The following is a 144,179-nucleotide window of genomic DNA, read 5'->3' on the forward strand; positions in this document are numbered from 1 at the left end:
GCACCCCGGCCCAGCCCGCCACTGACTACAGGGCCCTGGGGTTGCTGAAAATCTGGTCGCCAGGCAACCGAATCTGGTCACCATGGCAACCTTGCCCCCGGGTTTTGTCGAGTCCTGGTATAAGGTGGGCAAGGCTAATGTGTCAACCATATTTGTGTCTAACTTTTTTCATATCGACCTTCTTACATGTCGACCTTTTGTCCCTGTCGATCTATTGACTGTCTAACATCTGTTGTCTATCTAGACATTAAACAAAGGAGAGAACTGAGACTTAACAAAAAATCTCAATTCACACCTGGCGCTCCACAGATCTTATTAAAATTTTGGTAAAATTAAGAGATAATAATTGCAAAAAATTGTTAATAACCAGTTCAAATAACCAATAATCCCCGGTGTGGGTACAGCGCTTGCTACCTTCAGTGTCAGTTGCTAATCTGACACACACAGCAAAAACTACAAATGGAAAAAGATAGGTTGCGCTGCTGCTATTGGAAAATCACTTAACCTGATTGATCCACTCTCAAACCTCTCTGAATCACAAAAACATTTATTAAATACATGACAATAAAATAGACATATTCACATACATAATTAATATCTCTAAATAGAGAATAAAATAGACAAAATTGTTGTAATAAATGTGACAGCTCTGGATTGCTGGAGTAAATGTATCTACAATTAGATACAATTAGGTATAATTGCTCACCACTCAATGTATCCACTATGTTAGATATCCAATAAGTTCATCCAAGTTAAAGCATTTGATGTTAATACATAAAAGTTCCTTTTATTATTAAGGTGCTGTATTTGTTAATATATGTCACAAAAAATCCACAAAAACACCTCTTTGCACAGAATATTGTCAAAATGTGACAACCCCCCTTCAGTTGGGTGTCCAGCAGTTGCACATGTAAATCTGTAGCTGTCTGAGATCTGTAGTGCACCAGAACTCTTTATATAGATTTGTATAACGCTGGGTGTGTTTTTACACACTCACTTGAATAATATCCACACAGTCTATTGGTGAATGTCACCTCTTGATGGTAAAACAAGGTTGCGGCTAAGTGCAGGACATGTACCTGACCGGCGCCGTGGTCCGGCAGTGGACTCGTGTCCTCTTTGGTAATGCAGATCATGCCGCTCTCTCTTGTAACCTTGTTGTCAGCTGGTAGGTTAGTTGGTAACTGTTCGAGGTGAAGGCTACAGGCGAAATTCATACCTGGTAAAATCCACAAATTTCGTTTACATCTGACTCTGAATAAGGCCCTTGTTAAACAATAATTTAAATCCAGACAGGTTAATGTTATATAATAACAAATAAATATGTTTAACAATAAAACACATTTTTATAAGCCTAGTGAAATGAATGTACAAATCAATATACCGTGCTCTTAATTAGGTCTGTCAGTTTAGCATGACTGCAGTAAAAAACGCCTACAGGACAGAGGGAAAGGGGTGGAGGTTTGGCAGGTATTATCCGGGACTCTTTCCAGTGGGGGTGGTCTACAGCACTCGGGCCCGAGCATTAGTAGTATCGATAGGTGAACACCAGGTTAACTGTTAATGTAGATTTCTACTTCAGGGTCCATAGGGTATCCACAGGATACCTTGGGGTATAGGTGTGACGTCAGTCGCTGGGCACCATAGAGTTAAGCTTTTCAGCCTCCCAGGATGCACTAGGGTCCCCCTCCTATACCCCGCCCCCGAGCCAAGGCACCTCAGTTTAGTTTGGTGCCCGGCCGGCGTCGGGTGCACCTGTCGGAGTGGGGGGCTAGAAGAGGCCCTGAAGCTTTCTTCAGTGCAGCTGTGGCTGCACATCTGGATGTACAGCATGGACAGTCAGTCCTGACGTCCATGCTGTCTTCCCTACACCCCCGCCGGTACCAGAACGCCGGTACCGATCCGGGGATGCTGGTGAGCATCTGGGGTCACAGCTAGCGGTGACCCCAGATGTTCCGGACCATGGCCGGATCCAAGGGGGACAAAGGTAAGCAGCGGGGTCCCGCGGTGGGTCCCCGCTGGTCACATGGTCCTAAGTCCCCAGGCAGGGGGCTCCCTGGGGACTGGCTGCAGCGTGGAGCCAGGCGACCAACCTGCGCTTTCCACTACCCCCTGGGACAGCGGACCGCAGCAGAGCGGTAGCGCTGCGGCGTCCCAGGGGTTAAATGCATGCCAGGGGAGCGCGCCTTCCCTGTCTCACAGCCGGCGCCTCCCCCGCTGCACACAGCCCTCTCTGCATGCTGCCGACTGGTCCTGTGGCAGCGCTCCTCCCCCAGGCCAGCCTCCTCTCTGCTCCTCGGCGGCCATCTTCTCCAGAACGCATGGTGAACGCTGCTGGAAGCGCTGGACGGAAGCATACCTCTCCTCCACTGTGGCTCAGGTCTGTGTATGCAGCGCTGTGTCTGTGTAGTTGAGTGATCAGCGCTGTTAGTGCAGGAATTGTTATTTCTCTGCATTGTATGGGACTGTGCTAGCGCTGCCTGTAACTTTTCTTCTCTAAACTGTCAGCTTTATTACTGTCCCTGTTCTTCTGCTAAAGCCCTTGCGGTGCGGTGCTGCAGGGTGGTCTCTCGCCTATTTAATACTTAATTGGTTAGAGAGGTCACATACGTGGTGCCATCATGTCTGAAAGTGATTTTCCCCTCCGGCTAGTGTACCACGTGCAAAGTACCGTTAGCGGAGGGGGAGGGTAGCGCGGAGGGCCTTTGCCGGCAGTGTTTGTCCATGGCGCGGCCTATTACGGTTACAGCACCGGTACAGGAGCCGCCCTGGGCTTGTTTCGCTCAGGCGTTAACAGCTTTAGTGGGCCAGTTAGCTCCGCAGCCCGCGTTTACTCCGATGGGTTTGTCCCAGCAGTCTGTGGTGTCGTCACCCATGCAGGGGTTCCCACGACAATTGGTGGTACCCCACAGTCTCCCTATTTCCCCGCTCCCGGGTTCTCAGGAGCCAGCGTGGGTTAACTCCATGACGAGTTCTGTACAGCACTTGTCGGATGTGTTGCAAGGGGAGTCTGTGATGCGGCCTCATAAAAGGCCGGTGGCGTCTCTGTCCGCTCCTTATGAGGATGACGAAGGGACGTCTGATGATGGGGAGATTCTGGATCCTTACGATCAGGAACCTCTCCATACTAAGGACGCTGATGCTAAGTCCAAAGTATATATTCCTGGACTTATTCGGGCGGTCCGCACAGCCTTGGTGATTGAGGACGAAGTTCCCCCAGCGGCTAAATCTAAGTATGCCTTTTTCAAAGATGTGAAGGGCGATGCCACAGTCTTTCCTCTTTCGGGTCAGTTGGTGGACCATTTAGAGGAGGCGTGGAAACAACCTGGCAAAAGATACCAGCCGCAGAGACGCCTGGCGGTGGCTTATCCGTTCGCGGATAATTATTTTGCTAAGTGGGAATCCCCTCCACAGGTGAATTCTCACGTGACCCGTCTTGTCCGTAGTGCCACATTGCCGATGCCATCCATGTCCTCCCTTAAGGATGCTACGGACCGCAAGGTAGAAATCTGCCTGAAGTCCGCTTATTCCCTTGCAGGGGGGGCAGCACGGCCGGCTATGGCCATTTGCTGGGTTGCCAGAGCGATGGAGCGCTGGGCGGATTCATTAGAGGCTTCTTTTGAATCCGACTGTCCGGCCGAACAGGCGGAGTTGATTGGCAATCTCCGTGATTCGGCCACCTACATCAACGAGGCGGCTCTAGACATTAGTACTCTGGTGTCTAGAATTTCTTCAGCAGCGGTAGCTGCTCGTCGCACCTTGTGGCTGCGATCCTGGAAGGCGGACGCAGATTCCAAGAAAGGTCTGGAAGCGTTGCCGTTTACCGGAGAAGTTCTCTTCGGTCCGGATCTGGATAAGATTGTGGCCACGCTGGCGGCAGCCAAATCTGCTTGTCTCCCGTCGGCCGCTGCTCCTTCTGGTTCGGGACCATCGTCCTTTCGGTCATCTAGGGCCCAGGGCAGGCCCAAACCACAGTCGTTTCCTCGACAGGCTGGCCCTAAGAAATCGGTCAAGCCCCGGAAGCAGGCATGGAGTACCAGACGTCCGGCCCCCAAGCCAGATGACAAGCCTGCGGCCTGACGGTCCGGGCCTCCCCTTGGGGGATCCCAGGGTGGGAGGCCGCCTGCTACAGTTCGCCCAGTGTTGGTCGACCACTACGACAGACACTTGGGTTCTGGAGGTGGTTTCCCACGGATACGCCCTCTCCTTCCGGCACAGACCCCCGGCTCGCTTCTTCACCACGGGTCTCCCATCAGACCGGAACAAGGCTACGGAGCTGCGGAAGGTATTGCACACTATGCTCCAGGCTGGAGTTATAGTGCCTGTTCCATTCTCCCAGAGGGGCCAGGGTTTCTATTCAAATCTATTTTTGGTACAGAAACCCAATGGGTCATATCGTCCGATTCTCAACCTCAAAGCACTCAACAAGTCTTTGCGGGTCCCGAAGTTTCGGATGGAGACCCTACGGTCCATCATTCTGGCGCTGGAACCTGGGGACTACTTGGTGTCATTGGACATACAGGACGCTTACCTGCATGTCCCTATTCTTTTGCGCCATCAACAGTTCCTCAGGTTTGCAATCCGCAGCGACCACTTCCAGTTTCGGGCGTTACCTTTTGGCCTGGCAACAGCACCACGTGTTTTCACCAAGGTGATGGCGGTCATGGCGGCTTCTCTGCGGCTGCAGGGAGTCCGCATGTTGCCGTATTTGGACGACCTGTTATTGGTGGCAGGATCTCCAGAGCTCCTGTTACGCCACTTGGACCTGACCATTGCACTGCTGCAACGGCACGGCTGGCTAATCAACTGGCAGAAGTCCACTCTAATCCCGTCTCGGAGGATTCTGCATCTTGGAGCCTTATTGGACTCGGGACAGCAAAGGATCTTCGTGACGGAGGACAAGATCTCTGCTTTACAGTCAAGGGTGCGCAGTTGCCTGCACAGCCGCCGGGTGTCTCTACACTCAGCGATGAGGTTACTGGGCTCCATGGTGTCGGTGTTCGACATGGTGGAATACGCCCAGTTTCACTCCAGACCTCTGCAGCACCTGATCCTGTCCAAGTGGAACGGGCTGCCTCAGTCTCTGAAGTCCCAGACGATTGTGCTCACCCAGGAGGTTTGCCTGTCCCTTGCGTGGTGGTTACAGACGACCCACCTCAACAAGGGACGTCCGTTCTGGGTTCCAAATTGGGTCCTGTTGACAACGGACGCCAGTCTTCGGGGCTGGGGAGCAGTTTCGGGTCCACACTTGTTCCAGGGCAGGTGGACGCCGACAGAAGCGGAGCTTCCAATAAATATCTTGGAACTCCGTGCGGTCTTCAATGCTCTCCAGCAGGCACAGCGGTTTCTCCAGGGTCGCCCGGTGCAGGTCCAGTCGGACAACGCTACCACCGTGGCCTACATAAACAGGCAAGGAGGAACTCGCAGTCGGGCGGCTCTCGTAGAGGTCTCTCGGATCCTGGTTTGGGCGGAGCGCAATCTTCCGGCCATATCAGCGGTCTTCATCCCGGGAGTGCTAAATTGGGAGGCGGACTTTCTAAGTCGCCAGGACGTTCATCCGGGGGAATGGTCCCTGCACCCGGACGTTTTTCAACTACTGGTGGACAGGTGGGGTCTTCCAGAAATCGACCTCATGGCGTCCCGGCACAACAACAAGTTGCCGGTGTACGGGTCTCGCACAAGAGACGAAGGGGCGTCTCTGGTGGATGCTCTGTCCGTCCGGTGGACGTTCCGGTTCGCATACCTGTTCCCTCCGGTCTCCCTCGGACCTGACTCGGCTGTCTTTGACGGCGTGGCTGTTGAGACGGCCATGCTGAGGTCCCGGGGGTTTTCCAGCTCTGTGGTGCGTACCATGTTACGAGCTCGGAAACCGTCTTCCGCGAGGATATACCATCGCGTGTGGCATACGTTCTTCCAGTGGTGTCGACCGAGAGGTTATGCACCGCGGGAGTTTCGTCTGTCTCGGATTCTCGCCTTCCTGCAAGCGGGACTAGATCATGGGCTTCGCCTTGCTTCTTTGAAGGTACAGGTTTCGGCCCTATCTGTCTGGTTTCACCGTAGGATTGCTACAATCCCGGATGTGCGCACCTTTATGCAGGGTGTTCTCCGCATTCAGCCGCCCTTTGTTCCACCTGTGGCGCCTTGGGATTTGGCTGTGGTCCTGAGGGGTCTCCAAGGACCGCCGTTTGAACCACTGGGCTCAGTGGATCTTAAATGGCTAACAGCTAAGACTGTTTTCCTTCTGGCCATTGCTTTGGCCAGACGTGTTTCTGAGTTAGGGGCTCTTTCTTGTAGACCCCTTCTTGGTTTTTTATGGGAACAGGGCAGTGCTCCGCACTCGGCCCGAGTTTCTTCCCAAAGTTGTTTCCCAGTTTCATGTTAACGAGGAAATAGTTGTTCCGGCCTTTAACTCACCGGGTCTTTCCGTGGGTGAGGCCTCTTTGGATGTTGACCGCACTTCTTCGTTTAGGAAGTCGGACGCTTTGTTTGTCCTCTATGGCTTCCGTAAAAAGGGATGGCCTGCTTCAAAGCAAACTTTGGCAGCCTGGATCCGTATGGCTATTTCTGAAGCTTATCTTCATGAAGGCCTACCGGTCCCTCCTTCTCTGAAGGCTCATTCCACTAGGTCTGTGGGTCCTTCGTGGGCAGCTCGACGTGGTGCCTCGGCAGTTCAGATCTGCAAGACTGCTACGTGGTCCTCTGTCCATACCTTCGTGAGGTATTACAGGTTTGACACCTTCGCCTCTCAGGATGCTTCCTTCGGGCGGCGGATTCTCCTTTCTGCACAGGAGCGTCCCCACCCTTAAAGGATACTGCTTTGGGACATCCCCAAGGTATCCTGTGGATACCCTATGGACTCTGAAGTAGAAAATATGAGATATGGTAAGAACTTACCCTTGTTATCTCTATTTCTACGAAGTCCATAGGGTTCCACAGGACTCCCGCCCTGTCGCACCTGTGCTGCAGATGGGCTTTGCTCTGGTCACCGGTTTTCCGTCTCCCTCTGGTGAGAATGTGATTCTTGTATGTGTCCAGATCTTTTTTCTCTCTCTTCCTTCTCCTCCTCCGGCCTATGGCTTGATAACTAACTGAGGTGCCTTGGCTCGGGGGCGGGGTATAGGAGGGGGACCCTAGTGCATCCTGGGAGGCTGAAAAGCTTAACTCTATGGTGCCCAGCGACTGACGTCACACCTATACCCCAAGGTATCCTGTGGAACCCTATGGACTTCGTAGAAATAGAGATAACAAGGGTAAGTTCTTACCATATCTCATATTTTTATTTAGTAATAAATAATTAATATAAGCTATAAAGGCAGATATGCAGCACAGAGTATGTGGCTGCAAACATTAAACTACACCACTTACTAATTGAAGGTTAAACAATATGTAATATGTAATCCAGTGTGTTTTCTTTTATTTTTGCAGCGCTTCCCATAGACACCATTAAGCTCTTTGTCTTCTTCAAAGAAAGGGGAGGTGGGATGCACGGAGGAGAGAGAAGAGGAGGAAAGAGCCGAGTAGACGCCACTGCCTGAGAGTGACTGGAAGAGCAGAGTCCTGGCAATGAAGACTGAGGAGTGGAGTTACATTGGGGTCGAGGATTGCGAGGGATTGTGGCTGCTGCCGCTGGTGAGAGACGCAGCCACCATCAGCATCATGTACAAGGATGTTATTGTCAGAGAGATCCTTCATTTTATTTGTTAGGCGGCTCAGCTGCGCCCTCCAGGTGCTGGCGCCCTAGGCAGCTGCCTAATGGTAGCGCCGGCCTGGGTGTGGCCATGCTCCTATCATGATGTGGATATGTCCCATTTCATGTGTCCAGATTCAGAGAGCTGCAAAGTTTGGAGGAGGTATCTACTTTATAAACCTGTGCCCACATTACATCAGGGTGCCTAATACCACATTGTACCTGCCTGAGATTTATCATACGACCCTGTACCCACCATAACACCATAGTAAAAAGGAAGTTAGTGCACATCTATGTTAGAAAGTTGTATTCTACAATGAAAACCAATTCTAGATTTAAAGGGGTTTTTTTTTGCATATTTTCTGGTCACGCCCAATAATCCAACCCTGGTGGATCGAAGTCTTTGATTTAATCTCTCAGGTTTCTTCAATATCTCTTCCTCATCTCCCTGAAATAGCTCTTCTACTGTACTTCATTTTCCTCCCTCAGTCCCAACCTACCAGAAATACGTAATTTGCCATATTCTTATAGCTACAATAGCTGTATTAGCTCAATATTGCAAAAGATCTGACCCACCTCCTTTGTCTAAAATAATTTCTAATATTCAGCGTAGTTTTGGAACGGAACCTGTGGGTTTCAAGTATTGTCAGTTTCTTATCCTTTGATTAAATGGAGTATTTGCTCTAATTTCTATGCAAATTATATTGTTTTGACAAGTACCTAGGGTATTTTGTTAATTAGCTGAGTTGTTTTGTATAGGTATGTATTTCATTTATTTTTTTATTTTGTTTATGTATTGTATAAGCATTACTTTGTTCCTCTGCCCCAATCCCTTAATTTCACTTCACTTCAATTTTATATGCAATTTACTTTTATGTGCAATTTGTATTGGTAATTTTTCAATAAAAGTTAATGTTCAGGGTTTTTAAGGCTGTCACTTTAGTCAATGATCATAAAAAAAAAATATTCTACGAAAAAATTAGTAGATAGGCCAAGGACATATTATTATGATTATTATCATCATGTTGATACTCCTTCACTGGCCAATGGGTGGGTCACATTCAAAATGTACTCTGGAACTTCATGTTGTGGATGGCCTACTATGTACTAATAGGTGTCCTTTACAGTGGTCGTCGACATAGCATTACAAAAAGGTATAATCATCTTTTGGAGCTCCAGTCTGCCCTGCACCATGATACAGCGAAGTACCGCCCTCTCATCACAGCGAGGCCCCAGTGAACAAAGTATAAAGTACAGCAGAAAGAGTTAATTTGCTGTATTAAGTGGCAGCTTCCAACAGACTCCAAATTGTACATTAGCCTCACATTTATCCACCAGAGCCAATCCTTCAAATGGGGATTAAAGTTTGCTATGCTCCTGTTTCAACTATTTTAATTAGACGGGATGGGTATGTTTGGTAGACAGTTACAATGTTGTCAGCATAATGTCGACCACAGAATGATGAAGCGGTAATAATGTTATTCAAAGCATCTTTACCGTGCCTGCATTATAACGGTAAACAATATGAGATATGGTAAGAACTTACCCTTGTTATCTCTATTTCTACGAAGTCCATAGGGTTCCACAGGATACCTTGGGGTATAGGTGTGACGTCAGTCGCAGGGCACCAAAGAGTTAAGCTTTCAGCCTCCCAGGATGCACTAGGTCCCCCTCCTATACCCCGCCCCCGGGCCAAGGCACCTCAGTTAGTTACCAAGCCATAGGCCGGAGGAGGAGAAGGAAGAGAGAGAACAAAGATCTGGACACATACAAGAATCACATTCTCTCCAGAGGGAGACGGAAAACCCGTGACCAGAGCAAAGCCCATCTGCAGCACAGGTGCGACAGGGCGGGAGTCCTGTGGAACCCTATGGACTTCGTAGAAATAGAGATAACAAGGGTAAGTTCTTACCATATCTCATATTTTCTACTTCAGGGTCCATAGGGTATCCACAGGATACCTTGGGGATGTCCCAAAGCAGTATCCTTTAAGGGTGGGGACGCTCCTGTGCAGAAAGGAGAATCCGCCGCCCGAAGGAAGCATCCTGAGAGGCGAAGGTGTCAAACCTGTAATACCTCACGAAGGTATGGACAGAAGACCACGTAGCAGCCTTGCAGATCTGAACTGCCGAGGCACCACGTCGAGCTGCCCACGAAGGACCCACAGACCTAGTGGAATGAGCCTTCAGAGAAGGAGGGACCGGTAGGCCTTCATGAAGATAAGCTTCAGAAATAGCCATACGGATCCAGGCTGCCAAAGTTTGCTTTGAAGCAGGCCAACCCTTTTTACAGAAGCCATAGAGGACAACAAAGCGTCCGACTTCCTAAACGAAGAAGTGCGGTCAACATAAGTCCTTAAGGCCCGCACAACATCCAAAGAGGCCTCACCCACGGAAAGACCCGGTGAGTTAAAGGCCGGAACAACTATTTCCTCGTTAACATGAAACTGGGAAACAACTTTGGGAAGAAACTCGGGCCGAGTGCGGAGCACTGCCCTGTTCCCATGAAAAACCAAGAAAGGGGGTCTACAAGAAAGAGCCCCTAACTCAGAAACACGTCTGGCCGAAGCAACGGCCAGAAGGAAAACAGTCTTAGCTGTTAGCCATTTAATATCCACTGAGCCCAGTGGTTCAAACGGCGGTCCTTGGAGAGCCCTCAGGACCACAGCCAAATCCCAAGGCGCCACAGGTGGAACAAAGGGCGACTGAATACGGAGAACACCTTGCATAAAGGTGCGCACATCCGGGATTGTAGCAATCCTACGGTGAAACCAGACAGATAGGGCCGAAACCTGTACCTTCAAAGAAGCAAGGCGAAGCCCATAATCTAGTCCCGCTTGCAGGAAGGCGAGAATCCGAGACAGACGAAACTCCCGCGGTGCATAACCTCTCGGTCGACACCACTGGAAGAACGTATGCCACACGCGATGGTATATCCTCGCGGAAGACGGTTTCTGAGCTCGTAACATGGTACGCACCACAGAGCTGGAAAACCCCCGGGACCTCAGCATGGCCGTCTCAACAGCCACGCCGCCAAAGACAGCCGAGTCAGGTCCGGGTGAAGACAAGGACCCTGAGACAGAAGGTCCGGTCGTAGCGGCAACCGCAGAGGACTGTCCACGGACAGACCCTGAAGGTCTGAGAACCAGTGCCGTCTGGGCCACGCGGGAGCTATCAACAGGAGCGTCCCTCCTTCCTGTTTGAATTTCCGGATTACCCGTGGAAGAAGGGAGACCGGAGGGAACAGGTATGCGAACCTGAACGTCCACCGGACGGACAGAGCATCCACCAGAGACGCCCCTTCGTCTCTTGTGCGAGACCCGTACACCGGCAACTTGTTGTTGTGCCGGGACGCCATGAGGTCGATTTCTGGAAGACCCCACCTTGTCCACCAGTAGTTGAAAAACGTCCGGGTGCAGGGACCATTCCCCTGGATGAACGTCCTGGCGACTTAGAAAGTCCGCCTCCCAATTTAGCACTCCCGGGATGAAGACCGCTGATATGGCCGGAAGATTGCGCTCCGCCCAAACCAGGATCCGAGAGACCTCTACGAGAGCCACCCGACTGAGAGTTCCTCCTTGCCTGTTTATGTAGGCCACGGTGGTAGCATTGTCCGACTGGACCTGCACCGGGTGACCCTGGAGAAACCGCTGTGCCTGCAGGAGAGCATTGAAGACCGCACGGAGTTCCAAGATATTTATTGGAAGCTCCGCTTCTGTCGGCATCCACCTGCCCTGGAACAAGTGTGGACCCGAAACTGCTCCCCAGCCCCGAAGACTGGCGTCCGTTGTCAACAGGACCCAATTTGGAACCCAGAACGGACGTCCCTTGTTGAGGTGGGTCGTCTTTAACCACCACGCAAGGGACAGGTGAACCTCCGGGGTGAGCACAATCGTCTGGAACTTCAGAGACTGAGGCAGCCCGTTCCACTTGGACAGGATCAGGTGCTGCAGAGGTCTGGAGTGAAACAGGGCGTATTCCACCATGTCGAACACCGACACCATGGAGCCCAGTAACCTCATCGCCGAGTGTAAGGACACCCGGCGGCTGTGCAGACAACTGCGCACCCTTGACTGTAAAGCAGAGATCTTGTCCTCCGTCACGAAGATCCTTTGCTGTCCCGAGTCCAATAAGGCTCCAAGATGCAGAATCCTCCGAGACGGGATTAGAGTGGACTTCTGCCAGTTGATTAGCCAGCCGTGCCGTTGCAGCAGTGCAATGGTCAGGTCCAAGTGGTGTAACAGGAGCTCTGGAGATCCTGCCACCAATAACAGGTCGTCCAAGTACGGCAACATGCGGACTCCTTGCAGTCGCAGAGAAGCCGCCATGACCGCCATCACCTTGGTGAAAACACGTGGTGCTGTCGCCAGGCAAAAAGGTAACGCCCGAAACTGGAAGTGGTCGCTGCGGATTGCAAACCGAAGGAACTCTTGATGGCGCAAAAGAATAGGGACATGCAGGTAAGCGTCCTGTATGTCCAATGACACCATGTAGTCCCCAGGTTCCAGCGCCAGAATGATGGACCGTAGGGTCTCCATCCGAAACTTCGGGACCCGCAAAGACTTGTTGAGTGCTTTGAGGTTGAGAATCGGACGATATGACCCATTGGGTTTCTGTACCAAAAATAGATTTGAATAGAAACCCTGGCCCCTCTGGGAGAATGGAACAGGCACTACAACTCCAGCCTGGAGCATAGTGTGCAATACCTTCCGCAGCTCCGTAGCCTTGTTCCGGTCTGATGGTAGACCCGTGGTGAAGAAGAGAGCCGGGGGTCTGTGCCGGAAGGAGAGGGCATACCCGTGGAAGACCACCTCCAGAACCCAAGTGTCTGTCGTAGTGAACGACCAACACCGGGAGAACTGCAGCAGGCGGCCTCCCACCCTGGGATCCCCCAAGGGGAGACCCGGACCGTCAGGCCGCAGGCTTGTCATCTGGCTTGGGGGCCGGACGTCTGGTACTCCATGCCTGTTTCCGGGGCTTGACCGATTTCTTAGGGCCAGCCTGTCGAGGAAACGACTGTGGTTTGGGCCTGCCCTGGGCCCTAGATGACCGAAAGGACGATGGTCCAGAACCAGAAGGAGCAGCGGCCGACGGGAGACAAGCAGATTTGGCTGCCGCCAGCGTGGCCACAATCTTATCCAGATCCGGACCGAAGAGAACTTCTCCGGTAAACGGCAACGCTTCCAGACCTTTCTTGGAATCTGCGTCCGCCTTCCAGGATCGCAGCCACAAGGTGCGACGAGCAGCTACCGCTGCTGAAGAAATTCTAGACACCAGAGTACTAATGTCTAGAGCCGCCTCGTTGATGTAGGTGGCCGAATCACGGAGATTGCCAATCCACTCCGCCTGTTCGGCCGGACAGTCGGATTCAAAAGAAGCCTCTAATGAATCCGCCCAGCGCTCCATCGCTCTGGCAACCCAGCAAATGGCCATAGCCGGCCGTGCTGCCCCCCCTGCAAGGGAATAAGCGGACTTCAGGCAGATTTCTACCTTGCGGTCCGTAGCATCCTTAAGGGAGGACATGGATGGCATCGGCAATGTGGCACTACGGACAAGACGGGTCACGTGAGAATCCACCTGTGGAGGGGATTCCCACTTAGCAAAATAATTATCCGCGAACGGATAAGCCACCACCAGGCGTCTCTGCGGCTGGTATCTTTTGCCAGGTTGTTTCCACGCCTCCTCTAAATGGTCCACCAACTGACCCGAAAGAGGAAAGACTGTGGCATCGCCCTTCACATCTTTGAAAAAGGCATACTTAGATTTAGCCGCTGGGGGAACTTCGTCCTCAATCACCAAGGCTGTGCGGACCGCCCGAATAAGTCCAGGAATATATACTTTGGACTTAGCATCAGCGTCCTTAGTATGGAGAGGTTCCTGATCGTAAGGATCCAGAATCTCCCCATCATCAGACGTCCCTTCGTCATCCTCATAAGGAGCGGACAGAGACGCCACCGGCCTTTTATGAGGCCGCATCACAGACTCCCCTTGCAACACATCCGACAAGTGCTGTACAGAACTCGTCAGGGAGTTAACCCACGCTGGCTCCTGAGAACCCGGGAGTGGGGAAATAGGGAGACTGTGGGGTACCACCAATTGTCGTGGGAACCCCTGCATGGGTGACGACACCACAGACTGCTGGGACAAACCCATCGGAGTAAACGCGGGCTGCGGAGCTAACTGGCCCACTAAAGCTGTTAACGCCTGAGCGAAACAAGCCCAGGGCGGCTCCTGTACCGGTGCTGTAACCGTAATAGGCCGCGCCATGGACAAACACTGCCGGCAAAGGCCCTCCGCGCTACCCTCCCCCTCCGCTAACGGTACTTTGCACGTGGTACACTGTAGCCGGAGGGGAAAATCACTTTCAGACATGATGGCACCACGTATGTGACCTCTCTCACCAATTAAGTATTAAATAGGCGAGAGACCACCCTGCAGCACCGCACCGCAAGAGCTTTAGCAGAAAGAACAGGGACAGTAATAAAGCTGACAGTTTAGAGAAGAAAAGTTACAGGCAGCGCTAGCACAGTCACATACAATGCAGAGAAATAACAATTCCTGCACTAACAGCGCTGATCACTCAACTACACAGACACAGGGCCTGGTAGGACACAGCGCTGCATACACAGACCTGAGCCACAGCGGAGGAGAGGTATGCGGGGGGACCCAGACCACGATGCTTCCTTCCAGACTTCCAGCAGCGTTCACCATGCGTTGCAGAGAAGATGGCCGCCGAGGAGCAGAGAGAAGCTGGCCTGGGGGAGGAGCGCTGACACAGGACCAGTCAGCACAGTGCAGAGAGGGCTGTGTGCAGCGGGGGAGGCGCCGGCTGTGAGACAGGGAAGGCGCGCTCCCCTGGCATGCATTTAACCCCTGGGACGCCGCAGCGCTACCGCTCTGCTGAGGTCCGCTGTCCCAGGGGGTAGTGGAAGCGCAGGTTGGTCGCCTGGCTCCACGCTGCAGCCAGTCCCCAGGGAGCCCCCTGCCTGGGGACTTAGGACCATGTGATCAGCGGGGACCCACCGCGGGACCCCGCTGCTTACCTCTGTCCCCCTTGAATCCGGCCATGGTCCGGAGCATCTGGGGTCACCGCTAGCTGTGACCCCAGACGCCCACCAGCATCCCCGGATCAGTACCGGCGTTCTGGTACCGGCGGGGTGTAGGGAAGACAGCATGGACGTCAGGACTGACTGTCCATGCTGTTCATCCAGATGTGCAGCCACAGCTGCATGAAGAAAAAGCTTCAGGGGCTCTTCTAGCCCCCACTCCAACAGGTGCACCCGACTCCGGCCGGGCACCAAACTAAACTGAGGTGCCTTGGCCCGGGGGCGGGGTATAGGAGGGGGACCTAGTGCATCCTGGGAGGCTGAAAGCTTAACTCTTTGGTGCCCTGCGACTGACGTCACACCTATACCCCAAGGTATCCTGTGGATACCCTATGGACCCTGAAGTAGAAATAATGGTAAAACATCATGTTTACAAGTATAAGGCGTCCATTGATTTATTGTGACAAAACATAATAACCTCTTATGCTAAGCTTAACTTCTAAAGGAAATAACCACACAGACAACAATTGCTTAGTTCGAATTAGAATTGATATATTTATTAAATTGCAAATTTATTTTAATTAAAGAGGGTGGCAAAAGAAGGCGCTACCACTACCCAGCTCTAGCCAAGATAACTCTTACCACAAAATTGGGGGATGACTAAAACGCCCCCACCTCTCAAAATGCGTAACCTGCGCTGTGCAAGTCTCACCGCCCCTTACTTTGGCACAGTCTAGACACTTCCGCAAAGAAAGTGCCCAATTGTCCAACCCGCATAGGTAGGACCCACTCGCCGTCCTTCAAAAGGGCAAGTGCCTCTCAACGACCGCTTACGCCACATGTGGCCGCTGGTTAGTAGCGCCTTCCTGCCACGCCAGGTTCCCTGAACCGCAGCCTGCCACCCAACAACAAAAATAGCTAATCAAAAGCAGAAAAAATACCTTTAAGAAAAACTCCCATCCCCAAAGGCGACAAATGCCCCCCATCTGGCCTAAAATAACTCGCATTCTCAAGAACCAAAAGAGGGTGCCTGATTACAACACCCCCGGCAGCCATCACGAACTTAGCCGCTGCAATGTTTACTTTCTTCCTGGCTTTGTCCAAAGCAGCTAAATCTCTGGACCCTCTCCATACAAAACGGGGTACAATTTCCGACCATACTATATGTACCCCCGGCCAATGGAACACCCTATCCAAATCCTCTTTAATTCTAAGTATCAGCTCAATGCCCTTAATCTGACCCACATCAGTTCCTCCTAAATGTAACGGCTCCATTGCCTCTCCTACTTAAAAAGAGGGAGGCCCAACGCAATCCTCGGATTCCAAACCATCTAACTGTGCGGCCGTCCATTAACATAACCGCCCTTTTAGCTAATGGGTGCCTTTCAGCCCAAAACATATAGTAGTGGCCCACCAGCCATACTTGCTCCGTAGAGCCCGTGGATGCTGAAAAAGAAGACACCTAACCGTCAGACAGTGTACTGTAAACCCAAAACCATGTAAATGAACTCCGCATGCAACATACAATAATAATACATAAACACAGGCGAAGGAGAAAACTTAAAAAACTTCCCGTGGACCACTTGTATAGCCAATTAGAATTAGGGCCCCCTCGGAGGAAAAATGTTAAAAAATCCCTTCACACTCCCAGTTTTTGAATTCTAATAATTAAAAAACTGACAGGTAAGCAACGTTTCTAGGTTAGTGCAACTCAAAGCTTATCACAACGAACATAACTCTTGAAGGCATTTGACTTCCACCTCCCAATTGCCTGAATAGCTGCTGGCGGCAAACCTTCTGCCGCTGCGCATGTAGCAGCGCCAATACGAAAAGAGTGGGTACCATACTCCTCGCTCTTAATGTTTAACCCACGCAAACATTGCTTGAAAACTGCCGCAAACTGGAATTTCGTAAGGGGGCAAGAATCTAAATGCGCTAAAAATTGTACGCAATCCTCGGATCTGGATTGACTGTAAAGGATCGCAAGTCGTAAAGGGCATAAGTCGCACTTCAGGGATAGCGTGCGACTTAAGGGAAACTCATTTCCCGCGGCCCATCTGATCCGTCTTAGAACGAGGGATTTTACAAATGACTGACTCCTTTTTAATCAGAACATTTCGGGACAGCAAGCCGGTGACCACCGAACGTTTATTAATAGCCACCAGCTCGCTGACCTGAAAGGCACTGAAAAATGCAAATGAAAAAGCACACTCGAAAAGCAAAACTTCAAATACGCTCAAAACCACAGATGGCAAGATGGACATAAGGTCCTGTAACAAACCCAAATCAATGGGCCTGCAGCCATCTGCAGGGGCAGGTATGTCCTTGGCCCAACCCTTAAGGGCCTTGGAAAGCACGAAACTCTTGGTAGGGTCATGTAACTGATAGATTTTTGAATAAAATGAGATACCCGCTAATGCGGCAGCCGTGGCTGCCTTAGACCTCCCCCTTTCATAGTGACCCCAAACAAAAGCTAACAAGCAATCTTCCTGAGACTTACCCACATCACCATACTTAGCCCTGTAAGCCTCCCAGTCCTGCCACGACAATGTATATGCCCATAAGGTAGATGGTGCTAAGGACTTACGCGCCAGGCCAGCTATGCCTGCTCAATAATCTGCCAGACATAAGGAGGACATGTTAAGCCAATAGGGGCAGCCCCAGGCACCAAACCGTGAAATCTAGAGAATTGGAAAAGTGACAAAGCATCCGTTATGTCATTTTCAGCCCCTGCTGAAAAATGTATTTTAAACTGCAAACACCTCAGCACTAAATGCCTCAGAAGCCGCAAAGCCTGAGGGGAAGAGGAGCGCTGTTTGTTAACAGTGTGGACTACCCACAAATTGTCGCACCGAAATACCACGTTCTGATTAGCCAATCTGGTGGTCCAAAGCTCAACAGCCACAATTATTGGGAATAGCTCCAGTAACAATAGATTGGACATTAAACCCTGCGCGAACCATGCCTGCGGCCAATGCGAAACGCACCATCCCCCTTGAAAAAATGCACCAAAACCAGTAGAACCGGCCGCATCGGTAAATAATTGCAGAGTGGAGTTAAAAACCGCACTAGAGGGCCATAAAATTTCCCGATTAAAATTTAACAAAAAGGAAAACCACACTCGAAGGTCATCCTTGATTTCCCGAGAGAGGTGGACCGTATGATGTAGCTTTAGCATACCCGCCGTTGATTTCTCTAGCTTACGGCAAAAAATTTGCCCCATTGGAATAATCCGGCAAGCAAAATTAAAAGAGCCTAAAAGGGACTGCACCTGCTTCAACCTGAGCCTTTCTAGCCGCAAACATTCCTCAATTTGTCCCAAAAGCTTCTGGACCTTATCCGCCGGGATGCGGTAGCATCCCGCTCTGGTATCGACCTCGATACCCAAATAGGATAAACAAAGTGGGGCCCTCCATCTTGTCCTGCGCAACTGGAACCCCCAAAACATGTAACAACGAGCCGGCTGAAAACAAAATTACCTGGACCTATAAAGAGAAAATCATCTAAATAATGGGCAACACCATGTTGACCTGTGCCCTCGACAATGCACCAGTGAAGGAACGTGCTGAATTTCTCAAAATAGGCAGAGGAACACCCCATGGGCAGACACTTATCAACGTAGAACTTACCCTCCAACTTAAAACCCATATTAGCGCATGGAATCGGGGTGCAATGGCAGTAGCCGAAAATCGATTCGATATCTAACTTTGCCATTAACGCCCCAGGGCCAAAGCTGAGAATCAAACTCAGTGCGTCATCAAACAGCTGATACCGCACCCAGAAAAGCTCCTCGGGAATGGCGTCGTCGACAGAGCTCCCACACGGATGAGACAGATGTTGGATTAAACGGAATTTGCCGGGGACTTTCTTGGGCACCACCCCCAGGGGGTAAATGCACAAGTCCGGCAGGGGTTCCACATCAAAAGGACCGCACATACGACCTAATTGAACCTCCGTATCCACTTAACCACCAGCGGTAAATCTCTCGCCGACTTGAGATTCCTGTGGGCAACTACTTGGAAAGAACAGGAAATGGGCAAACGAAAACCTAAACTAAAACCCTCAACCAAAAAGGCATGACCGAATTCCCATCCTGTTTACGACAAAACTTTTCATCGTAATCCCTCCATACATAACCCCGAGAAGCCAAGAACATCTCATGAACGAGGTAAATATATTTAAGCATGTTCATGTATTCCCCAGGCCTAGTTTCAAGGTAACAAGCTGCAAAGACTAAAATACCCCTCATCCAATGATGGATACTGCGAAAAGCATTTTTCACAATGCCATCCTTCTTCTTGGCCTTCTCAAAATCCTGCCTCATGTCATCCATGAGAGTAAACACATCAATATATTTCCCCTTTCTTATCTTTTCCCAGATTCTCTTCCTTAAACCCCTCGTAATAGCCGTATTGGCGCAATGAACCATATCTGCATACGGTGGCACTTCAGCAGTCGCAGCTGTTTTGTCCGTACCCTTGCTCTTCCCTGGTTTTTTAACAATGCGATGTGCAATCAATTTAGCTAACTTCCGTGGGCGTTTAGGGGACCCCAACGACTCGCTGTCGGATGACAAACTGTCATTAGAAACTTGTGCAGATGCATGCTCACCGGATCCAGAAGGGCCAGGAAGCTCAGTATCTTCCGATACAACTCCTGCAGGCCCCGTAGGGATGCTCCCCGATGCCGCAACTTCCTCCTGAGAACCTTCGGACCACCTCTTCCGGCACCATGGATGCCGCCGAACCACTAGGAAATTTATCAGGTGTGGAAAGAGACAAGTTTAAACCCACGAAGGACACAGACTCAACAACGGGGGGTGGGTGCCGGAGGAATGGATGTTGCCTGCAGGACAGTGACTGTAGCCGCCTCGCGCAATGAGGAAACAGAGGTAAAAGAAGCTGTTGAAACTGCTGGGTACACCTGGAAATTCTGCTGCACTGTGCTGTGCGGGGGGGATGCAGGCAACCAAGACCCGGGTGAAGAGGAAGCTGCCTGCCAGGGATAATAAGGGCTGGGTGGCTGTTGTGACCCAGAAAAGTTTGGCTGACCATAGGGAAAATGGCTAAAACCCGGGGCCGAGGGGGGTGTAGGACGGATAAGATACAGTCATAGGTGGGAAAACAGGATTCTGGGGAAAATTCTGCGGTGCACCTAATGACCATGTGGTTTGCACGGCATGGGGAGAGGAAACCACTGTAGGTAGCTGAGAAACCATTGTGGGCGACACAGGAATCTGGAAAAACAGCTGCCGAGCAGTACTGACGGCAGGCGCGGCCAGAAAAGGAGGGACATTAATGTGGACACTAGACACAGCACAGCCAGTAAAAGCCCTATTTGAATTTAATAAATTGGGCTGAGACTGAACACTATAGGCTGCTGACCATGAGCTTCCAGTGCTCATGGCCTGCACATATGCTGCAGAAACAGCAGGTGGCTCTCTAGGCAAATTTAACAGATGCTCAGCCAAAACAGGAGCCGCAGAGCTCCCATTATCAGCTCCTAAAATGGTGCCTGCAGGGGTAGTGGCTGGTAAGGGCCCTGAGACCTCCGCAGAGAGGCCAGTTGTCCCTGAACCAGTGGCTGCTTCATTATTGGGGGGCAGCGCAGCCGGGGATTCCCTGTCCCTGGCATGCGTCACAACACGTGACCCCCCTTCAGCCCCAGTGTCCAACGTGTGGCCCGCAAGGACGCCCGGGCCTCACGGGACGCCAGTAGGCATCGGAGGTACCACAGCCGGGGAATCACCGGCTCGCAGAGTGTCAGCGCCTCCCACGTCAAGTCCGGGAAAACACCCGCGGCCCGCAGGCGCGCCTGGGCCGTCGATGCCTCAGAGCCCGGCCGCTGCTATGACAAGTGGTAGGGGCCCAGATAAAGTATAATCGGGAGCAGAACGGGCGGGACTTTGGCAAGCTCCCCGGGTGAAGGAGGCAGCGCGAGCACCACAGGCCGGCGGTAACCCATATGGCGGGGGGGGGGGGGGGGGGGTTTGGTGCAGATCTCTTGGGACGGGGCATGCTTGCAGGGAACAAGGATAATGAAAGGGATAATGATAAAATACAGACAGAGGGAAAAGAGCTAGTAAAGAAAGGAAAGGTGACAAAGGATATGAATGAAACTAGACAGCGGGGAGACAGAAATTGAATAAAGATACAAGGTATATTGGCTTAAACAGTGGAGAACAGAAAACTGACAAATCTGAGGTAATACAAGAGTGATACAGGTTCTACTTAGCTTCCAACTGAAAAAGAGGCTGAACCTATTCAAATTCAGCCTTAAATAGTACAGCCTAAATGTACCCGCCCCAATCAACCCTAATTGGCTGACCATGAACTAATAACAAAATACCTCACAAACTAGAAACTGCCTAGCAACAGATTCTCTAGGCTGCCCATCACAAAAAATTGAGGACTCTTAAACAGTCTCCCGCTTATGCAGCCCTCGTCTAGTCTAATGCCGACAAAGTAAAATTGCTTTAAATAACATTAGTACCATGTGGGCATTCTGCAGACGTCATTATGCAGTTGACAACATAACTGTCGACCATTTAATTACGTCCCTAATGAACACCCCCACCCTCTATAACTTATGCACAATCTTCACAACAGCCCTACTTATGTATGGGGTATTTACTAAAGGTTGTTTTGCAGAAACAGTGATAAAAAAAAATCTATATATATATTTTTTTTTTAAATGACAACACAATAGGTTTGGTTAATTACATAATCTACTAAAGGCAAAATATACAGTCATCGGTCTGGTTACACTTACTGTCCATCACATTATCCCATTGACAGGCTCAATTATCTGTGTAAGTTCAAATCAACTATCTTCATGGGTTTATAAACAATTTTCATGCACGTACTGTATGCACAGGCAATTTAGTTTCATATGTGGAAAAGCAGGTTTCTCTTGTTCCCTAATGTTGGGTGTAATTATATGTGGGAAGAATACTGCACAGGGAAAGGATGCAGTAACTCCTAAATACAGCAGATCCTGTCATATTTCCAGTACAGAAGAAAACGGCTACTATGTAAAATTCCTGAGTTCCTAATTACTTAAACAAGCGTCCCCTGCATATTGCAAGCACAAGCACCAAACTACCAGCAGGGGGAGCGTATAAGCATGGTGTCCCTGAATTGTTAAACGCTCCCCCTGCTGGTAGATTGTCTTAAGTGTGGTGTCCCTGAATTGATAAGACATCAGATCAGTTTCAATTATTTTTATTTTTTTTCATACAACATACAAGACCAGCATATTCCGTAGCCCTTTACAATTGGGACTGGTTTGTGCGATTTAAAATGGTAACTGTCCCGCTGCCCACCAGAATAATTTCAAACCTACAGGCAACAGAACTTGGAATTTCTGGGACAAATAAGAATTTTTTTTTAATTAATAGTACAGTATATGGGCCACTTGAGCGTTACCAAAAAAATAAAATGTAATTGGACCATTTTTGTCTTCATGTTTAATGTGTGCTATACAAAGAAATATGCTATAGATTGCGCAAAATAAAAGGGATTGCAGCTGGTAACAACATACCGAAAGAAGTCCCACCGTACTTCTTATATCAAATGAAGAAATAAGAGTTGGTTAGTGTCACACTGTTGCTAACCCTAATTACATGTAATTCACACATCCTCTGAATGGACCATTAAACATATATAAAATGCAACATATGCAGAAAGAACAATATTACAATTCACCCAGCCAGGTGAATACATTAATCGGTGACAAACCTTCATAATCCAGAATAAATCAGAATATTCACCCTTAACAGTCTGTTCCTGTATGGAGTGACAACCTCTTCTTTGCCACAAGTAGATAAAACTCAGAATCCATAAAAATGGATGCAGCACCGTTACATATCACTGCTCCTCCTCCTCTTCCTCCTATATACTCTCTCTGTAATTATGACCAGAAGATGTATTTGCCTGTTTCCCTCTCTTATTATTAATGGGATTGAGAGAACACACAAAAAGAGACCTGTAGCACAGAGACCTTTTGGCAGTAAAAGGTATTTTAATGCAGTATATATATATAATGCACTCACATGATAAAAAACAGTGCAAAGCATGTAAACATATCACCTGCTGCTTGTTCCTCTGTGGTATAAGTTCTCCTACCAGGTGCCAAGAGATGGTAACAGCAAGACCAGGCTAAGGCCCAAAAACACACCGGTAATATAAGAAGATGACAAGTCCACAAATACAGCCACGCTTAATGCATTTCGAGTCCCAGTGGTTCTTCCTCAAAAGCATGTTCAATGTGTGCCCATATAATTACTTAAATTGCAAAATAAGTGGAAAAGCAAAATACAAAGCAGTGGGTTTGCTTTGTTAAAAATGGTAAACTTTACACCTAACTACACAACAAGCCCTAATCGATGCCCATCTCCTTATGATGATAACCTAGCTACAGTTGCCTACTGTCTTGGTATTTCCGTGAGACTTCAGAATTAGGGTGAGACTGTAAGGGACATGCTTAGAGGACGCAAGTCATGTCTTGGAGCCACAACTGCCTCAGTAGACACTGAATGGATGTGCAGGGGTATAAGGATATAAATTGCATCATGATATGCCTTTGCCACTACCAGCGGTGCAAGTATGATGTACGAGGCGGTCCGGCGTACCATTAAGAAATTACTAGCTGGTAAACCATACCACCTTACCAACGGCGGTACAGTTTGTTCCGTTTTCAAGTCTGGCATGAAAATATGACAAAATGCAGGGTACTAGCTAGGAGCCGAGCCTGCAGCAAGCAGCATCCTCATCATGCAGCAGGAATTAAGTGTGGGCTAGGCTGGGGAGACACGGGTCAGGGTTGAGGGGGCTGGAGATGAAGACACGAGCTGGGGAGATGGAGGATAATGTGGCCCAGTTGAAAGACAAGGGGGGGGGGAATAATGCTGAGAGAAAGAGGGGGAGGCTGAAAGTTACAGGTGGAGGCTGAGAGACACAGAAGGGGAGGATGAGCGATACAGTGAGGAGGAGGCTGAGAGACAGAGTGAGGGGGTGGCTGAAAGACATCGTGATTGGGAGGCTGAGAAACACAGGGTGAGGGGGAGGCTGAGAGACACAGGGTGAAGGGAAGACTGAGAAATACAGGGTGAAGGGGAAACTGAGAGACACAGGGTGAAGGGGAAGCTGAGAGACACAGGAGGTTGGAAAGAAAGGAGGCTGGAGTTACAGGGCAGTAGGCTGGAGTGATGGGGCAGGAGTCTGGAGAGGCACAAGGGGACAGGAACCTGAGGGGACAGAAGATTGAACATAAAAAGAAACAGAATGCTTGAGTGACGGGGCAAACATTTTGTGGACCATGGGATCACCTACATGAATAGTAAATACTGATTGAAGACCCTGTCTGCCCAGGGTGAATGAGTTTCTTCAGAAGTTTCCTGTTGCAGAGAAACCCCCCAGTAGGTAAGGTGTATTAGGAATGAAATGGAGAAATACTCCCAGAGTGACGAGAAACGGGTGGCGTGTCCCATTTTGAGTGGCCACACCCCCCATGATTCATGGTCATGCCCATTTTTGCGTGCATAGAGGAGCATTAAGACATTTTCACTACTTGCACCACTGGCCACAACCAATATTCGCCATACATGGCACCAAAGCTCACCTCATCTCTTCAATTTATGCCGTTCATCCATATCTCTTGGAATGGAGGTATAAAAATTAGGCAAGTGTGCCCAAAACTATCCTAAGTCCTATCAGACAGAATAGGGATGGCCATCAGTAGGGTGTCCATTGAAGGTTACCATCACTGAGTCCATCAGTGATTACCAAAGAGGGCACACAAACCATCTATGGTGAACCATCGATGGTGTGTACCCCCTCGAGGGCCACTGTGGGCCAATCAAAAATGGGGAAGGGGCTTAGTGGGGGCTGGTCTAAGCTCCATCCTGTCAGGAAGAAAAAAAACCATCGGCTCACACTATTTTATTGATGGTGGAGAACCATTGGTTCTCAGTCATTGATGACAAAACTATGGCCCTCATTCAGAGGCGCTCGCAAAATGCGAGCGGTCGCTCTGAATGTGGGAGGCTGCTTCTCTTTTGAAGCGCGGCCTCCTGGTCACTAGCTAAGCTGTGGGTTACCACCCACAGCTTTAGCGACCGACCAGGTTGATGGACAAGACCATTGGGGCTTGCGACGAGACCCTAAGGTTGGGTCTCGGCAACCGCAAGCCCCAGGGAGCTTCCTGCTCTGATCAAGCAGGAAGCTCCCCACTGACATCACTGCTGATGTCAGTGTGGCCGCCAACAAAACGGCATGTGATCCTTAAGGAACGCCTCCATTTGTGAAACCACCCCCCCGCCACGCCTACAAAACGGGGCAAGCTGTCGATCACCATCGACAGCCGCCCCTTTTGTAGTGAGCTCTGGAGCTAATTTGTCTCTCATTCCGGGGCTTGCGCACGCGCAGTGCGGCCGCTGCGCGTGCGCAGGGTCTAAACATCGACCCGCTTGCGAGCGTGTCTGAATGAGGTCCTATTTACCATCAGGTAGCCATAATTGATGTTTTGTAAATATCGATGGATGATGGCCATCCCTAAGACAGGGACAGAACAGCGGGTTGTCATAGCCCAGGCCTGGCCAACCTGTGGCTCTCCAGCTGTTGTGAAACTACAAGTTCCAGCATGCCTTGCAAGAGTTTTAGCATTCCCTAATAGCAAAACTGTGGCAAGGCATGCTGGGACTTGTAGTTTCACAACAGCTGGAGAGCCACAGGTTGGCCAGGCCTGCCATAGCTATTTTTGGGTATGGGCCCTGTGTTTATGTTTTAGTAAAGCCTTTACCCTTCTGGCCACTCAGATTGATACATGCTATGAAGAGACATCTGCCATTCTCACCTGTGGGCACACCCGTTGTAGTGTCGCCACTGGCAACAGAATATGTACAAGTGACTTTTCCTTGGGTAGGAGTATAAGAGTCAAGTTTGAAATTGATGTTCTCATGTTACCCCCCACTCGCTATAAGTGAAAAATTATCTGCGCAGGCGCAGTTAGTGGCAGCACAAATATTTGGGGTGCACAAGCACCAATAGAGCAGGCACCCGTTTAAAAGGACCTTTTTTTTAAAAAAAAAAAAAACGTATTGAGGCACCTGGTATTTCACGCCAGGTAGCTAGCAGTGTTTAACACTGGAGCTACCCGGCTTGAATGTCAGTGTGAACGTGCTGCCGAGAGTGACCCTGGTTATGTGATCCAGCGCTCCACCCACCTATAACTGCAGTTCCTGTGCCACAAAAGGTAAGAGCTGTCCAGCATGAAGGGGTGTGGAGCAGCATCAGCCGCTACAGTGCTGGGAACATAGCAGCCCTGGTCTCATGTGGAAGTAGGGGTGAGGGTGGCAAATGTCTTACAAACCCCTTTGGATTTGGATATTTTTTTATAACCCAACCCAGAATTGTACTTCTCAACAACTTTGTCCCTGACTTGTTTGGATGCCTCTTGCTAATACCTCTTTTCCACCAAAAACCCAGGTCCGACCTGGGTTTTTGGACATGGTTCCAACCCTGGTCATACCCATTTACACTGCACCTTTGATCTGGGTTACTCCCAGGTCAGCCCTGTTCACACTGAACTCAGATCTGCCCTGCTAAACCTGTGAGGTCATAAAAAGTGGGAGGTGAATGCTCCACAACCACCAATCTGCTCATTTTAGGCATGATCCAGATCAGATAACCTGGGTTGCACCGTTTACACTGCACCATTACCTGGGTCCAACCCTGGTAGCTACCTGGGTTGGATTGCAGGGTCACTTGACCCAGGTTATTTTTCAGGGACCCTTTTACACTGAGCTGCGACCCGGGTAGACCCAGCAAAAACCCAGGTTTTTGCTCTGGTGTAAAAGGGGTATTAGTGGTGTTGCAGCGTCTGGAGCCTTTCAGAAAAGGTGTGTTTATACTGACAGATCATATGACACTTAGATTTCACACAGGTGGACTTGATTTCACTAATTGTGACTTCTGAAGGTAACTGGTTGCATCAGAACTTTTGAGGGGCTTCATAGCAAAGGGGGTGATTACAAATGCACACGCCAATTTTCAGAATTTTATTTATAGATTCTTTTTTATATATATTTTTCTAATTTCACCAAATTAGACTATTTTGTGCAGATCATCACATAAAATTCAGATTAAAAAAAATAAAATAAATTACAGGTTGTGTAACAAAAAAGGTAAAAAGCCAGGGGGGTGAATACTTTTGCAAGCCACTGTACATAATGACTTTTAACCAGATACACCAAACCCTGTGGTCACCATGTAGTTATGTAATTATATAATAAACATATAAGGCATCCTTCCCAAAAGGAGTGTCACCCATTGTACACGTCACTGAGTCATGGCAATCATGTTGCTCGGTGTCATAATATCGTAAGACACCTTATATGTATCCATTATATGACCATTTACAATTAAATATAGTTTAAATTATATGATAGAAAACTAAAGCTGGACACATTTATCGATGTGTGTACCAAGCGATGCGACGGCCAGTCATATTTGGCGGCCGGTACACATTACACAATCTGGTGCCCAACTGCCCGATATGTTGGGCACCATCTCCATTCACCTGCCTGGTGTCAGCAGCTGGCTTGTTCCAACGTCCCTACATGCAGGCCAACGGAATGACCCCGATGGAGGCAATAACGCTGAGATGTTGTGCCGAACCTCGTGTTTTGGAAATTTTTCCTTGGTGTTTTGATTTTGTGTTTCAGATCTGGATTTTTTTTTCTCAAAACAATAAAAAATAACAGCTAAAATCACATAAAATGTGCCTTTTTTTGTTCCTACAGTATTAATAACCTCAATAATATTTATTTCCACACGTTTCCAGTCAATTTTGGTTACCTCACAATATTGATTTTTTTCATCTAGTTAAAGGGCCAAAAGGTTACATCCAGCTTGCTGGCTCAAAACTGATTGATATAATCATTAATAGAGTTGAGGACTGTGCAAAGATGATGGTTGGGATACCCTTGAGGATTGAAGGCATGGGCCTTCATAGAGGATAAGGAAGTTGACGGCCTTGCATTATCATGATGACTGCTGGCGGCAGCTACAACACGTGGTTCTTGGTCTTGCCCTCCTGTCATGTGACAGCCCTCCATATTTTCTGCGGTCTTGAAGCAGTGTCACAATAGTGTAGCCAAGGTGCGGTTACAAACTTCACACATGTGCAGTCGCGCGCACACAGAAAAAAATATACAAAAGACACTTTTGTTTTTCGGGTCCAGAACACAGATTGGTGACGACTGGAGTCGGGCAGCACTAGGTTGCATTGCTGTATCTTGTGTGGCTAAGCCTAACACGCACACATACACTGGAAATAAATAGACAAAAGACACTTTTGGGGGGGGGGGGGGGGGGGAGGGGGTTCGGGTCCAGAGCACAGATTGATGACGACTGGAGTCGGGCAGCACTAGGTTGTGTTGCCGACTTGCTAGATCTTGTGCGGCTAAGCCTAACACGCACAGACAATTATTAGAAAAAAAATAATTCAGTTTTATTTTTTTTCCGCTCCAGAACTTGGGCCCAGAGCACAGACTGACCACAACTGGGGTCGGGCAGCACTAGGTTGCAACTTGCGTTGCTGGCTGGATCTTGTGCGGTACTGCGGTTAAGCCTAACACGCACGCACAGAAAAATATAAAAGACATTTTGATTGATTTTATTTTTGACATATATATATATATATATATATATATATATATATATATATTATTTTTTTGAGTCCAGAACTTGGGCCCAGATGGACACGGCCCCAGCCCAGATATATCTGCAGGTCTGACCCAGCCCAGACGGCCACAGCAGACAGCAAAGCACCAGCCCAGGACACAGCACCAGTCTAGAATGGATCAGCAGGCACTAGCCCAGGACACAGCACCTCTCCCAGCCCTACACTACCCATCCCCCCTGTTCAGTCTCCATAGCCGGAGTGAAATGGCGTCCGTCGCGTGGTCCCTTATATACTACATTGATCATAGAGACGAAAGCTCGCAAACGGCGAGATTTCGTCTCTATGGTTTCGCCTCGATTTGAGAGATCCCAGTAAGGCGGGAACATCCGAGCCGGCTTGGATCCAACTCGGATCTGCTAAAGTCAGGTGGGCTCGGATCTCTGAAATCCGAACGCGCTTATCTCTAGTATTAACAACTCAAGAGTGGAGGAGAGAAATTGCCTCCCTATGGCGATCCGTGCAAGTTTCAAAGAGCATCAGCCTAGTGCTGATGTCTTACCTGCTGGCTGATCCCACTACGCAAGAACAAGAGCTCACAAACGCCGTGAGATCTCATGCACAGCCTGACATGCCCACAGAAGCCTCCAGGCCACTGCAGGTTAGCACACAAATTGGCATGTAACCCAAACCATCGGGTCTGCATACATCTCTGAATCAGCCCAGAGACCCTAACTCCAAACCTTTCCCAGATGAACTCACAGTGAAGCAACCTTCTAGGACAGTGTTGGCTAACCTTGACACTCCAGCTGTTGTGGAACTATATATCCCAGCATGCCCTGCCACAGTTTTAGCATGCCCTAATAGCAAAACTGTAGCAGTAAATGCTGGGTTATGTAGTTCCATAACAGCTGGAGTGTCAAGGTTAGCCAACACTGTTCTAGGAAACAAAATGTAAATGGAATCCAACAGTTGGAATGGAGAGTGCTGCAGAGCTATCAGCACCAGGCTGAGATCTCAATGATCTATAGGAGCTGAACATGCATCTGTCCTTGTAAGATCTGCACTTCAGGCAGTGTGTCCATTTTCTCTGAAAGAAAGGGATAAGAGGTGGAGCTGAGCTTTACATCCCCTTTCAGAACAGTAGCAACCGCTCCAAACGAGAAAAGGAGGGAATCTCTTTCACAATAGGCAATAAGAGCTTCCAAACACTGGTAAATCTTGTATGAAGCAGGTTTTAGAGCATTAAGGGGGAGATGTAATAAAGCTTGGAGAGAGATAAAATTGGAGATAAATAGCACCAACTAATCAGCTCCTAATTGTCACTTTACAGGCTGTGTTTGAAAGATGACAGTTAAGAGCTGATTGGTTGGTGCTATTCATCTCCATTTTTATCTCTCTCCAAGCTTTATTAAATCTCCCCCTCAGCATAGTTTAAACTACACTATAAGAACAACCCTAGCTCAGGTCTGGCCAACCTGTGGCTTTCCAGCTGTTGTGAAACTACAAGTCCCGGCATGCCCTGCTACAGTTTTGCTATTAGGGAATGCTAAAACTGTGGCAGGGCATGCTGGGACTTGTAATTTCACAAACAATGGAGAACCACAGGTTGGCCAGGCCTGCCCTCGCAGAAAAGTGTTCTAGAGGAGCGCTCTGCACAGCCTCTGCTCATTTGCCCAGAGCAGATGAGAACTATGACCCAGCGTGGCTCTACCCGGAGGTCTGACCTCCGACATGCGCTATTGTGCATATGCGGCTACACCGCATGGCTTTCTTCTGTAGCATCCTGCATGCATGGACGTACCCCAAACTGTGGAACGACACAGTACTCCCAAAGTCCACTATGTCACCACCACTTAGCATAGCAAGAATCTCGCTGGCATTACTGTATCACTCCCAGTGCATGTACTGCACCATGAACGTTTTGCTAAACTCTGCCAGTAAAAGTATCGCTGCTTCAACAAACAAGCAGTTAAAGCCTGCCGATGTAATCTCTGGATATCAAAGGAGCACTGATTTATGAGATTAATTATTTGAGGAAAATTCCAAGCTGGGCCCTTAGCAATAGTAAAGACCAGGGTAATGCTACCAGAGGCACCATAAAATCTTCTTTCTTTACCCTCTTGAAGACCCAAGAAAGCGTTGCTACTATAGTTAGTACCAGCCAGATAGTGTGCTGAAAATCCTTTACTCCCTGCTGTTGATAGGAACGAGAAAACCTACATGTTTGAAATTCAGATCAACTACTTCACCAACTCTTCAAGCGCACCCCCAACCCCCGCCCCCCAAGAAATTTAAGTGCTGTAGTGGTTAAAACGCTTCTCCTGTATGATGGCGGATGACATCTCCTGTTTTAGCTTGAAATCATAGCAAAGTGGTCATCTTCCTTTGTATCCTGTGTGATATAGAGATAGTGTCATTGGTAAATGAGGAAGCATATAGTATAAATCACTTCACTGGCTCCAACGAATGGATTGTGACTGCAGCCAGAACTTATTCATCTGCCGAGTAGTATTTGGATCAAGTGATCAATCCTCCCTGAACCACTGTAATTTGAGAGGGAGGGGGGGGGGGGAGGGAGGGAGGGAGAGGGTGCCATGCACATCCACCCCCTCCCCTCCCATTTGTGTGCCTACTGGGACCATCTTCCGGTTACATTTACCCCACATCCGGTGCATGTGCCTACTGGGCACATTTGTCATCCACCCACAGTGAATGTGATTACTGGGAATAGTTGCCCAATGTGCATATGCCTGCATGGCACACAATAGGACTGCTATCAGAATTTGTGGGGCCCGGGACTGGCAAATTAAGCCCCCCCTCCCATGTTTCTGCAACTCCAACCTGTCTCCCCAGCCAGCACCCCATCTGTCTCTTCAGACAGTCCCTGCATCCAGCCCTTACAGCCCACAGACAATTACATTCTCCTGTGTCTTCTGGCTACTCCTCTTCCTGTTGGTGGTGCGGCGCACCTGTCTCATGACATCACGTGCACTTGTCTCAATAGGGATAAAAAATAACTTTATTATACTAGGCAGCCACAATCCCCACACACATCTCTCCCCTCCACCTCTCTCCCTCTGCGCTCCCCTCCACATTCTCAACCCCCCCCCCCCCCCCCCCACTGGGCACACAGCACCAGCAAAACCCACCCTTTACTGGGCATACAGCACCAGAAAGCCCCCCACCTTTCTGGTCGAACACCCCAAGAGCCGGCCCTGATAGTACCCCTCTACCCCCCTATCACCCCACTGCCAGTCAGACCAAGCACCTCTTACAGCATCCCTCCGCCAGGCAGACCAAGCTCCTACTGTCAGCCAGCCGGCGAGTCACCGGCCGCATCCACTCCTAGGTTCCCGCTGCTGCCGCATCCTCCTCTCTGAGACCCCACTCCTGCTGCCGTTTCCTCCCCCGCTAGAGTCCCGCGTTCACCTGGCCGTTAGCTATGCAGCACGGAGCCACGGACGCTCTGTCACTGTGACTCTCGCCACTGCCTTTGGCCCCGCCCACCGCTGACGTCGAAAAGGTCCTTCCGGCGCAGGGGGGCCGGTTACTACCATGGCGGGTGAGGCCGCGATGGAGCTGCTGTTTTTAGATACTTTCAAGCACCAAAACACGGAGGTGAGAGAGCTGGTCAGGCTGGCTGGGCGTGTAATGGTGTGCCATGGGGAGAGGGCTGTAGGAGGGAGATATCATTATAGGCATTGCAGATAGGTAGGAGCCGGTCTGAGGCCTAAGTATTCTGCACCATAGTATCAATCAGGGATATGTCACTCACTGGCCCCAGTATAGTGGAGGCTCTTTAGGGTCAGTGGTACAACCAGGAGATGGTCATTCTCTCTCTGACCTCTAATCTCACATTATCTATCTGGTATAGGCAGTATTGGACCTCCAGCTGCTGTGTGATTGTAAATCCCATCACCCCCTCTCACGGCATGCTGAGAGTTGTGCTCCAACAACTAGGTGATGAGCCTGTGTCTATGTATCATTGTGTGCATTATGTTGTGGAGATGTCTTTAGCCATGTTATAAAGATACAGGACAAAACTGACTTTCTATGAGAATATTGTTTACTGTTTTATGATGATGTTTGCAAGATACACAATGTGCACCTGCAGTTACTAGGAGTATGTATGTGTGTGTATATACACACACACACACACACACACACACACACCCAATTGCCCGGCACTCCACCAAATAGAACACAGGACCCGGGTGCCCTCCGTGTAAAAGTATTGTATAGTAAAGAAAACAGCGGCACTCCGGGATTTGTAGAGGTTAGAAAAGTGTATTCATATACATATAAGGATGTATATGAATACACTTTTCTAACCACTACAAATCCCGGAGTGCCGCTGTTTTCTTTACTATATATATATATATATATATATATATATATATTTATTAGTGGTGACAAGGATTATACATTGAATATCTCTGCTTCAATATTTCAGTCTTCATTTAAACTTTCCCCTGAGACCTTTACCCTAATGCTTCGGTTCCAAAGTTGTCTCACCAATTCAAAATTGAATTGGTGAGACAACTTTGTAAGTAGTTCCCTTATACTGTATATGCTGTGCCATCACCTGTCCATGTGTGTGTTTGTTTATTTTACTAGGAGATGTTGGTAGTAATTGGGAAAGGTATAGATCACCTTCAGTATTTGTACCTGGAAGTGATGTGGAATGAGGGCGGAAGTGCGGTTCCATGCCCATAAAGGCCACCAAAAGAATAAATTTGTCCCCAAGCGGTCTTGCTTCGCTCGCCACAGGTTTATATTCCAACCTCTATGTCCACGAGAATGGTAGGGAATGATGTTGGACAGTAACTGATGACGTCAGGGTACAAATACTGAAAAGCACCCTCCCCAATATACTACCTTAGGTGGTGACCTACATGCCAGTGCAGCATGGGTGTTGCAATGTAGGGAAATTATATACTTAGGGTTAGGCACCGCCAGGGGGAGGTTAGGGCTAGGCACCCCCCGAGAGGGTAGGTTTAGGGTGGTGGTTAGGGTTAGGCACCACCGGGGGAAGGTTAGGGTTAAGCACCACTAAGGGGGAGGGGGGGGGGGGGTAGGGTGCTTACCAGCCCCAGTTGGGATGTACAGCATTCGGGCTTCCAGCGTCAGTATTTCATCCGGTGGCTAATCAGACGCTGGCAGTACATACCAATTTTGGCTGCTTCTTTATGAAAATCCTCATTGTCATGCTACAATACATGAATTAATCCTGTAATGCTTACAGTTACTTTTGCAAAAGTTTGAGCACTATTGGTCAAATTGCATGTTGCACCGTGATGTAGTTATTATGTCGGCTGTTGGTATGCCGGCGCTGAGAATGCCAGCGCCGCAATCCTGACACCAGTCAGAATCCCACGACCGGCATCTCGACAGTAAGTATTAGTGTTAGGGGGAGGGTTAGGGTTAGGCACTGGGGATGAGGGCTAGGGCCCAGGTAGGTTTAGGCTGCGTGGAGGGAAGAGTAATATACTTACCTTCATCTGTCGGCATTGTGACCCAGTCGGGCTGCTGGCGTCAGGTTTCTGACCGTCAGAATCCCGAGCGTCGGCATCCCGTACCGAACCCGTTGCACTAAATATCTAAGTAAAATAGAGATGAAACAAACTCTGCTGGGTCTAAACATGTAAAAAATTTTGTGCGCATTGTCATTTACAGTTACTATATGCAGAGTTTTCTTCATAAGCAGAAAGCCGTTGTGGTGGCCCTCATGCGGTTTGACCAGAAGCTCTGAAACGTCAGCATGCAGCTGTATATTATGTATTGCCTATGTCTGAATTTGTAAATACACTTTCTGGATTTGAGACTGAATTTCTTAATTTTGTTTGTTACGTTGTATTTGCAGCAAGGCAGCAATGTAGACGTGGTCCGGTTTCCATGTGTGGTATATATCAACGAAGTCCGAGTAATCCCTCCAGGGGTGAGAGGTCACTGCAGCCTGCCAGACAGCAGGGCTTATGGGTGAGCATTAAACCTAATACAAAATAAATTATAGTACAGGACAAGTGAATTAAATGAAGCCTCATACATAATGGTAAAATACATTCTTCAGGCTTATTATGACATACTACTGGATCATTATTAGAAGGAAAATGTATTTTATCACCAACCAAATTTCTAGGGTTGTCTAAAGTGGTTCTGCTATGGTGGGGTTTGTTAATTACACTTACTGTGTATGAATCTGTCCATCTGTAGTCATCACACAGTATTTATGTTATCTAGACCACTCTAAGCCAATCTCAGTCAGGTTCTACTTGCACAAAGGAGTGAGCTAGAGAAGCATCACCATCCTACATAAGGTCTGTTTCTCTAAAGGATAGAACAAACAGATTGAACATATGCTTGTTTGCAGACCGTATATTTTAGGGGTGGACAATAAACGGCCCTCCAGCTGCTGTGAGACTACACTTCCCAGCATGCCCTGCCACACTTTTGCTATCAGGGCATTCTATAACTGTGGGCGTACATGCTGGGATGTGTGGTTCAACAGCAGCTGGAGTGCCGTTTATTGCCCACCCCTGGTATATTGCATGTTTTAGCGCTGCGCCCCGTAATAGTGCACACGCAATTGAGGGTAATGCAGAGTAAGCATTCTAATGGTAACTTTACTTGTGATCCTACGATATCGCTGGCTGATCGTCCTGCACCCTCCCTGGTGTGCTGGATGATCGATATCGATCATCCAGCACACCACCAACTCACCAACAACTATAGCGATCTCGGGTCCCTATAGTAACCTGCTTGACATTGAGCAAGTTGGCCTGCATGCACGGCCGATGGATGATATCGCTATCGTCCATCGCTGGTCGTTGGTGAGTTGGTAGGGACCAAAAAATGAACAATATGAACGATATCTTTATCTTTCAAATCGTTCATTTTTATCGCTACGTGTGTACGCACCATAAGTCTGCACTGATGATGAATAGCAAACAACGCATAAGGGGGGCGATTCAATCCAACGCGAATAGCGAGCTCCTGGAGCTATTCAATTTAGTGCGCTGTGTGGTCGGAGAATGCCGGTTACCGCGCTTATCGCGCTTTAACAAGGCTGTTAAGGCGTGTTAACCGGCATTCTCTGACCAAAGTGCCGGGAGCGCGGCTGTTAGCGCCGTGCTATGCAGAATAACAGCCACGCACCTGGCACTTTGATTTTATTTCTCCTCGCATCCCCAGGGGGGTGTGAGAAACAATTCTTAGCGCGCCCAAACAGCGCTGTGTATTGAACAGCTCGGGAGCTCCCTCCCGTCGCTATTCAACATGGCGTTGAATTGAATCGCCCCCAAGGATAGGGGGCGGATGCACGTAGAACTATGCATGTGGCTGAATGGATGCATTTACTTCCGTGCTTGCAATGCGTGACCACATGCAGCTGATTTGCGTTTATCCCTACATCAGGCCCATTGGGCCTAGTTAATGAAGTACCCAACAGATAAGGTAAGGCACAAAATTCCATACAAGGTGCCGTACACTACTACTATTAACCTGGGCAGAATGATGATCTCTGAAAATTAGGCTCAGGCCCCCCTGGGCACCTTATCTTGCAGAAAATCTAAGCTTATTGCTATGAGGTAAAGGAGAGAAGATTGTGCATGTACATAGACATCCAATGCTGTGCAGAGGCGTCCTGCAGAACTGATCTCTTCATATCTGTTTGTACAAGTATTTACACCGCTAATGATTGGTCCTACTTCCTGGCCATCCAGGGTAATGTATATATTATTTCTTGCAGGGAGACCTCGCCTCATACATTTCATTTGGACTTGTTCTTCAACAATGTTAATAAGCCCAGCGCTACCGTGTTTGACAGACTGGGGAGGTTAGTATCCGCTGCGTCTACAATATCCGGACATATTCAGATCCATTTCTATTGATAAAAGCAGATTTGCCCCCTCTCCAGACCCTCCCCAACGCACAGAGTACTAAAACATCTTTGTGAATCTTTTGTTTTGCCAGCATTACAGTGAAATACCCTTAAAGTATCTTTATAAAAAGATACATTAAACCTCTATCTGATGAAACAATTATTATTATGTGCAATATAGATTAATGAATGCTGATGTTAGCTGGCTCATAGGACCAGTAAACCCGCAGTTACTAATAACTTTTGGAAAGGTGTATAAGATTTTATTTATGCATAGTAACTTTATAGTCTCTAATCCTGTCAATATAAACTTGCGGATGTCATGACTGATATAGTGATCATTCTAGCACCCTGCACCTGTCACAACCCGTGCAGTTCCTCTTTCCTGCCTGGGATGCTGCTCTCTGCTCTGGGGATTCTAGCACACTCTGGCTTGTATGTCAGCAGTTTGTTGAATCAGCTGAGTGTGCTAGAAGCTCTAGAGCAGAGAGCGACACCCCAGGCAGGAAAGAGGAACTGCGCAGGTTGTGACAGGTGTGGGGCTGTTAGAATGAACACTAACTGATAACAGAAAGTTGTAGCTTCATCAAGGAAACATGGCCCTGGGTGGTCGAATACAAATGACTAATCTATTAATCACCGTGAGGAACATGCTTTTAATACTCATTGCACTAACTTCCAACAGAAGAAATCCTTAAGCGTGCGCCGCTATGTCCCAGTGTTTGGAGTCCTTTACCATTACTGGCAATGCTGTCTTCAAGGTGAATAATAGATCAGTACTTAATCCATTAATGCAGCACACCACAGGCAGCTCTGCAGGCATCCGTTAGTACTTAATGGTGCAGGACAGGGGTCAGGGAACTTTTTTTCCTTTTACCCCAAAATATATTTATTATTATTTTATTATTACCAGTTATTTATATAGTGCACACATATTCCGCAGCACTTTACAGAGAATATTTGGCCATTCACATCTGTCCCTGCCCCAGTGGAGCTTACAATCTAAATTCTCTATTACATGCGCACACATACACACTAGGGTTAATTTTTGCTGGGAGTCAATTAACCTACCAGTATATTTTTGGAATGTGGGAGGAAACCGGAGAACCCGGAGAAAACCCACGCAAGCACAGGGAGCGTATACAAACTCCACACAGTTAAGGCCATAGTGGGTATCGACCTCAGTGCTGTGTGGCAATAATGCTAACCATTACACCGTCTGTGCTGCCCATGCCGATGTTGCCCCCTTGATTTGAAAGGAAGGAAATCATATAGTAGTGCCCCCATATAATGCCACTGTGGTAGTGCCCCCATATAATGCCCCTGTAGTGCCGCTTGTACAAAAAAAAACTCACTTACCTTAATCCCCACTCCTGCATCCACCGCCGTCCTGTCCGCTCGGCTGCTCCTCGGAACTATGGGAGAGACGTCATGACGTCTCTCCCATAGTGCGCATGGAGAGAGCCGGAAGCTGGAGTTCAGAAGAGAACTCCAGCCTCCGGCTAACGCGGCGCTGCAGGGAAGGAGCCGGGTGCCTGCTGGTAATAACATCTCAGCAGGCGTCCGGCTTATATAGTGCTATACAGAGAGTGTCATTCAGGCCTTGCCCCATTGAAGTTTACAATCTAAATTTCCTTACATGCACACTAGGGTTAATTTAGTCAAAATCCAATTAACCTGCCAGTATGTTTTTGGAGTGCGGGAGTAAGCCAGAGCACACAGAGTTAACCCATGCAAACACGGTTAGAACATACAAGATGGGCCAGGGCCGGGAATTGAACTCATGAGCACATCTCTGTGAGGCAGTAATACTAACCACTACAGTGCCATGCAACCAATTTGTGTTTTATTATCGCTTTAAACAGAATAGTTTCTAGACTATTCCGGTCTGTGGGGACTAATGCTCCTTGTTTAGTGGAAAAAATATAACGTACAACTGAAATGCATGATTCAACTGTAAATTGTGATCATTTTCCCCATATTATCAACAGTCTGGAATACGATGAAAACAGTTCTATCATCTTTCGGCCAAATGCAAAGGTAACTAATGGATACTGTGCTCATTTTTAAAACTGTAATACTGCAGGATCAAACGTCGCTGTACATTAGCTTTTAAGGGTTCATGCAGTGTTTCCCAAATTAGGTCCTCAAGGCACCCTAACAGTCCAGATGTTAAGGATATCCATGCATAAGCACAGGTGTGTTTAAGTATGGATATCCTTAAAACCTGAACTGTAAGGTTGCCTCAAGGACCATGTTTGAGAAACCATGTGTATATGTAACTGAAAACTTTTTAATAATGTACTATTTGTCATATCTATGGATTATGTTGTTGTGTTTTGTTTTGTTTTTTTACACATTGATTATGGTGGAAGATATAATTAGCATTTAAAAGCCAGGGGTATACATATATTAAGTTAGAAAAAAGGATTGGCAATTTTCAGTGCCAGTAGTAACTTTATTAGACACCATGGTTGCCTAATTTATGGGATTTGTGCATCAATGGCTTATTGGTGTTCATTTAGTTATTTCCTGTGGCTGCAGACTTCCCCTATAATTAGGCTTACCATATTATCCCTTCAAACTGGGAAACTCATGAATTACACAGGTTCTGTGGCTGGCTGTCTTCAAGCCTGCATCTCACCTGGTTTTAATCAGCCACAGAACCTGTGTAATTCATGAGTGTCCCAGTTTAAAGGGATAGTATGACAAGCCAATCTATAACGTACATGTTCTTAATACACTTGGGTGTCTGATATTACATTGAACGTATTAAGACTGTGGTCCTGATTTAAGTCGCAGCCGCTACTGCAGATTTATGATAGTGCTGCAGCTGATGGACTGTCTCCTGAGATGCCCACTAGCTGCAGCTGTAATCCGCCGTGGTGCACAAATATTCATACCATCCAGCAGCCATCGGTCGTACAATGGGTTTCGTCAGAATGCCTGACGGTGCATGGCTGCCAGTGCCAGTCTGACACCAGTCAGAATTCAGGCGCCAGCATCCCAACGGTAAGTAGTGGGGTTAGGGGAAGGGTTAGGCTTAGGCACTAGGGGAAGAGGGTTAGGTTTAGGCTATGGGGGGGGGGAGATTAACGGTATCCCGTACCCAACCAGTCAGATTTGTTTTAAAAAAAAATATATATATAAATAAATCAGTTTTGGGTGGAATATTGTATGTCATACCTGATCCCAGGTGATTACTTACCTGGTTCCCTCAGTCTGGTGGGTCAAGTGCGCCTGTCTCTGCTTGTTTGTGTTTGGAGCTAGGCTAAGAAAGGAAGACAGGACACCCCTGTCGCGTGACTTCTGGACACCAGGTCAGCAATCTTCTATGATTCCACCCAGTACTGAATTTAATGAATCCAGTGGATTAATATTCAATATTAGATGGTTCTTGATATACAGGAATATCTTATAATTACTGCATGCTCATATAGCACTTCCAGCTACCCTATAAAGCGATGGTAGATTCTGCTGGTACCAACCTTCATCTCTCTGCGTGATCTGTTGACAAATGGGCGTTCTTGTTCCCCTACAGCTGTTTTTAGGGAAGAATGCAGGTACATGTTCTGCAAGTGCTAACTTTCTTACACAATTTCTTTGTATGTAGACTAAATATGTAAATACTGTAGAAGAATGTCTAAACTCTGGGCCTGATTTCGAGATGGAACGGTATCGCACGTCCGCAGCCCATCTAAAATGCTAATGCTGCAGAAGGCGGCTGAAGTGAAGACTCCTGTCAGCATCTGCCATGCCAGCGCTGCGACCGAGGGTGCAGCCTGGGATCACCATTATATCCGATGGCAATTTTTTTTACACAGGCAAAACTCAGTTTGTGGAAAATCAGATTATAATGACCTGGGCGGTGAACTTAATAGAAAATCCAGTGGGAATTATTATAATCACAAATGTATTAATATATGAGTAGCAATATTGGTAAAAATGAGTGATAACCGTGCTAGGGGTATGATGAGTACTCAAATAAATTCTACTTTATTGTCACAAAAATGGATAAAATTTAACTCTGTGCATACATAAAAGAATATATATGTTGTGTATGTGGATGACATCCCAGATAGACACTCACCATCGGTACATGGTATGAACTACAAACTTTTTTTTTAAATAAATGATTTACTAAAGGCACTGATGTCCCATGGTAATCTACATTAATCCTGCAGCTATGTTCTTTTATGTATTTGCTGCTATACTGTTATGCACTTTATGAAACTGTATTGTATGCTATTACTTCATGCACTTTACAGCTTTGCTTGCACTCGCACTTTTTCTGCTGTTAGACTGTATGCACGGAGTTACATTTTATACATTCTTGTGACAATAAAGTAGAATTTATTTGAGTAAATTGTCTTATTCATCATACTCCTAGCACTGTTATCACTCATTTTTACCAATATTGCTACTATACATTTGTGATTATAATAATTCCCAGTGGATTTTCTATTAAGTTCAGCGCCCAGGTCATTATAACCTGATTTTCCATTTATACCTTGGGGGTGAGGGTACCCCAATAGTGACCATAGGCGGCAGATCTTATTTTGCGCTCAGAACCCACCCACCTGTTGTTTTGAAAAATGAGTTTGTGTTTGTTACATTTATTATAAGAGCTCTGAATGCCCTTAATGATGTAAATACTGAAATTCTGTTTTGATTTCTGTCTTTTTATTTTTTAAAGTAATAAATTCATATTATTGTCACCATTCAATAAGGTCATTATGTATCATCTGACTAGTTTTTGTGTTTTCGGGCCAGGTTAATACAGATGGGCTTGTGCTGAAGGGATGGTACAATTGCCTGACTCTGGCTGTCTATGGTTCCGTAGACCGAGTTATCATAAAACACGAGCGAGACTCTCCACCACCTCCGCCCCCGCCGCCACCGCCTCCGCAGCACCAACCCGTCCCGCTGAAAAGGAATCCTAAGCACGGTGAGTTAGGGAGGTTTGCAACAAGGTCATCCTGTCATGATGAAGTCAGATTAGAGAGCTTGCTGCAAGTTCACCTAAGGTTCATATCTAGAGCATGTAAGCAATATACTTCCCAGTCTTCGTATTGATCCATTGATACATTTTCTCCAGAACCAAATATCTGAACAGTTAACGGTGGCTCGAAAAGAAAGAGGACGTCCATTCAGCTCCTGCTCATAACCTTTAAGAATTTTCTCTTGTTAAATCTTGTTTCTCTTCTAAATCATTTATGTAGTTCCAGCATAGTCCTAAGCTATTTAAACACCATACGATGCTGCGACATGGGACAATGCAATGTAACAATACATCGCGCACATCTAGTGTATGACTGTGCGATGTATGGTTACATGCTGCATGTATCGGCACCGCGTCGCTCATTGTATCGTCCCATCTGCTGTGCAGCACAGTAGATTGAGCAATGTGATAAATGACGGATCAGCTGTACATACTACACGATGTATGCAATGTATTGTCCCAATTCGCGTCGGAACGATATATCTTACAATATGTGGTATAGTGTAACCAGCGTGACATTAATAACCATCTTTTGTGTTCTAACGAGAAAATGTATTTAATAGAGCAGTAACAATAACTTAGGTGTTCTTTAAAGCAGCTACTAAGTTTCTAAAGTATTTCATGTTCAACCATTTGGGGTATAGAGAAACAACTAAGGTCCACTCGTAGAACACCGAAGGTTATACTTGCCTGGTTGCTGTTATTCTATACTTATTTTTTAATAGATTCTTTTTTTTTTTTTTTTTCAATTGAGTATTTTTAGTAAAGATATAATACATAATCAGGAAAAAAAGGCAATGAACTAGAATGTAAGTTGAATAAAAACTAATAGTACAACAAAGCAAGTACAAACTGAATTTGAATAATGAACAAATTAGCGTAATAAATGCCAATATATAGTAATAACACATGCTTGCACATGTCTCTGTCCATCTAGTTTAAAGCTGCACTTTTATACGAATAGTGATTCGAAAGTGGTTTCAGACCAAATTGGTCACAAATTGCTGCTGTGTGCATCCAGATCAACCTGCCGTTCCGATCTCCATCTGACAGGCAAATATATTGATCTGGACTAGCAGAATATGCACTCGCACAATGGCCATGACTTCCGTCTATACTGTCATTGCTTATCGGCACTAATTAGGCACATGTGTAATATGATGCAGGTGTGAGCAAAGTAAAGCTGGTCCGCTCTCTTTCATGTCTGTCTAGAAAGGGTCTAATGCATGGCATTCACATCCAGGGCATTTTACATATAGTTTGGGCTGTCTTGTAATCTCAAGAGCATCCAAACCAATATTTACAAAGATTCGTAATAATTACCTCCTTCTGTAGTGTAAAACTAGCTTTGTAGAATGGAGTTCTGCAATTTTGGCATTGGCATGCTCATAGTCTTACTCCCTTGTCTCTTCATTCTTCGTTGCGTGCTTGTGGCTACATATTAAATCATTTAGGTTGCATTTGTCATTCTCCTTTGTTAGTTGAAGAAGACAAAGAAGACCAGTATAATGGTAGTCCACCAAGACCGCAGCCAAGAGGGCCCAGAACTCCACCAGGTCCTCCACCTCCCGATGATGATGACGATGAGCCAATGCCAGCTGCAGGTAGACATCTAGTATCTGATTGATAATTGATAAGAGAGTCTTACGTTTCCAGGTTTGAGACTGGCCACATCAGCAAAAGGCCCCTCCAAATTCATCTGTAAGGAGCAGTTTTTATTTTGTTGTGTACAGTTGGTAAGAAGACCCGCTGAGCCTTGGGTGCTGTGCGTGAATTAATGATTGCCCTGTAGACTACCTCTATATCAAAGCAAAATGATAGTAAACTAGTACTAATCGAGTTGTCAGAGTTCATGTAGTAAGACCTAACAAATAAAACGCAGAGTTCTGAGTGTAGCATTATCCTGGCCTGGAGACAATATAAGCAAAATTAAAACTTTTACTGTTACTTTTGTAAGATAACTAATTAAGGGGGTTGATTTACTAAGCGGCGGCTTTTAAAAGATGAGGCTTCCCAATGCATGTTTAAGCCCAAAATTTAAAAGTGTGATTCTTTTAATAGCAAAGTCTCCCCCAAGCTTTACACTTAAAAATTTCGGTCTTAATCACGCCAGGATGCGCCAGCTTTCACAAGCCGCAGCTTCGTACAAACCCCTAAGTGTGTCATAGAAGATTGATGTCCTCCTCCTGTGCTGTTAGATTGATCACTTCAGATTATTGTTTTCACGAAACTGCTCAATCTTTAATGAGGATTTAGATGGCATATGAACTAGTATACATTACGTTCAGGTAAAGGGAAGTTGGCAAATGGACAGCTTGGGATATTTACAGACAGGATAATAATATTTGACATACGTCCTATGTGCTTTCTTACATTAGGCGGAGAAAAGGATGACGATCGTGAACAGGGTGAAGGCTACTTTGAGCCGATCTCACCTGATCGAGTTTCTATTCACCCTGATGGCAATTACTCAGATGATGAGGATGGGAACGATGATCCTCAAGACGATGGAGATGAAGACGACGATGATGATGAGGAGGATGAGGACGATGACCTCAATGCTGACGATGATGATGAAGATGACGACGATGTCCAAACAGGAGACAGCATTGTTGATGAAGATGACGACGATGAAGAGGATGAGATTGAAGGTAATCTTTATTTTGTTATTTTAGGCATTCACGGGGACAGTTGTACAGTTTCCTTCCTTTGGTAACATGGACTCCTCTGAGATGACTCCAGTTGTTTTGAAGTTAGTGCTAGCTGTACAAAAGCCAGGTTTGAGTTGTACCCGATATGTTCTACAAAATGATCAATATACATTTAGGTGCCAGCAGTGCTTGGATATGACTAACCGTGATCTACCATTTCAGCAGCTATGTTACAAATTTGTGTCTTATTGAAATGCTTCCATGTTCTGACTGATGTTGTGTTTTTTTTGTTTTTTTTCTATAACCACTATTTAATGCCTGATCATGCAAATTTACATTTGTATAGTTTTTCTATCTTCAAAGGCATTCTCTGATACCTCCTGAAAAACTAGGTACACACCATAAGATTATCTGCCCAATCTGGCTGGTCGGAACGATGATCTGGTAATGTGTGGGAGCAAATGACAATCAACCATTTGCTCCTAAACTCTGAAAAACTGACAAAAATGGTTGTTTGGATAATAGGATTTATGGTCAACTTACTGTTGAGTCCTTTCCTCTTAAGTAGGCACTGGACAATGGGGTTGGGGCTGGAGCTGGCACCTAAATTAAACTGTAGCATTAAAAAGTAAGCTCCTCCCCACTGCAATCCCACAGTTTCAGTACTTCTTTAAAAGAGTCCGGAGAGGAGTAGCAGGAACCCTGTGAAACTGTTAGAACAACCCAGTAGGGAAAAGACCGGTCAAGACCCAAACACCTTGCAAGACTGAGCGTGAGCGAGGGATCGCAGTGTTCCCCAGCCTGCTTAAGAGAAAAGGATTCAACGGTAAATTGACCAAAAATCCTATTTTCTCTTGCAGCAAGGCTGGGAACACTGAACAATGGGACGCTCAAAAGCCGCCTGCAGGGAAGGAAATGCTCAGGCTGCCTGACTGGAGAACTGTACGCCCAAAGTGGGCCCCACCGGAGGCAAAAAGCCTGAAATGTAAAAATGAGCAAATGTGCGGACCGGGTACTAGATAGCCGCACAACGGACCTGTGCTGCTGAAGTCCCACGTTGCACTGCCCATAAGATCGCTGCCGCCCTAGCGATAGGCGCTGACACCCAGTCTGGCGGCAGTCACCCTGCACCAGAATAGGTTTAAGTAATCCGAGCGGATCCAATGCTCAAGGAATAGCCTGCCAACCATGTTCATGTGCGTCATAAAGAACCCGCAGAAAACAGTGGGGTAGATGTATTATAGCGGCACTTAACGAGCCGCTGTAACGCTTCTGCTTCGCCTCTTTACTGAGGCTAAGCTGGAAGCACCTCCGATGAGATATATGAACATCACACCGGCCATAGAGGGGGAGTGTTAACTTCTCCCTCTGGCCCTACCCGCTAGAGACCGCAGCACATTGATGCGCTGTCTCAGTCCCGGCAGGCTCCACTGAGCATGCGCGGGATCTCACAAGTATCGTGAGATCCCTGCGTGGAGTCGGCAGCCGCTGCAGCAGGGACAACGCTGTCCCTGCTGTGGGTATAGGGCAGCGCTAGGCTGTAGCTGTCGATGGCGACAGCTGCAGCGGGCCGAACGGTCAGGCGATCTGACCGTTCATACATGGCCCAGGCTATCGGTGCTGCTATCTTGTAGATTGCAGCGCTGATAATGACAAGGGAGCATAGCTGCTCAACCCCCGATCATACATCGGGGAGAAGCTGTATCAGCGCTCATAACGTGCACTGATACCGCTTCTGAGCTTCATACATCTCCCCCATTGTCTGCTGCTACAAGCAGCGCACAGACCGAAGTAAAAAATAAACAAAAGAAAATTACAAATAAAATAAAAATTCTAAACTACAATAGGACTGCATAGCAGCCCCTTCAAACGTGCCCTACTTCATGAGCACCTAAAGAACACTGGAATTGTGAGATTGCAGGAGTGAGGAGCTTACTTTTTGAAAGCACAGTTTAATTTAGGTTCCAGACCCAACCTACAATCCCATTGTGAAGTGTTCCCCTGGCTTGCTGGAAGAGAAAAAGCAATTTGTCTGAATGACCATTTTTGTCTGTTTTCCAACAATCGGTCTATTGTCATTTGCTCCCATACATTACCAGATTATCGTTCCAACCAGACAGATTGGAAAGATAATCTTAAACTGGATACACATTAGACGACCTGTGGGCCTGATTCAGAGCCGGACGCTCTGAAAGAGTGCTCACTCAGAATCGGGGCGTGTTTTTTTTTTTTTTTTGGTGCGGCCTCCGGGCCGCTCGCATAGCTGTGGGTGTCCACCCACAGCTATTGCGAACGGCCAGGTGATGATAGCGATGGTCTCGACCATCGGGGTTTGCTTCAAGACCCTTGCGGTAGGGTCTTGTTCCCGCAAGCCCCAGTGAGCTTCTGGCTCTTAATAGAGCCGGAAGCTCACCACTGACATCACTCGTGATGTCAGTGGGGCCGCCCCCAAACGGCAGGCGTTCCATTGTGAACGCCTCCGTTTGGCCAGCCACCACCCCCTGCCCGCCTCCAAAACGGTGCGAGCTGACGATCAAAAGCGACAGCGCCCCCGTTTGGTGCAAGACCCGGAGCAACTGAGCACCCGTCACTAGCCGGGTCTCGCGCATGCACACGTTGGAGCCGGCTCCGGCGTGTGCATGCGCAGTGGCCAAACATCAGGCCCTGTATACCCAGCCGATGACGGATGCGACGAACGACATATGCCGTTCCCCCGCCGCATCCACATGCATGGCATCATCGGTCACATCCTCAGATTGAGCCGTATATAGGGCCGACCGGGAGCGTGCATAGGCCCTGATTCAGAGACTGACGCTCTGAAAGAGCGCTCGCTCTGAATCAGGGCGCTTTTTCTTTTTTTTGTGCGGCCTCCTGGCCGCTCGCATAGCTGTGGGTGACCACCCACAGCTATTGCGAGCACCCAGGATGATGGTCAAGACCATCGCGACCATAGGGGCTTGCGACGAGACCCTTGTGGTAGGGTCTCGTGGCCGCAAGCCCCAGAGAGCTTCTGGCTCTAATAGAGCCGGAAGCTCTCCCACTGACATCACTGGTGATGTCAGTGGGGCCGCCCGCAAGCGGCAGGCGTTCGCATGGGAACGCCTCCGTTTGCGAAGCCGCCACGCCTACAAAACAGGGTGAGCTGTCGATCAACATCGACAGCCTCCCCTCTTGTAGTGAGCCACGGAGCGAGAGAATTTTTCTCGCTCCGAGGCTTGCTCACGCGCAGTGCGGCCGCACATGCGCAGAGGCCACCATCGACCCGCTTGCGAGCGCTCAAGCGCTTGCGAGCAGGTCTGAATCCGTCCCATAGTGAGTACAATCTTGACTATTTGAACGATTTATCATTCCGATCAGTCACAATCGGGCAAATAGTTAAAAATATAGGGCCTGATTCAGAGCCGGTCGCTATTTGCGGTCGTTCGTTCAACAAAAAGGGGTGGCTATTCAAATGAACCGTTCGCTCTTTGCGGTCTGTTCACGCCTCTATGTCTGAACGAGCAAACAAAACTTGCGGTTGTAATTTTGAAAAAGATGCTCCCTGGCCGCTCGCACCATACGTCATGTCTGCTATTTATTAGATTAATCGAGTACATCGAACAGCGTATGAACTGCTCGCTATTCTTGGGGCTGGTGTTTGCTACCACAAATTTGCGAGCAGTTCTGGCTATAAAATAACCCAGTGACGTGGTCAATGACACTCCAGTAGTAATTATGCACACGCTTAAAACGCCCGTTTTAACCTTTAAGCACACCTGCGTTCTGATTTCCACTCCCCGTTTTCAAGCACCTTCCCCTGTTACCACCCACATACGCCTCCTTCTGTCACTCATATTAGCAGGCATTCGCTATTTAGCGAACAAACGATTTTCGGCCGCACTGACTGGTTCGCGCATGCGTATAACGATCCGTACGCATGCGCAGGTGGGCAAACATCGCTCGGAGCGAACGAGCGCCCGCTTACGAGCAGCTCTGAATCAGGCCCATAGTCTGTATACCTATTTTAAGACCTAAGGATGGCAATCGAGCATCGATGGTTTACAACCGTCGATGGCAAGACACCGATGCTGCACCAACGCAGATGGTGCCCGATGTTTACCAAAAATCGGCAGCGCCCGTCCGATTTTGTTCGATGTCCATCATTATAAGACCTACACCAAACAGCACATCATTCATCCACCATCACCTTTCAAACCAAATAAAGGAGAGAAGTTTGTGTTTACATTCAAATGTACTGCAGGCGATCCTCATTTTAAATAGAGGTTCATACTGTTTGCTTTTAATCACCAGCCATGACCATTACAAATTACTTTAAATTGGTTATAGGACTTCATCTTCTTGAATTCTTATGGTGCATACACACGGTCAGACTTACTAGATCAACGATGAACAATTTGAACGATTTTGTGAACTATTTCTGACAGTATAAAAATGAATGAAATCGTCCAAATCTTACTGCAAACACAGTCGATGTCAGATATCGTTATCTGACATGCAGGAACGCGCATCGTTGGTCGATGCATACCCAACATGTCAAAGATATAACGATTGAACGATTTTTACAATCGTTGTTGTTCACAAAATGTGATGGTGTGTATGCAGCATTACTTTACCTAGTACAATAATAATTTTATTTATATAGTGCTCTTTCTCCTAATAGTATTTAAGATGTTTTCTATTTCAGGGGATGATGGATATGAACAGATATCCAGTGATGAAGATGGAATTGCTGACTTTGAACGGGAAGCTTTTAAATACCCAAGTTTTGATATTGATTACACTCCAGAGGATCTAGCCTCCGTACCCACCATGACTTATGATCCCTACGATCGTGACTTGGGTCCGCTAATGTACTTCAGCTGTCCATACAGAACTTCTTTTGAGAATGAAATCTGCAAGCTCCGGGACCAGGACCTCGATAAGGAGAACTCTGGAGCAAGCGAGGTGTCTGTCAAGCTATTGGAGCTGCTGGATCTGTATCAGGAGGACAGGAGTGCTAAGTGGGTTACAGCATTAGAAGAAGCACCCAGCTTAATAGTGAAAGGCCTAAGTTTTCTGCAGCTGAAAGAGCCAGACAGAGACCATCTCCGCCAGTTAGTTGATTGGGCCATACAAGCACTGGACTTGCAGCTGGCTCTCCAGCAGCCAATTGCCTTAAACGTTCGGCAGCTCAAAGCAGGTACTAAGCTGGTGTCTTCTCTTTCAGAATGCGGGTCTCAGGCTATAGAGTTTCTCCTGAATGCAGATGTTGTTGGCAAGTTGTATGGCTTACTGTTTGCAGAACATGTGTCATCCTCCCTGAAACTAAATGCGTTTAAATCACTGGACAGCATCATCAGCACAACTGAAGGGATGGAAGTTTTTTTAAAAGGAAATTCCGATTCAGAAGGAAAAAGCGGTTACCAAAAACTCTTGGAGCTAATCTTGTTGGACCAGACTGTGAGGGTGTTCACAGCTTGTTCTGCCGTTCTGCAGAAATGTCACTTCTATGAAATCCTGTCTGATGTGAAGAGGATGGGGGACCAGCTAGCTGAAAGCACGCCACCTCCAGGCCACGGAGATCCTGACCAGGACACGCGGACCGTAGTAGAAAAGCCTAGTAGAGATTACGACAATGATGTGGAGGTTCCCATGGATATGGATCGTCTGCTGGAATCCTCCAACATTAGTGAAGGAGATCTGGAGAAACTACTTGGTCTTCTGAATGAGATCTTTCATCTTTTATTGACTGCTCCGCACAGCATGATCCAGCCGCCTGTGAAATCCTTCCCAACACTTGCCAGAATCACCGGCCCACCAGAAAGAGACGACCCTTATCCCGTCTTGTTTCGGTAAGATGCAATGTGTTTAACATTTCATTAGTACAAAAGCAATCAATTTATACATTGATTTGTTAAACTTCACTTCTTTTGTGAGTTACTCTTGGATAATTGGACAAGCTGTGGAGCTGATTGCTGGATAAGCATTTTTGTTTTCACTTTGTTTTTCACTTTAATCCTTTTTAGTTCAAACTATTCTTACTGTTTTACACAAACTGTCAGAAAAAGGTTTCAAACACTTAGGGAGCGATTCGATTGTTTTTTTTCGGTGCCCATTTGCAATGAGCCCCCATCGGAGCGCTCATTACAGCATTTTTTCCACATCTACCTAAAACGTTTGCACAGTATTGTATATTTGTAGTTTGTGCTTTGTGCTAGTTGCACCTCAGGAGGAAATAGTTTGCAGTGCATCAGTTTTGCTGGGGAATCATCTTTGGCTTTTTTTCTTTAACTTTATCCAAGTGAATTCTATGTTTTGGGGGTAAAATAAGCCCTCTTTAGGACCAGAAGCCAAATTGTTGGTTCATGGTGTCACAGAAACAAGGGGCCTTTTCTTTCTTTAGCTACTTAAGAAATTAATGCCATCCGTGACCCATTTCCACTATTCTGTACTATATTGTGCAACGTTTAACGTCTACAGGTATAAGGAATGTATGTACTGTACTTTTCTGGAGGTTTGGGCTATCTTTTGTCTATAATCTGCTATGTAATCGTACTACAGTCTATGACGTGCAGTGATAGGAGGACTGTGGTGTGCAACGTGCCCGTTCCCACGCTGAAATGCAGATGGCGATCTGCATTCCTGTCACCATGGTGACACGCTTCTTCCAGGACTCCCGGAGGATAATTTTTCCTGTTATTGTGGGATGAGGTTTATTTTGTCAACATTAATCATGTCGACACTGGTGAAATGTCAACGTGATTAGAATGTGGACAAAACGTTCCTGATGCTATAGTGGTGACTTGGCGTGTACAGCAGCTCCAGCGGTGCCTTCTGGGTGTGGTTGTGATGCCTTCCGCTAAGTATAGCTAAATCCTAACCTACCCCTAGTGCCTAACTCTAACCTCACACACTGCAGCCTAACCCTAAAAGTCCCCCTAGTGCCTAACCCTAACCTCCCATCCTGCAGCCTAAACCTAACATCCCATCCTGCAGCCTAATCCTAACCTCCCACCCTGCAGCCTAATCCTAACTTCCCACCCTGCAGCCTAATCCTAACCTCCCACCCTGCAGCCTAATCCTAACCTCCCACCCTGCAGCCTAATCCTAACCTCCCACCCTGCAGCCTAATCCTAACCTCCCACCCTGCAGCCTAATCCTAACCTCCCACCCTGCAGCCTAATCCTAACCTCCCACCCTGCAGCCTAATCCTAACCTCCCACCCTGCAGCCTAATCCTAACCTTCCATCCTGCAGCCTAACCCTAACACTCACCCTTGTGCCTAACCTTCCATCCTGCAGCCTGACCCTACACTCACCCTTGTGTCTAACCCTAACCTCTTACTCTGCAGCCTAATCCTAACCTTCCATCCTGCAGCCTAACCCTAACACTCACCCTTGTGCCTAACCCTAACCTCTTATTCTGCAGCCTAATCCTAACACTCACCCTTGTGCCTAACCCTAACCTTCGATCCTGCATCCTAACCCTAACACTCACCCTTGTGCCTAACCCTAACCTCTTATTCTGCAGCCTAATCCTAACACTCACCCTTTTACCTAACCCTAACCTTCCATCCTGCAGCCTAACCCTAACACTCACCCTTGTGCCTAACCTTCCATCCTGCAGCCTGACCCTAACACTCACCCTTGTGCCTAACCCCTTACTCTGCAGCCTAATCCTAACACTCACCCTTGTGCCTAACCCTAACCTTCCATCCTGCAGCCTAACCCTAACACTCACCCTTGTGCCTAACCCTAACCTCTTATTCTGCAGCCTAATCCTAACACTCACCCTTGTGCCTAACCCTAACCTTCGATCCTGCATCCTAACCCTAACACTCACCCTTGTGCCTAACCCTAACCTCTTATTCTGCAGCCTAATCCTAACACTCACCCTTTTACCTAACCTTCCATCCTGCAGCCTAACCCTAACACTCACCCTTGTGCCTAACCCTAACTTCCTATTCTGCAGCCTAATCCTAACACTCACCCTAGTGCCTAACCCTAACCTTCCATCCTGCAGCCTAACCCTAACACTCACCCTAGTGCCTAACCCTAACCTTCCATCCTGCAGCCTAACCCTAACACTCACCCTAGTGCCTAACCCTAACCTTCCATCCTGCAGCCTAACCCTAACACTCACCATTCTGCCTAACCCTAACCTACCATCCTAACCCTAACACTCACCCTTGTGCCTAACCCTAACCTCTTATTCTGCAGCCTAATCCTAACACTCACCCTTGTGCCTAACCCTAACCTTCCATCCTGCAGCCTAACCCTAACACTCACCCTTGTGCCTAACCCTAACCTTCCATCCTGCAGCCTAACCCTAACACTCCCCTTAGTGCCTAACCATTCCTCCTGCAGCCTAACCCTAACTCCCCCTAGTGCCTAACCTTCCATTCTGCAGCCTAACCCTAACATCCCCCCAGTGCCTGTGCCTAACCTCCCATCCTGCAGCCTAACCCTAAAACTCCCCTTAGTGCCTAACCTCTCTTCCTGCAGCCTAACTCTAACACCCCCTATTGCCTAACACTAACCCTCCCCCCTGGTGCCTAACCCTCCCCCATGGTGCCTAACCCTAACTCAACCTCCGGTCCTTGCAGAATATTGACAGTTCACATGTCGACATCATACCTCAACATTGTGGTGATGACGTTCATAATGTCGACATTGTGACTGCATCCCTTATTGTTCGCTGAATGCAGAGCTGTCAGGCTCTCGGGTGCTCCTAGCGATGAGCAGAAGCCTCTATGCTCACGGTCCGACAAGTTAGATCCCTCCCTCTGTGTGTCTCCTCCTGCCGAATAGCCAGCCGCTGAGAGATGGCGCTTACACTATGAGAGGGGAAAGAGCGAGGGATAGGCAGATGATAGAGATTTGGGGGAGGAAGGAGAAAACTTATAGCCTGGCTACCCCGGGCACAACAGCTATATGTAGAGATTTAGGGGTCTATTTACTAAGCAGTGTTAGGAGACAGAGTGAAAAGTGATAAGAAAGTGAAAGGTTCCCAGCAAATCAGCTCCCAACTGCCATCTCACAGGCTGTGTTTGAAAAATGATTGTTGGGAGCTGATTGGCTGGCACCTTATCACTTTCTTATCACTTTTCATTCTGTCTCCTAACACTGCTTAGTAAATAGACCTCTAAGATTTGAGAGGGTTGTGTCCAAACTCCAATCTAAATTACTGTGTAAAAATAAACAGAAAAGAAATATACCCACATTTGGTTTTACCCATATTGTACATGGTGCCAGCTGGGTGGCAGTATTTATGCCACAAATGTAAAGAAAAGAGACTATTGCTAACAGCACTAACAATATACAGCAAATCTGGGTGTGTCTAGCAAATAAAAGCATAGGGGAATTTTGTTCATATTTTGCTCAAAACATTTAAGCTTACAGCCTGTCATCGTGGGGCCCCAATTCCCTGCCAGTCCTGCACTAGCATATATGCCCAACACACCATTACATTGCAGTTACATGTACTCCCCTCTCAGGTACAGAGGATCATTAATACAACCACGCAGCTGGTACCAATATGGGTAAAACCGAGAGCAAGCATATTTCTTTCTATCCAGCATTTGTGAGCTACATGCAAAAACAACCAGTATTTACCCTGCATGCAAAAAATATATATATATATTTTAACCCCTTGCATTGTTACCTGGTTTGTCCAGGTGCACAGTTACTTGCTATGTTTTTCTTTACTCCCAACTCAGAATCAGGATCTATAATTAAGTAATAAAGTATTTGTGTCTGCCTTTACCTTTTTTTTTTTTTCTTTTTATTGTTATTCTTTATTAGACAGAGAGCAAACTATTATTTTCTACTTCAGGGTCCATAGGGGGTCCACAGGGTTGACCTTGGGGGTATAGGTTGGGAACCAAATCCGGGCACCACGCAGTTAAAGCTTTTAGCTCCCAGGATGCACTGGGTCCACTCTCCCTATAACCCCACCCCCAAGCCAGAGGCACCTCAGTTTAAGTTGGTGCCCGGCCGGAGTCGGGTCACCGTTAGCGCAGGGGGAGCTGATTAGCAGCCCCTAAGCTTATTTTATTTTTTTAGGGACAAAGTTTTTTCATGGACTTTGGACTCTTCAGAGCGGCAGCGTCGGACTGTCCATAGGACGTCTAAGCTGCCGCTCCGTCACCCCGCTGGCGCTGAGACGCCAGTACAGATCTGGGGATCTCAGCGGGACCCCAGAGTCTGTACTAGCCGGACTCTGCGGGCGCCCAGGACTGCTGCCGGATCCACGGGGAGCAGGTAAGGTCGCGGATCACCGCTTGCGGTGATCCGCGCATTTCAAATGCAGTCCTGTGCCTCCGGTCTCAGGGGACAGACCGGAGGCGCCGGCAGTGGCGGCGGGCCCCCCATACCCCGTGTGTCCACTAGACCACCAGGGACTTAACGATCGGTGCAGGGAGCCGGCGTCCCGGGGGTTAATAGCCGGCCAGGGGAGGCAGCCTTCCCTGTTACAGCGGCTCCTCCCCTCAGCTCAGCGCGCCTTTCAGTATCCATAGTCTGGCGTCGCTGAGCTGCTTCCTCCGCGGGCCACGCTTCCTCTGAGGTCTCCAGCGGCCATTTTATCTCTGTGGTGCAGCAGAGATCTCTCAGGATGGCAGTGAGTCCAGTCCCCCTGCGTACATCACCATCAGGTCAGTGTACACAGCGCTGTAGCCTTCCCAGACACTGAATCTGGGCAGTTGAATGCAGTGTAATAGTGCAGTATATTATATGACATGTTTATGTATATATGTATATATCTGCATTGTATGTGACTTATGCTAGTGCTGACTGTACTTTATTCTCTCACCTGTCAGTGTATATCTATCCCTTTTCTTTATCTGCCCTAATACAGCTGTACTTAGGGTGGTTCTGAGACCTCACATTTATATACTTGTTAATATTTGTGTGGTTTGTCACATACTGTTGCGTGCTGCACGTTGCCATATTTTAGATGGAACTGTGTGTTGCATACGCTGAAAATGGGTCCCTGCAGCTATTTTTGGCATCAGTCAGGACCAGTATAGTGCTGCTTAATATTTCCGCCAAGATGGGTCAGATATGTCTGACCAGGAGATAGAGCGTTATACTGCACCCATTTTTACTATCCTGCAAGTCATGTGCTGCAGGTGTTAGTGCGGAGGATTTGACTCATAAAGGGTTCTGTATGTGGCGTCATCTGGTGCCGGCCTCTTTCACGACCCCCTTGGGCGGTTTGTTTTCTCGGGATCCTCTCAATTGCGGATCGCCGGGCGGGCCCCATTGTTGTACCTCACTTGGGGTTACTTCACCATACTGCCCTTTTCATCTCAGGGTATCTCGCAGCTTCTTGCACTCTTCCCCTGTGACACAGACTACCGCTCCCTGCAGGGGTTTTTTGCAGTATATAAATTCCCCCTGGTGCCACAATAGTCTGTCATTCCCCTTGCAGGGATTACCACAACAGCCACCCTGGGTGGATGTCGTTTTCTACGAAACGCTAATTGGCGTGGTTGACGCCCTGTGGTTACTTCCCAGTTGGCTCTGCCGTGAACTGGGTACTGTTCGGGGCTCTTTCCCTCTTACACGGGGGGAAGCCTATTTCAGGTATTATTATCCCTGCTTTAGGGCTGGTAGCAGGTCCATTCTGGTTAGAGTGAATGTTGACCTGCACCTGTATCATACACCCTCAGTATTGCGTGCCTTCGGGTTACCTGTTGCTGACTAGCGGGTGGATCGCATAGCGGGACTCTGGCTGTTGCCAGATAGGAGGTGTTACAACAGTGTTTGGCCTCCTGTCCCAAATTCCCTGAGGGCATCACGAGCCCCTCCTGGGGGGGATGGGCGTGTTACTCGTCTGATTACAGACGTTACTACGCCTCCCATTCCTGCGTGGTCGGATTCTTCGGATCCGTAGGTGGTAACTCTGCCTGAAATCAGTATACTTGCTTTCGGGAGTTGTTACCCATCCTACCATGGCTATAGCATGGTTGGTTAATACTATTGCATATTGGGTTGATGCATTTGTAACGTTTTTTCCCCTCCAACACGTCGGGGGTTCAAATGTATTTGGTCGCTCATGTAATATATGCAGTTGTCATAGGTGGACATGCCTATATTGGATACCAGTCTCCTAACTTTCAGAGTTCCGGCTGCGACTGTATCCTCCGTAATACCCTATGGCTGCGCTCTGAGAATGCAGAGGTGCAGATACCATCTTTAGGGTTGATATTGTTTGGTCCTGACCTTGACAAGATTGTAGTAACATTGGCAGTATTACTAACGACAAGTTTACCGCTTTCAGCTATGCACACTACAAGGCCTCAGACTAAGTCTGTTAAGTCTTTTTTGTCCTCTCGGTCAGCCTAAAGGTCTGTTTCTTCGTAGACTGTCGGCATCTACAAGGGCCGACATATCCAGTACCGAGCAGGCCTGGACTGCCAGCCGATCCTGCTTCTGAACCTACGGATATCTCTTCAGTCTGACGGGACAGGCCTACAACTGGGAGATACCGATTTTCTCAGTTCGCCCGGTATTAGTGTCAAGTTGCCGCGGCTACGTGGGTAGGAGGGTACGCCCTCTTTACAAGGGCCTTACAGATCCAGAAAGCTATGCAGTTGTTGCGGTAAGCGGAGCTAATTGGGCCATCCCCACTATCTCAGTGAGGGACTGGTTGTTCTGTTTTCTTTCTGGTGCGGTGGCTGAATGGTCCTCTTTGGCCTGTTCTCTGTCTCAATTTCCTGAACCAGTTCCTAAAGCTACCTGGGCTCAGGAGGAAATCCCTATGCTCCATCATACGATGTTTGGAACCTGGGGACTTTAGGGTATCACTGGATATACAGGACGCGTGCCTACGGGTACTTACAGAGACCTTTCCTCAGCATGGGCTGAGGTTTGCTGTATCACAGCAACACTTACAATTTTTCGAGCTCTGCCTGTTGGGACTGTCCTCAGCCCCACAGGGGTTTACCAGCGTTTTGGATTTTCTGACAGTTCTTCTGTTCAGTATATCCCAATGCTCCTGTACCTGGACGGCCTCCTGCTCTTAGCGGGATCACCGGGGTACTTTACGGCCAGGTCAGGATGACTGTGGCTTCTTCAGGGTGCAGACGTTTAATCAACGGGGAAAAAGTCCTCCCTGCATCCCTCTCTGGGTATTCTTCATCTAGGATCCCTGCTGGATTCTCAGAATCTGAGAATTCTTCTGGCGTAAGACGGAATCTCCTCTCTTCCATTAGGAGTACATGGTTGTCTGCGCAGTCGACAGATGTCTTTACACTCTGGGATGCATGGTGGAATGGGCTCAGTTCCATTCCAGGCCTTTCCATAATTGGCTCATCTCCAGATGGAATGAGTTTTTTCTGTCGGATAACTGTTCAAACGATGATGCTCTCTCCGGAGGCAAGTCGGTCCCTGTCCGGGTGGCTATGGCCATCTCGTCCAGGGTTTTCTTTGCTAGGGACAGTGTCTGGACCGAATCCTTTTCAGTGCAGTTGGACGTCTGTCGATTCCACCCTGTCAATTAACTTACTCTGGCATAACTCTTGTTTCCCGGTGAACCTGAAAAGGTTCAGTCCGACAGGGTCAGGACAGTGGCTTCCTTTTTAGCAACACTGTTCGTTGGGTGGCAATGACAGGTATGTCACATATTCGGACATAGTCCGAGGGTCTCCTCCCGACCATCTCGGCAGCGTTCATTTCAGGAGCTCTCCATTGGGAAGCGGGAGTCCTCAGCCGTCACGACGTGCATCCCGGGGACTAGTCTCTTCCCCAAGAGAGGTTTCATCTCCTGGTGAGCAGGGGGGGCCCCCCTGAGGTGACCCTCATGGCCTTCTGACTTTATCACACTAGGGTGTTACAGTTCAGCTCTGGGGATTCTGAAGCAAACTTCAGCGACTCTTTGTCGGTGAAGTGGTCCTTCCACTTTGTGTACCTGTGTTCTCCGGTCTCCCTTCTTCCTCGAGGTCTTTGGAAGTGTTTTCAATCGAGACGGAGATGCTTTCCTGCTGGTGGCTCCTGATTGCCCCAGATGTCAGGGGTACTTGGATCTTCGGAGTCTCTACATCGATACTCCATCCCTGATGCTTCACTGCCCGGACCTGTTGTCTCAGGGTCCTTGGTTTTGCCTTGGACCTGGGTCGTTTGTCTTTGACTGTGTCCTTACAGTGGTCTTACGGCTTCCCTGGCTTTGTCATCGTTGGAATGATTAGAGCACATGGATCAGCTTTTGCTGGGACCTACCACAAACTGTGGCAGCCATAAATCTTATGGTATTGTACCTGTCGATACAATCCTCCGGTGTCCAGGATTTCCAGATATTCTGGCATTCCTTCCGGCTGGCTTGGGTTTCACACTTGGCCTGGTCTTCCTGACAGTGCGGATCTCTACACTGTCAGTATGGTTAAGATATGGAATTGCTTCACTCTGGTATCCAGTTCATCCTTTGGAGTGTTTTCTTGATTATGCCTCCATTTGTCCTCCCTAGGGACTCCTTGGGAGTAAGTAGTGGTTCTTCGTTACCTCTGGGGACAGTCAATGGAACCGCTGGTTGTGATAGCCATTACATGGTCTATTGCTTAGGCTCTCTCTTTCTCTCAGGGTGTTTATATCAACCAGGAGAGTGTCTGAATTGGGAGCGTTCTCATGTAGCTCCCTCTTCTGGAGGGCATCATGTCAGGGTGGGAGTTGCTCTCGCCCTGTGTTTCTTCTTAGTGGTTTTCAGGTTCCATATTATTCTGGAACTTATGGTACGGCCATTCTGTCCCCAGTCCTCTCGGCTGGTGTGGCCTCATTGACTGTGGTCTGGCCTCTTTGGATTTATGTGATCCGTTCAGGTTCCTTACGGAAATCGGACTCCTTATTGGTGGTCTGAGATTTCTGGTTTTCACAGGAAAGGATGGCCGGCCTATAACCAAATGTTGACTTGGATGGCCTCGTAGGTCTTCCTCAGGGGCCTACCCATGGGTAGGCCTTCCTGTTGTTGATGCTTGTTTTTTCTCGGGCCATGTGACCCTCGTGTGCGGCTCGCTGTGGCGCCTCGGCTGTTTTGCCTTACTAGGTGGCCACGTGGTCTTCTGTCCACACCTTTTTAAGGTTCTAGGCATTGGTTTCCTTTGCCTCTCAGGATGCTTCCTTTTTGGCGACGGATTCTCCTCTCAGCACAGGAGCGTCCCCACCCTTGGTTGAACTGCTTTGGGACATCCCCAAGGTCAACCCTGTGGACCCCCTATGGACCCTGAAGTAGAAAACAAGAGATATGGTAAGAACTTACCTTTGTTATCTCTGTTTCTACGAAGTCCATAGGGTCCACAGGGCGCCCGCCCTGACGCACCTGGCTTCATATGGGCTGTGTGGCTGGTCACCGGTTTTCCGTCTCCCATTTCGGTGAGTATGGTTATTGAGTGTTCCAGTTTTCTCTCTCTTTTTCTCTCCTCCTCCGGCCTTTGGCTACTTACAAACTGAGGTGCCTCTGGCTTGGGGGTGGGGTTATAGGGAGAGTGGACCCAGTGCATCCTGGGAGCTAAAAGCTTTAACTGCGTGGTGCCCGGATTTGGTTCCCAACCTATACCCCCAAGGTCAACCCTGTGGACCCTATGGACTTCGTAGAAACAGAGATAACAAAGGTAAGTTCTTACCATATCTCTTGTTATATGGCAATTAATATTAACATTAACTTATTATGTATTGGTTAAACCAGAGGTTCCCAAACTCCGCCATTCCAGTCCACTTCTTATCCATGCTTGAGCTCAGGTGCCGTAATTAGTACCTCGGTCAATTAGATTTAACAATCTGGACTCGAGCTTGGATATCCTTTAAAACCTGGACCGTAATGGCGGAGTTTGGGAACCTCTGAGTTAAGCCAAAGTAACCAGTGCTGAGAGGTAATATTGTAAAACCACTGTACCACTTTGGTCTCATAGGCTTGTTACCCAGTGTTTATGAGAGATAATGTACCCCATACTGTAAGGCTATAATAAGTTAGTGAGGAGTTGCTTTAACATAACAAGGCAGGTCACTGAGGCTCCGACGTGACTTTAGCATCCATAATATTTTATTGCTGTGGGTTGAGAACTAGCTTGATGGCAACAGGCCTCATCATTATGTAGATATTATTGACAAGAGTTAATGCATTTAGCATTACTTATATATTATACTAGCTGTTGCCTGCGGGTTCGCCCAGGATGAATTCGCTTCTGCCACAATTTTTCTTTATTTGAGGTGTTCTAGTTGTATTGATTTGCACATGGGCCCTGTCGCGGGAGTGTCCCACGTGACCAGCAGCGCTATACAGACTGGTGGTAGCCACGCCTTCACCCACCGCTCACACAAATAGTGTTCACTCTAGCTCCGGCGGCAGGCACGGCGCCGGAGCTAGAGAGGACAACTTTGTGCATGCGCGCAAGGTGGCTTGGCCATAAAAGAGGGCGTGCTTGGGGGCGTGCCCGGCACTTACGGACATGCCGGGCAGCCCCCAAGCACTGCAGACAGTGAGAATAGACACCGGGCGCATACGGCCCGGCGTCTATTCTCCGGCGGTGACCGGGTCACCGCACATTTCTCCACCTGCGGGACACTGCGTCCCGCGGGTGAAGACGGCACCTGCAGGCTGTGAGGGCGGGGCGCTTTTTGCCCTCCTTCTGGAGGGCAGGGTGCTTTTTGCCCTCCAGAAGGAGGGCAGGGCGCCGCACCCCGCTAAAACAACCTAGCGGGAACGCTACACACATGTCACTGTGTGCCCTGTGCACAGACTGCTATGTATCCTATTCACCCACCACTCACACCAATGTCACTGTGTGCCCTGTGCACAGACTGCTATGTATCCTATTCACCCACCACTCACACCAATGTCACTGTGTGCCCTGTGCACAGACTGCTATGTATCCTATCCTATTCACCCACCACTCACACCAATGTCACTGTGTGCCCTGTGCACAGACTATGTAGCCTATCCTATTCATCCACCACTCACACCAATGTCACTGTGTGCCCTGTGCACAGACTGCTATGTAGCCTATCCTATTCATCCACCACTCACACCAATGTCACTGTGTGCCCTGTGCACAGACTGCTATGTATCCTATTCACCCACCACTCACACCAATGTCACTGTGTGCCCTGTGCACAGACTGCTATGTAACCTATCCTATTCACCCACCTCCCACACCAATGTCACTGTGTGCCCTGTGCACAGACTGCTATGTATCCTATTCACCCACCACTCACACCAATGTCACTGTGTGCCCTGTGCACAGACTGCTATGTATCCTATCCTATTCACCCACCACTCACACCAATGTCACTGTGTGCCCTGTGCACAGACTATGTAGCCTATCCTATTCATCCACCACTCACACCAATGTCACTGTGTGCCCTGTGCACAGACTGCTATGTATCCTATTCACCCACCACTCACACCAATGTCACTGTGTGCCCTGTGCACAGACTGCTATGTAGCCTATTCTATCCACCCACCACTCACACCAATGTCACTGTGTGCCCTGTGCACAGACTGCTATGTATCCTATCCTATTCACCCACCACTTACACCAATGTCACTGTGTGCCCTGTGCACAGACTGCTATGTAGCCTATCCTATTCATCCACCACTCACACCAATGTCACTGTGTGCCCTGTGCACAGACTGCTATGTATCCTATTCACCCACCACTCACACCAATGTCACTGTGTGCCCTGTGCACAGACTGCTATGTAACCTATCCTATTCACCCACCTCTCACACCAATGTCACTGTGTGCCCTGTGCACAGACTGCTATGTATCCTATTCACCCACCACTCACACCAATGTCACTGTGTGCCCTGTGCACAGACTGCTATGTATCCTATCCTATTCACCCACCACTCACACCAATGTCACTGTGTGCCCTGTGCACAGACTATGTAGCCTATCCTATTCATCCACCACTCACACCAATGTCACTGTGTGCCCTGTGCACAGACTGCTATGTATCCTATTCACCCACCACTCACACCAATGTCACTGTGTGCCCTGTGCACAGACTGCTATGTAGCCTATTCTATCCACCCACCACTCACACCAATGTCACTGTGTGCCCTGTGCACAGACTGCTATATATCCTATCCTATTCACCCACCACTTACACCAATGTCACTGTGTGCCCTGTGCACAGACTGCTATGTAGCCTATCCTATTCATCCACCACTCACACCAATGTCACTGTGTGCCCTGTGCACAGACTGCTATGTATCCTATTCACCCACCACTCACACCAATGTCACTGTGTGCCCTGTGCACAGACTGCTATGTAACCTATCCTATTCACCCACCTCTCACACCAATGTCACTGTGTGCCCTGTGCACAGACTGCTATGTATCCTATTCACCCACCACTCACACCAATGTCACTGTGTGCCCTGTGCACAGACTGCTATGTATCCTATCCTATTCACCCACCACTCACACCAATGTCACTGTGTGCCCTGTGCACAGACTATGTAGCCTATCCTATTCATCCACCACTCACACCAATGTCACTGTGTGCCCTGTGCACAGACTGCTATGTATCCTATTCACCCACCACTCACACCAATGTCACTGTGTGCCCTGTGCACAGACTGCTATGTAGCCTATTCTATCCACCCACCACTCACACCAATGTCACTGTGTGCCCTGTGCACAGACTGCTATGTATCCTATTCACCCACCACTCACACCAATGTCACTGTGTGCCCTGTGCACAGACTGCTATGTAACCTATCCTATTCACCCACCTCTCACACCAATGTCACTGTGTGCCCTGTGCACAGACTGCTATGTATCCTATTCACCCACCACTCACACCAATGTCACTGTGTGCCCTGTGCACATACTGCTATGTATCCTATCCTATTCACCCACCACTTACACCAATGTCACTGTGTGCCCTGTGCACAGACTGCTATGTAGCCTATTCACCCACCACTCACACCAATGTCACTGTGTGCCCTGTGCACAGACTGCTATGTAACCTATCCTATTCACCCACCTCTCACACCAATGTCACTGTGTGCCCTGTGCACAGACTGCTATGTATCCTATTCACCCACCACTCACACCAATGTCACTGTGTGCCCTGTGCACATACTGCTATGTATCCTATCCTATTCACCCACCACTTACACCAATGTCACTGTGTGCCCTGTGCACAGACTATGTATCCTATTCAAGTGAACGCGTGCCCAAAGCACCAGCTCTTACCGGCCGCGAGCATGGTGCCGCATTGCATTGACGATGGCAATACATTTTGTTTTTGATACTGCTCAGCTTTAACTTGACTGATTGAGAGATACAAAATGCAGGTTATTTCTAGGAGTTTCCACTACAAAATGATGTCGTTTTCATGAAAATCGGTTCAGTCGTTTTTGCTACTTGAAACTTGAAACAGACTCAGCGTTCTTATTATATTAGTATAGATAAATGCCCTCTTGTATTTGTAACCACTGTGCCCTTGAGCGTTTTATGGCATGAATGGCAGTGGGGCAGTTCATAGTGTTCATTCTAGCACCCTGCACCTGTCACAACACATGCAGTTCCTCTTTCCTGCCCGGGGTATCCCTTTCTGCCCTGGTGCTTCTAGCACACTCCATTCTGTATCTGTTTTTTTGTTGCATAAGCTGAGTGTGCCAGAAGCACCAGAGCAGAAAGTGACACCTCAGCAGGGAAATGGAACTGCATAGGGTTATGATAGGTGAAGGGTGCTAGAATGAACACTACGTTCATTCAGACCAGCTAGTGGGTAGATGTTCATGAAAATTTGGCCTATCCGTTCTCTTAGAACCAGACACATTGCTGAGAACAAAGCCTTTCAATTCCGCAGCGACCTATGACATCGCTTTGTGCCTGTGTACAAGGTGATTCCTATGGGACTACTGAATTGCATTCACAAGATAGCTAGTGTGTAGTCTGTAGGTGCACTTTACCAACACAACTACTACAAGGACTCCCTGTTACAGACATGAGGAAAGTGGCTGTGCTGGGGGTACAGAGTGCAGTGACAAGTGCCTGAAGGCTGAAAATAGCTTCTCATATTCTATAACAATGTTCCACAAAGCACTGTTCTGTGGTACTTTTATATCAAGCTTAAAGGGTGTATTTCTTTATATTTGATGTATATTGTATTTCAGTGATGTGTGTGTGACTAGGTTTGTTCTCTTCTTTCAGGTACCTGCACAATCATCAGTTCTTGGAGTCTGCCACCTTGCTCCTGTCACTGCCGGGGACCAGTTCCCACCCAGGGGTTGTTCAGGCTGTCCGGGAGATCCTGCGATTTTTGGCACAGTCTCAGAAAGGGCTCCTGTTCCTGTTATTTGAGAATGAAGCAACAAACCTGATCGCCAGGGCTTTGTGCCAGGCATCTGAGCAAGACCAGGATGACAATCTGCAGTCGGAGGGGAACAATGAAGACTCGTGTGCCTTGTGGCTTTTGCACGCCACCCAAGCCCTCCAGTACATCTCTGAACTCTTTAACCACTTCCAGCATTGCTCAGGCACAGAGGAAGCTGACCATGTCAACCTGCTGAGGCTCCTACACAACCTCTACCTGATCAGCTTCAATCCCATAGGCAGATCTGCTGTAGCCCACGTTTTCAGCCTAGACCAGAACCTGCAATGCCTCATAACTTTGATGGAGTTTTGCTCGAAGGAAGCCCTAGGGTAATCAATTTGCTATATTTTTGGCAATACACATGTAACCTAATATCAGCAACGATCTATTTATTTCCAAATAACTTTTTTACTCCATAAATAACTTTTTTGCTTTGTAAGATCCTAAAAGTAATGTATTGTTTGATTGTGGACAGCCAGCATATCGTCCAGTCTCAGATAACGCTGCTGATAGTATGTTACCATAGCTCGCGCTTTAATCTTTGGCAATATACCGGTTATTGGTGTGTTGTGGAATATCCATGTAATGGCTGTATCTGGCCCAATTGGCAATTTTCTTATTTCAGGGATGCAAAGTCGAAGAAATCTGTAGCTTATAATTACGCCTGCCTGCTTGTGCTGCTGGTGGTTCAGACCACGAATGATGTCCAGATGTTGGAGAGTCACTCTGGTCCTTTGCTGAAGCTCTGTAAGGCGGACGAGAACAATGCAAAGCTGCAGGGTAAGTCGGGGATATTTTTTGGATGTACATGTAGACGGAATTTCCCAGGAGTTACTTCTCAGAGATGGGAGACTGTTACTATAGCTTCACACATGCTGAACAGAAAACCCTCGTCCTTCACTGAGGAGTCCCATTAAGGGTAGGATTCTGTTTCAGCAAAGTGTGAATGTCTAGTGCAGGGGTCTTCAAACTTGGCCCTCCAGCTGCTGTGGAACTACACATCCCAGCATGCACTGCCATAGTTTTAGCATGCTGTTATATCAAGAAGGTGGTAGTGCATGCTGGGATGTGTAGTTCCACAGCAGCTGAGGGCCAAGTTTGAAGACCTATGGTCTAGTGGGTATATCTTTGTCCCTAAGGACACCCATATAAATGGAGTTTCTTGTGTAGCTTAAAATTGACCTCAATCTTTTTTTTATTTTTTTTTTATTGTTTTACATGAAATATTGTAGTAATGATATTGTATTGATCTTTATAGTTGTTTTTTGGTAACTTATTTCAATGTCGCCTAATGTAACATTAATCTGAGTCCATTTCACTGCTCCTTAATACACCAGTGTTTTTCAATATATTTTTTATATGTATATTTATTTTTATTACTCCTTTATAGAGCTGGCTAAATGGCTAGAGCCATTGAAAAATATTCGATTCGATATAAATTGCATCCCCAGCCTCATTGACTATATAAAACAGGTGAGTGGCAACAGGTTTTTTTCGGGGGGAGGGAATATTCTGTCTCTTTATCAGCTTGTGATTTTTTTTTTTTTAATGCCAAACTGCTCCCATAAACAAGAGTACAATGGGTGAAATTCTTTTTATTATGGGAATCATTAACCTAAAATAGTTCTTTAGAATATTACTCCTCCAAAGTGCTGTACTAAGTAGTGTATATATAGGATATGATAAGTCAGAGCAGCTGAGTCTAAATGCCATGAAATGACATCAGAGCATCCTTTATCCTATATAACTACAATGGCTGGGCTTTAAATATTTTTTCTGTTTGGCGCTGAAAGGTTAACTAAGCATCTGTGTACACTGTTGGCCATAATTAAGTCTATACTTTTATTTTAATACGCAACTTTTGCTCAATTTTAAAACTTGTTTTATTAAGATTATTTCCTTAATTCAAAGTAATTCCAAGATGTTAATGTAAATACAAGTATCTAATAGTTTAAAGTCTTATCTGAACAATTTTTAATCTTTAAAGCTGCATTACTATACTCTAACCCTTTGTTTCCTTCTTCAGGGTCCATAGGGTCTACAGGTACTACCTTGGGATATGTAGATGGAGCGATCCACTGCACCAAACAGCTACAGCTTTAAATCTTCCAGCATGCACTGGTCGTCCTCCCTTATTACCCCGCCCTCAGCCACAGGCATTCAGTTTCTTTGTTTGGTGCGCGACAAGACCAGTCGCACCTGTTATACATCAGGACTGCCTAGGCAGGTACCACGACTCCTTCTACCTCCGCCGACGCCAAAACACCAGAACCGCTATATGCCCTGAGGTTTTCGGCGTGCCTAAGCATGGCTTAGCTTGCGACTTTTGCTGGGGTCCGGACTGCAGTCGGATCACGGAGATGACAGGTAAGCGATTCCTTACGGGGACTCGTGCACAGCTGTCCTGGCATCCGGTGTAGGAGACTCATCGGGTGCAGCTGCGGGTGAAGGCCTCGTGTGACGTGTCCTCACTGAGGCGGCCGGGACCATATCTTTTGTCGCTGGGGATGGGGTAGTAAGACTCACTAGAGCGCACTAGTCAATGTCTACTACTGTGAGGTCAGCATACCCGGCCAGCAAAATCCCAGCTTAGGGGAGATTGACGCTCCCCCGGCCGCTCCTCGCCCCAGATGCAAACTTCCGGTTACGGAGTCCCGTGTCTGGTTTGCTATATCTGACCACCTCGTGAGTGAGACGCTCGCAGTTAGCATTTGGGTTGGCTATATAGCGTTCTATATCCTACCATTACCCCTGCGGGGCTAGTTAGTTGATTCAGAGTCCATTCTGCATTATCAATTGTACGTATTTATGTATTGTATGTGACTCTAATGCTAGCTGCTGTATTTGTACTGCCTTATATACCCATTTGCACTTGGTGAGTGTAGCAAATGGCAGTTCCTCCAACGATAGATGCTCATGTTACATGATTGATAAGGAGCGATATGTTACCCATTTCTGCAGCATCAGATAGAAAACTTGATAACTATTTGAAATCGATGTTTTCATTATCTGGAGCTATCACCATACCAGCTATGGCTGTAGCCTGGGTAGCCAAAGCTATGGAAGAATGGACAAAATCTCTGGAAGATACTATGTCTGATGCGACCATAGAGCAGCAGTCTCTTCTCGGTCAGATGTGAGAAGCAATTGTGTATATGGGGGAAGCGGTTATTGACACAGGTATCCTGGCTACTAGGGTTTCGGCAAACTCCGTTGCAGCTCGAAGGTCCCTCTGGCTAAAAACCTGGAAGGTGGATGCAAGGTCCAAAAAGGCTCTGGATTCTTTACCCTTTGAGGGGAAAGTACTGTTTGGGCCTGAGCTGGATGGCATAATGATTTTTTTGGCAACAATGTAGTCTGCTGAATTGCCATTTACGACTACCCCTAGGTTTAGGCAGACGTCATCTCTGTCCTTTTGTCTGCAGGATAGGGCAAGGAAACAGTCTTCCTCAAGACTGAGTCATTCCCACAGGAAACCGCAGGCCAAGAAATCTTGGTTAACCAAACGTCCTGCTTCCAAGCCAGACGGTAAGCCTACTGTCTGATGGGGTGGGCCTCCCCCTGGAGGATATCAAGCCTGGCATCAGACAATTACGGATGCCTGGGTTCGAAAGCTGGTGTCTCATGGTTAAGCCATCAAGTTCTTAGGCATTCCCCACAGAGGTTTGTTGGTACAACCCTTCCTTCAGACCCGGTCAGAGCTTTGTCCTACCGGGAGTCTATTGGGGCCCTCCTGAAATCAGGAGTCATAATCCCCATTCCTGGAAAGCAACAGGGAAGGGGTTGTTGTTCAAATTTTATTTTTGATTAAAAAACCAAATGGGTCTCATCGCCCTATCCTGAATCTGAAGTCACTCAACAGATTCATCAAGGTACCCAAATTCCGTATGGAAACCCTACGGTCAATTATGCTGGCGATGGAGCCTGGAGATTTCATGGTCTCACTGGACATACAGGATGCATATCTGCATGTTCCGACTACACGATCCCACCAAGCTTTTCTCAGATTGGCAGTGGATCAGCAACATTGCCAAATTCAGGCTCTACCCTTCGGTCTAGCCACAGCACCTTGGGTATTTACCAAGATAATGGCAGTCATGACAGCTAATCTCAGATGACAAGGAGTCAGGATACTGCCATATCTGGATGACCTCCTGATATTAGCACAATCTCTGGAGATGTTACAATGTCAACGCGAAAGCATTGGCCTACATCAACCATCAGGGAGGCACACAAAGTCCGGCAGCCATGAAGGAAGTGGCAGAACTTCTGCTGTGGGCAGAATGCCATCTTCCAGCAATCTCGGCAAAATTCATCCCAGGTGTTCTCAACTGGGAAGCAGACTTCCTAAGTCGCCAGGAAATACATGCCGGAGAATGGGCTCTTCATTCGGACGTATTTCAATTCCTGGTGGACAATTAGGTATTACCGGACGTAGACTTCATGGCATCGTGTCACAACCACAAGGTCCCCACGTAGGGTGCCAGAACAAGGGACCCCTCAGCCGTCTTTGTGGACGCTCTGGCGGTGAGGCAGGACTTCAGGTTGGCATACCTGTTTCCTCTAATCTCCCTCCTCCCAAGAGTAGTCAGAAAGTTCAAGCTGGAAGGTGGCAGGATAATACTAATAGCCCCTGCCTGGCCCAGGAGGCATTGGTTCTCCCATCTGACATGTCTATCCATAGACAGTCCACTTCCACTGCCTCTGCGGCTCGATCTGCTAGTGCAGGGTTCCTGCCTATATCGTTAACCGGCATTCTCTGACCAAATGCTGGGTGCGCGGCTGTTAGCGCCACGCTAAGCAGAAAAATAGCTGCACGCCCGACACTTCGGTCGGATTTCTCTTCGCATCCCCAGGGGGATGCGAGAAGAAATCCTTAGTGCGCCCAAACAGTGCGGTGTATTGAATAGCTGCTGGAGCTCCCTCCCGCGGCTATTCAACATCGCGTTGAATTGAATTGCCCCCTATACCTTTATCAAATTCTATGCATTTGATACTTTTGCCTTCCAGGATGCTTCCTTTGGGCGGCGGATTCTCCTCTCTGCGCAGGAGCGTCCCCACCCTTAAGGGAACTGCTTTAGGATGTCCTCAAGGTAGTTCCTGTGGACCCTATGGGCCCTCAAAAAGAAAATGGCATGCTTTAGTTAACACTTTTTTTTTAGGTCCACAGGGCACCTGGCCTCAGTTGGGATCTGTTCTTTGGGGTTTGTTTTGTATCATGGATTCCCTCTTTATATTTTGAGAGTGTCTCTTGTGTACATTGTGCTTCCTTCTCCACTTCCGTCTCTTGCCATTAGGCTTGTTTACAAACTGAATGCCTGTGGCTGATGGCGGGGTATATAGGGAAGAGGACCAGTGCATGCTGGTAGCCTTAAAGCTGCAGCTGTTTGGTGCAGTGGATCGCTCCAACTACATACCCCAAGGTAGTTCATGTAGACCCTATGGACCTCGAAGAAAGAGCGTCAACTAAGGTATGTTATACCATAACTCTTATTTTATGTTCCTTTTTTAATGTTTTTTACTACATGTGTATTATTAAAATAATATATCCTGTAGATTATAATAATTACAATTATTTCCTGTAGAATTTAGACAATCTGATGGCACCAGAAGGGGTTGGGCTGCTCACTGCTCTCAGGGTGCTTTGCTATGTGGCTTGCCCTCCATCTCTTGTTGACGGTAAGTAATAAGCTTGCGTTGTGTTAATGGTAGCCAACTGGTGGTTCTACAGCTGTTGTGGAGTTTAAAGTTCCAACATCTGTTCAGATATGCCTAAACTTTCATTCCAAGATGGCTGGAGAGCCATGGGCTTTCTAAACCAAGTTCTATGCTTTTACCGTGTCTATTGGTGAAAATTTCATCAGTTTGTATTATGTATACATACTCAGGGACTTTACTGAGAGAGTTTTATTAATTCCAAAGCTGAAGCTACAAAGTTCTGTATATCGCAGCTTAGTTCGGGGAGAGTGGTCATTAAACATCACATGACTTTTGCATTATTCCAACTAATCTGTTTAGAAATATTAGTACTTTCCTTGTATTTTTTTTGTTTTTTTTAACCATTGGGCACACTTGACAGATGTCAGATCAGTGTTTAATTTCAATGAATGATAATGAAACACCTCACAAACAAATCATTTGCTGTTTGTAAACTTTAATGAAACCTTAGAGAGCCTGTTGGTTTGTTTCCAATAAAAATCTAATGCGTAATCTGTTGACAAATTTTCTGTTCACCTTTTTTGTCATCTCCTCGGGATGGGTGCACCATTCTCCAGATACTATGGTGCCCCTCTGTGACTCACAGCAGACAAGAGTGCATCTACATGCCCTTTCTTTGGTGGGTCCTCCCTCTCTTCTTGAACTATCACTATGGGGCATAACCAATTGCAAGCAAAGTTTTGAAAAACCCAGCAGTGCAGGGTTGTTCCCGCAGCCACAAGGTTTTTCATATTCAATTGCCGGGTAGAAAATCAGTAGCGGTAATTTCTATACAGTGGCCATTTTCTGGTAGACCCAGAGCAGGTCTAAAAAAATGTAAAATGTTGAAGACCCATTCAGAACCCCTTGGCGCCCCCAGTGACTAATTAGGCAATTGGAAGTTTTCAATTAGCCTAAAATCCAATAAATACATGTCATAAATTGGTTGTTAAAACCAATAATGACTTAAAATTACCCGAAAATCAACTTTTTCGTTAAGTGATGCACTCAAAATTTTACTTAAAGCAATTATTTAAAAGAATTTAAATATGTATTTTTTTAATTGGCCTAAAATCACCCCAAAATATATATTTTTTTTTTCTTTAACCTTTTTGCATGTTTCGTTTTATTTGTTTGTAAGAAAATGTAGCTGTCTTTTTTTAATAGTGAAAAAATAAAATGCACATCATCAACTTTTTGAAGTGGGGGGGGGGGGGAGGACGGGGGCGCTAAACCCTGTTCCCACTGGGTGTAAAAATTTTTTTTTAATTTAGACAGTTTTCCTTTCTATTGGATACCGCTGGTATCAAGAGCAGTTATACCCTGGGTGATAAAAAGTTAGCCAAAAATCTACTTTTTTGTTAATTATTGCACCCCATATTTAATTTAATACAATTATTTAAAAGAATTTACATAAATATGTATTTTTTTTATTGGCCTAAAATTACCTCAATCTACTTTTTTTTTTTCTTTCTACTGCATACCCGCGGAATTAAAAAATTGGTCACAATTCCAGCAAAATGTTTTCCGTGAGGAAAACATTGCATCCAATTGGATATGCCCCCCATGCATATCAGTTACTCAGTGCAATGTGCCCAGTTTCAGTTCTGGATCACTGTCCAGATTCTACACTGAACTGAAAAGAGCAAGAAGGGCAGTGGAACTAGAGAGACAGGCTGGGTATGCAGCAGAACCACAATCTTGGCCAGAAATTAGCCATAGGTAAACAGAATTGAACAACATATTTATTAGTGTATTTCACAAAGTGTTCCTAGTGGCTTATCATATGACTTTTATGACCTTCCAGGGCAGCAAAAAGACCTGAAGTGGAGTCTCGCTGTTATTCAACTGTTTTCTGCTGAGGGACTGGACACTTTCATTCGAATCCTTCAGAAAATGAATAGCATCCTCATCCAGCCGTGGAGACTTCATGTCAACCTTGGGACCACGCTGCATCGGGCAATAACCATCTCTGTGGCTCGCTGCACCCTTGCTCTGCTTAAGACCATGCTGACAGAGCTTCTGAGAGGCGGCTCCTTTGAGTTTAAGGATATGCGGGTCCCATTCACACTGGTCAACTTACACATGCTGCTTTGTTCTATACCTCTTTCTGGAAGGCTGGATGGAGAGGAGCAAAAAATCCAGAATGATATCATAGACATCTTATTGACCTTTACACAAGGAGTCAATGAGCAGTTGACGATCACTGAGGAGACTTTGGCCAACAACACGTGGTCATTGATGCTGAAAGAGGTCCTTTCCTCTGTCTTAAAAGTACCTGAAGGCTTCTTCTCTGGACTCATCATACTATCTGAGCTTCTACCCTTCCCACTTCCCATGCAGACAACTCAGGTAACAATTCTGGTTATGGTGGTCTACCTTTACTGCAGAATAGGTCCATTGCGTTTACAAGTTAAAACAACGAACAACAGGCATTGTACTGCAAAGAATTACCCTGGAAAGTAAAGTTTTGTGCTGTCTTCCAGGCTATTGAACCACAAGACATTGCAGTGGCTTTGAACACCAGGAAGCTGTGGAGCATGCATCTGCATGTACAGGCCAAGCTTCTACAGGACATTGTGAGGTCCTTCTCTGGGACGTCATGTCAGCCTCTGCAGCATATGATCAGACGCATCTGTATCCAGCTGTGTGATCTGGCCACCCCTACCGCTATCTTGATCATGCGGACAGTACTGGATCTCATTGTGGAAGATCGGCAGTGGTATGTCAAGTTGATGACAAAATTGTCCTTTAATTCATTTTGCAATGGACTTTTTCTTCTTTATTAATCAGATTTATTTTTATTCTCAAGCCAGAACACCAACCTGTATTTACATGGTATATGTTACTTTAGTTTTAGCCAATATATTACTTTTTGTCTTTCTCTGATTAGTAGCTTAAACGCAAAATTGTATTGGAACCAAAGAAGGCATTACATAGTATAAACATGTTCACACACTGAAACATCCTTAGTGGTGACACGTCTAATTAAGGCAGCAAAAACAGAGATTTTTTTCACTGATCTACAATGTGTGTGTATGTGTGTGTGTGTATATATATATATATATATATATATATATATATATATATATATGTGTGTATATGTGTGTATATATATTATATTATTTTTTTTTATCACTGTATCCTGTTCGGCCAAACAAATAAGTTAATTTGGACAAGTAAATAGGATTATTCAATCGAAAACACACAGGTGCCGTGATAAGTTCACAGACCTATGTGTTTTTGCCAATGCAGCAACTCAGCACTTTTTGGGGATTATTTTTCGGGACACATCAGATCCCAAAAATTTTTTTCCTGTTAAGTGCATGCATTGGGGCAGACTCCGGGGCTAATAGGATAGCCCCCAGGGAGGACACTGGCAGGTTTACAGGCTCAGACAGGAGTGTGGGCACTTTAAATGGCCACGCTAATGCTGTAAACACTCCCCCCTTCTACACCCCGTGCCTTGTAGAATTCAGTTTCTGTTCTAACCAAGCCTCCACAGGACAGAATGGAGAGTAGCAAACAAAGAAGAGAAATTAAACACAACGTGCTCCTACAACAATAAACATAAAAGGAGAACTAGAGTGTAAATGTGTGTGCTCCCAGAGTCGCCCAATGGACTCAGGAAAAGATTTAACTTTAGTATAACTTTAACATTTTTCTTTCATCCTGTTGGAGGACACTGGAAGCCTTGGTGATATCCCAAAGCTGCCCCTGTGGGTGGGGTACCCTTCATCTCTAGGGGGTGCTGCTACCTGGGAAAGCTCAGCTGTCGATTGGGCCAGATACCACTCCCTCCAGGCTGAACTTCTATACCCAAAGTTTTCTTTGTCCCCCAATTGGATGAAAAAGAAATACTCATTTTGACTGGCATTTTCATTATTTGTGTTCTCTTAAAAATAAGGGTTGGTGATGCCGATAATTGTACTGACCAGCAGAAGTTTTGAAGAATCTGACACCCTTTGAGGCAGTAAAGGAAGTAATCTCTGCAGGAACAAGTGTGTGTGTGTGTGTGTGTACGCGTGTGTGCGCGTGTGTTAGTATCATAATATATGTTGTACTGAGTGTATAGCTGAAGTTTTTGAGATCTGGTTTGCTGAGAGATGAGTCCATTACCTTTTTGTTTCAGTGGTCCAGATGACAAGGAGAAACCGTTTACAGGTCAGACTGCTCGGCTCCTCGCCCTCCTGGACTCCTTGGCATCCCACAGAGCTTGCAAAGTGGTCATTTTACACCTGATAAATGGAGGAAAGGGCGACGAGCGCTATACCGAGCTTTTCCAAGAGCTGCTGACCTTGATGAAATCTTCAGGTGACCATGTCATCCGCCAGCAGTGCGCAGAGTATGTTGCGTCCATTGTGCAGTACCTCTGCGACCAGGTACCCTTTCTTTTCTACCCATGTGGCAGAATGTCAGTTGTCTACTACTTGTATTGTAACATTGATTTATTCTCTCTTAGGACATTGCCCTTATTATACCAAGCTCTGGAGAAGCCCCCGTGTCGGAGTTAGAGCAGCTTGCCAATTCCTTGCCCAGCAAAGAGCATCTGCCCTCCATCGGTGATAGTTTGTTGGAGACTTTAGCGAACAATGACAGCACCTACACATCCCTCCTTACCTGTATCAGGACTATGATGTTCCTATCGGAGCACGATTATGGCTTCTATCACTTGAAAGGGTAATTGAAAAGCATTAAATAACTATACCTAGGCTGTTGACCATTTCTTAATTTGAGGGGAAAAAAAAAATCATAAAAGCACAAACCGCTTATTGGGAAAATACAATATATGAAAATCGCCAGTTTACAGTACTTCTCTCTCTTAAATTAATTACTCTTCCTTTAGCAGTCAGATAGGGTCCTACTGTTATTAAGGAATGGGAACCCCCTTACGCGTATTGGTGCCATCAGCCCCTGCATGGTAGAGGGAGTACCCTACGGTTTGGCACTAGGCAGAAACTTCCCCTTTCTCTCCAGCCGCTGCTGTGGCGCTAACTGTCTATATGGTATGTCGTGTCTGGTTGCGATAACACTTTGCATATCAGCTAGACGTACAACTCCTTGTGCCTTCTTACGTGTAACCAGGGTGATAAATGTTCGAAAATAGATATCATTTACATCTCATTCTATAAGTGTCATTAATTCACCATATTTCTTTAATTGATTGAATTTCATGATTCGTCATCTCATTTTGCATCGTTTAACAATTTGTTAATTTCCTTACCACCCCCTATGTATCTGCACTTAATTCCTCTCTTCCATTATATAGATCCCACTAACAAAGAATCACCTCCCTTACAATTACAGGTCATCCCTCTTAGACGCAGTTTTACCAGTAGATTTCTTTATCCCAAGTGCTCTCTGATGTACCGTTCAATGTTTGTTTCAGTTCCCTCAGGAGACACAACAATGCCATCTACTTACTGCTGAAAAGAGTATTATGTGGGTTTGGAAAAGACGCCGGGGACTTGGCCTCCTCATTTTTGGATTTCATGAGACAGATACTGAACTCTGACCCAGTAGTAAGTAGACCTTCCTCTGTCAAATGTCACCAAAGCTGTCCATGTGCTTTCTGGTTTATTTAACTACAGTATACTTCTGCGTTTTATACGTTCATGAAGTCTCAGGTTTTGTATGTGCTATAACTGCATGATTCTCTTTACTGATCCTGTTCCGACCTTTGATTTTGCAATTTGCATTACCTAGCTGCCAGAATGGCCATCGTCACTGTTATATTGCCCCATAGAACAATGTTAGACTTGATTCACACAAATAAAAAAATAATACCACAAGGTTTATGTGCATCACTCTCATTGTGCAGACTGAAGATGGAGGAATGATGGAAGTAGACAACGCTCATCCCACAAAGACCCTCGGGCTCAGCCCCGGTGAGATCAAGCAACTGCTTCTTGGAAAAGAAGAGCCGGCACAGAACTTACTTCTAGATTTGGAGAAGCTTGTTCTGGTAAGTTTGGATTTTCTGTCTTTGGCTGGGTAGCTGTGCAATTTAAGATCCTTTTGCTGACTTCTGTGTGTCATCGTAGGAGCAGTCGAAAGAAGATGAGAATTTGGAGTCTCTGTTGGACAATGTGGCTGGATTTAGACAGATACTTGAAACGGCCAAAGAGCCCTTACCACTGAGTGACCAGGAGGTGGAGCCAATACTGCCAGCAACAGACTCTCTGCAGAACCTGTTCAATAACAGGTAACTAGGAAGTCTGGATTGGGTCCTGCTCCATCCCCAATTATGTTACCATTGCCCTGCATAGGAGGTGGGCATAATGAGCTTGCACTCCATTATTTCAAACAAGAGGTTTAGTTTTGCACCCTCTACTTCCGCGCTTTGCCACTATTGGGCGCCAATAGGATTCTGCACATGTGACAACTTCTGGCCAAATGTATTTCTCTGTTCATGAAACTGGTATCTTGGGCATCTCACAGGATAGTTCCTGCCAAAGGTGCTTTCCTATCTGACATTATGTAGAATCCTCTCCTTCCCCGTCTTGCACATAGTCACTTCAGCCGCTAATCTCCTGTGGTGAGTTTTGGGAGTTCCCATCACCTGTAAACCCCAATAGCTAAAGGAGAACAGGGTATTTGTGCTTAACAGTTCAATCCTTTCTTCCGAGACTGAATGGGGACACAGACCACTGTAGCTAGTAGAACTATTTATAAGTCCTATTGACTGTTAACCAATAAATCTGTGTACTAAAGAGCTACCTATATGTATCAAGAAAAACTACCATAGCAGGGGGGTGGCCAATTGGGGTGTGATTTGATACATTATGTCGACATGAGAATGACGACACAGTCATAATGTTGCTATTGACTATGTCAACATCCATCATGTAGACAGTTATTAAATGTCGACAAGTTAGAATGTTGACATACCGTTCCTGGTGGCCCAGTAGTGACATTCCTGCCTCTGGTGCCTGCAGCGCCTTTCGGGTCCCGGAAGTCACCCAATCCTCCGGCATTCCAGTAAGTATTCCGTAACCCTCCCTCTAGTGCCCTACCCCTCCCCTAGTGCCAAACCCTCCTGCCCACAGCCTTAACCCTAATACCTCATAATTGTCGACATTGCGTTGTTGTAAATGTTGACCTAATAACTACATCTCGCCCATTGTAGAACTGTAAGTGAATGGTATGAAGTTGGCGAGTAGAGACATTATAACAAATAGTTCTTTGTAGAGTGACAGAGAAGCTTGCCCCAGTAGACTTGGTAGTGAAAGAGTTAACTTTTTAAGGATTAAGTGAAATAGATCAATATAGGTAGATTGGAAGTTCATTTGATTTTATTTAGTTTTCTATTCATTTTAGTACATATCTTAGTAAAAACATGGTGTTTTTGTTATAGAAGAGATGGAAAGCAATCTCGGTGTTAATGCATTATAACATTCAAAATAAAGGATACTATGTCATTAACGTACAGTTTGCACTATGCTTTTTACCCTCCCCGGACTTATAACCGTTACATTTATGGCTTTGTAGATCTGTGTACGTTCTCGCAGAAGTGATGGACGAGCAGCTGAAATCTTTGTCATTTTCACCATTCCAACCCGAGGAAGCAGATGTTGATCTAGACACGGTACACGGTCTCTTATTTCTCTCCTTTTACCATAACATTGTGGTGACCACGCTTACTGTTCTCTCCGAGTCCAGGGGAATGTTCTACACACACAAGCTAGAGGGTGTAATCTGACCTTTTATATGATCTTATACAGTTTCAGTCTTCATGTTGTCATATGGAAATTTCTTTTATTTAAAGGTGAAAGTTGATTTAATTGACCTTTCTGCAAAATGCTGCAATGACTTTGACTTAAGAGCAGAGCTGGAAAAATCCTTCATGTTGGAGCCGTCTTCGCCGGGCCGGACGAAGGCCTCCAAAGGGTTTAAACTGGGAAAGCACAAAAATGAGACCTTTATTACAAGGTGGGTTGGAAAGTGATGAGCGGAATATCATCTTTGGCACAATGAAGTAGAAAGGAATATCTAGGGATCGGACAATTAGACCTTTTTACTTGGTTGATAGAAATTCTTTATTCTCTCTCCCATTAGTGGCAAGTCGGAATACATTGAGCCAGCAAAAAGAGCTCACTTTGTGCCTCTGCCTCGTGGAAGGGGCAGGGGAGGATTTGGACAGGCAATGCGTCCCCATGATCTGTTTCGGCAGAGGAAGCAGAACACAAGCCGCCCGCCTTCCATGCACGTGGACGATTTTGTGGCTGCTGAGCGTAAAGAGGTGGTACCACCAGTTGGTATACTTCCTCCCAAGCGACCACCAAAAGTGACTCAGAAGGTTCCGTCCCGGGGTGGGTTTCCAGGAAATAGAGGCGGCAGGGGAGCGTTCCATGGTCAGAGCAGATTCTTTACGCCGCCTGCGCCCAAAGGTTGGTGGCAATCATTTGATGATTGGATTGACAGATTTAATAAATGGATTTTTGTGTTTACTGTGTAACTCCTCTCTCTGGTATTGTATAAGGCACAGATAATTCATTATATTCCACATTGAAATAGGCATGGCACTGGATGAAAATTGCACAGCTCCTCAACACCTTTCAAAGCCTGCTCCTCCCCAGTTTATATTCGCTGAGTAAGAAGACCCATCTGAGAGAGGGCAACTGATGAGATCTCGAACTTAAATCAGAAAGTTATCAATCATGGGGAAAATGTTAGCCACAGGATCTTGTGCTCCATCACCATATTAGCAGAGGCTTTTCCCACTAATCTGACGGAGGCTTTTAGTTCCCGGATATACGATGCATACAGTATTATGTCCTGTATATCTGAAGCCAGATGCCTGTCATCCTACCACCTTTCCAGTAGTTGATCTGCCCTATTGAAGGTCTTCTCAAACCAACCAAACTAGAAAGGTGACTTTTTAGCAAGTCCTTAGCCTCTTGTTTGAGGCATACTTCCAAAGGTGCTACATCATAGAAATGAATTGTGGTTATTTTATCCAGTGTCCTGTTTACTAACGTTTTAGGGGGTACAATATTAGCGATTAAGTTAGTTTCCGTTATGTTTTGTTTCTTGTACATTAATCATAATTTCTAAGCGCCCATATACTGCCTTTGAAATCAGCTATTCAGTGCACATATTTAAAGCCAATTAATTGCCCTTTAACAATGATCAGAACAATATGGTCAGAATATGATCATTAAGGTGAATAAATTGGGCCCTGTGACTCTCAGAATGAAAACACTCCTAGATCTATGCCAATGTTGCTACAGAAGCAGTCTGGCGATTGTGCCTTAATTAAGTTTAGACTATTGATACATATTAGAAAGGGGAAAATCATAATAAAAATACATATAAGATTAAATGTTTTCAGATTGAGTCACCTACATAAAGGTAATGTTCCCAAATGACACAGAATTGCCTGTTATCTCACTGATGGTCTTTTTCTTGTGATTAGTGAACTACAGGCGTCATGAAGGAGTCCGTGTCCTGAACTGGACTGCGCAGACCACTCCACGGGGCACCTACGTGGAAAGCAGGGGTGCCCAAAGCAATTTTGATAGGGGCCCCTTGCCCCCTCTTAGACAGAGCTCTGCAGGTATGTTTCCCTGGTTCAGACTAAGAATGTACAGTGGTAGTATGCCTTGTGTATGCTCAACCAATTCCCAGCCTGTACATTCACTAGAAACTTATGCCTTTTACACATGGATCAGTACGAGAGAGACTGATAACGGTAACTGTCAGGTTCCTTGATGGATTTTATAATTCCATGGAAAGATCTGATCAGACTGAAACACACAGGGGCAATTCAGTTGTTTTAGCGTGCCCGAACTCCTGTCAAGTGACGGGAGATCGAGGGGCGACATTCAATTGTTTTTAGGCGCCTATGTCTTTTCACGCATGTCACGCCCAAATAGACCTGGTTTAGCCACGTAAAATAGCTGAACCTGTCTAAAGTCCTGGTTAGCGCACCCAAAACCAGGACTTTTCGCACATTTCTGCTTGGTACCTCAGGAGTGTGCGGGCAGAAATGTGTCCACCTGTGGCATTTGTGCCCGAACGGAGCTACAATTGAATTGCTCTGTCTGGCTCCCCTTGCCCACAGCCGCATGTGAAAACAATTGAATCACCCCCTTAAAAAGTAAAATTATGGAAACAGTATTGTTTTCATCTGATTCAGTATGTGTCCATGTTCATTGTAAAACGTTTCCTCACCTGATCCTAACCTTCATGTTTCATCTCTAGGATACCGTCTTAACCCACGTGAACGAGCTGCGAGGGGCCGTGGAGGCCTCGGGCCGTCCTGGACAAATGCTGTTGGCGGTGGAAACAATTCACGGGGAAAGTTCATGGGGGGAAATGGCAACCGGGGGCGCCACATACGTTCTTTCACAAGATAGGAGAAACTCTCCTGGACATCTTATATATGTGAATATTTTCTAAGATTGTTGGAAAGTGGCAAACGCAGCACTAAAGGACCAATGGACAGAGGTGCTTCGATGGCGCTCTTGGATCTGGCGATAGTAAATGTATTTTGATACACATGTTCAAAGTCGGTGTGTAAAAAACATTTTATTTTTCTGTACAGTATAGTCATTTTTCTGTGTTGGTCTTATTTCTTTGGAGCAATTTTTGTAATTAAAATAAGGATCACTTATTGACCCATTTTCAGTTGCGTACGCACACTCTTTGTATATCCATGTGTATGGGCATACCCCCCTTGTTCTATTATAATTGATGTTTATAGTTTTTTAACATGCAATAGTCATTGAATAAGATATATCACAGATATAATAATACAATTCATATATATTCATTCAGAAGATAATTGCAAAATATAGTGAGTATAGAGACAAAAAAAATCTTTATTGCACCTTTAAGGAGTCCCATGCTGGTGGTAGATACAGGAAAAACGATGTGTTAAGCAGGGATTGTAAAAGAAAATGCAAGTGGCCAGGGGCGTAGGTATTTGAAAGCCTCATAGCAAAAGTTTGAAAGGGCCCCTATGTGTCACCCAATGGTGAAAAATGTATATAACACACGTAACTTTGACAAGAAAGATGGGCGCCCGCTGCACCCCTTGCACCTATGGTAGTTATGCCCATGCAAGTGGCTATAGGTGAAATACAGGTGTTAATTATTACAAATCTTTAATTACCAGTTCCTGCTTACAGTCTAAATTGAAGAAGGTTGTGAGGTTTTTTTCACTTTCAAGTTGACTTTTTTTATTTTTCTTTACATTTTTTTTTTATTTTTGTTTCAGTTTTTGTGGGGGGTTTCCAGGGTTTTGTGCAGATTTTCTTTTTTTTTTTTTTTTTTAATAGTAAAGAACAAATACACACAGCACTCATCCTACTTACGGAAATGAACACGCACAGCAGAACAGAGTAGCACACAGCACGCAATTAACTTGCACTGCACACAATAAAAACATCAAGTTGAGAAAACAAACCAGATCACAGGGTCCATGGTGTAGACACATTTTATCTAATCCTGATAAATTCTGGGCGCAACCACGGCCAGTGTAGCTAATTTTATAAAACTTAGAGAAACAATAACCAAATCTAGCCATTAAGAATTAGTGGGTTTATCTAAGCTTCTTCCGCATATAGGCCCTCATTCAGAGCCACTCGCTATTTGCGGTCGTTCGTTCTAAAACAAGGGGTGGCTATTCAAATGAACCATTCGCTGTTTGCGGTCTGTTCACGCCTCTATGTCTGAACGAGCGAACAAAACATGCGGACGTTTATTTGAAAAATACGCCCCCTGGCCGCTCGCATCATACGTCATGTCCGCTATTTATTAGATTAATCGAGTACATCGACCAGGGTATGAACTGCTCGCTATTCTTGGGGCTGGTGTTTGCTACCACAATTTTGCGAGCAGTTCGGCTATAAAATAACCCAGTGACGTGGTCAATGACGCTGCTGTTTTAAATATGCACACCCATAAAACGCCCGTTTTGACCTTTAAGCACGCCTGCGTTCTGATTTCCACTCCCCGTTTTCAAGCACCTTCCCCTGTTACCACCCACATACGCCTCATTCTGTCAATCAAATTAGCAGGCATTCACTATTTTGCGAGCACATGAATTTCGGCCGCACTGACTGGTTCGCGCATGCGTATAACGATCCGTACGCATGCGCAGTTCGGCAAACATCGCTCGGAGCGAACGAGCTGCCGCTTACGAGTGGCTCTGAATCAGGCCCATAGACAACTGATATTCTGCTATAATGTAGAGTGAAATGAAGGTCTACAGATGTGTCCTTGCTCACCTAGCCCCAATATGCCACGCAGAACGGCATGCTTGGTGTGAGTGAGCCGACAGGTCTTGTGCTGGCGTCGAGTGTCTTTTTTTAATTTATTTTTTTTCCGAAAATGCGTCTAAGTCGAACTTTGCATGATAATTCAGAGACTCTGGGGCATTCAATTTGGCTGCGAAAAGCCGTTATCGGCTATCATTTATCGGCGACTGTCATTTTCGCATGTTTCAATTAGCCCTGTATTCCTTTACAAAGGCTTTTCGCTGGTGCGAAAAGTCTGTTAAAAAACGGGGATAACTTTTCACCATGTTTTACATGGTGAAAAAAAGTGCAGAATTGGGGTTTAGGGGTGCAGGCTTAAAAAAAAATAGCCTGCACTCCTGGGAGTATCCACTAAAAATAATCTGTGTCAAAGTTAAAATAAAAAATTGGGACACCCCAAAAAAATTATTTAATTTTGGGGGTAAAAAAAAAAAAAAAAAAATAGGGAACAAACTTCTAAAATAGCGAAATGAATTCCAGAGGGGTAGGTGTTTTCTTCATTGCGGGTAGTAGTGGCAGGTGCATTTTTGAAGAATTAAAAAAAATCATTTTAGGGACTTAAAAATATGCTTGCACCCATTGTCATGTACCCCAAATTTGATGGCCATAGTTATTTCCCCCCCCCCCCCCCCCCCAAAAAAAAAAAGCTAAGTGCTATTCTTCACCACCTTCCTCCAGGCGCATTTATGTACCTGCCGCGGCTATTTAGAAACCCAGACTCCCTTCAGCAGGCAAAAATGGGGGTGCCCATAGTGATCCCCCATGTCTGAACATCTTTAGGGGGGTCCCAGGAACATTTCCCAAAAGTTCCCTAATTTTTTCGATACTTATCTTTCTGCTGGCTCCCGTTTTCGCTGATTCCTAATTGAATTTGGGGATAAAGCGGGCACGCGCCTGATACTTTATCCCCATCAAAACCTCCAATGTGGAGCGAAAATTCCAGCACGGACTTTTCGCTCCACATTGAATACCCCCCTCAGTCGCACACAGATATACAAGTGTTTGACCAGACAGCAGCAAAGACGAGTGAGGGCATATCTCTATCTTTCTTCAGAGAGACATGCTTGTTCAACAAATCCAGTAGCCGAATGAGTGTGCACATAAGCGGACATCATGGAATACCGTTTATATAGAAAGAGCCTCTTTGTCCAAGCATCTCATACAATGCAATGTGACTGGTATATATGCTCTGTGAAAGAATTGGATCAGTTTAGTTTGGGCCAAAATTACCAGGAGTCCTGGATCGTGTATCAATCAGAGCACCACATGTTCATAAATGCTTGGAGAGGAGACATGTTATTTACATGATGTAGATGGTAATTGTATATGAAGGTTGGGAAAGCATAGGAGTGACTACAGGGATGGGCACCATCATCAGTCCTGCATAAATGTTATGGAGCTGTTTGCTACTGAAGCCTATATTATTATCATCATTTTTATTTATAACACCAGGGTTGCGTAGTGCTGGACATACAGATGTAGATGCTAATGCAATCGAATTTGCGTTCTTGTACGGATCGCAATTACGAAAATATGGTAATGACTTATCCGCCATGCAGTGCATAGAGACGCCCACTGAAAGCATCTAACATCAGCTACTCACGTACAGAACCAGAAAGATCGAATGCAGATCAGACAGCCACCAGGCTTCTGAGTAAGTCTAAGTTGTCGCAGACATAGTGGGTCTCCAGAAACGCAGAGGGCTCTTCTGCTGCGAGCAAGGACGTAGTGGCTAATTTATGCACATCCAGAACACCGTGTCTAAACAGGCTGACTCGGTTTTTCTGACACTCCAAACACACACCCTGCCCCCCCCATCACTGGCACCAAACACTGACTACCTGTCACTCGCTTTGCAACTGAATCCTCTGCGTGAGTGTAATTGCAATACAATAGATGCGCATGTGCAGTACAGCTGTCACATATGCGCAACGTCAAACAATCTCTTAATCTGTGTAACCCGTACTGTGCAAAAGTTTTACGCGGGTGTGGAAAAAATGCTGCTAAGTAAGAATGCTTTTTAAAGCAGAAGTGTTAAAAGTTTATTTTTTTATCAATTAACAAACTGCTAAGTGAATGAAGAGAAATCAAATCAATATTTGGTGTGACCACACTTTACCTTCAAAACAGCATCAATTCTTCTAGGTACACTTGCACGCAGTTTTTGAAGGAAATCGTCAGGGAGGTTGTTCCAAACATCTTGGAGAACTAACTACAGATCTTCTATGGATGTAGGCTTGCTCACATCCTTCTGTCTCTTCATGTAATCCCAAACAGGCTAGATGATGTTGAGATCAGAGCTCTGTGGGGACCATATCATCACTTCCAGTACGCCTTGTTATTCTTTACGCTGAAGATAGTTCTTAATGACATTGGCTGTATGTTTGGGGTGGTTGTCGTGCTGCAGAATAAATTTGGAGCCAATCCGATGCCTCACTGATGTTACTGCATGATGGATAAGTACCTGCCTGTATTTCTCAGCATTGAGGACACCATTAACCCTGACCAAATCCCCAAATCCATTTGCTGAAATGCAGCCCCAAACTTGCAAAGGAACCTCCACTATGCTTCACTGTTTCCTGCAGACACTCATTATTGTACCTCTTTCCAGCCCTTCGGCGAACAAATATTTCCCCCTTCTCTGTAAGTCGTCAGGGGCTTCTTTAGAAAGTTCTGAGGAAGCCACTGATGACTTACAGAGGCGGGGAAGTGTGTTAAGGATTCACTTATACTGGCACCATTGGATTTTTTGGAGGATTAGGAACCTATTACTATGATCTCCATATATGATCATCACATGGTTGGACTTAGGATGACTCGTATAAGTGCTTTAAATAAATACAAAGTCCAACCATGTGATGATCATATATGGAGATCATAGTAATAGGTTCTTAAATCTCCAAAAAATCTGTTTCGTACGGATCTTTACATTCTGTCTGTTGGTTTCAGCTGCGACAAAAATACTCCCAAATATTCCAATGTAGGTTGAAGGTTGAAAAAGACCACAGGCTGGTCGAAACATGTTGGTGGAGGAGAACTGTTGTAACTACCTGGCGATGTGAAGGGAGGACTGATATTCCTGAATTGAGGCCCTGCTTGTCTCACACGACATCTGGTAGGAGTGTGTTATATAGCACTATTTTGTTTACATATCTAATAAAGGGTTTTATGCTATATTTTTCTCCTTTCTTGTTCCATATACACTTTGGGAGTGATACTTCCTACATTGGAATATTTGGGAGTATTTTAGTCGCAGCTGAAACCAACAGAGAATTTAAAGATCCGTATTAAACAGATTTTTTGGAGGATTAAGAACCTATTACTACGATCTCCATATATGATCATCACATGGTTGGACTTTGTGTTTATTTAAAGCACTTATATGAGTCATCCTATTATTTCATTTGCATATTGTTTACTCTGGAGTGGTAGGTGACATTTGTGCTAGTGTTTTTTTCTGCACAAGATCAGGACATCCCTGTTTAATTCTTTCATTGTGTTCAAAGTTAACATAATGTGCCCATTCCATGGTAAATGCATGTAATCCATTTTAAATGAAGCTTACTGTGTTACACTGTTCTAATGATCTAGGAACTTTATAAGTGGACAAAAAGGCATTTCTCATAGCCAGTAATTTTAATGAGGATAATAAGGTTACAGTCGTACATAAACACGATAAAGGTGGTGGCAGAAGAATAAAATACATAAATTGAATACTAATTTTCTTGATATTAATGACATTCTGAATATCACATTTATACTTATAAAAGACATAATGTGTTATAAATCTGCAGGCTATATACATAAAACATGACAGAGAACAGCTATCTTTCAGTTTCCTTATCTACTGACCTTTGCCCCAGCTTTGCACATGCAGCGTCCTAGTATTATGCAAATACTAACATTTATGTAACCATCATTTGTTTATGCTAATTTGTTATTTGTACTACAAGTTATATAATGTACCGACATTTCTCTCCTTATTTAAAATGCAGTTGAGCCAAACTTAAGCGACTTGAGTTAGGAAATTTCACTATGTATAGAAATTCTGCAAGGAAATTATATCATTTGTGGGTGGCAGTTGTATGTGCTGGTATGGCTGCAGCGTACTGTGCTCCGTTGTAAATTATACCATATTTAAAGGTGGGTATTTTAAAATAATCAAAAGTAACAGAGATTAAAGTGTTGTAATTAAATGCTTATTGACTATAACGGGATATAGTCAGCATCCTGGCGTGCGGGATGCCGACAGTCTGAATACCGGCCCTGAAATCCCGACAGGTTGGGTTCCCGGCACCAGTTCCCAATCAATGGCATCCCAAAGGTATGTATCGAGGTGTTAGGGGAAGGTTAGGCACTGGGTAGGGAGTGTTATGATTAGGGTGCGGGGAGGGGGGGTTAATAGGTGCGTACACACTAGATGATTCGCTCCATGTGCGATATTGTCTAGTGTCTCCCCGGCAGAGGTGTGCTCAATGTCGTTAACGACATTAAGCGCACACACACTGAACGATACCCTCCCTCATCCCCAAACATGCAACAACCTGATAATACCGTCAGGTTGGCCTGCATGCTCGGGCGATGAACGTTATCGTTCATCATTTTAGCGTCCACACTGGCCGATATAGTGAACAATATCTTTATCGTTCAAAATATTGTATATGCACCTTTACGTTTAGGGTGTGGGGAGGTTAGGGTTAAGCATTGGGGAGAGGTTACAAAATTATTCACCGCTGTTCCCTATGGGTGTCGGGATACAGCTGTCGGTATTCTGACCAGCGGCATCCCGACAGCTGGGATTTCATACCCAACTCATTATAACGTCTAATTTCCAATGTATTGGCTTTACTCTCCCTGCTGAGAGGGTACCCACAGACGCCTTAGGGCCTAATTTAGAGATGTACGTAAACCTGATGTTTACATACATCTACAATGTTTTTTTATCTGCACATGCGCAGTAGCCGCACTGTCCACATGAAGATCTGGGGCTGCGATGTAGCTTACAGTGCCCCAAATGCCGCAGTATGATTGACTTGTTGCTGGTGCCCGGGGGCGACAACAGGAAGTGTTACAGAAATGGGGGGGGGGGGTGTTAGCCCCGTTTCCTGGGTGTTCTGAAGTCATTGGCTGCGTCCTTGGACACAGCTTCACTAGCCCCAGTTGTGTGGTTTAACAGGATATCCAGATGTTCCATGGTCACGCAGTTGAGCCGATTCTGTGTCCTCAGATGCAGCAGCGGATCACAGAAGCCGGCAGTGGATGTATTTTAACTTAATACGCCTCCTGTGGCTTTTGCACATTTTAGCACAGCCGCTGACACAGGCCCTTATTTTCCACGTTTTTAGCAAAATAAAGGATTGGACCCATTCATCATCTCAGGTACACAGGAGATATCAGGCCTCCTTCATTCACAGAACTGAAGTGGCATGCCATCCCCATGCAATAGTATGGGGACTACTATTCATCAAACTCCGAAGTCCTGCTACTTCCTGTAAGAAGGAAATTGGGACTGCAACGATGAATCCATGTGGATTCCTTGGCCTCCTCTGGCTCTCACGGACGGTGCTCTTGTGCAGTATCAATTCCCAGTAGCGTCAAGTTTCACAACTAGTAATGGCAACTAAAATGGTAGAATTAGGGGCTCTATCTGAGCAATTTATTACTGCTCCGCTGCCGGGAAAGCTGCTCAGAACAACTGCTGTCCCGACGGCAAAAAAAATAATCACATGCTCTGGTACATAGGTTCTCAAACTCAGGGCCTGATTCAGACCCGTTCACAAGCGGCCCCTCGCTTGTACGCGGCCGATGTTATGCATTTGCGCATGCATATGCATCGCAGTGCGCAAACTAGTTTGAGCAATCGGGTAGCAATCGTTCGTTCAGCAAAGGCAGCCCAGTGGAATGAGTGACAGGAGAGGCCGTTTGTGGGTGGTAACGGGCAGGGCAGTAGTAACGGGGGAATGGAGGTGTGAACGCAGGTGTGCCTAAGTGTTTCAACGCCGTTTCAGAGGTGTGCATAATTAACAGGCAGTGTCATAGTACACGTCACATGGATGATTTTTACACAGAACTGCTCCCAATGCTTGCGATAGGGTACAGTCAACCACAAGCGCTGCGGTCTGATCCGATGGTTGCCGATGTACCAATGTTTTAATACACTTCCTGGAGATGACGTTCACTAGTGGGCGGCTAAAGACAGGCTGGTGGGCGTTTATAAACACAGTGATCGCTCGCAAAGACATAGGGGGCGTGCTTATGCCTTGCGTACGATGGCCTGCCTTGACGTCACTTAGCTGAATTTGCATATGCGGTATTCAGTCGGGAAGCCGGTGGACCTAATCCCAACAGTCTGCTTCCCGACTGTCATATCCCGGCAAGAGTCTAAAGACAGGTGTCATTAGACATACGCCGGGAGCCCGATGCCCGGCATCCCGATCAAAGGGACGCCAGGTGCCGAGCGCCGATAGCCGCGGGTTTAGATTTAGGGTTCTCGGGTGGGACAGGGTTAGGCTAGGGGAAGGGGGGTTAGCGTTAGGCACCCTTAAGGGAGGGTTAGGGGGGTAGAAATAGGTTAGTATATATTTACCTTTGACGATCGGGATTTCCTCCTCTGCCGGTATGCTGCTGTCGGGATTCAAACCGCCGGCGGTAAATCATACCAATTCTGCATAGGCTGGGAACGAGCGTCCGCATCTAGCGAACGGGTCTGAATCAGGCCCTCAGTCCTCAGGACCCCAAACAGTGCATGTTTTCCAGCATCGCAATTGAAATAATGTAGATCTTTTAAAATGTGTCAGTGAGTAATGAATACACCTGTGCACCTTCTCAGTGACCTGCAAAACGTGACCAGTGTGGGGTCCTGAGGACAGAGTTTGAGAACCACTGCTCTGGTAGATTTGGGCCTGCTGCCGCAATTGAGTCCTTAATATGCACAGAGCCATCACATTAATTGTTAAATAGGCTCCACAATGAGAGCACCTATATAAAGGCACTTTTCATTAAACTCTTGTGTGATGTCTGGTGAATATGGCTTATGTGCACCTATCAATACACCTATGAAAAGGAATTGATACACAGGAACAATGGACCAGATTCAGAGCCGCTCGCACCAAGCCTATGCAAATTCGGCTAAGTGACGGCATGGCAGGCGCTCGCTCAGAAAGGAATAAGCACGCAATCAGCCAACTGTTACGTTCTGCTCATGCGTATGCATTGCAGTGCGCAAACTAGCTATTGCTCTCGGGACTGTGATTGCAGAGGCTACGCAGACACCTCGCAGAGTGACTGACCGGAAGCACCGTTTGTGGGTGGTCGGGGAGATGCAGGCATGCCAGTGCGCCGTTGCAGGGTTGTGCATAAATTAGCCGCTGTGATGCCATGCGCAGCCTGAGGTCTCATAGCGTGCGTGGTTGTTAGCAATATCTGAGTAAGGTCAGAGCTTGTGCAAGTGTGTGTGAGGCTGCGATGGTACTCGATTGTACCAATGGTTTCGATAATCTGTTAAGTATTACGGATGTGTGTAAGGTAAAGTGGGCGTCCTAATGTAGTGCTGAGTTTGCATTGCGATCACAATGTATTAGCATGCTATCGCAGTTGACCTGCGTACGTACATGATATTGCGATCCGTAGTGAATCAGACCCAGGGTCCTCTGAGGCATATAAGGCTGATGGCAAGTATGTGTTGTTACCAATAGACAGAATACTTGAGATTCTCTATATCGGTTTGAGGCTGACCACTCATAAAATTCCTGAGCGACTTTACACAAGTTAATTATTGCAGACTTCCCTGGGTTTTCTCTTTATGCTTTCCAGGCGGGTTAGAGAGCGGCTGTTGGAAGGCTTATGTATTTCATTGTTGTTCTTAGATCTGCACTCTCTCTGTAAACCTCTCAGTAGCTCCGTCAGCTCCCGCTTCTCCAGGTCCGCCTGCTCCATGTCCTGGCGATGCTGTCTTTCTGAAGCCATCAGAGTTCGCACATCAGTCATCAGCTGCGACATCTGACTCTGCCGGGATAAACCACAGTCAGTCAAAGGCAGAGTACAATAGCAGAAACGGCTGTAACACTTTAATAGGAATCCAGCCAATGTTGGGATAATGACCAGGTCCACACAATTTATTGTAGCAATTGAAAACTAGAAAATCAGATCAGTAGCTGGAGGGAATGCTGATCCTTGTAGTGCCATTTTGGAGGATCTAGGGGTGCCTCCAGGTGAGTTGGCTCCCCATTTAGAAACACATGAATAGGTGACCCAAATTGGGGCTATTATTATCTATTGTAGGACCACCAGAGCAGAGACGCCATGACGTGGTTGGTGGCTTATCATGTATTTGCCAATGTGTGTAACTGAGTCCTCTGCATTTTATTACTATGTAGGATGCATGTCTCTTTGGCTGGCCCATTGGAGGATGCTGGGTGAATTTGTGTCTTGTTTTTATCTTAATTGAAAACTACAAATGTTCTTTAGTTGAGCATTGATTCCGTGGCGGCATGTGTCAGCTATTCAGACAGGAAGCAGTGTAAGACCTGGGTCTGAACGAGCTATTATGGCGCATACAGCAATATGAATGAACAGCCATTCTGCAAGACTTTTATAGACATGGGAGTCTCCGATTAATAAAAATGAAACAGCTGAGTACATCATTTATCCTAATTATAAAGAGCAAATAAAACTACGGTTTGTCATCAACAGCTGTAGAGAATAAAATAGGTGACACTGAGCAATGTTTATTACCTTAATGGTTCATATCTTATCATTTTCATTTTGAAGTTAAATTTTCCTTTAAAAGCAGAAAATGTGATTTTATTTGACTTAATTTAGTTTTTCTGTATTATAGACGTTTAGCCCCTGTCTCTGAGGCAGACACAAAGTGGCCGCAAGTGTGGCAGTCCATGGCAGCTAGATTATGCTAGTGCAAGCATCCGCCCGTCTAATGACACTCCCAGGAGGTGCATCTGGTCCATGCATCCGCCCAGTTGTCGCCCAGAAACGTCCATTTCACAGAAGGCTGAGGGCCTGATTCAGACCCACTCGCAAGCAGGTCGATGGTCCCCCACTGCGCATATGCCACCTCTGACGTGCGCATGCGTGTGACCCGTCCAGCGACGGCTGCTCCATCGCTACGAGTCTCGCTACAAGACGGGGTGGCTGTCAATGTTGATTGACAGCTCACCCTGTTTTGTAGGCGGGGAGGGGGGGTGGCTGCGCAAACGCAGGCATTCCCTTAGGAACGCCTGCTGTTTATGGGCGGCCCTACTGACATCACTAGTGATGTCAGTAGTGGACTTCCTGCACTATTAGAGCAGGGAGTCCACTCGGGCTTGCGAGAGCTGAGACCCTACCACAGGGTCTCCTCGCAAGGCCGATGGTCGCGATAATCGCGACGGGCTCCAGCTAGCTCGCTAGCTAGCTTAGCGAGCGGCCTGAGGAAAAAAAAAAAACGCCCATCCGCTTGAGATCTGTCCTTTACGGAGCTCCTTGCCAGTGTGGATGCTTTGTGAGACACACACGCAGACCTCGTTTGCTGTTTCTGACCCATGTGCAGTCTGCAGGATATCACAGGATGAGCCCACGTCTGATTCAGAATCACGGCCTTATAAACCATATAAATTTCTCCCTGCGTTTCTCAAAGGGAACTACTGTGACATAAAAATGTTCATTCTGTGTCTCTGTAAGTGGCAAACATGGGATTCTGAAGGTTTCATTCATTACTATAACAAGGGCCAAACTAAGGCCCTCATTCAGAGCCACTCGCAAACAGCAGTACGCTCGTTGCGTTCCGATGTTGACTAACCACGCATGCGTCGGTGTTACACTGCGCATGTGCGTACGGCAGATTGCGAGCTTTTTATCTGTCGTTCCTAAAATAGCGTACAGGAAGTGACATGTCAAATGTGATTGACAGAACAGGGCGTTTTTGGGTGTTGACGGGGGTGGAGATGGAAAAACGCAGGCGTGGCGAGGCGTTTTTGGGGCGTACATACATTAGCAGATGCGAACGTCAAATGTGTTCGGACCGTCACATACGTCACTGGAACATCCACTTTCCCTTCAAAATGCTCGCACAGTTTCGGGTCTGGATTACTCGACCACATTGGCGATGGCCTTCTCCTCCGTCCCGGGACTCCACGATGTTGCAGCGATTAATCGCGGGTGGTCACAAAAGCAATTAGTGTTGTATTGAAAACCGGCTTGGTATGTGTTTGGAAAGCAGTTTATTGGGATAGCACAAAACCGTACGCAGGTGGAAATCATACCTGCTAATGTCAGGATTACACAATCAATTGGCGTACATTTTTTGGGGGTTTTTTTGGCCTCAATTTGTTGTTTATGGCCTATTGTGACAATAATGTCATCATGTTTTAATTAGCTCCCCTTTTTTTTTTTAATGTGCAATTTGCATCGTTATGTGTTTTTTTAAACGTTCCTTCAAGAGGCCTTTTTTTTATACAAATGAAATGGTTTTTGGTGTCCTTTTTTGCCTTTAGGGCCAGGATTAAATGTAACCCATTTGTCCAATAATGTCACAATACAATGTCAGATTTTTTTCATAAATTTATTGTTTAAACACAAACCAATTGGCATAATATTTTTTTTTAGTTTTTCTGCCAAAGATACTTTTTTTCAAAAATAAATAATCAATAACTGATAACATAAACGTACAAAAATAACTTAAAAACATTTCACAAGAAAGGAGAGGGAAGTTTTGACCAGAAAGGAATATGAGCCAAGCACAGAAGGAGTGTGGGAAAAGTCGCCATTGCTGTCACCGTTTTTTCGCCCGTTTGGATGGGGGAGGGTGGGCGCCAGACCGGGTCCGGGATGCCATCGGGCTGGCCTGTCCAGAGGCAGATGTTGTGGCCTCTGGACTAGGCACAGGGCTAGGCACATTTGGAGGATTGGCTGATGTTGTGCCAGAGGTGGAGGATCCTGATGTTCCGGCAGGAAGGGAGGTCGGCTCCACCATGTGCTGGCGAACGAGCTGCTCCAGGGCATCGGCGATGCGGATGTTGGCCCTGGTATTTTCCGCCAGGGCCTGACCAATGGTCACGTTGGCCACAGCATTTTGCTCCAGGGCCTCAGCCACCCGTAGCAGACTGGCGTCCATCCTCTGCAGAATCTCCGTATGGAAATCCGATTTGAAATTGAGTTCTGTGAGGAGGCCCACTGCCTGCGAGGGGGCACGCCCTGGACTGGCTTCTGCAGGGTCCTCAGCCGGATGTACTGGTTCCTCCCCTGCAGAGCCAGCAGAAATTCTGCAGCCAAGGCTTCCCTCTGGAGCAGACTCATCCGCCTGTGTCTCTGTTGGAAAAATGAGAAAAGACTCACATTAGAATCTACATATTGGCACAATAGCATTTCAGAGTTGGTGACATCACAATACTTACCTGGGCCAACATGAGGAGCCGCAAAGTCTGGCATGTCCGTATCCATGTTGGACACGCCAAACACCTCCACAGGCTGCACACACCCCTGTGCCAGCTCTTCTAAATCCGTCAACTCCAATGACACAGGGGTGGGACCCCCACCTGTCCCCCTTGCATGCCTAGCCCTGTCCGCGAGTTTTTGCTTTAGGCGATATTTGAAGTCGCCCCATCTGTGGGGAAAAATGGAAGCCATTATCCTTTGGTTTAAAATGGGGTTTGTTTTTAGGGGGGGCAAGGGTTTACTTACCGCCGTTTGACATCCCGGGCTAGACGGACATAATCACCCACCGTATTGACAGCAACGGCTACCTCTTCCCACATTCTCCACTTCTGGCTTAGACTCATATTCCTGTCTGCCTGTGGCAGGATGTCCACACACTTCTGGATCAAAACCTCCATCTCCTTTCTTGTGAAATGTGGCTGCCTTTTTTTTTTGGCCGCTTTGGCCGGAATACTGGGCCCAGCAGCCTCTTCCATGTCATCCTCCTCACCTATTTGTGTAAATTTACAGAATTCACAAAATCACAACTTGCCTCATCTTATGTTTCAAATTAATCGTTGATAGAAAATGCATGAAAGACTTACCGCCTGACTCTTGGGCATTTTTTCCCTGGTCTGTCGCCATGTCTGAGGTCCAAACAAGAAATACACCAGAATTTGAATGTGTTTTCGTGACGTATTTATACATGCGTCCTTATTTTGCGGCCGCATCATTGATTGTGCGGCCCTATGATCCCTCCTTAATTTGTGCGGGAAACGAAACACTATTTATGGCTTGGTGTGTCTCAAGTCGAGGTGGCGTTTTTGGATTGTTGGAGGTTATCTTGGCTGGAGTTTATTGATTGTGTAGAAAGGAGTTGGAGGTTGGAGAATCATTTGTTGGTTAGATTTGCGTTTTTTTTTCTGTTATCTTTGTTGGTTTATATTTTTGGGACCTCGTTTGTTGATTTGGTAAGTTTTGTGAAGTCTAACTTTTGTTCAATTGTTGTTTCATTGTGTTTCGTATATTTTGTAATTTTTGGATACCTAATTTATTCTATTTTAGATTTTGTTTATTTTCGACCCCAAAGACCTTTTGATTTTGCATCTTAGATATTTGCTCTTGGTAAGTCCATTTTTTATCTTGTATTAGCGAACTAATTAGCACATTTTTAGTAGTTACTCTTGTGACTTGTATTAGCGAACTAATTAGCACATTTTTAGTAGTTACTCTTGTGACTTGTATTAGCGAACTAATTAGCACATTTTTAGTAGTTACTCTTGTGACTTGTATTAGCGAACTAATGAGCACATTTTTAGTAGTTACTCTTGTGACTTGTATTAGCGAACTAATTAGCGCATTTTAAACAGCTTAATAATCATTCTAACTTTTTGATGGTTTAGCTTTCGCTTTTTGAGCCAACATTTCGACCCGTTTTGATGTACTGTGTTAAATGTCGCTTTGCGGTTTTGCTAAATGGGTGTTTTGCATATTTGAACTTTGGTCTAGCACAAAATGTATCCACAAAAATGCACAGAGTGAAATGTGTCAAGTAATTTTGTTGTTTATTTTCAGTTTGGACGTATCATGACAATACCCCGGCATGTAAGCAGCAATGGATGGTATCATCAAGCTAAGTTGTTTTAATATAGTTTTGGGGTGGGTCAAAAGCCTTACTTTGAATTTTTGGAATTTCAGGTTGATCTGGGGAGGATTGTTCTGGCCATGCTCCCGGAAGCCGACCAACCTCAATCTCATCCCAGGCGTAGGCATCGTAGGCATGCAAGGCCCCAGATATTTCGAACACGTGTCACCCTTTTTGGAATGCCCGATGATGAGGTTTTAAGACGCTACCGTCTACCTCCCAAAATCATCATAGACACTCTCTCATTAATAGAAAGTGATCTTGAGCGGCAAATTGACAGTCCAACAGCAATACCACCACTGACACAATTTATGGCGGTGTTACATTTCTGTGCCTCAGGATCGTTTCAAACAACGGTGGGAATAGTGGCGGGCATCTCCCAATCCTCCTTTTCCCGGATCCTGAGGGCAGTGATGGAGGCACTTTTCAAGCACCTCCATCATTTTATTCAAATGCCTTTGGATATGGGTGCCCTTAGTGTGGCCAAGGCCAATTTTTACCAAATAGCTGGCTTCCCACACATCATAGGGGTTGTGGATGGTACTCACATACCACTTCAGCCTCCAGCACGGCTGGAGGCAATATTTAGAAACAGGAAACACTATCACTCCCTGAATGTAATGGTGGTATGTGATGCCTCCCTCCAGATCCTGTCCCTGAATGCTAAGTTACCAGGAAGTGCACATGACTCCTTCGTCATCCGGCAATCAGGGATATGGCAGAAATTAACCAACCTACAAGCTGGTGATGCGTGGCTTCTGGGTAAGTGGAGACCTTTAGTACATAACAATGTTAAGCTTCATACACAGTGTTCCTGATGTTGTCTCTTATTTTTCACAGGAGACAGTGGATACCCTTGCATGTCCTGGCTGCTCACTCCTTATTTGGCTCCCACACCAGGCCCACAAAGTGAGTATAATTCCGCACTTACAGCCACCAGGCAAGTGGTGGAGCGCTGTATCGGCCTTTTAAAAGGCCGATTCAGATGCCTCCACCGCTCTGGTGGCGAGCTCATGTATTTGCCGGATATGGTGTCGAAAATTGTGGTCCTGTGTGGGATATTTCACAACATCGCCATAACGAGTGGTGTCCCAATGCAGCCAGAGGATGCCTTACCTGAGGATGGCCCCCCCGAGGTTGGTCGGAGGTCAGTATGTGGGGGGGCCATACGCGATGATGTGGTGGCCAGATTTTTTAGGTAAGTTTGACCCAAACTACAGTGTTTATACCTAATGTGTTTGTGTTTGTTTGCGAACATCTAATTTATTTATTTTTTTTCACCATCTTCTGTTTGTTCACATAATCTTTGCCACTCCAACGATCACTACTTCCTGCTACCCTTACCAAACCTGGATCTGGTGATTTTGTCCATATATTCTGGAACCCATATCGCAACGCCATGTTTGTGGAATCATGTTGGCATGGTCCTTCGTCAACCAGTTCTTGATTGTTTTTTTTAATTAAATATTTTATTTGTATGTGTTGTATTTGAGATTATCACTGTTTTTTTGTTTTGGGACTGACCACTTTGATTTCTCATTTATGTTGTGAATAAATGTTTGGAGAGTGAAATGGTCTTCCTTTTTTTGGACGTTAACAGCAAGTGTAACCAGGTTAACACACCTTACAATTGACTAAGGGGTAATCCAGTACTGACACCAGTTGATGTAAACTGAAATATGTTTGCAGGTTCCCAACCCACACCAAAAGGAAGCCTGTCCAAACCTTTGGATTTTGAAGATTGGCCTAAGCAGCTTGCACACCAACTAGGAACCTGTAAAATGGCGAAATATCTAATTGACACTACACCCAAAAAGGGAAATGACATTGTTACTGTTATGTGTTTCTTGTGGCTGTTTAACATACAAATACAAAATACAATCTAACTTTTAAAAAAGGGAAATCCTTGCAGGAACAGTCTACTTATGTCAAGGAAAACTATTTGTGTTTTAGAAAAAAAGAATGAGCCAGAACGTATATTAGAACTACAAAATGTATTTACAAAACGAAAATAAACAAAAAAAACTACTGGCAAAGGATGCCAGACAGCCGGTCAAGGGCCACAAGAAGGCCAATGACATGTTGGCGCATCTGGCCAACACAATCCTCCACCTCTTGATGACGCCTCTGTTCCTCTGTGGGTGAGAAAAGTGTGTGGATTAATAAAACAATAGGGAATCCACATTAAAAAAACAAAAACACAACGAAATCACTCTTAAACCGAAAAAAGAAAAACCAAAACAAAAAGGGGGTGCTGGCAAAAATACAAGGCCTATGTACAAATTCACACAGGTGTGATATGTGTATGTTGAAATCAGCAGGAAGAGGTAAAGGCAAACTGCTAAATCACCAAAAGTAAACCAAACAAGCACGAATAAAGGCACGACACATGATTACATACAAACAGTTTGTGGTTAAAAAAAAAGAGAAATAAAAACATACCGGGAGCCAAAACGGGAGCTCCGGAAGTCCCTCCATGTTCCTCCTCGGAGGAGCCTTCATTCCCCAAAGAACGGGGAGGGGTAATGATGGACTCCGGGGAGGGGGTAATTGGAAGAGGGGTGGGTGGAGGAGAGGGTGAAGTGGGACGGAGGGGAAGGAGGCCCGACAGTTCCGGGAGAGGGTCTGGGAAGGCTGGGGAGGAGTGGGGTATAGGGGAAATATTTGGGGTGGAGTGTTGGCTGGGGGTTGGGGATAGTGGCCGGGAACGCCGTCTGGCCGGACGGTGACGGCGTAGTCTTGGCTGTCCTCCTAAAATATGTCAAACAAATTGAGGTTAGTTTCTGGGCAAATCCGGGGCCCAAATAAAAAAAAAAAAAACAGCAACAAAAAACATGCAAAAAGGAGTAGAATGAAAAAAACAGAAATAGAGGGAAAACAAGCACACGCAGATATGAGGACAAATAATTAATAGGACAGACAGGAAAACATGCACACGCAGATATGAGGACAAATAATTAATAGGACAGACAGGAAAACATGCACACGCAGATATGAGGACAAATAATTAATAGGACAGACAGGAAAACATGCACACGCAGATATGAGGACAAATAATTAATAGGACAGACAGGAAAACATGCACACGCAGATATGAGGACAAATAATTAATAGGACAGACAGGAAAACATGCACACGCAGATATGAGGACAAATAATTAATAGGACAGACAGGAAAACATGCACACACAGTTTGCCCCACAAACACAAACATGAAAACCACAATACATAACACTTACTTTCAACGATCTGCATGCGAAAGCATGCCAGCAAGCGGGGCGTTCGCCGTTGCAGGTCTGACCACCTGTGCTCAAGCTGCCCGATGTTGCGGCGTGAACCCATCGACCGCAGGCGGGACCGTGCCTCCGCATACGCGGAGCGCTTCTGCCGGTTGGTGATGGGTGGAGGCTGGCTGGTGATCCGCCTATCCATCACCTCCGTAAGCACCAGCAGCTCGCGCCTGGTGAATGCGGAGGCTCTCATGATGGCAATGGAGTTTTTCATACAAAACATTTTTGATAAAGTGTGGCCAAAATTTCTGATTGGCTAATGTATTTTGGAAATTAACAGGAGCAATTTTATTGGTTAGTGTATGAGTCATGTGTTCAACAGGGCCAGAAATCTCTGGAGAGTTATGATAGGCTTGATGCAGTGACATGCGTTTGCAAATTTAAATAAAGAAATGAACCCCGGAAAATATGCGGGGATCCACAGCAATAGAACAATTGTTTAATTGTGGTTCACATGTTTTTTGAACAATAAAAGCGAATGTTCCATCCGTACGTATTCTGCGGGTAAACACAAACACAGACAAGAGTAAAGTTTCTTGCATTGTGTTGAAAAAAAAAAAACAATTAAGCTAATTGATACATTGATTGGCATGATACAATTGAGGGAGGTAGGCAGAATAAAGGAGCAGGTAATCGACATCTGACAAGGCCACTTCCGGTTTCACTTGTGCGTGCGTTCCCTTCAAGCCATTTCGGGGATGTACGCTCGCTATTTCGCACGCTCATTAGTTAGAGGAGGGGTCGCCTGAGTTTAGGGAGGAATTTTAGATGCGAACGAAAATACGAGCGAGCCATTGAATTTAAATATTTTTGTACGTACGCCTAACGTACGTGCGCCCGCTTGCGAGTGGGTCTGAATGAGGGCCTAAATCTCACCTTCAGCTCTTCCATTTCCCCTTGTATAGCACTCTCCTTCTGCACCATGTGTCTTCTCTGTGAGTCAAGTCTAGATTCCATCTCCTGCTTGGTTTCTTCAACTCTACAGATCATTTCAGATCTAGAGACAGAGAATACAAAGAGGTCACAGACAGCTGCGATATTACATGCACAGCCTGGAGATGGATTGTTATGCAGGTGGAGCTTGTGACTTCCATAAGAAATGATGACTTATTCTCATTGATTAGTCAGGCACTACAGTATACCGCAGCGTCGGGCGGTGAGAAGAACAGGGCATACATACATAAAACGGGTACGGAATATATATGCAAACATGAAAGCAAATGGTAAATTAGATAGATTACAACAGCTGGAAAAGGGCACATCTGAGACGGATAAGAGACAAAATAAGAAAATGTAGTTCAGAGCGAAGGTTTGGTCAGTGTGAGGGTGCACTAATGTGAGTGTTATATGTGGGAGCAGGTAAGGCTGTAATAAAGGGGGGAACATTTATGCATTGAAAAGCTGGGAGAGAGTCTGATAGTGTGTGGTAGGGAGTTCCATAGGTGAGTAGCAGCACAGGAGAAGAATTATCGGTGAGTGGAAAAATGGTGATCAAAGCTGAATTGAGGTGCAGGCCAGATGTAAGTCTACAGGTGCATACACACGTAACGATTTTTTCAACGATTTAACGATAACGACGTCGTTATCGTTCAAAAGAATCATTCAGTTTCTGAGTTATAACGATGAACGATAATCGTTCATGCGCGTTCCCGTTTGTAGATTGTAGTTCATCGTCCATTTCTGACTGACCAAATGAACGATTTTCATTAAGGGAAGGAACATTTTTCGTTCATCGTTCAAAAAATCGTTCACTTTTTCAAAGGAAAAACTGAACAAAAATCGTTCACTAACAAAATCGTTACGTGTGCATGCACCTTAAGGGGTTAAGTGGGAGAATATTTAGAGATGAGATATGAAATATATGAAGGGTGGTGGTGTTCAGGCATAGTAAACATTTGTGCACAACAGCTTAATTGTATACTTTTATTACTGTTATTTTTATTATTATCCTTTATCTATATGGCACCATAAAGTGTCTGATGCACTATACAGGGAAACCGTTACACTGACAACACTATCAATGTTAAAAGTAGAGATGTGCGGGTTTGGTTTTATTCGGTGCTTATCGCCAAATAATCGCAAGTTCGGATTTCTCTTACTGGCTATCCAAAACACAGACGGACAGCCGGATAGCCAATATGATGTCGTTTTTGAGATTCGAACATATCTGAGTAAATCTGAGTAAAACTGAGCCGCACATCTCTAATTAAATGTACAAGGGGATAAAGGAAATAGTGAAATCAGATGATTTAGTGCCCTGAGGTGGAGTGGAAGCACGTTCTGGGCCTGACTGAGAGATGGACGCAAAAACGCAGGCGTGTCTTACCGTTTAAACGCAGTTGCATGGGTGTGCATAAATTAGCCCTTGTGATCTCTTACGCAGCATGAGATCTTCTGCGTCTCAGTAGTGCTGGTCAGACCTTCCGCAAGGGCAAGATGGCCGCTCAATGTGTATCAATTTTACCAATTTTTACGCTGGTAAGCGTCGTCGTATGCATATGCGAAGGCAGTGATGGGCGTCCTTATGCCCTGGTAAGCTTTGGAACCATTACCATATTTTCACAGCTGCGTTCTGTGCGAAATCGCAGCTGTGATTGCATTAGCGTCCATCTCTGGATCAGGCCCTCTGTACGCAGGATCGCACGGAACCACCCTGACTTGAGGTAGTGACATAGGAGTGTCGTGGGCGTACTGTATATACTGTATATAAAATGCTCTGTGTACCGCTGCGTATGCGGAAGGGAAGCCTGTTTCAGACAGATCTCTTGCACTTAGCATGGGGCTGGTGCAAATGCCAATACTAATGACGACGGTTGCGGCTGTCAGCATAAAATCAGTAGGCGGCACTGGTTTACACTTGCACATGCATTAGTTGAACGGATACTAGCATTAGCATAATGTAGTAACACAAGCCTCCGCGGCTGCCCACGACTACAGCCCATTTGCTTTTGACTCAGAATCAGCCCCAGTTGCTCTATATTTTGATGAAACAGAGAAATGTATTAAGACAGTGCATACAGTATCTAAGTCTGGTAGCTACGGGAATTTGCGGACACAAGGATCCTGTATATAAGGAGCCTGACATCTCTTCTCTCTTGTCGGTTCCATTTGTTGATTTTGAGCTACTCACACCAAACAGCCTTTTTGATGGTTCTGTCCCTTTGCACTAGTTCACTACTGAAATACATGTATCTTTTGTTCCCTCCCTATGGATTATCACTCTGGGACTTTGTGTTCCTTAAACATTAATTCATTCATATGCTCATTCTGCTTACTTTATCACAACTATACTGATTATTTGAGCTTCCCTTATACATTTAGTTGTGTTTAATAATTTTCACAATAAAATGCATCAATATTAGATGGTATGTAGTCAGTATCCCGGCGTGTGGGATTCCGACGGTCTAAATACCGGCACTAGTATCCTGACTTCCGGCATCCCGAAGGTAAGTATCGCAAGTTAGGGGTTATGGATAGGCACTAAGGGGGGTGGTTTAGGTTTAGGGTCCGGGGAGGGGGAGGTTAGGTTTAGCCACTGGGGGGGACGTTAGGTTTAGGCATCGATGAGGGAGGGTTAGGGTGCAGGGAGGGGGAGGTTAGGTTTAGGCATCGGGGAGGGAGGGTTAGGGTGCAGGGAGGGGGAGGTTAGGTTTAGGCATCGGGGAGGGAGGGTTAGGGTAGGGGTTAGTAGTACTATACTTACCTACCGCTGTCGAGATCTTCACTGTCAGGATGCCACTGTTGATATTCTGACCAGCGGCGTTCCGACTGCCGGGATCTCATACCCAACCCATATAGTGATGTACAGTCAGGTGAGGCAGGATAGCAGAGCCTTTCCTATCATACTTAGGTATTCTCTACATTTTCTTTATAATTTTTATAGTCAAAACTTTGAAGAAAATATTATAAATATCTTCTTTGTATTATTTCCCCCTCCCCCACCCCCCAAATAACAGGATTTTGGTACTTACCGTTAAATCCATTTCTCCGATTCCACAGGGGACACTGGAGCTTCATGACAGTGGGGTATAGACGGTGGGTTGAGTTGAGCCTGGCACTTTAAAAATCTACAAGTGTGACTGGCTCCTCCCCCTCTATGCCCCATCAGCCCCAGTTTTAAAGAACTGAGCCCGAGAGGAGACGGAGAACAGACTGAAGAACAGAGAAGGAGAACAGGAAAAGAAACATCCAACATACTGACAAACTACAAGAACACAGCAGTCTGCAGTGATAAACAGTCACACAATAAAAACAGACCAAACTGCAACAGAACTGAAGCAGAACAAGCAACTGAGAACAGGCAAGAAGCACTGGGTGGGCGTCCAGTGTCCCCTGTGGAATCGGAGAAATGGATTTAACGGTAAGTACCAAAATCCTGTTTCCTTCATCCACTAGGGGACACTGGAGCTTCATGACAGTGGGGACCTCCCAAAGCTACCCTCCTGGGGGGGGAGAGTGCTGAACGCCCTGCAAGACACTGCGACCAAAATTTGAAGCAGAAGCCGCAAAAGTGTCAAATCTGTAGAAACGTACAAAAGTATGAACCGAAGACCACGTAGCTGCTCTACAAAGCTGTGAAGCCGAGACACCTCTACGTACCGCCCAAGAAGTACCCACAGAGCGCGTAGAATGCGCAGAAATGGATACCGGCGGTGGTTGAGCAGAAGCAACATATGCCTGACGAATAGTCAGACGAATCCACCTGGCCAAAGTCTGCTTAGACGCAGGCCAGCCACGCCGATTGGCATTATAAAGGACGAACAGAGCCTCTGATTTTACGTAGTCCCTCAGTACGGGCCACATAAATGCGAAGTGCCCGAACCACATCTAAGGAATGAGAATCCCCGGAAGAGTCCGACAACGTTGGGACTACAATCGGCTGATTCAGATGAAAACCCGAGACCACCTTGGGCAAAAAGGAAGGGCGGGTACGAAGTTCCGCCCGATCTTCGTGAAAAATCAAGTAAGGAGAACGGCAGGACAAGGCTCCAAGTTCAGACACTCGTCTGGCCGAAGCCAGGGCCAATAAAAGGATCATCTTCCAAGTCAAATACTTCAATTCCACATCCTGCAAAGGCTCAAAGGTGGATGACTGAAGAAAAGATAAAACAAGATTCAGGTCCCAAGGAGCCGTGGGTGGCACAAAGGGGGGCTGAATTCTAAGTACCCCTTGAAAAAAGGTCTGAACCTCCGGAATCAGAGCTAGGCGATGCTGGAAAAAAATAGAAAGAGCAGAAATCTGCACTTTAAGCGATCCCAAGCGTAGGCTCGCATCAAGGCCTTTTTGAAGAAAAAGAAGAAGACGCGGTAAATGAAAAGAGGAAGTGGAAGATCCACGACCCTCACACCAGGAGATATAAGCCCTCCAAATGCGATGATAATGCGCTGATGTTACCGGTTTTCTAGCCCTAAGCATGGTAGGAATGACCGACCTAGGAACACCATGGCTTCTTAGTATGGCGGTCTCAATAGCCATGCCGTTAAACGAAGCCGCCGTAAATCTGGGTACACACATGGACCCTGCTGTAGAAGGTCGGATCGTAGCGGAAGAGGCCAAGGTTCGTCTGCCAGAAGGAATAATAGATCGGAGTACCAAACCCGACGAGGCCAATCCGGAGCCACTAGGATGATGGTGGACGACTCTCGTTTGATCCGCTTGAGAATCCGAGGGAGAAGCGGAAACGGTGGGCACAGATACACAAGGCTGTACGGCCAAGGGATCAGTAAAGCATCTGCTCCCACAGCTGCCGGATCCATGGTCCTGGAGCAGTAAAGGGGTAGTTGATGATTTATCCGTGATGCCATCAGGTCTATCTGTGGTTTCCCACATCTGCAGTTGATGAAAGACCTCGGGATGAAGGGACCACTCTCCGGGATGAAGATCCTGACGACTGAGGTAGTCCGCTTCCCAGTTGTCGACTCCCGGAATAAACACTGCGGAAATTACCTCTACGTGTCTTTCTGCCCACAGAAGGATGCGACTGGCTTCTCTCATTGCCAGACGACTGCGGGTTCCTCCTTGGCGATTTATGTATGACACTGCAGTTGCGTTGTCGGATTGTATCCGAACCGGAAGTCCTCGTAACAGAGGAGCAGCCTGTATCAAAGCTCTGTAGACTGCCCGCAGTTCGAGAACATTGATTGGTAAGAGAGATTCCTGCTGCGACCAAAGCCCCTGGAAGTGACTGCCCAGAACCATCCGCGGAGGCTGGCGTCCGTGGTGACCAAGGTCCAATTCCAAATTCCGAAGCGCCGACCCGCTAACAGATGCTCCGTCCGAAGCCACCAGAGCAAGGATATGCGGGTACGGGGAGACAGACGCACCAGCCGATGCATCTGTAGGTGGGACCCGGACCATTGAGACAGAAGATCCAGTTGAAAAATTCTGGAGTGAAATCTGCCGAATTGGATGGCCTCGAAGGAAGCCACCATTTTTCCCAGGAGACGGATGCAAAGATGCACGGACACTTTCCTGGGTCTGAGCACCAAACAAACCAGCTCCTGTATGGCTATGGCCTTGTCCCTTGGCAAGAATACACGAAGCAGAACAGTGTCTAGAATCATTCCTAGGAACTGAAGTCTCTGGGACGGCATCAACTGAGACTTCTGGAAGTTCACAATCCATCCGTGTTGAATGAGAATCTGATGTGTAAGGGACACTTGGTGTAAAAGGACTTCTGCCGTTGGAGCTTTGATGAGTAAATCGTCTAGGTACGGAACTATCGTCACCCCCCGAGAGCGCAAGTGAGATACCATGACGGCCATCACCTTGGTGAATACCCTGGGAGCTGAGAGACCGAATGGCAGGGCCTGAAACTGGTAATGAGCTTCCTTGATGGCAAAGCTGAGGAAAGCCTGGTGAGGAACCCAAATTGGGACATGCAGATAGGCGTCCTTGATATCTATCGACACCAGAAACTCTCCTGCCTCTAGTCCCGCAATGACAGAATGGAGAGACTCCATTTTGAACCTGTGAAATGAAAGATACTGGTTCAAGGATTTCAGATTCAGAGTGGGTCTGACTGACCCATCCGGTTTCGGAACCACAAAAAGGTTTGAGTAAAACCCTTGTTGTCTTTGTGCAGTGGGAACCGCCACCAGAACCTCGGCCAGCAAAAGTTTCTCGATCGCTTGACGCAAAATTAGTTGCTTCAAGGGATCGACGGGCAAACCTGTTGTAAAATAGCGCACAGGAGGAGTGAAAGCGAACTCGATCTTGTATCCCTGAGATACCAGATTCCGAACCCAAGTGTCTGGAGAAGTCCATCTCCAAACCTCCGAGAAACGCTGGAGGCGAGCCCCCACCTTCGGATCTCCGAGATGGGATGGGAGCCCGTCATGCCACAGGCTTGTCTGCTGCCTTGGGATCTGGACGGCGGGCATTAGTCGCTTGACGTCCTCTAGCATGGCCTCCTCGCCCCGCTGAAGACGAAACTCGCGATCGTCCCTGAAATCTTGCAGATGCTCGAAAGGAACGAAAGGAAGGTCCCCTAAACGAGCGACGCGGAGGAGGTGCTGATGAAGGTAGAAAAGTACTCTTACCTCCAGTGGCCAGCGAGATCCACTTGTCCAGCTCTGGACCAAATAAAATATCGCCTGTGAAAGGAAGAGCTTCCACTGCTCTCTTTGACTCAGCATCCGCTTGCCAGGCACGAAGCCAAAGTGCCCGGCGAGCAGAGACCGCCGAAGCAGAAATCCTAGCGCCTACCTGGCCGATATCTCTGGAGGCGTCTCCTAAGTATACTGCAGACTCCTGAATATGTTCTACCAAGGTAATCAGATCTGCCCACGGAGTGTTGGATTTAAGGCTCTCAGTCAATTGTTCCGCCCACTTTTCCACAGCCTTGTTGACCCAAGATCCTACCAAGGCCGGCCGGAGAAGAGCACCTGCAGCCGTATAAATGGATTTCAAAGTGGTTTCTAATCTCCGCTCTGAGGTTTCCTTCAATGTAGTAGCTCCTGGAACCGGTAACGTGGTCTTCTTTGACAACCAAGAAACCGAAGAATCCACAGGTGGCGGGGTCTCCCACCTCTTTCTATTTTCGGCAGGAAACGGGTAAAGAGAGAAAAAACGCTTAGGAATCTGGAATTTACGGTCCGGATTCTGCCAAGTTGCCGTCATCTGTTCTTCCAACTGGAGAGAAACAGGGAATGTGACAGCAATCTTCTGTGACCTGGCAAACAAGGAGTCTTCTAACGATCTGGAGCTTCCGGGCCAGAAATCTTAAGAACTTCCCTCACCGCATTGCCTCAGGTTCTTGTGAGTAAGTCTCTACGTCTGATTCGTCCAGCATCTCCCCTTCCTCCTGAGACGAGTGATCCACTGCCGAGTCCTCATCCGACTGGAGAACCGCTGGAAGAGCCCTCTTCTTAGATGAGAGACCTACCGTAGCTTCAGGAGCTTTAGACGCAGAACCCATAACCTGAGCAAGGCTATTCACCGAGCGGGCTAAATTCTGAGCCCACGCTGGTTCTGTTGCTAGAAAAGAAGGGTGAGATGTGCTAGGTAGATCTCTGGCGGCCTCCCGTTCCCTACGGGAAGTGGCTAATTCAGAAGAAAGATCCGCCATGACCCCAGCCAAACTATTTATGAAGGAGGGAGTGACAGACTGCGTGCTAGCACTCTCTGTTTCACACGTCTCGCACAGGGAAGACCCTTCGGAGCGAGCATGGGTACATTTTTTCCTGCACTTACTGCAGGCAAACAGCTTTTGTGAAGCAGCTTTTTCTGCTCTGGATGTCATCATTTACTCACAGACAGACACCACATACAACTCAGTAGTGCAAAAGGAGTATAGGGAGAAGCAGAATTTCAATAATAATGCTACTCAGGATGCAGACAGTGCAGTATAGGAGGAGCAGAATTTCAATAATAATGCAGCTCAGTAACAGGGGCAGACAGTGCAATATAAGGGAGGAGCAGAAGCAATAAAAAAAACAAAAAAACAGAAGGTAGTGAACTACCTTACTGTAATTACAGACCCCCTGTAGAAGCTCAGTCTTCTCCCCTCCGATCCGCTCTAGCTCTACTGAAGTGCCACTCCCTCTCAGAGCGCGCCAAACGAGTCCAGCAGTGAAGGAGGAAGAGGAGGAGGGCCTATAAGCTCCACCCCCTTCTGTCAATGGCCGCCGCTATTATATGCGCGCGGCATAGACTCTCTCCCTGCATCCCAGCCGCATGCGGGGGCCAGCGGCACGACTGCCGCCAGTGATTAACATGCCGGTACCTTTACACAAGCACCGGCACGCACAGGTAGGACCCTCTGCAGAGCCTACCTAACAGCCAGCACTGGTGTTCTTCCGCAACACCAGAGTGGCACTGACAGCCGCGAGCTGTTAAAAACCCCAGCAAATTATTTTCACCGCTCCTGCTAGTCAGGAGAGGTGTGCATACTCACAGGGCTACTGCGGCCAGAGCGCTGGGCAGTGAGGGGAGAGCGGGGACCCGGACACAAGCCAGTGTTAGCTGTGGCGGGCCCCGCTGAGTCTGATGACTCCTTCACTGCCAAAAGGCAGCCTCCCCTCCATAGGGTGACCGGACACAGGCTGTAGTAGCTGTGTGGTACCCTCTCTGGTGGCTCCCACGATGCAGGCAGACTGTCACAGCTAACAGTCTGCCTGTCCTCTTGCTTGTTTCTTCTTTATAAATTAATATATATAACTTAAGGGCTGGAGACAGCCCCTGTGCACCGGCTCTACTCGGGCACATTCTAAAAACTGGGGCTGATGGGGCATAGAGGGGGAGGAGCCAGTCACACTTGTAGATTTTTAAAGTGCCAGGCTCAACTCAACCCACCGTCTATACCCCACTGTCATGAAGCTCCAGTGTCCCCTAGTGGATGAAGGAGAAAAGTGAATTTGTTTCTATTAGGCCTATTTACTAAAGTAAATTTGCAGCCACTTTATTCTCATGCCCGCTGCACAGGTCTGTGGCTAGAGCTTCCGCCAGGGAGCAGTGGGATGGGGAGTTGTTGGTGAGGGGGGGCACAGGGACTGCTGCACGGGTCCGTGGCTAGAGCTACTGCTAGGGAGGAGTGGGATGGGGAGTTGTTGGTGAGGGGGGGCACAGGGACTGCTGCACGGGTCCGCGGCTATAGCTGCTGCCAGGGAGGAGTGGGATGGGGAGTTGTTGGTGAGGGAGGGCACAGAGACTGCTGCCCGGATCCGCGGCTACAGCTGCTGCTAGGGAGGAGTGGGATGGGGAGTTTTGTCTCACGGGAATAAGAAGCTGCTGAGAAGCAGCGACACCAATGAGCAGGGACAGGCTATAGATAGACGGAAGCTGATGGTCTGACACAGAGCTCTCTACTAGTGTATAGTAGCTTCTCAGGTGCCAGGAAGAGGTGCCATGTATTGGGCAGCCGTAATGGTACACTCCAGTTACATATTTACCGTCCTAAGTGGGGTGAATATATTGTGGGCGATGGAGGAGGCGCCTCCATTGTCTCCCATAGTTTTGCCCCTGTGCAGCACCTTTGTATAATGCCCACATGAACCCTCGGGTTCATACAAGTATCTGTAAATCTGGCTCTGATACTCGCCAGTGCCTCTCCAGCCATTCACCTCACTGCACGTCACTGAACCCATATCTCCATTAGTTTCTGCAGCAAAATGTTTTTGTGGTTTAATTGTTTTTTTCTGTATGTTTTTTTATATACAGTATGGTGCAATACAGCTCTGCCATTTTTACTTGTTGTGATACCTACTGTAAGATATTGCAGAAACACTTTTGGCAACAGCATACTGTAATTTTAATATTAACATTTCAATCTATTTGTGCAACAGACTTTGGCCCTCATTCAGAGCCGTACGCTCTGAGCAGAGCGCACGCTCTGAATGAGGGCCGCCCTCCATGAAAATGGAGCGTCCTCCTGGACGCTCGTATAGCTGTGGGTCACCACCCACAGGCTATACGAGCGTGCAGTTTGATGGTCGTGACCATCGCGGCCATCGAAACTGCGAGCCGGAGCCTGCGGTTGAGGTTTTCAACCGCAAGCTAAGGAGTGATTTTGGCTCTATCAGAGCCAAAATCACTCCCACTGACATCACTAGTGATGTCAGTGGGCCGGCTTCTGACGGGAGGCTCTCCCGTGGGAACGCCCCCGTCAGGGAGGCACGCCCCCGGCATGCCTACCAAAGGGGGCGTGCTGTCAATCAACATCGACAGCACGCCCCCTTTGATCAGACACAACGAGCGAAGGACTTTCCTTCGCTCGTCGCGTCTGGCGCACCAATCAACCATAATCGGGAATTTAACTCGTGAGGCATTAATGCTAACCACTACACCAACTGTGCATTATATTTTCAGCCAATCAGAAGACAGGAAATATGTCAAATGGCTAGAGAATGTATGCAATTGGCTCCTGCATGTGTGTGGCTGAGCCAGCCATGGCTCGGGTCATTCACAATCAGATCATACGGCCAGATCTGCCAATGTGTGAGAAGCTTTATTGTTCTCCTTGTTTGTAAGTGTTATTACCTTAGAAGTTCAAGGTCTGTTCTTAGTTCAGCTATACAGTTATGCTGTAAATCCTCAGCACTAAGAATGGCATAGCCACAGCCATTGGGGCATTCCCGGCTCCGATGTTCACACACTGCCAGATGACCATCCAGATGTCTTCTCTCAAACTGGGCAGGGCATCCTAGAAGGATGAAGCATGCGGTAAAAATCACATACTGCTTTATTTTCATTTCATAACACTGTAAAGGCGGGTACACACGATACGATGAGTACCCGCCGATGCGACCCACGATCCCAGGGCCGACCTATCGGGCGGTACCTACACAAGGGTCGATCCGGTGCCTCACCACCCGATATGCCCCCCCCTTCCCCCGCATGGCTCTGCATGGGATCGGCAGTCGCTTTGCCTGATCTTTGAACATGCAAAGCAACTGACAATCCCACGGGAGTGAGCAATGCACGATATAGTGCATACTCAAGGAACGATATTGCTAATTTATAGTTACAAATCCGTCGAATCGTTAGCAATATCGTTCCGTGTGTGGGGGCTTTTAGGTTTTTTGTGTACTTACTGCTAAATCCCTTTATCCAAGACTGTAGGGTGACAGATGGTAGGTTGTGGTTTATCCACAGGAAGCGGGGCACATAACCAAATAGATAACTCCTCCTCTTGCTAACTCCCTCTTTCCTGCTCCGCCTTATGCTGCCATACACTAGTACCACCAGCATAAGATGCGATTCAGCATACGATTTCCTTTGAACTCCCCGGCAGCTCCCTGGCAGTCCCGGCCGCACGATTTGGTGCTTTTCTACACATGATGTACATACGATCTGACGTACGATCATTCGCCCCTATACGACGGGTCGTGATATGATCGATCATGTGCCTCACTAAAAACATGCGATCAGAATAGATTTAATAGAGGAAAATGTCACTCAAATCAAATGATGCCAGTTGGACACAAGATGCATCGCATATGCAAATACACGGCACGATCTGCATACGATTACGACGGATAATATGGGCTGCGCGTCTGATCATAAGTTACGATATAAGAGCGGTGGGACGCCCACCTTCAGCGTTGCCAATCTAAGCATCTGCGTACAAAGAGACGCAGCATCGGTTACAGATCATTCGATGTTAGCAGTCCTGAAGGAATCGGTATTAAATACCGATGAAGGAGATGCCGGCACTCAGTACACTGACAGCGACATCTCGATGGTTCGAATGCCGACAGGAGAACGGTAAGTAATGTTCCCATGTCCTATTTACTCTCTAACCCTAACCCTACTTTTTTGTACCCTCATACTAACCCTCCCTACCTCGCACCCTAACCCTCCCGGTAAGTGCCTAAACCTAATACTTAGTGCCTAACCCTCCCCCCTTAGTGCCTAATCCTAACTCTCCCCCCCGGTGGTGCCTGAACCTAACACCCCCTGTTTGGAGCCTAACCTCCCCCTCCCGCAACCTAACCCTAAGTCCCCTGGGGCGCCTATACCTACCCCCCCCCTCCCCCGCGGCTGATACTTACCTTGCCCTGGTCTTCTTATGATTGGGATGCCGGCTGCCAAGATTTCGGCATCGGCATCCCCAGTCATAACGGGATTTCGGCGCCGGTGTTTTCTTAGTGATTAGGATTCCGGGCCAGGGTCCCGATCGTCAGGATATTAACTACAACCCGTCCTGCATAACTCTAGATGCCAGCGCCACGGGATCACAGACAGGATTGCAGACATACAGGATACAGTGGCGTCACAAGGGGGTGTGGATTGGTGACACCAAGGTGCAGACTCATCCTCAGTGACAGGAGCCGGGTACTGCAGTACACACAGGACAGGGCAGTCCGCACCTCCTTCACCTCCCCCCCTCTCCCTCGGTCACACCGGTAAAAAGCACGGGACAACGGGGTTAGGGCCGTGAAGCCACGCCTCCTTCTCACGAAACCACGCCCCTTTTCAGCTGCACATGTCTCCGCTGCTCGCACAGCATCCTTTTTCGCACCAGGTGACAATGTGGGTTGAGATGCCACTGGCAGGTTGTAACATGCTCCCGAAAAAGGTTGTGACATGTCTGCACTTTCAGCCAACACTCCCCATTACCACCCCAAATGCTCCCTGACTGTCAATCAAACTGTGAATAAAATTTGCTGCGAGAGACTACGGTAATGTGCCTTGATGCATGTGCAGTGTGTCTCAGATGCATGCGCAGACGGTTATTAATAGCTCAACTACAAAAACATCGCTTAGGGGTGTTTTCGGTAGGGTGATAGAAACGGTGGGATGTCTCAAAACCACCTTCAACTGAAAGAAAGCAATGTCTAAGAATTATCAGATGCCTGAAAGGCCTTCTTTCCTGCCAAAGACAGCCTCCAAATAAGCTGCAATGTCCAATTTGTAAACTTTATTACAAGTATTTAGGGAAAACCAGGAGGCTGCTTCTTGTCTGATGCTTGGATTTGCAACACCGCAGGTGGGCGTCTCATTACATCTCCCAGCGGCTGGATTTGAGCAATCAGTGTCAGAGCACCACCAGTGTGTTGATGACATAACCCCTGCCCTTTCTGCAACTGTAGGGGAGGACTTGTCATTTTGTCCTTATACCAGTAACTATTCCACAAGACAACAAGACACCGATCTGCACAAGGTCCCAAAATAGTGTGCAATGGAGAGCCCATATTCCTGTGTCCAGGTGTTCATGACTTAGGAAGTCCTCCAACCACCCATACACAACGCGAGACCCTACTGGGGAGATCTATTAAACCTGTCAGATACAATGGAGAAGTTGGCCCATTCCAACCAATGAGCTTCTAGTTATTTACCTATCATCGTCTATAAAAAGACAGTCACAAGCTGGTTGGTTGCTATGGTCAACTTCTCCACTTGCTCTATAGGGGCTCCATTTACTAACGAGTTTCACCCATTTTAAACTCGTTGCAAATGTTAATTTTAGCTGCAGCTATTTATCATTATTGATAGCGCTGTTGTAATGCAGCACTATTTAGTTTTCATATATACATTAGAAATGACAGGGTACTGATATTTAACAGCGAGTGGTATTTGTAACTTACCGCTCGGTGTCTTGCTTTAAATTCTCCAGGGACCAGCATGTGTAAAACAAAGCTCATAAGCGCTGCGGTCCCAGTCAGGCAGCCCTGGCATATGGGTGTATACCCATTGCGACCTGGTCGACGAGGCAGCAGCCCAAGGTGGCCGCTGCGGGGGCTCCAGCTCCTCTTCCCCGTGACTGGATCTGACACTGATGTCCCCTATCAGGGTTGGAGAGATTTATTGCTTTGGCCTAGAGAGAGAGAAGTGCGGCTCCCGGAGCTGTCTCTCGCCTATAGCCGGCTGTATGGGCCGCCATGTGCCATTGTCTCCGCTCACACCCAGGGCCCCATTTACAAACGAAACAAAAGACCAGCGGGAATTTTTGTTTAGTATCACTGTGATACAAACGAAAATTCCACTGGTATTTAGTAATACTTACCCCTCCGGCGAGGTCCAGTGAAGTCGAAGTCCTCAGCGAGGTCCTCCGCTGGGCTGCTGGCAGCCTGACGCTGCCAGCAACGTGCCTCCAGCATTATGCGCATGCGCAACAGTCCGTCGGCGCATGTGCATGACACGGAGACCCAGCAGTGCCTGGAAGGCTTCACTAAAGCTGGAATGGCACCGCCGGGTCTCCATTGCCGGCAATGCTGTAAAAACAGCTGTAATCTAAGATTACCGCTGTTTACTAAATACAGGAACCTGGCATAACCCCTTTAGCGAGCGTTAAAGGGGTTATTTTACGTTTGAAAATGGGGCCCCCAGTGTGTGGCCTGTGCCGCACCTTCTCCGCAGCCTGCGTCTCCTGTATAATTAGGGTAGTTAGAAGTATCTCAGCCCCGGGGAGGTCACCTGTGACACCAGCAGCCGCGTCCTGGCAACAGCCTCAAGACAGGAAGAAGCCTGTAGTCTGAGGCTGTATGTAATATCGTAATCCTCTGTGTCCAGACAGCTACATGGAGCATGGTTCAAACTCAAGAAAAAAAAGAGAGATTGCTTCATTCGTCAGCGCAGCTAGTAAATCAGACACAGTGATTGATTTTTACTACCACTAATCATTGATAAATTCAAGTAAAAAATAAAATAAAAGCCTCGGCAAGCGGTAACGGTATATATCATAGCAGGACAAACTCGTTAGAAAATGGAGCCCTAAGCTACTTCTCTACAGTGGATGGAAAACTGTGAGTTTCTCCTTTGATGGCAAGGTTGTCGTAACAGCAGTGTGGGCCCTGGGCAAAGCAATGCACTGGGGCCCCTACCCACCCATTCATGGGAAAAAAATGTAATTGGTCAATAAATTTAAACACTCCTGCATTCCCATCAGACCTCCCACACATGCAGAGAGACTCTGTCTGACTGGTCTGAAGCCGGCGGATGAAGTGAAACTGGGACTGAGGTGAGTACTCGTCACCGAGGTAGGATGGGATGGGGGAGGTTAGATCAGAATACAGTGCACCGGCGGCCGGGTTATAAAAATATTACATATTTACCAACTGGCCGCAGCTGCAGAGGGGTGGGTTGGCGGGCCCCTACAGGATTCGGGTCCTTGGGCAACTGCCCAACAAGCCCAATGGAAGAGATGTGTAAGGTTCTGAATTTGTTCTGGACCCGGGGTGGTGATAGAAGCAGACACAGGAGCAGACTTAAATGAAAAAGTGGGGTTTTTAATAAGGGACTGAGAAGACATGGGAGTGGCAAACAAAAGTCCAGGTATAGCACTAAAGTGCACTTGATAACAGTTGTGAGGGTTAATGAACAAATGTCCAGGTAGTGACAGGCAGAACAGTCCAGTATAGGTATGGTGAGCTAAAACAGAATGCAGATTTGGTGAGCTGTAGCTGATGCAGACTGAGGTAGTGAAGTCCAGCTGGGAATGAAATGAAACAAGGTGCAGGGAAACAGCAGGTTCAGGTACTCAGGCAAGTAGAAAGGTATATGGAGGAGGTAGGAGAATCCAGCAGGGTTTGGAGCAGGTTAGGAAAAGCAGGCTTAGGCAATGAGGGCCTGATTCTGACCCGCTCGCGAGCGCTGAGCGCTTGCAAGCGGGTCGATGTTGCCCTAGTGCGCATGCGCAAGACCCGAATAGCGACGGCCAAGCCATCGCTATGGGTCTCGCACCAAAGGGGGCGTGTTGTCGATGGTGAGTGACAGCACGCCCTTTGGTGGGCATGCCGGGGGCGTGGCTGCCCAGACGGAGGCGTTCCCATGGGAATGCCTACCGTCTGGGTCCGGCCCCATTGACATCACAATTGATGTCAGTGGGAGAGCTTTTCGCTCTGATAGAGCCAAAAGCACTCCTGGGCTTGCGGCAGCGAGACCCTACCGCAGGGTCTCGTCGCAAGCCCGATGGTCGTGATGGTCTTGACCATCGCGACCATCTTTTTGGCCGCTCGCATAAGCTGTGGGTGGTCACCCTCAGCTATGCGAGCGGACAGGAGGCCGCTCCAAGAATAGGTAGGACGGCCCTGATTCAGAGCGAGTGCTCTTGTCAGAGCGTCCGGCTTTGAATCAGGCCCTGAATCCAATAGACAGGTTTAAGCACAGGAACACTCTCTCTCAGCTCTCGCAGAGAAACACGTTGCACTGGCCATGCAAAGGAACTCTGAACTCCCTTAAATCGCCAGTGCTCAGCCGTGACTGGTCAGAGAGGAGCATGTGACACACCAGGATAGGGCAACTAGGTCACATGTCCGGAGGCAAGATGGCGGCGCCCATGCCAAAACGGAACGGAAGCACCACCAGGCCTAACCAGTCCAGAGTGACAGTATGCCCCCACAGAACCACGCACAGCCAATGCTCTTCGCCAGGCACCACCGCCAGACGCCCCTCGCCATAGTGTCCTCACAGGTATTACCCATCTAATGATCTGAAATAGAAATGTAATGAGTTTCAGTTCCTAGAAACTAACCAGCGTTCATGCAGGACATGCGGCCATATTCACACTCCCTCTCATGTTTGTCTATGGAATCCAGAGAGCAGACCATCGCACAGCCGCTACTGTAATTACTGCACCTGATCTGAAGCCGACTTACATCATTCCGCATGTACCTAGATTCAAATAAAGAAAATGACAAAGTAAAAAATAGATTCTAGAATTCAATTTGAAGTAGAAAGCAGCTATTAGCAGAGTTTACTGCTCAAATACTTATTGCATGTTGAATATACAGTACATACATGGTCATAAGTTACTAACCACTAAATACTTTATCTTCCTATAGCGTTTTAATGCTGCTACTTTACCTATAAAGAATGGTCTGTCCATGAGTGGATCAATCTGTCCACACTTGCAATCTCCATCCGTCATGTACGGATGGTGCGGCGACTGGGTTACGTGCCCTGGATGTAATTATAGGCCTGGCAGAGGGGGGCGCCGCCGGCCAGGGCAATGTACAGTACCGTGTTTTAACTTCTAGTTCCTGGACCCACCAGAGTGTTCACTATCTCCCCCTGACATGAGGCTACCTCCCATGCAGTCAGTGAACACTCGCACCCCAACTGCATGGGAGGTAGCTGCATTGTCAGGAGGAGGTAGATGCTGCTGGCCACAGTCAGCGCAATAAAAACGATTATTATATTTTTTGGCGTAGTGCATGTGACGTCAGAGCTGCTGTGACTGAAGAAAAGTAGCCACCGCTGTGGAGAAGAGGAGCAGAGCAAGCAGAAGATCCAGGTAAGTGAGTCTGCTGGCGAGGTCCCAGACAGGAGAAGGTTGCAACTTGCATGGTGGCTGAGGGGTAATGGAGTGACACAGGGGGCATGATGGCTGAGGGGTAAAGGGGTGACACAGGGGGTATGGTGGCTGAGGGGTAATGGAGTGACACGGGGGCATGGTGGCTAAGGGGTAATGGAGTGACACAGGGGGCATGGTGGGTGAGGGGTAATGGAGTGACACAGGGGGCATGGTGGTGAGGGGTAATGGAGTGCCACTGGTATTTATTAACCTCTCTCTAGGCCACTAGGATGTCAGGCACTGGTGAGGTCCAAGAAAAGAGAAGGTTGCAACTTGCATGGTGGCTGAGGGGTAATGGAGTGACACAGGGGGCATGATGGCTGAGGGGTAATGGAGTGACACAGGGGGCATGGTGGCTGAGGGGTAATGGAGTGACACGGGGGCATGGTGGCTGAGGGGTAATGGAGTGACACGGGGGCATGGTGGCTAAGGGGTAATGGAGTGCCACTGGTATTTATTAACCCCTCTCTAGGCCACTAGGTTGTCAGGCACTGGTGAGGTCCCAGAAAAGAGAAGGTTGCAACTTGCATGGTGGCTGAGGGGTAATGGAGTGACACAGGGGGCATGATGGCTGAGGGGTAATGGAGTGACACAGGGGGCATGGTGGCTGAGGGGTAATGAAGTAACACAGGGGGCATGGTGGCTGAGGGGTAATGGAGTGACACAGGGGGCATGGTGGGTGAGGGGTAATGGAGTGACACAGGGGGCATGGTGGCGAGGGGTAATGGAGTGACACGGGGGCATGGTGGCTAAGGGGTAATGGAGTGACAGGGGGCATGGTTTGCTGAGGGGTAATGGAGTGCCACTGGTATTTATTAACCCCTCTCTAGGCCACTAGGTTGTCAGGCACTGGTGAGGTCCCAGAAAAGAGAAGGTTGCAACTTGCATGGTGGCTGAGGGGTAATGGAGTGACACAGGGGGCATGATGGCTGAGGGGTAATGGAGTGACACAGGGGGCATGGTAGCTGAGGGGTAATGGAGTGACACGGGGGTATGGTGGCCAAGGGGTAATGAAGTGACACATGGGGCATGGTGGCTGAGGGGTAATGGAGTGCCACTGGTATTTATTAACCCCTCTCTAGGCCACTAGGTTGTCAGGCACTAGACCCGTGGGGGTAATCATGTGTACAAGGGGCCCTACCACTGTGGGGCCTAATGTGTATGGGGGCACTACTACTGTGGGGCATAATGTGTATAAGGGGAACTACTACTGTAGGGCCTAATCTGTATAAGGGGCACTACTACTGTGTGGCATAACATTAATGAAGGGCCTCCAATTCAGTGTAAATTAGGTCCTTTGTGCAAGCTTTATCATATAACTGGTCCAGTTCAATAGTACACCTTAATTTCCCCATGATGTACTATTGAACTGAACTGGACCAGTTATATAATAAAACTTGCACAAAGGACCTAATCTACACTGAATTGGATGCCCTTCATTATTTTCTGAGACTTTTACTTTGCATATGAATCAGCTGTGATCTTATTGGCTAAGGCCTGTATAAAGGATCTATTATCCATTGATCTGTGAGGCATTTTTACTAGATCCATTGTGACCACATATGAACTGATTGTGAACCTATTTGATTACCCCTGATAAAGTCCCCAAGGGGACGAAACGCATAGGGTTTTATGCCGAAGCTAATGGCTATATTTTAAAAAGTGTCAAGTCCAAAGAATCAAAAATTTTGATAATCTACAAAGTGACATTAAGCTTCACATAATTTTATGTAAGAACAATTATTATATTAAAAATATTTGCCACTGGAAGAAGTTTTATTGGCGTTTATTAATATTTGGCCTTTTGGCCTCATTTTCTGGGTGAATTATTCTTGGTGAGTGGGTATAATTACAGATGCCCATGAAGTAATCAAGCTCATCCTTCTGGAGTTGATGGTATCAAGATAATTAAGCAACCCACACTGTGATGTTATGGACTAAACATTGTGTACAAACAAAAATATTATATTTTCAATATGTTTTCAATACTGTTCTAGCACCCTCTGAGATTATTGGGTTTGTATATGTATATATATATATATATATATATATACATATATATATATGTATATATATATATATCACGCAAGGTCCAGCTCTCCTAATAGTAGTCGTATATGTGGCCGGGTGCCTGCAAATATATTTACCAATATACAATCCAAGTGGTGCGGCACTCCTAGCATTCAATGAGGTGCAGACAGAGACAGTGGCTTATGTCAACATTCCAGTGCCCAGTTAAATATTGCGGAACTTTCATCAGGTTGTCCTGTATATATATATATATATATATAACAGATCCCAAATGGTCCGGCACTACTCCTAATCAACGACTCATTGCCTCCATGCCCTCAGCAAAATTTTTTGCATGGTCCCAATATTCAGCGGCACTCGAGGTCTTTAATAATCAAGTAGTTTATTGCTCCACCAACGTTTCAGGGCTACAGTGCCCTTTTGTCAAGGTATCAAGATACCTTGACAAAAGGGCACTGTAGCCCTGAAACGTTGGTGGAGCAATAAACTACTTGATTATTAAAGACCTCGAGTGCCGCTGAATATTGGGACTATATATATATTAGGGATGTGCAGGCTCGGATATGTTCGAGTTTGCATGTTGAGTTCGGATTTTTCCCTCCAAAAAAACGGAACTCAGAAAGAGGCAAAACGTCATCTTGCATGGACGAACATCATCATTCCTGGACTTGTCCAGGAATGATGATGTTCGTCCATGCAAGATGACGTTTTGCCTCTTTCTGAGTTCGGTTTTTTAGGAGGGAAAAATCCGAACTCAACGTGCAAACTCGAACCTATCCGAGCCTGCACATCCCTAATATATATATATATATATATATATATATATATATATATATATATATATAAATATAAATATATATATATATATATATATATAAATCACAAACTGTGAGGGCACTCACCATTGCAAAAAAAATCCTTTTAATTACATACCACCAGTGTTATATGAAGGGCTAGATCCAACAAATACAATTTTTTTCAGCTTAATAACATACATTCAGCATATTATCTTAGCGAATAGGGTGCATGAGCCAAAGAAATGTCCAAAAATAGAGCATCTCCTAATTACAAAGTTCCAATAAGGCCTGCACTCACTGCAGCAATACCGTCCATTAGGGGTGCAACCTCAATGACACCGTCAGAAAAAATATGGAATATTCCAATATCCAAAATACCCTTGGTCCCAAGCATTTTGGATATGGGAGACTCCACCTGTATATAGTAAATAGTAATCTGAATGTGTAATGGAGGAGGGGGCCCCAGACCGGTATTTTGCCTTGGGCCCCATGGGGTCTTAATTCGTCTCTGTCTGTCTCTCTGACTCGGCCATGTTAAGGAAGATGGTGGGCCTGCACTTGTAACATCCTTAGATTTCTCTGCCCACTTTCCTATCTGGGCCTGGCCTAGCTGTAAGGCTTATTTAATTTGTAAAAAGCCACTGTGCGGCCGCCCCTGGCTAAATTAGTTTAAAAAAAAAAATGCCCCAGGCCTTGCTTAAGATATAAAAAAAAGTCCAGGCTTTGGTTATTTATTAAAAAAAATAAAAGCCCCAGGCCTTGCTTTACTACTAAAAAAAACAAACACATAACCCCAGGCAACAATAAAAGTTTCATATTTATAAACCATTTTTTAGTATATAAATATGAAGTATTTATAGACCCAAAAAAATCTGTATGCAGTTTTATAGCAATTAACCAGTTTATGTATCTATGTAAGATTTCTATCATGCTTTTATATTTTTTTTTTTGAGGAGGATGTAAGCTTGGGGGTCCCTATGGGCAAAACCCATACTTGCCAACTCACTCTCACTGATTATCATGGAGACTCCAGTCCAGGATGCTTGCCCTCTCTTGCAGGCGGCCAGGAGCTCCACCCAATTTTCGGGAGCTTCCCGGCCGTACTGGGAGAGTAGGCAAGTATGAGGTTAGGTGGCTTATGACAAAATGGACCCATAGGCTATGTGTGTATTATGGAAATTATAATGACAGCTCCACAGGGGCAGTGACTGTTGTAAATGACTACACATGATGGACACTCTTTAAATAAATAAACAGTAATAAAAGATACCTGTGCAACGGTCTCAGTTCTGTAACAGCCAGCCTTTGCCTGTCTTCAGGACAGTTATTGTGGTGAACGAGCCATCCGTGTATGCAGGAAGCACAGAACGCGTGCTCACAGGGGGCTTGCAATGGATCTTCAAGAACATCCCGACATATACAGCACAGTAGTCCCTCATTGACATACCCCAGGAACCGCTCAATGTCATACCCCATCACCCTGGCTAAAGAAAATGGCATTACTTAGATATATGATTATGTATATATACAGTATATATATATATATATATATATATATATTATATGTGTGTGCATAGATTTGGTGACACAATATAAATAGTGGTGAACTTGGTCTTGGAACACTGTCATCAGGTTTGTGTTCCAAAGACAGTCTATACTGGATAATAGCTACAATTGTAAAGTGTTTTTTCTCAAATTGAGGTTTCCCTTTTTTTAAGTGAAGTTCACATACCTCATTTAACCCGACTGAAGCAAAAAAGAAGTGGGGAGACATACTGTACATTTACAAATATTCATTATTTAAAGTAATATACTGACAACTACACAAACTAAATATGTCTACTGTACTGACAATTACTATAGTTTATTTAAAATATTTCTTTATTGAAATCAGTATTTGCAGACAATACAAAGAAAAAAAATTACACCGATAGAATTGGAATCGGTAACATTGGTATACTTATAGGATATGCATAGAGAAATCAATATCTAGTAGCCAAAGTAGTATCCAATCAGTAAATAACTTCATCAATAGATCTCTGTAATACAGTTCGTAAAACAATATAAATATAGATCTAAATGACACCAACAATTTCGTGTTGTATGAGCCCGGGCTCCCGACATCTCTTCATGACTCCCAATGGGACAATTACATGTTTTAAAACAGTATCGGAGGATCATTTGCACAAATACGTGTTTCATACCAAAGTGTGTTCCTAAAACATTTCTCTAATTGTTCTTTCAATGATGGGGACAATGTTTCAATGTAGCTTTCCCAAGTGGAAAAGAATATTTCCGTGAATTTCTCTTTCTGCATCGTGGCTTCAAGCCATTCCATTCGAAAGATATGGAAAAGTTTCCCTTGAAACATTGTTAATGTAGGTGCTATGGGCTGCAACCGGGAGGCAATCGGGAAGCCGCCTGCCTAAATACCGGTAGCCGGCTTTCCGACTGCCATTTCCCGGCAAGGGTGAAATGTCGGGCGTCTAGATGTAGACGCCCGCATTTCCCCGATGCCGGGAGACCGACGCCCAGCATCCCGATCGTAGGGATGCCGGGCGCCGCGAGCAGACAGCCGCGGGGGGGGCGAGGGTTAGGTTTAGGGCTCCCGGGGGGACTTAGGGTTAGGCACCCCCCCGGGAGGGTTAGGGTCAGGCTAGGGGGAGGGAGGGTTAGGGTTAGGCACCCCCGGGGGGGACTTAGGGTTAGGCACCCCCCCGGGGGACTTAGGTTTAGGCAGCGGGGAAGGGGGTGGTTAGGGTAGGCACTTAGAGGGGGGATTAGAGTTAGGCACTTGGGGGGGAAGTTAGGGTTAGGCACCCCTAAGGAGGGTTAGGGTTAGGGGGGTTAGGTTAGTAAATACTTACCTATCCACGATCGGGATTTCCAGCGCTGTCGGGCTTCCGCTGCGTCGCACTCTGCTCCTGTCGGGCTGCCGCTGATGGGAATCGAACCGCCGCCCATGCGGCCGGCGGTATTTCATACCAATTCCGCTGCAACCATACCTGCAAAATGCATTTCTTTGCTACTGCCGAGATAATAATTAATAACTTTTTAACCCCTCTCAGTATTTTAGTTTCCTTAGGTGTAATACCGAATATTGCCCATTCAGGTGTTAATGGGAGGCAATTTACTAAATATCTATTGACATAGTTTCCCACCAAAACCCAAAATCCTCGTATAATCGGGCAGCTCCAGAGACAGTGCATCAATTCCGCATCTTGTGCTCCACAGCGAAGACACCCAGAATCCTCCAGTAATCCCATTACATATCTGCGATGGGGAGTAAGATAGGTCCTGTGTAATATGTTCAGGAAGAGTTCAGTGTAAGAAGTTGCTGGCACCAGCTTAATTGATTGTTCAAATGAACGTAGTATTTGATCTATGGATAGAGACGGAAAATACTCTTTCCACTGTGCCAACCCTGTGTGTTGAGTATTATAATCCAGAGATTTATGTAAGAATGAGTAGTGTTGTGATATGGCTTTATTTTGAGAGTTCTCCGTAGTGAGTTAAGTATCAAGGTCATTATCATAGTCATTCGGGGCTAACTTTCTAGAAAGTTGGGCTATGTAGTGTTGTGCTTGAAAATATGATAAGGGTGAGGAACTAATAATTGGGTATTTGTCTCTGATTTGGGTTAACGTTAAGGGCTTTCTTAAAGTAATATCTGTGAAATGCTGTATAGAAGTGATTCCTCCTCTATGCCATAAGGTAAAGGGATGTCCAGCATTACCGTGTTGGAAATTTGGGTTATGTACCAATGGAAGGTGTAGGGAAAAATATGGATTTAATATGTGTCTGTGACGTAAAATATGCCATAACTTTCTGGTGGTCATTAAAAGCGGATTGGTCTGAATGGACTTCCTCATCATGTAAATGTATAAAAGAAATAATATTTATGTTGCCCAAAAAGGCTGCTTCCAGTGACATGTTGGCGTATTGGTTTTTGTTATGAACCCAGTCCCTTAAATAACGGAGATGTGCAGCATGCCTATACAAAGTAACGTTTGGCAAATTTATGCCCCCATTTGATTTATGTTGTTGGAGTCGCACCATGCCAATTCTGGCTCTTCCGCCCTTCCATATGAATGTTCTCATTAGCTTTTCTATTTCTAATGTGTCCCTCTTGGTCAATAGGATAGGGAGAGATTGGAGTGGGTAGAGAAATAGGATCATCTTTATTAAGTTGGCACGACCCAGATAAGAGATGTTGAGATGTTTCCATCTCTCGACATCCTGTTTGATAGAATATAAGATATGTTTCATATTAATTGCGTATAAGTTTTGAAGGTATTTGGGTAGTTGGATTCCCAAATAAGAAATAGATTTAGTTGTCCATTCAATTGGAGTTTCTCTAAACCAGGATGGTCGTGCACAACCCTCTTTTAAATAAAGTGCCTTTGACTTTTCAAAATTTACCTCGAAACCAGATACTGATCCAATATTCGAAATTCGCCTTATTAATGAGCTAAGTATTCTCCGGGGTTCAGATATAAATAAGAGAACATCATCTGCAAATGCAGACATTTTGACAGTTTCCGTTCCAATAGTAATTCCTGTAAATTGTGACAAACTTTGCAGTATTCTTAACATAGGATCTAGAGCCAAGTTAAAGAGCATAGGGGATAGTGGGCAGTCCTGTCTAGTGCCCCTGGTCATCGTTATTCCTTCCCCTATAGTTCCATTGATAAGCAATGATGTAGTTGGTTGTGTATAAAAAAATGTAATTAGAGATTGGAATACCGGGCCAAAGCCTCGTCTATCAAGAATTGCATAGAGATAGGGCCAAGATACCATATCAAAGGCCTTAGTGGCATCAAGGCTCAGGAGCATGGACGGGGTCTCGGGTTGTAAGTTAGCTGCCATTACTGCTGCTATTGCAGTACGTATACCTTTCACTGAATGTCTGCCTTTGGTAAAGCCAAGTTGATGTGGTGTAAGTAAAGTTGTAAAAAATGTTTGAAGACGATCTGCCAATATTTTAGCTAATATTTTAAAATCAATATTCAATAAAGTAATTGGGCGGTATGATGACATTAATGTTAAGTCCTTATTGGGTTTTGGGATTAGAGTAGTGTAAGCTTGGTTAACGTTTGGGTAAGAAGGGGTATCAACTCTAATTTTTTTAAAGAGAGCACATAACATTGGGACCATTTCATGTTGTAATATTTTGTAATATTCTACCGAATAACCATCAGGTCCTGGCGATTTATTGAGGTGCATGGTGGATATTGTAGCAGAAATTTCAGTTTCGGTAATATCACTTTCTAGTTCCTCACGCTGTAAAGGTGTTAGGCATGGCAATGCTGCTTCGTCCAATATTTTTGTTAATAGAGCAGGATCATAAGAATTCGCAGTATATAGATTTTTGAAATATTCCTGAAATTTTTTAGTTATGTCTGTGTTTTTAGTAAATAATGTCTGTTTATGAGTGTCTGTGATGGCAGTTATGTGATGTCGTTTTTTAAAACTTTTTGTCATGTTCGCCAGTAATGTGCCGGTCTTGTTGCCCCACTTAAAGTATTTTTGTTTCGTATGATCTAGTTTTGTTTGTGCCTGTACTAACATGAAACTGTCCAGTAGTTGTTTCGCTTCTAGGTAAGCCGATTGTGTTTCTGGTGTGGTTTGGGAAATATAAGCTGTCAGTGCTGTTTGTAGGTTTCCCTGTAATGTCACATATTGTGCCTTGTTATCTTTATTTCTCTTCGCTATGTAAGATAGGATGTGTCCGCGCATTACTGCTTTGGATGTTTCCCAGAATAAAATGGGAGTGTCCCAATGGTCTATATTAGTATCCATAAAATCCGTCCATTTTGCCACCAGGAATTTACGGAATTGTTCAGAATTATATAAATACGACGGGAAGCGCCAGAGAAAAGGGCGGAAGTTATTTGATTTTGCAGCCAAAGTTATTGATACTGGTGCGTGATCAGATACTGCGATGTCCCCTATTGAGGTAGATATTATGTCTGAAAGAAGAGATGTGGATATTAAAATGTAGTCTATGCGTGAGAAAGAGCCGTGGACCGCAGAGTGAAAAGTATATGATCTATCTGTGCAATTATGTAGTCTCCAAACATCCACTACAGTATGGTCATACATGAGCTGTGGGATATGTGTCCAGTGAGTGGCAGAAGGATTTGCTGGAGTAGGCAATTTATCTATGACTGGGTTAGCTACAGTATTCATATCTCCTCCAATTATTAAGTTGAAGTTGGCTCTGCTATGCAAAAGTTGTGTTATGGATTGGAAGAAAGCTTGTTGGTCGTTATTAGGTGCATAGAGGTTTAACAAAGTGTATTTGGTGTCATAGATTTGAATGTCCATCAATATGTATCGTCCCTCTGGATCTGAGGTAGAAAATAGTATGGTATATGGTAGGTGTCTAGCAAGTAAAATAGCTACACCTCTGGATTTTGTGCGATATGAGGCCGATATACATTCACTAATCCATCTGTCCTTCAAAATAGATTCATCGCCCTGTTTCCAGTGGGTCTCTTGGAGGAAAGTTATGTCAGGCTTCAGTTTCTTTAATGACATAACTATTTTTGTACGCTTAAGTGGTGTGTTAAGACCCCCTATGTTCCAAGAGGTGACCTTGATTTTTTGAGCAGATTGAGTGTCAGAGGATGTCATGTTTGTTATGGGAGCAGTCATCCAACGTCTAAACCAAGATGTAAGCTTAAAAAGTATAAAGTAAAAATAACTGAATCCCCCCTGTCCCAGCCAGCAGGAAGGATTAATTGTGAATATATCACGACATCAAAGCCCGGGCCTAGATCATACAACATAACTGTGTCATTATAATAATACAAACATAAAATGTGTTTCAATACTTTTTCATATTTTTTCCTAATGCTGGGCATACACAGCCAGATAAAATGTCTGTCAGACCGACAGACATTTTCCGGCTGCCAGCCGCAGATGTCGTCGGCATACACTGTGAGAGAAATCTCACAGTGTATAGCCCGACACTCGCGCTCCGCCCCCGGGGGAGGAGACATTTCCCTGTTCCTTCCGTAGGAAGGAACACAGGAAATGTCTGTCTGTCGGCCGCGCTGGGCATACACTGCCCGATGCGGCCGACAGTTACCAGGTAAATATTGCATCGGATGGGCATGCTGGACAATCCTGCATGCCCGACCGAGCAATATTTAACCCTCGGTCACCCGCACACACGCTACAATTATCGGGCGATCCGCCTGATATCGGCAGATCGCCCCGATAATTGGGGCCAGCATTACCAACATCTGACTGTACCTAGTCTGATTGTATTTCTCAGACATCGGTGAGCAAATATCAACAAAAAACAATTCAAACAAAAACAACAAACAATAGCATTGCGTAAATAAACCCATGAAATGAGATGTTCCATTCCCATTACCATGAGCTAAAAATTCCCACATTTTTACAATATACATAAAACATGTATTTATTAAGGAATCATCAAAACATCAAGCAATCCTTAAGTGTTAATAGTAAAATCTGATTGGGAATGACCAGGGGGGCTTCTGGAAGAGATATTTGAAAGAAAATGTTGTCGCGCTTTCTCAGGTTTATCAAAAAATAGCGTTTGGCCATTGTCAGTGACTTTCAGTTGTGCTGGGTATAGTAATGCGAATCTCTTATTGTGCTCCACCAGGAACTTACAAACTGAGGAAAACTCCTTGCGCTTTTGTGCAACACAACCGATAAGTCTTGAAATATAAGTATACGTTTGTCCTCAATTACTAAATCTCTGTTTTTTAAAAACTGATAAAATGTTTTCCTTAACTCTATAGTCTAGAAACTTCGCAATCACAGACCTCGGTCTGTTTCCCGGACCATCTCTTTCCGAGCCCAATCTGTGTGCTCTCTCTATTTGAGGTACCCCTATATCCTCCTGGAGATCAAGCCTTGTAATTAAAGTTTTTCCCAGGTATTCAAACAATGAAGATCCTTTGACCTGTTCTGGTATGCCTATGAATCTCAAATTGTTAGGTCTATGCCGATTCTCTAGGTCATCGACCTTTTCTAACAACAATTTGTGGGAAGTTGCATAGGAATCGTGTGATTTTTGTAAGGAGTGCAATTGATCTTCCACATCGCTTGTCCTCTACTCAACAGTGTCTAATCTATTAGAATGTTCCCATATTTTAGACAAAGCTGTATCTAAGGAGGTTTGAATTTTGTCTAGCATTTTATCAATTTTAGGGGCAATTTGATCAAGCTTTTCCTCCACTTTTGGGAGGAAATCAAGAAATTTCTCATCCATTAGATGTTTAAGTGTATCAAATTTTTCATCTATTTTAGGCATGATAGCACTTAGCAAGGCCATCGCTAAATCTGGGTTTGGGATTACAGAGTCGGCTTTCCTCGTGTCAGGATTATCAGCAGGGGGAGTCTGTGTGGGGGAGAAGGAGGAGTGCCTACTTTCGCTGGAGTTTTATTTGGCTTGACCATTGTGCGAGATGAGGTTCTCTGCGGTAATGGAGGCACAGATTTGGAGAAATATTTCTCCATATACCAGACACAGTAATACAAGCCAATATATTCCACCCACACTCAAAATGTATGTCAGTTGTAGTGTGGCCAGTAGATGGCAGCAAATATATAACAGAGAAAATGTTCCTCCCTAACACATTGAGTTAATCGTGAATAGTAGTGATAAAGTATATAATAAGCCCTGCGACAGCAGAATATAACAGTAAATGCAGATATTTAGTGATTAAACTCACGAAACCACTGTAGTTTAAAGAAGCTGAATATTTAGTTCACCAATATAACAGAATATGGTATTAAGTAGACAACAAAAAATCCAGAATTCCTCAGGAAGATAATGATTGTCAGCAACTTTCTCAATCCACAGGACTCCAGATAATGGTATCCGACAGGTATACAGTCCCTGCACTCCTTAAAGATAGCAGAGGGGACCAGGCGACACTCAGCAGACTCAGAGACAGATGGTCTACATCAATAGAGATCCGCGGAAAGGACACAAACGTTTTAAGAGGGTTAAAGGGGGCCAAACAGCTGTATCCAGCAACTGTAGGGAGGGGTGACCCACAATGGCGGAAATGAGCGGGATAGGGCTCAATTCGCGTCAGAAGGGCAGAGGGAGCTAAACAAAAGCGCCCAGTAGCTGCAGAGATGAGCGGCGGAGGCCTATAGTCAAAAGGGGACAGCCTCGTAGGGGCAGGGAAAGGCACCAGGAGGTCCCCGCAGGATGTTACTCCAAGCTCAGGGTATACCAGGATAACCTTCCGGTCCTAGTAGTCTGTCCACCGGAGCACCCAGCTGTGCTGGCTCCACAATCACAGCAAGAGACCAACGGAAGCGGCACCCAAGGACACCCAGATCAGGGGGGCAAGCCTGTCGATTGTGGTAACAAGGCAGGTTAAAGAACCGGCAGGCTGCCAAGGCTAGATCCAGGATGATATCTCCGCACTTCAATGCCGAAGGATTATTGTCCTCTCAGTCGTCCAGGGCACACGCTCCGGCGGACCCACGGTGAGCCTCAAATTGCAAGGTACCAGCCAAGGCAAGGGTGTAGGGGAGAGAGCAATATCAGTGGACGCTTCGGAGAGCCCTAATTAGCGCTACGTTGTCCAGTGCACCACCCACGTGGGGATTCTCAGGCCGCCAGCAGAGATGGGCGTCAGATCGCGGCGCATCATACACAAATCGCACCGCCTCTAGACTCTTCCGCCGCGGTCAGTGGAGGAGTGTCCACGCCGTTGTCGCCTCTTCAGGAGATCGCGGATATCACTTCCAGCAGGGAGGCCACCGGTCCACGGCTATAGGTAAGTACCAATGGCGCTCAGGGTGGTGGTGATAGGACGGCTGTCCTCGTAGCTGTCGGGTCTCTTGTCGGTGTAGAATCTTAACCCGGCGTTGTGGTCTCCCACCATTAAGCACCGCCAGGTATGAGGATCGTCAGGGACAGCCCCACAGTAGGTTCTGAGCTGTATGCCGATTTAAGATGGCGCCGAATGCTTCCGCGCCAGGAAGGCCAAACTTCGTGGCCGGACTCCGGGGTCAAATGTATGCTCCGGACTGGCCACCGAGTGTCACCAAGTTAGACTCCGTATTCTCCCCTGTCCAGGGGGATACTTATGGTCAGTAGGTTTTCGCTTGGAGAGATACAATGCACCTGAATAGAAAAGCCAGATAGGGAGCTGAGCTAAAACGCGGCCATCAGATGCCCCGCCCACCGGAAGTCCTCGACAATTACTATATTTAAAAAGCTGTTTAGGAAAGCAGAGCTTCTGGATTTTGTATCACTCTGGAATGATGTATGTGGCAGGCTTGCAGTGTCCTAGGCAACAGAAATGTAATGTGTACACTGGTGAATTCACACATGCGAATGACCCGTGGTGTCATTATAAGGTTGAAATGGAAGCGGCAGGCTAATTTTTGCTATTGGAATATATATCCTATACAAGCTGTGTCGTCAGAGCCGTAACTAGCCATTTTGATGCCCTGTGCCAGAAAGTGCTTTCGTGCCCCCCCATCATAAACAGGGACAGGTCACACTATAGTACCCCTAATTCACATTACGTCACAAGTAGTGGCCCCTATTTACATTACACTACATACCTGTAGTAGTGTCTCTTGTACACATTATGCTACATTGTAGTAGTGCCCCTTACACATTACGCCACACAGCAGTAATGCCACTTACACACTATGGGCCTGATTCAGAGTTGGGAATAGAGTGAGAAATAGCACTTAACTGTGTACCTGGACAAACCATGTTGTAATGCAAGGGGTGTAAATACATAATTTTTAATTTTTTTTGCATGTAGGGTAAATACTGGCTGCTTTTACATGTAGCCCACAAATACTGCACAGCTTTATTACTACTCTACAATTTAGATGTCAGTTTGGACACCTCCCTCCCAAATCTAAATCTCTCTGCACATTTTAAATCTGCCCCACCTGCAGTGCAGCATGGTTTCACAAGATGATCAGTAGAGAGAGATATCTCATTCTATTTCCAAAGCTGAATCAGGCCCTATGCCCACAGTACAAATTCCACCATTACCAGTGGCATAACTAGGGCAGGGCCGACGGGGCTCGTGCACCGCAGGCCACGGTACAGGCCCGTCCTAGTCACTCAGTGTAGTGCAGACCGCAGTGAGTGTGGTCCGCGCTACACAGTTACACACACATCACCGCCGGCACTGGGTAGTACACTCGTACTACCCGGCAGCGATGTGTGTGTTTCAGCAGCCAATGAGAGTCAGACAGACTCTCATTGGCTGCTGCGCCCATTGCCAGAGCCGGGCTGAAGCTCACTCATAAGCTCCGCCTTCCGGCTCCTGCAGTGGGAGATGGGAGAGACGTCATGACGTCTCTCCCATAGTATCGAGCGGGAGGACGGAGGAGCAGAAGCGGCGGGTGCAGCAGGAGCAGGGATTCAGGTAAGGCAGTGAGTGTTTTGTGTGTGTATGTCACATCTTTGTCTGTTTTGCACTATTGGCCGGGGGCTGAATAGGGAGGACCACTACGGGGGCACTGCGTAAAAGGGATCACTACTGGGGGCACTGTATGAGGGGCACTGCTGGGGGCTTGCAGAAGGGGAACCACTACTGGGGGCACTGCATACGGGGGATCACTACTGGGGGCACTGCATACTGGGGGCACTGCATACGGGGGATCACTACTGGGGACCTGCATAAAGGGAACCACTACTGGGGGTACTGTATAAGGGGCACTACTGGGGGCACTGCATACTGGGGGTACTGTATAAGGGGTGCTACTGGGGGCACTGCATACTGAGGGTACTGTAGAAGGGTCACTACTGGGGGCCTGCATAAGAGGAACCACTACAGGGGGCACTGCATACTGTGGAGGTACTGTATAATGGGCACTACTGGGGGCACTGCATACTGGGTGTACTGTATAAGGGACACTACTGGGGGCACTGCATAGGGGGGGACTGTATAAGGACCAATGCATAGGGGGGCACAGTATAAGGGTGCACTACTGGGGGTACTTCAAAAGGGGCTCTGTATAAGGGTGCACTACTGGGGGCACTGTATAAAGGGCACTACTACATGGGGCACTGCTACTGGGGACTTTGCATAAGGGGCACTACTACAGTGGGCATTGCAAGAGGGGCACTACTACTTGGGGCATTAAGGTGCATATGTAATGGAAAGGAATGTTCACAGAGTGATGAGAAAGGGGTGTGTCATGTTGACAAAGCCCATTATTCAGTGGCCACGCCCCTTGTGCCATGTGACCACAGCCATTGTTTTGCCATGCGCGCCTTCGGTGCGTGCACATGGGGGAGGGGGTGGCTCCATTTATCATTTTGCCCTGGGCTTCAAATACCATTGTTATGCCACTGCCCATTCCACATTATGCCACACAGTACAAATACTCCCATTACACCACACAGTACAAATTCCTCCCCATTACACATTATGCCACACAGTACAACTCCCCCCCTCCCCCTTACACATTATGCAACACACTACAACTTCACCCCCCTTACACATTATGGCGCACAGTACAACTCCCCCCCTCCCCCTTACACATTATGCAACACACTACAACTTCACCCCCCTTACACATTATGGCGCACAGTACAACTCCCCCCCTCCCTCTTACACATTATGCCATACAGTACAACTGCCCCCCTCCCTCTCTCACATTATACCATACAGTACAACTTCACCCCCCTTACACATTATGGCTCACAGTACAACTGCCCCCCTCCCTCTTACACATTATGCCATACAGTACAACTCCCCCCTCCCTCTTACACATTATGCCATACAGTACAACTCCCCCCCTTCCTCTTACACATTATGCCATACAGTACAACTGCCCCCCCATCTATCCTTACACATGATGCCACACAGTACAACTGCCCCCCACCCTCTCACTTACACATAATGCCACACAGTACAAAGCCCCCCAGATCTCTCAGCACTTACCTGTGTCACTGTGGCGCCGTTTCTGCACTGGCTGACTGGGCTCAATGCTGAAGGAATGGCTACTTGGCACAGGGCACTGGACTGGAAGAGACGTCATGACATCTCTCCCAGTCCTTGAAGACACTGTAGCAGATGGGAGAGGAGGCGGAGCTCAGGAGCCTGACAGTCAGACAGCTACAGCGCTGCCCACTGTAATGTGTAATAGTAGGAGGCAGAGAGGGAGCCGGGCACACAGTTACTATTATACATTGCAGCGGGCGGCTGCTGTAGATGAAAGGTAATTAGAGGGGCTAATCGCGGGTGGAGGTGGCCGGTTCTGTCCATAGGGCATGTGTGCTCTGTGCGAGCGTACCAGCCGCACCACCCTAGTTACGGCCCTGGTCATAAAGTTATTAACTGATAGTGTGAAGCAGAACTTATGGCGGCTCAATGATGCGTCTGCATATATTACATTACATATTATACCTTATACTCTCAATCCTTTAATGGTATTAGTATAGCTGCTCTTCCACAAGATTTGAGGTCCAGATAACAAGCTGCACAGTCATTGATGACCACAGTGATACAGATATAAAAAAAGCCTCACCCTGACGCGTTTCTTTGCTCCAGGCACTTTTGTCAATGAAATTGAAGGAATGGATTACCCTCACTATGTTGCAAATTTAAATTCCCAATATACAATCATTATTGGCCTGGACAGGTGAAGTATAATAAATCAGATTACCTGTGAGTGATGAACCTTTTATTTTCCTGGAGGTTTCCTCTGAGGTGGGCTCACGCACCGCACAGGGTAAGTATGTTTAATGAGAGTAGGGTGTGTGGTATTGTCCCCCTATGGACCCAGGGGTCCCTGTGCACCCATTATAGATACACTACTGCACAAGATGCCACCAAAAGTAGCCATCCTGGTAGGAGTAATATATGTAAAATGGTATGCAGACGGGAAGCCGGCGGACCTAATCCCGACAGTGGGCTTCCCGACTGCTTAATCCCGGCGAGGGTTAAATGATAAGCATCTAAATCTAGACGCCTCTCATTTTACCGACACCGGGAGACCAGCGCCCGGCATCCCGATTGAAGGGACGCTGGGCGCCGAGCGCGGATAGGGGAGGAGGGTTTAGGGTTCCCGGGGGGACTTAGGGTTAGGCACCCCCCCGGGACGTTAGGGTTAGGCTAGGGGGAGGGAGGGTTAGGCACCCCTGGGGGGGACTTAGTGTTAGGCACCCCCCTGGGGTGGGGAAGGGGGAGTTAGGTTAAGGCACTTAGAGGGGGGATTAGGGTTAGGCACTGGGGGGGAAGGTTAGGGTTAGGCACCCCTAAGGGAGGGTTAGGGGGTAGAATAGGTTAGTGAATACTTACCTGGGGACGATCAGGATTTTCATCGTTGTAGGGCTGCCGCACTCGGGATTTGAACCGCCAGGCATGGGTCCGGTGGTAAATCATACCGATTCCATGTACAATATAAAGCTAATCTATAGAAACAGCACCAACGAAGTAGCACGTCGCAGGGTGCATAGAATAGTTTCCCAATGCTCATCCAGAAGGGGACCTAAATCTTCTCACCTGGAATGAAGCTGGAGAGGCCATCAGTCATAACATGGCAATAGCAAATGGAGGTGAGCTACCTGGATCCCAGGGCTGTAGCTTGTTCTATTACTGATGTGATTAAACTTGGTTGTCAGCCACTGGAAATGCCTGGGACTCTTTCTCAGCAACATTCTCCTAATAAAATGTGGTACTTAGCATCTATGGGGCATATTAAATTGGGTGTGAGAATATCAAAAATCCCGCACCTGCGAGGTGTTTCCTGCAGGTGCGGGATTTTTGCTATTCAATAAGGTGCGTTTTTTTTTTTTGAGCTGGGAGGTTTTTCCCCGCGGACCGCCAGAGTAAGTGTGATTTTTCCTAAAATCGTTAATTTTAGGTAAAATTGCTCTGGCACCCCCTCATAGGACTAATTAAGCAATTGGAAGTTTCCAATTAGCTTAATTAGTCCATAATTACTTACCTTCTGCAGCGCTGTCTTATTCATCCAGCGTCGGGAGCCGGCTCTTCTGTAGCAGCAGTGAGTATGTCAGTGTGTGTGGTGTCTGTAAGTGTGTATGAGTGTGTGTGTATATGAGTGTGTGTGTGTGACTCCCGGTGTATGTGTCCCCCCCAGTGTTAGAGAGGCCCCCTGGCCATCTCCCAGCAGCCCTTGCCGCTCCTGCCAGCAGCCCCCGGGACTCCCTGAAGCCCCCTCTCCAATGAGAAGGTAGAAGGGAGGCCACCGGGATCCGCGGAGACCACTGGAGACCCCCGGGCAGGTAAGTGAAGAATACTTTTTTATGTTTTTTTACGCTGCGCAGGGTTTTCATAGCTGAAAACCCCACACACAACCTCTATCTTTTAAATTGGATACCACTGGTATTGGGAGCGCGCATATCCGCGGTATTCCAAAATTGGGTGCAAGGTTTTTCCTCACTAAACCTCGCACCCAATTGAATCTGCCCCTATGTATGTATATATGAATAATACATCCCACAGATATACCCTGGTGTGATTGGTGCACTTATAACATTCCCCTCCCCATCACTCAGGCCCATGCCAGGGTTTTCCTGACTGGTTACTGCAGTCACATAAACATGAACTAATCAATTTCAGCTGTTTAATGTGCTCTAGTGATTTCTGCCGTCCATCAAACAGAGTCCCGGAGGTCCCAGATGCAGCCTCTGCTGACCTTATATAGGTCTGTTCACTTGCTGCCCTTGTGATTTTTGACAATTATTATTATAATATTTTAATATACTGTATATATTTTTTTTTAAGTAAAGTTCTACTTGACAATTGGACAACACTTTCAATAGCTGCTATGCAGATCCTAACGGGGAAGGGAGAGAATGTGGTGCTGAGTTTTATGGCCAATATAATGTTTATCTAAAAGTATCACAATACGTCTGAGGGAAGTCAGTGCCATAAATAGTATTTAATCCTTAATTGAGGTGATCACTGATATACTGTAACATTAAAAAACAAGGTGACCAATGAAATTGGTTTCATACAAAACCCCATATAGCCAAAGATTAATATAAAAATATATATTTTGATGTGAATGTATAGTTGTAAACAAGGAGTGACATCACATTTCCCATACAAAATATAACAGGGGCCTCACACCAGAAATAACCAGTCTTGGCCTGTCTGGTGGGGTGTGTGAGGTCATGCTGTGATGTCATAATGGTAACTGCCTGTATCAGGGCCTTGCTGTTGCTGCCTCTCTCATACACTACCAGGTCACTGACACTGCACCACACACCAGCAGAAGGAGATATGTGCATAAGGTTAGTGACTGGACAAAGATAAGGGCAGCTTAGCTCCATGCGTCGGCAGACAGCGTTACTACTGTAATATATGACTTATGACCTTGGGGACAGGACAGTATTGGATAAAAACAGAATCTCACACCTAGTGGGACAGTGTCATTACAGCCCAAAGCGACTGCATCTGGGACATCTCTTATAGGTGTTAAGTGGGCACTGTCTAGATGGGACTACACTGTTCCTAATTAATTCCTTTACACACTGCTCCAGCTGGGAGGTGGGTTTTCGATGGGACTATAATGTTCCTAATTAAATACTTCACGCTCTGCCTCCTAAGTCTGGTATGCCAAGCAGCCTGTTCCATTGTTATTAATGAGCAGAAGTGTGAGAGAATTAAAGCATATTGGGTCCCATTCAGACCCGGTCGCAAGCTCCGATGCACTCGTAACCGGGTCGATGGTTAGCCCTGCGCAGGTGCAGCGGCCGCACTGCGCGTGCGCAAGCCCCGGAGCGAGAGAGAAACTCTCTCGCTCCGGAGCTCTCTACAAAAGGGGCGGCTGTCGATATTGATCGACAGCTCACCCCGCTTTTTAGGTGGGGCGGGTGGTTTAAAAAACGTAGGCGTTCCTTAAGGAATGACTGCCGTTTTGTGGGCGGCCGCACTGACATCATCAGTGATGTCAGTGGGGAGCTTCCTGCTCGATCATAGCAGGAAGCTCCCTGGGGCTTGCGGTTGCCGAGACCCAACCTTAGGGTCTCATCGCAAGCCCCGTTGGTTGCGATGGTGAGCTGTGTGTGGTAACCCACAGCTTAGCTAGCGACCAGGAGGCCGCACTAAAAAAAGGAAGCGGCCGTCCTCAATTCAGAGAGAGCGATCGATTCTTGTGACCGCCTCTGAATGAGGGCCTTTGTGCTTTAGTTATTTGTTTTTATCCAATACTGTCATTAGTAAGTGTTACATATAGATAATACTTTGGGCTACATGTAAGAGTGATACTAAATGCCGGCGGCATATGTTGTATCGTGCCACTGTGATACATACGAATATGCTGCTGGTATTTACCATCACTTACCTGTCCAGTGAGGCCCAGCGGTGTCTTCCTCCTCCGCGGCATCCTCTGCTGTGCTGCTGGCAGCGTAAGGCTGCCGGCGATGGGTCACTGACTAATACACATACGTGATGACCGTCTGCGTATGCATATAGAGCTCAAACCCTGTGGGGACTTCAGAAACAGCGTTAGAGCTGTTTCCTGAATATAGTATTGCAGTCATCACCCCTTTTAGCACCAGAAATGAGTACTAAAGGGGTCATGACTCTTTCTTACATGGAGCTCTAAATACTAAGGGGGTGCTAGGGTGTTTTCTTCCCACCCTCCTCTTCCCCTCTCTGTCTTGTCTCTCCCCTTCCCATGCCAACTTACCCTGTCTGTCACACTCTTTTCTGTCTCTCTCGCCGTGGACATGGGCTCGCCATCGATGTGCAGATGCGTTTTTCATCGGCCGAGTAATAGGTCAAAATAGCAGATTGAGGTGACAGAAGGGATGACTGGGTGATGCACGGTTAGTGATGGGTGGGTGATTTGGGCAAACTCTGCATAGCCTCTTAATGCCTAGAGGGACGGGCAGTCCTTCAGCCATGGGTCCCCAGAGGTTTCCTCCACAGGGGTTTTTTCCTCTTCTGAGTGCTGAAGGATGATTTTTTGTGAGTCATGAGGTTTCCGCCATCTTGTTCAGTATCTGGATGGTAGATAGACAGTCAATAGATAGACACCATTTGCATGTCACCCTTTTGACCATGTGAAACTATTAACCCTGTCGACCATTTACCTGTCGACCTATTTACTGTCTACCTTTTGGTGTCAATCTATTGACTGTCTAACTTAGTACTGTCTATCTGTCACTCCACATCCTCTTGTTCCTCTTATAGGACAAGAGTGTAAGGGGTATATTTACTAAAGTGAGTTTTCAGAAGTGGAGATGTTGCCCAGAGCAACTTATCAGATTCTTGCTATTATCTTCTAGAACGGGGATTGGGAACCTTTTTTTCTGTCGAGGGCCATTTTGATATATATAACATTATTCATGTGCCTGGCCACGCCCCCTCCGTGTGTCTTCACACGGGGGCCGAGCCACAATCGCGGGTGATTGCAGCAATGCCCGGAGCATCCTGCGGATGCTCTGGGGAGCTGTAAGGGCAGTGGTGTGATCGCCTGAAGCATCCTAAGGAAGCTACAGGCGGCACTGCTGCATAGATTCTGGCTGCCATTCTAGGAACCCTGCTAGCCAGATGAGGCTAGCAAAAAAAAGCTCTGAGGCCCAGACCAAATGATTCCGCGGGCCTTATACAGCCCCTGGGCCTGAGGTTCCCCATCCATGTTGTAGAAGGTGCTAGTTAAATGTTAAGTAGAAGCTGATTGGTTGCTATGGGCAACATCTCCACTTCTAAAAACTCTCACTTTAGTAAATATACCCCTAAGAATTCTGGACCAATCTTGGTCCAGAATCCTCTATTTTATAATGCAGAGTAAATAAAAAAAATAACATTTTACTTTAAATAAAAACAAATTATTTTTTAAAATATATTTTACTTGAAGTTGTCTTTATTTTTATAAATAAATGCTCTAAAAAGGTGAAGAGGCTGAAGTGAGGCCAGGCGAGGTAAATGAGAGCAGAGCTGGTAATGGACGTAATATGGTGGTGGGGAGGCTGAGAGGATGAGAGCTCAGCTTAGATAAAGTATAGGTAAAGGTGTGAGATCTGCAGGCTTAGAGCCAAAAGACGGAGGTGACAATGCAAATGAGAGGGGTTTATGGAGACATGATGAGAATGGATCGCTACCTCTGAGTAATAAACTTTATATTTGTATGTAAGAAATGAATGCAAGTTAATATCATCATATAGGGGTGATACAGTAGTGGTAGTAATAATAATTAGTATGATTATTATAATAATACAAAATAATATGAATAATTTTATTTATATAGCACTTTTCTCTAATGGGACTCAAGGCACTTTACAGATACGATAAACCTAATATGGAGGTTTAGATTTTCATAAAATCCATAAACCATGAATAAAATACAAAAAGCAGCCATTTTAGGCCCACTACATAGGGTTTGGGTATGAAATCCCGATGCTGCAAGCCCGAACATGCAGAATCCCGACAGCAGCGGTAAGTATACTATGCCTACCCCTTTCCCCCGTAACCCTCCCTTAGTGGTGCCTAATCCTAACCTCCCATCCCCGCAGCCTAACCCTAATTCTCCCCTGGGGGGGGTGCCTAATCCTAATTTCCCCCCCCCCAGTGCTTCCTAAACCTAACCCTCATTTCCCGGGCTAACTGCGCATACTTACCCGGATTCTCATTCGGTAGTGCAGCGATTGGGATGCCGACGCCAGTATCCTGATCCCATTAGGGATAGAGGCATCAGCATTTTGCTGGGCGGCGGGATTCCGGCGTCAGTATACAGTATGTACGGCAGGCATCCCGTCCGCCGGCATATTGACTACATCCCCTACATTGGATTACACTAAGAAGAATAGGCAAGAGATGAAACATAATTGCAGAAAATACTAGGAGAGATCCTTACTAAATCACCAGAACCATGCATTGTTTATTCTACACAAGAGAGTACCAGGCGAGGCAGCCATCCTGGGTGCACTACACAGGTAACAATGTGCAATTAGCAATACATGAAAATAAGACATGCAAGGGTAAAATGAAAAGCGACTAACAGGATACCCACTGCATAAATGGTTATGCAGCTTACAGAATGAGGAATATGGTCTTATGGAGGGTAAACACGGTCAGATTTTCTGGAAGATATGAACGATAACGATTGTAAAAATCGTTACATCGTTCCTATTGCTGACATATTTGACATTCATCGATGAACGATCAGAAATCAGAAATCGTTCATCGTTCATGAGATCATTGGTAAAATCGTTCAAATCGTTCATCGTTGATCTAACAAGTCTGACCGTGTGTATGCACCATTACTCTATAATTGCTTTTATCCATTTTTTTCCTTTATAAAAATATAAGTGAACTGAGGGGAAAATATCAAGAGGTGCCAGTCACATGCAATTAATGTTAAACACATATTCTGAATTGCATATAATATTTTATGACGCCCACATGGATTACTGACACCTCAGGAGTGACACAGACTTTGTTTTGATGCAATATAGAAATATGCAAGTGCAATGAGACCACCTAAACATATTTTAATAAAATTCTAAACAAGAGTAGAGTTAATATCATACAGCTTACATAAAAACCAATATCAATTACAAAAAAGTGATGGTATTTTAGCACAAGTTCTGTAACTCCAATGTATATAATGGACACTGTGAACAAAAATCAAATAATATTTTGTCTGATATCAAATAAATCCTGCAAGATGCAAGAATGAATGGCACTTTACCAGGTGTAGGCAGCTGGCACTGTCAATGGTGGATAATCACACATTGGTACGGTCCGAGATGATGGGCTTATATCCTGGAGGATGGAAAGCTCCTTGAGAATAGTCCGGTGGAATAGTCCGCACTGTGGGCCTGATTCAGAGCCGAACGCTCTGACCAGAGTGCTCGCTCTGAATCAGGGCCCTCCTCCATGAAAATGGAGCGTCCTCCTGGACGCTCGCATAGCTGTGGGTGACCACCCACAGCTTATGCGAGCGTCTATGATGATGGTCGCGATGGTCAAGACTATCGCGTCCATCGGACTTTTGACGGAGACCCTGCGGTAGGGTCTATCAGAGCCAAAATCACTCCCACTGACATCACTATTGATGTCAGTGGGGCCGGCTTCAGACGGTAGGCATTCTCATGGGAACGCCTCCGTCTGGCAGCCACGCCCCCGGCACGCCCACCAAAGGGGGCGTGCTGTCAATCAACATCGACAGCACGCCCCCTTTGGTGCGAGACCCGGAGCGACGGAGAGCCTGTCGCTATCCGGGTCTCGGGCATGCGCAGGACGGAGCTCCCTCCATCGTGCGCATGCGCAGTGGTGCAACATCGACCCGCTTGCGAGCGTCCTGCGCTCGCAAGAGGGTCTGAATGACCCCCTGTATCCACTTGGGAGAGGGCCAGTGTGAGAGTTCCAGCTACTGATGGCCCAGTGGAGTAGTCCGCGCTAGTATCTGGATGGGAGCGAGCCAGTGAGAGTGTTACAACTACTGATGGTCCATTGGAGTAGTCTGCACTAGTATCTGGATGGGAGCAGGCCAGTGGGAGAGTTCCAGCTACTGATGGTCCAGTGGAGTAGTTCGCACTAGTATCTAGATGGGAGCAGGCCAGTGTGGGAGTTCCAGCTACTGATGGTCCGGTACAGTAGTTCACACTAGCATCCAGGTGGGAGCAGGCCAGTGTGGGAGTTCCAGCTACTGATGGTCTGGTGGAGTAGTCTGCACTAGTATCTGGATGGGAGCAGACCAGTGTGAGAGTATCAGCTACTGATGGCCCGGTGGAGTAGTCCACACTAGTATACGGATGGGAGCAGGCCAGTGTGAGAGTTCCAGCTACTGATGGCCCGGTGGAGTAGTCCACACTAGTATATGGATGGGAGCAGGCCAGTGTGAGAGTTCCAGCTACTGATGGCCTGGTGGAGTAGTCCGCACTAGTAACTGGATGGGAGTGGGCCAGTGTGAGAGTTACAGCTACTGATGGGCCGGTGAAGTAGTTCACACTAGTATCTGGATGTGGGCAGGCCAGTGTGGGAGTTCCAGCTACTGATGGTCCCGTAGAGTAGTCCACACTAGCATCTGGATGGGAACAGGCCAGTATGGGAGTTCCAGCTACTGATGGTCCGGAGGAGTAGACAGCACTAGTATCTGGATGGGAGCAGGCCAGTGTAAGAGTTCCAGCTACTGATGGCCTGGTGGAGTAGTCTGCACTAGCAACTGGATGGGAGCGGGCAACTGTGAGAGTTACAGCTACTGATGGTCCAGTGGAGTAGTCCGCACTAGTATATAGTTGGGAGCAGGCCAGTGTGGGAGTTCCAGCTACTGATGGGCCGGTGGAGTAGTCTGCAATAGTATCTGGATGGAGCAGGCCAGTGTGGGAGTTACAGCTACTGATGGACCGGTGGAGTAATCCACATTAGTATCTGGATGGGGGCAGGCCAGGGTGGGAGTTCCAGCTACTGATGGGCCGGTGGAGTAGTCTGCAATAGTATCTGGATGGAGCAGGCCAGTGTGGGAATTACAGCTACTGATGGACCGGTGGAGTAATCCACACTAGTATCTGGATGGGAGCAGGCCAGTGTGGGAGTTACAGCTACTGATGGGCCGGTGGAGTAGTCTGCAATAGTATCTGGATGGAGCAGGCCAGTGTGGGAATTACAGCTACTGATGGACCGGTGGAGTAATCCACACTAGTATCTGGATGGGAGCAGCCCAGTGTGGGAGTTACAGCTACTGATGGGCTGATGAAGTAGTTCACACTAGTATCTGGATGGGGGCAGGCCAGTGTGGGAGTTCCAGCTACTGATGGTCCGATAGAGTAGTCCACACCAGTATCTGGATGGAAGCAGGCTAGTGTGATAGTTCCAGCTACTGATGGTCCGGTGACGTACAGAGCCATAACTAGACTTTTTGGTGCCTTAAGCCAGAAAGAGTATTAGCGCCGCCCTCCCCCCCATATTTCAAACAGGGACATAAGACGCGTGCCCAAAAAAGGGGTGTGGCCTCATGGGCTGCCATCAGAAATTGTGTGGCAGATACTGTAGCTCCATGTGTAAGGTGTCTGACTGCCATGCGAGAAGTGATTGGTTTGAGTCCTGGGTATGGCAGTATTTTGAAATGTTTGAGCAAATAAAAGAGGATATGACTGAAGGTGCTTGGGGAGGTGGCCAGATGGAGGGGGAGTCATCCAGGGAGGAGATAGGGGTGGCCGGGAGATGCTGGGAATAAAAAAAAGAGGAAGCTACAAGTGAGAATGATTGTAAAACAGAAAATTGGCAAGACCGAACGGTGCCCCCTGCCCTGCGGTGCCCTGTGCCACGGCACATCTCACACCATAGTTACGGCCCTGTGTGTCGTGGTCATTAGCGAAGATCTGTGTTTTGAGATAGCGTAGCGAAAATAATTTTATTTTACTTTTAAGCACAGCTTATTGTAATACATTAATGTGCAGAGCTAAAGTCGTACTAATATGAACATTTGTACATTTATGTATCTAGTTAGTTACTATGAGCAGAATTTTCGAAACACGTGAGGATTTGTTAGTGATGGTGATACGTGAAGCTTGGTGGTAAAAAGTTTGGCAACCATTGTTCTAAAGAACAGCAAGTATTGAAGACGTTATCTATTATTACACATTTAGATTGCATATACAAGTATTTAATGCACATATAATCGCATGATAAAACATATTTCACATAAAAAAAAACAATAAACCTACTAAAATATGTATAATATATTGTGTTAAATGTACAGAGAAAGCTCCTTAATTCAAGGTCATATATTCAATCCTCACAACACAGCTTGCTCTACTATATTATGATTTCAGCAAGAAATGGCAATTGAGTTGTTAGTAACCAGTCTCTGAAATTATGTAGCGATTAGCTGTCCAATAAGCACTTGTTTTTATAACCTGATTTATTTTTTAAAAAGTGTCAGCTGTCCTGTAACAGTCTCTGTTCATCAACAATGTAGCACAATTTGTGCAACCATAAATGATCCTTTGCAGAAAAACTGAAGCTGAACTGCAATGATTCCTTATAGAAGAAAACTAAATTAAGTTCTTCCACTGTGTATAATAAATAACCACAGATTAGCTGTTTGATGTAAACACAAAACTAACAGTCTCCGGTCACCGGCAATTTGATACCTTTTATGCATCCATTTATAAACCTTTTGCAGAAGGGGGAGAGCTTTGGATAGGTAAGCAATGTCCGCTAAGTCCCTCGGCAGTAAGTGTTGTTAAGTACTGTACCTCTTCCCATTTGTTCGAGTCCAGGCACTCTTATACCCCTTTTACACCAGAGCTAAAACCCGGGTTATTGCAGGGTTAACCCAGGTAGCTCTTAGGTGTAAAAGCGGCCAGGGTTGGATTCCCGGCAATCCAACCAAGTAACTTGCAGGGTTTTACACGGGAACAACCCGTGAAACCGTCCAGTGTAAATGTGAACCCTGGGTCATTCGACTCGGGTCCTGTTTACAGCATGGGGACTTCCAGGTTTCTCGGCGCTTGGAGATGATGTCATCTTCAAGCATCGGGAGAGGTGTTTCACTGCACCCGTGTGCAATGTGAACGGCACCGATCCGGGAATAATCCGGATTAGTGCCGCAGTACAAAAGGTCTGTCCTTGATCTGACCCGTTTT

General features: G+C 46.6%; 2 protein-coding genes across 2 annotated transcripts; one reads left to right on the forward strand and one right to left on the reverse strand.

Moving 5' to 3' along the window:
* Positions 1-31,522: 31,522 nt before the first annotated feature.
* Positions 31,523-80,576, forward strand: VIRMA (vir like m6A methyltransferase associated). The gene is made up of 24 exons (XM_088471364.1): positions 31,523-32,036; positions 34,282-34,397; positions 36,166-36,252; positions 38,289-38,337; positions 41,071-41,245; positions 42,781-42,903; positions 43,678-43,950; positions 48,635-49,781; positions 64,091-64,582; positions 64,879-65,033; positions 65,644-65,726; positions 69,839-69,932; positions 71,758-72,302; positions 72,437-72,672; positions 74,083-74,332; positions 74,413-74,630; positions 75,340-75,472; positions 75,772-75,915; positions 75,995-76,155; positions 77,442-77,538; positions 77,719-77,882; positions 78,009-78,340; positions 79,369-79,509; positions 80,157-80,576. The coding sequence occupies exons 1-24, from the start codon at positions 31,974-31,976 to the stop codon at positions 80,309-80,311; spliced, it is 5,433 nt and encodes a 1,810-aa protein (XP_088327490.1). The 5' UTR covers positions 31,523-31,973; the 3' UTR covers positions 80,312-80,576.
* A 5,305-nt stretch (positions 80,577-85,881) lies between these two features.
* On the reverse strand, positions 85,882-121,100 carry LOC148524897 (RING finger protein 151-like). The gene is made up of 5 exons (XM_088471497.1): positions 120,891-121,100; positions 115,971-116,110; positions 110,036-110,198; positions 99,433-99,553; positions 85,882-90,220 (listed from the first exon to the last, which is right to left on the reverse strand). The coding sequence occupies exons 1-5, from the start codon at positions 121,094-121,096 to the stop codon at positions 89,984-89,986; spliced, it is 867 nt and encodes a 288-aa protein (XP_088327623.1). The 5' UTR covers positions 121,097-121,100; the 3' UTR covers positions 85,882-89,983.
* Between the last annotated feature and the right edge of the window lie 23,079 nt (positions 121,101-144,179).

Source organism: Taudactylus pleione, unplaced genomic scaffold (assembly GCF_031769625.1).
Source record: "Taudactylus pleione unplaced genomic scaffold, aTauple2 ptg000114l, whole genome shotgun sequence".
In the NCBI taxonomy this organism is placed as follows: domain Eukaryota; kingdom Metazoa; phylum Chordata; class Amphibia; order Anura; family Myobatrachidae; genus Taudactylus; species Taudactylus pleione.

Coding starts and splice junctions, on each gene's coding strand:
- VIRMA (XM_088471364.1), top strand. CDS start 31,974: ATGGCGGGTGAGGCCGCGATGGAGCTGCTGTTTTTAGATACTTTCAAG. Junction 69,933..71,757: donor CCCTCCATCTCTTGTTGACG/GTAAGTAATAAG, acceptor ATGACCTTCCAG/GGCAGCAAAAAGACCTGAAG. Junction 79,510..80,156: donor TCTTAGACAGAGCTCTGCAG/GTATGTTTCCCT, acceptor TTTCATCTCTAG/GATACCGTCTTAACCCACGT.
- LOC148524897 (XM_088471497.1), bottom strand. CDS start 121,096: ATGGGGTATGACATTGAGCGGTTCCTGGGGTATGTCAATGAGGGACTA. Junction 116,111..120,890: donor GAACTGAGACCGTTGCACAG/GTATCTTTTATT, acceptor ATTTGAATCTAG/GTACATGCGGAATGATGTAA. Junction 99,554..110,035: donor ACAGACCTTGAACTTCTAAG/GTAATAACACTT, acceptor CTCTGTCTCTAG/ATCTGAAATGATCTGTAGAG.